This window comes from Grampus griseus (assembly GCF_964374135.1).
Source record: "Grampus griseus genome assembly, chromosome: 8".
Taxonomy (NCBI): Eukaryota; Metazoa; Chordata; class Mammalia; order Artiodactyla; family Delphinidae; genus Grampus; species Grampus griseus.
The window spans coordinates 46,661,016-46,797,253 of NC_139002.1; the positions used below are offsets into that span (position 1 = coordinate 46,661,016).

The 136,238-nt window shown below is 36.8% G+C and overlaps 1 protein-coding gene across 10 annotated transcripts; it reads left to right on the top strand.

The window, feature by feature from the left end:
- The first annotated feature begins 13,057 nt into the window (after positions 1-13,057).
- On the top strand, positions 13,058-120,304 carry PICALM (phosphatidylinositol binding clathrin assembly protein). Of its 10 annotated transcripts, none has more exons than XM_082661298.1 (23): positions 13,058-13,473; positions 45,286-45,428; positions 48,971-49,046; positions 52,212-52,314; positions 69,224-69,317; positions 72,385-72,496; positions 74,075-74,181; positions 76,485-76,526; positions 79,648-79,733; positions 81,614-81,737; positions 82,010-82,146; positions 84,348-84,451; positions 89,584-89,733; positions 93,149-93,229; positions 97,361-97,468; positions 99,020-99,151; positions 99,244-99,274; positions 99,455-99,554; positions 102,920-102,943; positions 104,332-104,391; positions 106,113-106,217; positions 117,586-117,688; positions 118,960-120,304. In XM_082661298.1, the coding sequence occupies exons 1-22, from the start codon at positions 13,344-13,346 to the stop codon at positions 117,676-117,678; spliced, it is 2,142 nt and encodes a 713-aa protein (XP_082517424.1). In that variant the 5' UTR covers positions 13,058-13,343; the 3' UTR covers positions 117,679-117,688; positions 118,960-120,304. The 10 variants fall into 10 exon arrangements, with proteins under 10 accessions (XP_082517424.1, XP_082517426.1, XP_082517429.1 ...); XM_082661300.1 differs by having other exon boundaries at positions 99,035-99,151; XM_082661303.1 differs by lacking the exon at positions 117,586-117,688.
- The last annotated feature ends 15,934 nt before the right edge of the window (positions 120,305-136,238 follow it).

The following is a 136,238-nucleotide window of genomic DNA, read 5'->3' on the forward strand; positions in this document are numbered from 1 at the left end:
GCAGCTCTATTTACAATAGCCAGGACATGGAAGCAACCTACGTGTCCATCGAAAGATGAATGGATAAAGATGATGTGGCACATATATAAATGGAATATTACTCAGCCATAAAAAGAAATGAAATTGAGTTATTTGTAGTGAGGTGAATGGACCTAGAGTCTGTCATACAGAGTGAAGTAAGTCAGAAAGAGAAAAACAAATACCGTATGCTAACACATATATATGGAATATTAAAAAAAAAATTGGTTCTGAAGAACCTAAGGGCAGGACAGGAATAAAGATGAAGATGTAGAGAACGGAATTAAGGACATGGGGTGGGGGGAAGGGTAAGCTGGGATGAAGTGAGAGAGTGACATGGACATATATACACTACCAAATGTAAAATAGATAGCTAGTGGGAAGCAGCCCCATAACACAGGGAGATCAGCTCTGTGCTTTGTGACCACCTAGAGGGGTGAAATAGGGAGGGTGGGAGGGAGATGCAAGAGGGAGGAGATATGGGGATATATGTATATGTATAGCTGATTCACTTTGTTATAAAGCAGAAACTAACACACCATTGTAAAGCAATTATACTCTAATAAAGATGCTAAAAAATAATGCTGGTGTCTCAAGTGTGGACAAGTCTGAGAGTTAAAATCTCCAGGGGAACTCAGGAATAAGGGGCCCCCCATTTCTGTGAGTTTTACTTCTAGGAGCTCCTCCAGGCCCTCACAGCAAATACCAGAGAAAATTCCCCTGGTGTTTCCAGCAAAGGAAGGAGAAAATGAACCATTTTGAAATATACCAGAGCATTCTGTTATTCTTAATAAGGTCTATCTTCAGGAGAAACTAGCAGAGTCTAACATGCTGGGTTTTATCAGAGCCTAACCTACCTGGGGGGCAAGGGAAATACACAACTCCAGCCCCCTCTGGCCATCCTGTCCTACCTAAGGGGGGGAAACTGAGAAGCACTGGTAAAGTTCACAGTCCATGGGCACAGGCTTACTAAAAGACTGAGACCCAAAATCTTAGGACTAGAGCATGCTTTTCCTCCCCTGACATCTTAACACCACACCACAAAAGGCCTATTCACTGGAGTTTCTTTCACTCAGTACCTCACATCCGGATTTCAACAAGATATTACAAGGAATACAAAAAGGTAAAAACACAATTTGAAGAGACTGAACAAGCATCAGACCAGAGTCAGATATGGCAGGGATGCTGGAATTACCAGACTGGGGACTATGATTAAACAACTATGATTAAAATGTTAAGGGATCTAATGGAAGAAGTAGACGACATGCAAGAACAGATGGATAATGTAGGCAGAGAGATGGAAACACTATGAAAGAATAAAAAAGAAATGCTAGAGATCAAAAACACTGTAAGAGAAATGAAGAATGCTTTTTTTTTTTTTTGGTACACGGGCCTCTCACTGTTGTGACCTCTCCCATTGCAGAGCACAGGCTCCGGACGCGCAGGCTCAGTGGCCATGGCTCACGGGTCCAGCCGCTCTGTGGCATCTTCCTGGACCAGGGTACAAACCTGTGTCCCCTGCATCGGCAGGTGGACTTCTCAACCACTGTGCCACCAGGGAAGCCCCGAAGAATACTTTTGATGGGCTCATCAATAGACTGGAAATGGCAGAGGAAGGCCCATGACTGGATTCTGAGCTTGAGAATATACTAATAGAAACTTGCAAAACTGAAAAGCAAAGAGAGAAAAGACTGAAAGAACAAAACAGAATATCCAACAACTGTGGGACAACTACAAAAGGTATAACATGTGTAACAGGAATACCAGAAGGAAAAGAAAGAGCTAAAGGAACAGAAGCATTATTTGAAGCAATAATGCCTGAGAATGTCCCCAAATTATTGTTAGACACGAAACTACAGATCCAGGAAGCTCAGAGAACACCAAGCAGGATATATGCCAAATAAAAAACAATAAAACAAAACAAAAGCTACATCATGCCATATCATATCCAAACTTCAGAAAATCAAAGATAGAGAAAAAAATTTTGAAAGAAGCCAGAGGAAAAAACATCTTACCTATAGAGGAGCAAAGATAAGAATTACATCTGACTTCTCAGAAACCACATGAGCAAGAAGAGAGTGGAGTAAAATATTTAAAGTGTGGAGATTAAAAAAAAAAAAAACTGGGCTTCCCTGGTGGTGCAGTGGTTGAGAGTCCGCCTGCCGATGCAGGGGACACGGGTTCGCGCCCCGGTCTGGGAAGATCCCACATGCCGCGGAGTGGCTGGTCCCGTGAGCCATGGCTGCTGAGCCTGCGCGTCTGGAGCCTGTGCTCTGCAACGGGAGAAGCCACAGCAGTGAGAGGCCCGCGTATCAAAAAAAAAAAAAAACAAAACTATCTAATGAAGGAAGACAAGAAAAGGAATTAAAAGATATACAGACTGGGAAGGAAGAAATAAAAATATTTTTGTTTGCAGATGACACAATTGTCTATATAGAAAATCTGAAAGAATCAACAAGAGCAAAAACCTTCTGGATCTAATAAGTGATTATAGTAAGTCTGTAGAATACAAGGCCAATAAACAAAAGTCAGCTACTTTCCTACATTCCAGCAACAGAGAAGCAGAATTTGATATTGAAAACACATTATCATTTACATTAGCACTCAGAAAAGTGAAATACTTAGGTACAGATCTAACAAAATATGTATAATGTTGATATGAGGAAAACCACAAAACTCTAGTGAAAGATATTTTTTTAAAAACCTGAATAAATAGATAGTTCATATTCATAAATAGGAAGACTCAGTATTGTCAAGATTTCAGTTTTTCCTAACTTGATCTATAGATTCCTTTCAATCCCAATCCAAATCCCAGCAACTTATTTTGTGGACAATGACAAACTGATTCTAAAGTTTATATGGAGAAGTAAAAAACCCAGAAAGTCAACTCAATATAGAAGGAGAAGAACAAAGATGGAGAACTGACACTACCCAACTTCAAGACTTACTATAACACTACAGTCATCAAGACAGTGTGGTATTGGCTAAAGAATAGTCAGATAGGTCAATGGAACAGAATGGTGAGCCCAGAAATACAGCCACATAAACATAGTTAACTGATCTTTGACAAAGGCACAAAAGCAATACAATGGAGCAAAAATAGTCTTCTGTATAAATGGTACTGGAATACATCCACATGCAAAAACAAAAAGACCTAGACACAGACCTTACACCTGCCACAAAAATTAACTCAAAATGAATCATAGCCCTGAATGTAAAATGCAAAACTATAAAACTCATAGGAGATAACATAGGAGGAAACCTAGATAACCTTGGGTATGGCAATGACTTTTTAGATACAACACCAAAGGCATCATCGACGAGAGAAAAAAAATTGATAAGCTGGAATTAATTAAGTAAAAAACTTATGCTCTGCAAAAGACAATGTCAAGAGAAAGAAGTCAAGCCACAGGTTGGGAGAAAATATTTGCAAAAGACACATCTGATTAAAGGACTTATTCAAAGTATACAAAAAACTTTAAAAACTGAACAATAAGAAATCAAACAACCCACTTAAAAAATGGGCAAAACACCAGAACAGGTACATCATCAAAGAAGATACACAGATAGCAAGTAAGCATATGAAAAGATGTTAAACATCATATGTCATTAGGGAATTACAAGTTAAAACAACAAAGAGATACCTCTATACACCTATTATAATGGCCATAATTCGGAACAATGAAAACACTAAATGCTGGTGAGGATGTAGAGTAACAGGAGCTCTCATTCATTGCTGGTGGGAATGGTACAGCCACTTCGGAAGACAGTTTGGCAGTTTCTTACAAAACTAACCATACTAATACCATACAATCCAGCAATTGTGCTCCTTGGTATTTACCCAAATGAATTGAAAACTTATGTCTATACAAAATACAAAAACCAGTATACAGATGTTTATAGAGCTTTATTTATAATTACCAAAACTTGGAAACAACCAAGATGTCCTTCAGTAGGTGAATGAAAAAGTACCTTGTGGTACATCTAGACCATGGGATATTACTCAGCACCAAAAAAGCGGAGCTATCAAGCCATGAAAAGACATAGAGGAACCTTAAATGTATACCACTAAGTGAAAGAAGCAACTCTGAAAAGGCTACATACCGTATGGTGCCAACTATATGGCATTCTGGAAAAGGCAAAACTACAGTAAAAAGATCAGTGGTTGACAGAGGTTGGGGGTGGGGAGGAAGGGATAAAAAGGGAGAGCACAAAAATGTTTAGGGCAGAAACTTCTCTTTATGATACTACAGTGGTAGATACTTGTTATTATACAGTTGTCCAAACCTATAGAATGTACACCGCCAAGAGTGAACACTGAAGTGAACTTCAGACTTGGGATAATAATGATGTGTCATTGTAGGCTCATTGGTTGTAACAGATGTACCGCTGTGGACGTCGATAGTGGGGGAGTTTGTGCATGTGTGGGGACAGAGGTGTACGGGGACTGTCTGTACTCTCTACTCCGTTTTGCTGTGAACCTAAAACTGCTCTTAAAATATCAATTTTATTAGTTAAAAAATAAATTATATCCAAATTGAATGCATCATTCTCTCCCTGCCATCTTCCCAACTTCCTCTCCCTCTAGGTTCCTCCTTTTCAGTAACTCGAATCATGATGTATCCAGATGAACCCCATCAGAAACCTAGGAATCAACCTTTACTTTGTGTTCTCCCTTGCATATTTCATACAATCTCTTTATCAAGTTCTATGCATTTCCCCTCATATCTCTAGAATCTATCTCCTTCTTCTCCTCTCTAATGCCACTGCTACAATGCCCTCTACCCACCAACCAGTTTTCCCTTGATCTACCCTTGGGCTAATTGTTATGAACAAGTACAACTATTTTTATAAGCTTTTTGTTTTCTAATCTATCAGACTTCTGTAAATCAGGCCCAGTGCAGACCATAAAATGCAAAGCTTAGCTGTTCAGAACTTTCTTGATAACTTTTCTCATACCAAGGCTTCAATTAAATTAAAAACCAAAGCATTACACAGGTAGAGAATGAGAAAAGAGATGGAATAATGGTTTATGGCTTTGGGACATCTTTTAATGTATTGATCGAACTAAGAAAATGAAAGGGACACAAAGGTCAGTTAGATCTCCATCCAATTCCTGTGATTAGAATATTTCAATGCATTCCCTTTGCCTTCAGGACAATATCCAGATTCCTAAACACAGCAAGGTTCTTCATGACCTGCCTACTATCTTCATTCCAGCTTCATCTGCCCCTATTCTGCATTCACCCACTTGTTCAGGCCAAAATTTAGAAGTCATCCTTGTATAATCTCTTTCCCTTGAGTCACTGTCCTCAGAGTCTCTCTCCACCATTTGAGCCACCAGCAAATTCTGTTGATTCTACATTAAAAATATACCTAAATCTATCTACTGTTCATTCCATGCCTTCCACTCTAATCCAAGTCACTGTCACTGACTGCTCTTCTTGTCTAAAGCAATTCCTTCCTACTTTCCCTGCTTCTACCTTGCTCTAAATTCCATTCTCCACACAGCAAGAATGTACATAAAAAAAAATATATATATATATATATATTTTTTGAGATCCATCTGATGACTTCTCATCTCACTTAGAATAAAATCCAAATTCCTGCCGAAGTTCTCTGCATTAGTTTCCTATTGCTACTGTAACAAAATTACCACAAACTCAGTGACTTGCATAATAGAAATTTATTCTGTTGTCTTATTTTAGATCTGTAACCTCCAGAATTCACTTCAAGGTGACAATAGGGCTGGTTCCTTATAGAGGCTCGAGAGACAACCCATTCCTTGTTTCTTGCAGCTTCTAGAGGTGACTGGCATTCCTTGGCTTGTGGTCACATCACTCCAATTTCTGTTTTTCCTGTCACATAGCCTTCTTCTCCCTCTGAACTCCTCTTTCCCTCTATAAGGACCCTTTACATCAGGCCCACCCAGATAATAATCTCTCCATCCTCAATCTTATCTGCTACATCCTTTTTACCATGTAAGATAACAAATTCACAGGTTCTGGGAATTAGGACATGGACACCTCTGTGGGGCATATGATTTAGTCTGCCACATTCCATACAAAGATCATGAGAAAAATATTTCATCATAAAAACATGGATTTGTTAAAGTTGTTAATAAGGGGAAGCATCACAGTAATAGAGTCTCAATAACGTCTCAAAAGGGGGTGGTAAGGGAAAGATATTTATAGGATTAACCATAGGCTGCCTTTGAGGTGGATATTAGTAGCCTAGGCAGGAATTGGTTAGAATTTGTAAAGTAATTGAATTACCAGAACCTATGAATCTATGCAGAGTTACAGTTAAATCAGTTTATTTGTGGTCTTATATTGTCACAAATGGGCCTAAATAAGCTGGTGTTAAAACAATAAGAGCTTAAATAGTTTTTATTACATATCGTGGAATGGTACAGGGGATCATTTCAGTTTTTGCTTCATTTCATTTTGCAAATCATTAGTTTTTGCTTCATTTCTCAGTCCCCATTCTTTTGGTCAATCTGCAGCGTAAGTCGAAAGAAAGACGATTATTTTCCTGGGGAGGTGATCAATACAGATCTGCACTGCTATTTAGTAAGTTGCAATTACGTATTGAATTTTTCATGGTAGTCATATTGACCTCTATAAGTATCAGGCTTTCTTGTTCTTTTGGTTGGATGATCATTTGTAAATCATCTAGTGTTAGCAGTGGCTGTGCAGCAGCATTTAAGACTCTGAAGATCATATATCTGGTAACTGCTATGCAGACAGACACTAAGACAAAAATCATTAGAGTTTGAAAGGCATTTGAAAGCCATATTCTTAGATTTTGAAAACTGAACAATGAAAGCATGTGACAATCTATTTAGACTTTCCTTATGCAATCAAGTTTCTTTTGCCCTTTAATTTGGGTAGGGTTTAATCAACCTTACTAGTGTATGAGGAATACAGGTCTTGGGGATACCATGAGTAAAGGACACAGATAGCCATTAGCTATCTTGGACCTTAATCCTGAAGTGGGGGAAGAAAATAGCTGAGAAGATAAAGATGCAAACCCAAGGGGATACAGCTACAAAGAAGAACATGGCAACAAATGGGGTCTTGTTCCAGCTGTCTTGGTTGGAAACAGCCTACTTCATGCAGTCTTTAGTTGTTCCAAGGACTTAGGGCTGTCTCTTCTCATGGGACATCTACCTCTAGATGTTACCTAGATTCCTCAACATGCCTTATAAAGCCCTTCATAATCTGGTCATATCTCTGGGATCATTTCCTGAATCTTTTTCTCTTCACTCTCTCTTTGGTGGCCACACTGTCCTTACTGTTCCACAAACAAGTTAACCTTGTTCCTGTCTGAGAGACATTGTACTCATTGTTCCCTTTATGCAAAATGATCTCCCCAATATTTGCACCGCTGACTCCCACAATCCACTCAGGTCACATGTCACCTTCTTAGAAAGGCTTTCCCTTGTCATCATCCAATTTAAAGTCCTCTTGATTCTTTTACCTTGCTTAATTTTTCTTCATAGCACTCTTCTCTCCCTGCATCTGTTTCATATTTATTTGTTATATGCCCCACTTGAATATACACACCATTCAAGAAGGCAGAAAACTTTTCTATTTTGTTCACTGATGTGTTTTCAGGACCTAGAACACTATTCAGCATACGTAGGTGCTCAATAACTACTCGCTGATTGACTGAATAAATAAAAACGTCACATACACTATGTTTCAGCCGTATATAACAATTTGCAGTCCCCAAATGGCTCCTTCTTTTGCAGATGTGGTTTTCCTCTGCCTGCAATAACTTCTCTTTGATTCCTTCACAATTCCTAATCATCCTTCAAGAGTCTGTTTATGTGTCACTGTCCCTGATAAACCTTCCTTGATCCCATCAGGAAGAACTAGGTGTCATCTCTCTTTGTTCTAATAGTACTCTAGGCATACCTCTATCATATTACTTAATACAGTTGACCCTTGAACTAGGCAAGAGTTAGCCCCCATCTCCCATCCCACTGTCAAGTCGAAAATCCATGCATAGCTTTACAGTCCTACCTCTGCATCTGCAGATTCAACCACCAGGGATCATGTAGCACTATAGTATGTATTTATTGAAAAAAATCTACGTATAAGTGGACCTGTGCAGTTGAAATCCATGTTGTTCAAGGGTTAATTGTACATTGCATTAACATTTTGTCTAATCTATGTCTGTATCCTGAGACTCTAGTAGAGGGCTTTGCCCATAGTAAATTCTGAGCAAATGTTTGTTGAATGGTTTTATTCATTGAGTGACAACTGTGTGTCAAGCACTGTACTAGTTTTTATGCACATTATTTTATTTTTTTAATTTTTATTGGGGTATAGTTGATTTACAATGTTGTTTTAGTTTCAGATGTACAGCACAGTGAATCAGTTATACATATACATATATCCACTCTTTTGTAGATTCTTTTCCCATTGTAGGCCATTACAGAGTGTTGAGTAGAGTTCCCTGTGCTATACAGTAGGTCCTTATTAGTTATCTATTTTATATATAGTAGTATGTGTCAATCCCAATCTTCCAATCTATCCCTCCCCCACTCCTTACCTCCAGTAACCATAAGTTTATTTTCTACATCTGTAACTCTATTTCCATTTTGTAGATAAGTTCATTTGTACATAAATACAATGGAATATTACTCAGCCATAATAAAGGATGAAATAATGCCATTAGCGACAACACGTATGGACCTAGAGATTGTCATACTGAGTGAAGTAAGACAAAGACAAATATCACATGATATCGCTTATACGTGGAATCTAAATAAAGGCTACAAATGTACATTATCTTAATCCTGACAAGAAATCTGTAAGATATATGCTACTACCCCTGTTTTACATACGACGAAACTGAATAACTTGCCCAGAGTTTCGAACCTAAGTGTGTCTGACTCCAAACTGGTATTTCTCCCATTGTCTCAAATGAATTAATAAATCTCCTTAATTTTAGTGATACTTACTGGTCAAAATTTAATATCCTAATTTTACCATTAACATTGAAACTCTGATCTTTTAGTTCAGTGTTGCATGCTCGAATACATTTTTACTTGATTCAGCCTCTTTATATTACAGAGAAGAATGGACCCCAGGTACCTTAATAGCACAGGTATCCTACTTTTATTCTGCTTCATAATTAGAGAGTTTTTGATGATGATTCAGGGTCAAGGTTTGGTTAGTCTTTCCTTTTAAGAGAAGGATTATATTTAAGAGCTAGTCCACATGTCATCTTTCAAGAGGTATAAAAGGCCCAAATACATTGAAAGTCATATTGAAATTATAGAATTAATATACCTGGAAGAAAGGAAAATGTGGCAGGAATGAGTTAAAGATAGTAAGACAGTCTCACATATGGGAGAGAACCTGGTGGTTACCCTGATTTCTGTCTTTTCTGCATGCTAGGTGAAGCAGTGTGTATTAAAATTTTAATAACGTTTTTAGAAGTACATAAAATAGTATCACGAGGATCTCAAGCAGTGAGAGCCCAAGCTCTAAAGTCAGACAGACCTGAGATCTAATCCTTGCTCCCCTACCTAATAGCTGAGCAAATTTAAGGAAGTTACTTAACTTTTCTTAAGCCTCAATTTCTTCATCAGTAAAATGGAGAGAAAAGAAGGGCATTAGGTAGGGTAGCTAATTACTACTATAACACACAGCATTAAAATTTTAGAGGCATAATTTAATAAAACAAGTAAAATCCAATACAGGTGTTCCTGGTCATGCAGTTCTCTGGGGCAGGATTCCTTCAAGGACTAATTTGGGGCCCCATGCTTCTTCTATTTTGCAGTTTTGACTTCCTCTAGATTCTTTGAAATCTTCATTCAGCTGGTAGGTAGGGAAAGAAAGAGAATATGGCGCATGTGTAGGAGGTTTTAGAGGTTTTGTGGGCCAAAACTTAAACAGCTTTCATTGTTTCTGTCCACAGTCTATTGTGTATTGACCCCAAGTAATCACAGGAGAGGCTGGGAAACATAGTATGTGTGCTCAGGAGAAAAGGAAACAGACTTTGGGGAATTCGGAGGTGTCTCTGCCACTTCAGGTCATGAGGTGGTCTTAGGGTTTAACTGAGATAATGCATGTAACGTGCTTAGCATAGGGTAAGTAATCAACACAGTTGCATGTAATTATTATTATCACAAGGGTGTATGCTGCGAGTCTGAATAAGGAAGTGAAGTCCTTGCTTGGAGGTTCTAGCAAGAGAGCTCAGCTACATTCAAAGAAAAGTCCTTACCTTTGTGTAAGGTTATATAAGATTATGATCTTTAACTGATTTGGCAGCATCAGGAAACATAAACATTGAAAGGTGAGGGATGAAGGGGTTGCCAAGTTGTTCATGTCAGCTTAGCTAACAGAATGTCAAAAGATTATAATTTAGATAATCTTAATGTCTAAGAAGAGTGGGTGTAGGGAACTGGTAGACTCTTTGGATTTGGGAATGGGCTTAACTGAAATAATAAAGGGTAAAAATTCTGATCAATCCCCTCTTCCATATTCTTTTTCTCCCTCATTTTCTTAAAGTTACAGACATCATAAAGATTCTTCAGGTGCAGCATATTTTCTTCTCCCCACTTATTTTTCTCCTCTGTTGCCATTTAAAATAGTGTAAGAACTCTGAGAACAGAGACCATGTTTGCATCACACATTATTACATCAGCACCTAGCAATGCCTAGCACAGGGTATGCAGGCAAGAAGTATTTGTTGAATGAATTTAATATATATGGTAGTTGCTTCAAGTCTTGCCTAAAGAATCTAGATAAAGTAATGGAAAGACAATGAGTTTTTAAATCTTGCTTCTATCACTTGAGTATTTGTGGGATTCTGGGACTTCTAAGAATTTTTTTTTTAAGCAATAGAGAAAATTATATAAGCATTTAATCTCTAAGACTTTTTTCTTCCCTTTATTAAGTGGCACAATACTTTTTAGAGTTATAGTAATGAGAACTAAATGAAAAAATTCATGTAGTGTTCCTAGCACATAGAAAGCATTCAAAAAACGGTTGTTCCCTCCCCGTACCTCGCACCTCTCTACAATATACTTTTTAATTTAGGGGACCCTAACAATTAATTGACACTAATTGTTTACATATTTAGAAACTTCTAAAATACACCCTTGAAAAAAAGTACAGTGATATTTCTAACAGAAGCTAGTTTATTTATAAGGTGAACATGTCTACAGTTATTTGAATAATGGTGGTTTGTAAGAATCTCTTTGGTAAAAGTAATGGTGAAATACCTTCCTAGAATGACATTCATAGCAGTGCAAAAAATACACGTTGCCTTCTGTGTGTTTAGGAATAACTTTTACATTTTCCCTAAAGATGAAATATTTAGCTACTGATTTAGCTCCTGTTTACCTCAGCAGGGGTCTACCAATGCAGAGGCTCAGGCCACCCGGTAACTTATTAAGTGGAACCCACAGAAGAATAGTAAGGAGGTCTTAAGAATTGGGTAACTCCACGGCCCAATGGACACAGGGCAGCAAACTGGGCACCAAACTGCAGATGGATTGCAGATGCACTGAAGGAAGTCATTACAGTTTTGAGAAATTTGGGGCTGGCTTGACACAGATGAAGCCTGCTGGTTTAAGCACTTTATGTTCTTGGCAAAAGCATGGTGTTGCAAATTTTCACCAGCCATAGTGAAAAAAAAAGGGGGGGAAAGGGAATGGGAGGAGACCACAAAATTCATGATGATACATAAAATGTTAACCATTAGCTTTGCATCTTTTGAGAGTCACCAGATTGAAGCACAGTATTTTGGACTTGGCTAGCAGATGGTGTACACAGACTTTCTGAGTATGTTAGCATTTCATTTGAAACTAGCAAGATTACATAGGACTATCATGGTAATTTAACATTCATGGAGATTTTAAAATTTATCCTTAAACTTGTGTTGAAAGTGGGGCATTTTAACATTTTAAAAGACTTTGTGAAATAGATCTGGATCTCATAGAATAGATTCACAGGATATAATAATTCCTCTAAAATGCCCACAGGACAGTTCCAAGTGTCTTCTTTCCCTGAAAATCTGGCTTACGCAAGAGAAAAAGAGGCCAAAGAGAACAAAGACTAAACCAGGGGAGATGGCAGGTAGTGATGTCTGGATTCTCTGAATGGGACTTCTCCACTTACTACCTTCTCACTTCCTTCTATGGTCTGGACCTTTAATCACCACAGCAGTCAGCCTTGTAGGGTCAGCTAATCTCTGTTGACATCATCGTACTACTTCCCTTTTCAAATTCCAGTGAAGCTATGTGTTTCCTGTCCTATTTGACACCCTAGAGAAAAAAATACTGGCCCATTAGTATCCAAATTTAGACTGGCAGCAATGTGTCAAGTTTTCAGGGAAGAGATAAACAAAAACAGGTGACATTTCCAAGCCTCTCAAGAAAAGGGGAAAAAACCCCCAACCCTTCTGGGGTAAGTAAGCAGGGAGAGCTTCAATACCCACTGTAGGGAGAGGTCTGCTGACAGCCTCCGAGAATGGGCCGACGGAAGCCTTTTCCTTTTCATTAAAGCCAGGAGGATGGTTTTGGGGGCCTCCCTAAACACATTCTTGATTCTGCTAGGAAAGCCCAAGCAGCTCTGACACCCCCTTGCTCAGGGGTAGCTGTGAAGGTAGCTGCACCTCCTCTGTGGGGAGCCGTTGGTTTCAATCACAGACACTAGGACACCCTTGTGGGGGGAGAAGGGAGAAGCCATACGTCCCTCGCCCCGCCTCCCACCTCCCCCCCCGTGACCCCAGCGAGCCCAGCCTCGGGCGACCTGTTAGCAGGGAGCGTCACGTGACGCGGCGGGCCGCGCACTGCCCCCGCGGGGGAGCCTCCTGTTGCGCCCGCCGGGCGGGTTCCATCACGTAACGCGCGGGCGCCGCCCCGCTCTTCCCTCGCCGAGCGAGGGAGGGCCTGCGTCGAAGAGGAAAGAGAAGGGAAAAGGGGCGGGAGACGGAGAAGGAGGGGCGGTGCCCGAGTCACGTGACCCGGGGCAGCCCGGAAAGCTCCGAGGAGGAGCCTGGCGCCGCCATTTTCCTGCAGCTGCCTGTCCCTTTTGCCCTGCCCGGCTTCAGCTGACCAGGGAGGGGGTGGGCTGAGCTGAGGCGGGGGCAGGGGAGTGCCCGATATCGTGCCTGACCCCGCGGGTGACAAGAGCCGGTTCTTTCCGGGCTGGGTGGCAGCGCGCGGCCCTGAGCCCCGCCCCAGGCCGGCAGGCGGAGAAGGAGCCGGTGGGGGTAGGGGGGGTGGGGGTCCTCCGGCGCTTGGGGGTCCCAGTCCCCGCCGGCTGCCGAGCGGGAGGGGTGGCGGAGGAGCCGCAGAGATGTCCGGCCAGAGCTTGACGGACCGAATCACCGCCGCCCAACACAGTGTCACCGGCTCCGCCGTGTCCAAGACAGTATGCAAGGCCACGACCCACGAGATCATGGGGCCCAAGAAAAAGCACCTGGACTGTGAGTGAAGCCGACCGCTGCCCCCGCGACCCGCGTCCTTCTCCCTATCTCTCTTCTTCCCCGCTTCAGCTGCCTCTTCCCTCCCTGCGTCTTCTCTGGCGCGGCGGGTCCTGTGCTCATCCGAGCTGTGTTCTTTCTGCTTCCATCACACCTGCCTTCACGGCTTCCGTTCCCTGTCTAAAAATCCCTGACAAGCCACTCCCCTCCAGGTTCCTAGGGGACCCTGGCTTCTCTGCCCGGTGCTCCGCGATACACATTACAGCCGGCCAACTTGCCTCTCCACCTAGCCCCTCACCTCCCGGCCTCCTCTGTCTGCTGCAGCCTTCTACTCTTTCTTCCCATCTGTCCCGTGCTGCCTAGCCGCCCTCTCCTGAGCGTCTCCCCGCTTGCTCCCGGCCTCACTGCCCTATTGTTTCCCCACTAGCCTTCTTCGGGTTTCCGTAAACGCCTGGTTCCGTGGGCCCGGATCCCTGTTTCTCCGCAACCCTGAGGGCCGCCTCCCTTGAAGTGATTCTCACTTCCTTTGCTCCACTGGCCTCTTCTGTCCCTTCCTTTCCCGGTTTTCTCGTCCACCTTCCCCCCCTCACCCCGCCCTTTGGGTTACCTTTCTTTGCCTCTGTATCTTCACTTAAGTTCCTTCGTCTCATTGTAAATATCATACTCAATATCCGACTTTTTTCCCCTGACTACTTTCTTCGTGGGCGCGAAAGTAAAGGGATTCTGTTGGTGTGGGGAAAGCTTTGTGGAACGCCGGGATTTTTAATCACCTCTGGTGGGGTTTAATCATTGTATTTTCATGCTTTTGACTGGGATAATTTGTGAATGTCAGTCACCCCCCCCCCCTTTTCTTTTTTCTAATGGGGATATGGAAAAGGGTTTGCTGATTTTGGTATCAGTTCCTAGAGCTGTTAAGCCTGGCGGTTTGAATTCTGAAGCTTGAGTGAAGCGTAGACTATTGGAATTCAAAATAGATTAATAATCAAATCTACAAATAACATACATCCTTTAAAAAACTGGTAAAAAGATATTTGGTGATGCTTGAGTTTGGACTCCGTTTTAATTTATGCTGGTTATCTTTTGAGGAACTAGTTTTTCTTACACGCATGATATTACACCATTCACTAACTTAGCTACAATTACTAGAGCTAACTCCTCCCAACTTTTTCCAAACCTGGAAGCCACCTGTAATATCCTCCTTTTTTATTCCACTCCTTTACCTCAAGGTACAAAGATCAGTGGATTACTCAAGCTTTGACTCAATGGAGCTTTGACCTGAAACTTTTCAGGGAAACATAGTGAAAAAGGCATTGTAATAGATAAGTTCCTTTTTTAAATGGCTACTGGACACATAAGCCTGACTGACTTCATCCTACGTGAAAGTTACTTTGCTTTACTGTATGAAGCAAGAGTGAGCATGTCCTGAAAGGAAATTCACTGACGGGAGTCCTGTTTTGAGTTCTCGTTTGGACTTTGGCCGTAAGGTTTGCGCTTTTTAAAAAAATGTACAAAATGTGAATTCTTCCAAGATACTTTGCTCATGAAGTACTGTTAAAACAAGTTACTGCTACAGACAAACCCATTATTCACTGTGACTTATTCCTTCCTTGTGGAAAAGTTTAAAAAGGCATCATTATTGCTTGGTTCTTCTTTTGACTTGCGGTTCATGGAGGCTGCTTGTTAACTATCAATCCTTGACTGTTTTAAAGAATTCAGAATATATTTAAATGGTGACATATTTATAAATGGAAAATTCTTTTAAATACATTATGAAGCTGTTAAGTACCTCTTTTGATTGTCTGATATTTGGAGTAGACATTTCTACTGTTTACTTCTCTTCAAATGACTACTTGGCTTGCTCTACCCAATCTATGGTTTGCCCTAACACTGTTAATTCTTTTGTTAGGTTGGTTTTGTTGTTTGTTTGTTTTTGGCGTTGAAGAAACTACTTGTGACTTTGTGAACTGTTATCCTCATCTCTCCCTTCAAAATGATAAATTATAACACGAATAGATACCACTTTTAAAAGTCTTTTTAAAGGTTCTTGTCTTATTTCAAATGTTGCAGTTCTAACACATTGTGGAAAAGGTCAGAAAATAGGCTAGGTAAATTTAGGAGAGTGAGACTTGCTTGTGGTTTTATGAATGTTAGCCTTTTCTCTTGTAATGGAAGCTGCTGCAGATAAGAACTGGGATTAAGTTTGGTATATGGATAATCTCACATTTGTAGTCTTTTTCTCTACCACTGCTGTGTTTATAAATTCCCACTTTAGAACTTGAATATTCCTGGTAATGTTTGATTTTTTAAAAAAATCTGTATGAATAAGGAGCCACTTACTCTATGAGGTTTTTAAAATACTATTTTTAAAATACAATTTTTTAAAAATACTATTTTCTTTATATTGTTGTTTAAAACACCCTTATAACCAGTTCCACTAATGGAATAAATTTAAGTCTGACCAATGAGTGGTTTTTGTAAACACCTTCTTCCCCCACACACTTTAACATACTTTGAGGAAATTGAAAAGGCTTTCACAAACAGTTCTGGGTTTTGACATCATGGACTTTTAAGTCTTTAATGTAGATACAATTTTTCCTCTTTTAGGAATTTTTCTTTCTAGTGAAGGCTTAGTTCTCTTGTGCCTTTTAATATACTGAGAAACTGTTGCCTAATTAGTTGACCCTAATGAAAGTGATTTTATTTTTTAAATATTAGTATTTAACAAAAATATGCTTAAGACTGCTTTTTCCTATAAGCCTTTAGAGTGTGGAGGTGGTTTCTGTGTACTTCGCCAAAATCTGTCTATATTAGGAAATGATGATTGTAATCCATGAATTATGGCTTAATTCATACTACATTGTATACTTGTTTAAGAAAGAGCTTTTGCTTTGCTTATAGGGGTCAGTAGATAATAATGTTAAGTAGTGTCCCTAATATGAAAAGAGTTGTCAAACCTGAAGCATATTTTTAAAACTAAACATGGTTTGCATTTAATTTCAGGCCTCTAATGGCCATAATCAAGATAGAAGAATAGCAGCCTTGTATTTGAAGGACTTCAGTTTGCCAGGCACTTATTAACCATTATCTAATTTAATCCTTTCTCATAGCTATGGGAGAGGCAAGTCATATGCATAGAAGATCATCTGTAACTAAATTTAAAGAGGTATAGAATACTTAAAACATTATTGGTTGAAGTACAGACAGAACAGAGGTTTTGTTTGTTTGTTTGTTTTTTGTTTTTTTGTGGTTTTTTTTGCGGTACGCAGGCCTCTCACTGTTGCGGCCTCTCCCATTGCAGAGCACAGGCTCCGGACGCACAGGCTCAGCGGCCATGGCTCACGGGCCCAGCCGCTCCGCGGCATGTGGGATCCTCCCAGACCGGGGCTCGAACCTGCGTCGGCAGGCGGACTCTGAACCACTGTGCCACCAGGGAAGCCCAGAAAAGAGTTTTAAAATTTATAAATTCTTGAAGTAAAAACATTCTTACCTGATTTCACAACCTTTACTCTTGTTTTTTTGACAAGAACACTTTTTTCTATACTTGTTTACTTTCCTTGGACATTTATGTTGGGGCATGTTTCACTGAGATGAAATATTATGTTAATGGCTCTAATGTTTTCACTTTTATATCCATATTTTTTACAGTTAATTTCAGGGGACACTTCATTCCAGCCACCATCTGCCTTACATTCTGTATAACAAAATCAAGATCATGTTCTTATTAAGTATCCGTTATAAGCATACCTCTAAAGTAGATACAGTGTGGGTATTTGTGTGTTGTGTAATGGCTCTAGACTCTGCCTAATTTTAATTGTGGAAACATATTTTTTTTTTAAGTAAGAATTTGTGAATGTTTTGAATATGTAGAGGGTGGAATTTGTATTTGGGTAAGTGGTTTGTATAACCATTGAAAATACATATAAAATATTGACAGGCACCCAAAATAATTATCTTTCTAAGCAAATTATTGATTTTTAATGTCTTAGTTAATGATATCCAATGGGTCCTTAGTTTGCGTATTGTCAAGAATATATCTGGTAACTGGGATCTGATTTGAAAGAAGGTACCTGTGAGGAAGATAGTAAGTAGAAGGTCTGCCCCTAGATGGCGCTTGTTTAGAAATAAGGTAACTGGGGCTTTCCAAATGGACAATTATTTCATAGTTATGTTTGGGCTTACTGTTCTTTCCCATAAGAATTAATCGTATGATTTATATTTTCATTTTCATTATTTGACCTGTTCTGTCCCTTACTACTTTAATAGTTCTGAAATACAAAAAAAATGGTAATTGAGTCATCAAAGTGGTAATAGCAAGATTTGACTACTTATGTCAATTGTAGGAGATGTATAGAACTCCACAAATATAAGTTTTTCCTCCTTGACATATTTAGTTATGTTTCTGAATAGTATGTATTTTAAAAGAGCAACCTGAAGAGAATTTTACCTGTAGCCATTTCGGTAGCTGCCTTATTTGTAACTAGCAAATTAATTCTAAAATTTCTTTGTAAAGTAATTAGGCTTCACTGGTGGACTTGTTACTTTAAGAAATACTGTTTAGACTTTATTCATCTATTTTTTATCCTTGTAGCAGTGCTTTTTTTGTTTACGTATTTTATATATCTGAATAATTTTTAAAGATGTCTTAGAATTTAATTTCAATGGAAAAGAAGTGAAGCATCATTATGAAGTGACATGCTTTTTTCCCTCTCATTTGAGTTGTAAAGCACTTGTATGATATTTAATTAGATGTTTTATTTTTTTAACTTTTTTAAGCTCTTCCACTTTACTTTTTAAATTTAAAAAATATTTATTTATTATTTATTTTTGTCTGTGTTGGGTCTTCATTGCTGTGTGCGGGCTTTTCTCTAGTTGCAGTGAGTGGGGGCTGCTCTTCGTTGCGGTGTGTGGGCTTCTCGTTGTGCTGGCTTGTCTTGTTGAGGAGCATGGGCTCTAGGCATGCGGGATTCAGTAGTTGCAGCACCTGGGCTCAGTAGTTGTGGCTTGCGGGCTATAGAGCACAGGCTCAGTAGTTGTGGCACATGGGCCCAGCTGCTCTGCGGCATGTGGGATCTTCCCGGACCAGGGCTCGAACCCGTGTTCCCTGCATTGGCAGGTGGATTCTTAACCACTGCACCACCAGGGAAGTCCCTATTTTTTTTTTTTTGGCCGTGCCGCACAGCTTGAGGGATCTTAGTTTCCTGATCAGGGATTGAACCCGTGCCTCCTTTAGTGGAAGCGTGGAGTCCTAACCATTGGACCGCCAGGGAATTACCTAGATTTTTTTTTTTAATTTATTTATTTTTATTTTTGGCTGTGTTGGGTCTTCATTTCTGTGCAAGGGCTTTCTCTAGTTGTGGCAAGCGGGGGCTACTCTTCATTGCGGTGCGCGGGCCTCTCACTGTTGTGGCCTCTCTTGTTGCAGAGCACAGGCTCCAGACGCGCAGGCTCAGTACTTGTGGCTCACGGGCCCAGTTGCTCCGCGGCATGTGGGATCCTCCCAGACCAGGGCTCGAACCCGTGTCCCCTGTTAGCAGGCAGACTTTCAACCACTGCGCCACCAGGGAAGCCCCCCCCAGATGTTTTAAAAATACATTGTTTAATTTATTTTAACTAATCAGAATTGGTTTAATTTAAATAATGTGAAAGTTCACCAATTTGTTTAAAATAATTGATTTTAATTAGTCATCAGAATTGCTTTAATTTGAATAAAATACTTTATTTTGACTCTGATTATCATTTAGAATATTTAATGTGAAAGTTCACCCTAATACATAGAAAGTCTTTTCTGTTTTCTTCAGTTTCAAAGTGCTTAGTTCCGTGATTTTGCCCTTAAAGTCAAAGAAGCAAGTAAAATAAACTTAAAGACTTCTTGGCAAGAGGTTAGCGCCCTACCAAGAAGAAGTAGGGTTAGATTTTCAAAGTAAAGGCTTAATATTTGCTTTTCCTGTTCTTTTGGTGGCTGAAGTGGCATTTCCGTTACTTTGTGTTCTGTCTCAGTATGTTCCCAGTTAAATGGCTTTATATATTTCTCTAGAGAATTGAAATTTTTGGATTTGATCTTTCAGAATTTTGTGTATTCACTGTGTATATGGTTCTTTTCATGGAGAATTGTTTGTAGGCAGTTACAATTTACTAATGATATTCCTTTAAAAGGGAATTTTAATGAACTTAAACCTTTGTATTAAAAATTATGTTCAGAATTGTAATTTGCCGGGTTATCAGAATATTAAGGATTTCTCAAGTTACATTAGAATATAGTGGCAATACTCACAGCTAGACATGTTTTTTGTGTTTATGCCTAGGTTGTGTTTACATTTATTTAACAAATGTTTATGCTTACTTTGTGCTGGGCACTCACATTACTGAACACTTTGCATTTATAAACTTGTTTATTCCTTTCAACAACTTTGTGAGAGATTTTATTATTATTATTTTTAAAGTTATTTATTTATTTTTGGCTGCGTTGGATCTTCGTTGCTGCGCGCAGACTTTCTCTAGTTGCAGCGAGTGGGGGCTACTCTCTGTTGCAGTACGTGGGCTTCTCATTGCAGTGGCTTCTCTTGTTGCAGAGCATGGGCTCTAGGTGTGCGGGCTGCGGCTCACGAGCTCTAGAGCACAGGCTCGGTAGTAGTTGCTCCGCAGCATGTGGAATCTTCCTGGACCAGGACTCGAACCTGTGTCCCCTACATTGGCAGGCGGATTCTTAACCACTGTGCCACCAGCGAAGTCCAAGAGATTTTATTATTATCACCATTTTACTGAAGAGGAAACTAAGGCACTGAGTTTAGTAATTTGCCCAAGGTCACATTGCCAGGAAGAAGAGAACTGGGATTTGAACCCAGGTAGTCTAGCATCAGGTCTGGCTTTCACTTTAGTGTAACTTTTTATGTAATGATTTTCTATTCTAGAGAATGAATAGACCATGTTTATCTATTCATGGCTGTTTCTTAAAGTGTGGTCCAGGGATTCCTGGGAGTCCCCAAGACCCCTTCAGCGTATTTGTGAAATCGAAATTATATTCATATGCTGAGACATTATTTTCCTTTTCCATTTTCATTCTTCCACTATTGTACAGTGGAGTTTTCCAGAGGCTATGTGGTACTGCAACAAATTGAATGTAGTAGCAGATATGAAAATCTAACTGTTTTCTATTAAGCCAGATAGTAAAGAGTTTTGGAAAAAAATGTGAAACAATGCCACTGTTCTAAATTTTGGTTTTGGAAAATACAGTTATTTTTTATGAATAATGCTAACATATGATGAATTTTATTATTTTAAAATGAATTAATATTTAAAAATTTCTCAGTTTTAATTTCTAACACAGTAAATACCAATAGAGAAAAACCACATAAGCAAAAGCTCTTTGGGGTCTTCAATTTTTAAGATTGTAAAGGTTCTGAGACTAAAAAATGCAACTCTAAGGAATGGTGTTTAGAAGAGGGGAGAAAAGAATACTTAGAGAGAAACTAGATGTAAGTGGTCCTTTAAATTCTCAGAGTAATTTTGATTTGATTTGATGGGTAACAGTGGTCCAATCATTGTAGGACTGAGCAAGAGATGTGACGTGATCTTTTGATTATGTCATGCGGTTGAGTAGATTGGAAAGAATGTGCTGTGTGACTTGGAAAGGAGACTTCTGGGGGGCAAAAAGAGTCTCTAACAGTAATAATGTAAGTTTTCCTAAAAGGCCTTGATAGAGTCCATCATTAATTGAGACTCTTTTTTTTTTTTTTTTTGCAGTACGCGGGCCTCTCACCATGTGTCCTCTCCCGTTGCGGAGCACAGGCTCCGGACACACAGGCTCAGTGGCCATGGCTCACGGGCCCGGCCGCTCCGTGGCACGTGGGATCTTCCCGGACCGGGGCATGAAATTGAGACTCTTGATCTATTTTTCCTCACTTGTTTTGTTTTAAATATATCTAAGCTATTTCTTTTCAGTCAAGCAGGTTAGGTACCAGTTGAACCAAAATAAATTCTTGACCCTCAAACTATTAGCCAGCCTTTGCAAATCCCATTCCTTGGACACAAAATATCTTCACCTCTCTGTCAGTACAGATGCATCCTTCCTTTTAAACCTTCTTTAAACTAACTTGCTTTTGTTAACATTCACCTTTAAAGTAACCACTTTCCTAAAGACGTTACTGAATAACTCCCCCTGGTTCTGTCAGTCCAACATTATTATCACCATTTAAAGTTTACATATATATATATATTTTTTTATTAAACTGTACTCAGTATTATGCTTTTATGTATATATTGGGTTCATGTGTGTTTTCTCTGTGAATAGGAACTGTTCTTTTTTGTACTGTTCTATGTCTCTTCTCAAAGTAACTAATCAGTGGCCCTTTGGGTGCCCAGTAAGTACTGAATGATTACACATAATCTCCCGTCACAGCTCAGGCTATTCCATGAACAATGTATGGTGGACACACCGTAGAGATCTATTGCAGTAGATATTTTAATAATGTTTTTGTGGGCATTATCTTAGTTGCAGTGAATGGTAATCACCTGATTACAAAATTATATATGAAGTCATTCAGTAGCATTGATAAAAAAGATTATAACAAATTGCTATGGCACCTATGAGGCATTGAGGTTTAGTTTTGTTTAGGTATTATGTGGTTTTTCCAAAGTATTGTTATAGCAAAGAAAAAAAGTTTCTTGGTTACAGCTACTCAGTTTGAAAACTATATTCAAATGCATGGTTTTTGAGGATATGGTCTTAAAAGTAGAAATTAATTTTAAGAATTAAACAGGGTACCAGAATTAGATTTGAAATGTTTATCAGAGCTGCTTCCTTGTACAGCTCTAGGAGGTGCTGATCACATTATAATCTATGTGCAGGGTGCCTCCAGTATATAACTGTGTGGCAGCCTCACTTTAGGATAAAGTACACTTAATAGATAATGTCAAAATGCAAAAGAAAAGAAATGACTTTTAGAATTAAGCCTTGTGAGGTATGAAGCAAAGGTTGGAGTAGTAGTAGTGATGGCCTAAAGTACACGTAGTAGGTAACGTCAAGATGCAAAAGAAAACAAATGACCGTTTTAGAACGAAGCCTTGTAGGGTAAGCAAAGGTTGGAGTGCTAAGTAGTGATGGCCATGATAGTAAGACCACTAAATCCAGATCATCAGTTCATTCCAGGGGCTGGTAGGAGTTGCTGCAAGTCTTCTCTGAATGCTTGGAATTCCAGCAGTGATTTCTGAAACGGTGCTGGTATTTATAGTCATAAACTTAGTACTTGAAAGCTTGCTAGGGGCCCTGATTTTACTCAAGGGACATTTCTTTCAAGTAGTGGTTGAGGAAGCTAGATATGCTTTGCAAACTTCTTCCTTCACTAAAGATTGCAGGTATACTTTACAAGTGACTTCATAGGGTATACTCAGTTGCTGTATTTTAATGTACATGTTTCTGCTGATTATAGATCTCCTCATGTGATTTATAAGCTCTGAGAACAAGGGTCATGGTGTGTGTGTGTGTATGTATGTTAAAATTTTTATGTGCTGGTAATAGAGTTAGTTATCCTGTGGAAGCTTGAGAAATACAAATGTAACATTTTAAATACATCTAATATGCAAAAATCTTACCGTAATTCAAGTATATACCAAAAAGTAAATAGGGTGGTATTCACACCAGAGAGGATTTGCAGACCTTTTTGGTGTATTAGAAACAGTTGTTTGCAGAAATTTATTATCATGCATGGTATTGACTGATTTGAGATATTGTCATTTAATCCAAAGCTAATGTGAAAAGGGGGATTGTGAGGCAAAGTGATTTTTTTAATGCAATTTTTAAATTGAGATGTAGTTCACATAACAAAATATATTCACAGTGTTGTGTGCAACCATCTCCAGTATCTAATAACAGAACGTTTCCCCCCACCCCCAAAAGAAACCACCTATCTGTTAGCAATCACTCCCCCCATCTCTCCACCCTCATTCCCTGGCAACCAGTAATCTACTTTCTGTCTATGGATTTTCCTATTCTGGACATTTCATATGAGTAGAATCATACAATACATGGCCTTTCATGTCTGGCTTCTTTCACTTAGCATAATGTTTTCAAGGTTTATTTATGTTGTAGCATGTAACAACACTTCATTCTTTTTATAACCTAATAATATTCCCTTGTATGGATATACCACATTTTGCTCATTCATCCATTGATGGACACTTGGGTTGTTTATCCCTTTAAATCCAGGAAGAATAGTATTGCTATGAACATCTGTATAGAAGTGTTTGTGTTAACATGTGTTTTCAGTTCTCTTGGGTATGTACAAAGGAGAAGAATTTCTGGGTCATATGGTGGTTATATGTTAACTTTTTGAGGAATTACTAGACTGTTTTCCATAGCAGCTGCACCATTTTACATTCCCAACAACAATGTATAAAGGTTTCAGTTTCTCCGTATTTTTGCTAACACTTGTTATTTTCAGGGTATTTAAAAATTTTTTTTCATCGTAGTCATCCTAGTTAAATATATATATATAGTATATATCATGATTTTGGTTTGCATTTCCCTAATGACTAATGATGTTAAACATCTTGTTAATGATGTTGAGCTTATTGACCCTTTGTATATCTTTGAAAAAATGTCTATTCAGATCCTTTGCCCATTTTAAATTTGGTTCTTTATTATTTGGAATGCTAGAAGAGTTCTTTACATATTCTGGATACTAGATCCTTATATGACTTGAAAATATTTTTCCCATCCTGTGTCTTGTCTTTCCACTTTTTTGATAGTGTTCCCCCTGCCCTTTTAAAAAGCAAAGTATAGTTGATTTACAATATTATATTAGTTCCACGTATACAACATAGTGATTCATAATTTTTTAAATAAATGATAGTGTCCTTTGATGCACAAAAGTTTTTAATTTTGAAGTTCAGTTTGTCTATATTTTCTTTGAATATTTGTGCTTTTGGTATAATATCTTAAGAAACCATTGGCTAATCCAAGGTTACGCAGATTTACACCTTACCTACTCCTAAGAGTTTTAGCTCTTTTAGGTTTGATCAGCTTTGAGTTAATTTTTATATATGGTGTGTGGACACAAGATGACGTTAAGGAAAATGAAGGATATTTGAGTTTTTCCCCTTCTTTTGAGGTTTACATGGGGTACAACTCTGCTACCTCTGTGTAATGTGGAAATAGAGATTAGTGAGGGAGAAAAAATTTTCCTTGATGGCATTCTCCAGTACTGGTAATAGTTCATTGACTATGGAAAATTCAAGTCAAACATTTCTCAACTGAATGGACTAATTAATCTAATCCAACAACCTTTTTTTTTTTTTTTTAGGTTCTTGGGATAGTTTAAATGTGTGAAGAGATAATACATAGTTGCATGAGTGTCCATAAGCAGTAATTTTTGTCTATACAGAATGGTGTGTATGTTTCCATAGTATCTTGTACTTCTCCATAATGACTTGTACTACTTCTTTTTTTTATTGGAGTAAAATTGCTTTACAATGTTGTATTAGTTTTTGCTGTACAATGAAGTGAATCAGCTATATGTATACCTATATCCCCCCTCTTGGACCTCCCTCCCACCCCACCATCCCACCCATCTAGGTCGTTAACAGAGCATGGAGCTGAGCTCGCTGTGCTCTACAGCAGGTTCCCACTAGCTATCTATTTTACACTTGGTAATGTATTTATGTCAAACCTAATCTCCCAATTCATCCCACCCTCCACTTCCCACCCTGTGTCCACATGTCTGTTCTCTATGTCTGCATCTCTATTCCTGCCCTACAAATAGGTTCATCTGTACCATTTTTCTAGATTCCACATATATACGTTAATATACGATATTTGTTTTTCTCCTTCTGGCTTACTTCACTCTGTATGACAGACTCTAGGTCCATCTACATCTCTACAAATGATCCAGTTTCATTTCTTTTTATGGCTGAGTAATATTCCATTGTATATATGTACCACATCTTCTTTATCCATTCATCTGTTGTTGGACATTTAGGTTGTTTCCATGTCCTGGCTATTGTAAGTAGTGCTGCAGTGGACATTGGGGTACGTATAGCTTCTATAATTATAAGTGTTTACAGAAAACCCTTGTGTGTCCTCTTTACTGTGCTAAATAGAGCATATAGCAAGTATGTAATAAAAAGATGCTGAAAGAATGAAGAAGGGATGAAATTTCCATGAGGGGTTTCTAATGTGTTATCAAAGAACGTTTTAGGATTTTTTCCATAAAGGAAGAGAAAGATTACTGTAGGGCTAATGCCTTTGCTATAAGTAGTAGTTGTTTGTTTAAACTTCTTTCTGTTTCCATGATGAAGTAAATTTTTATTCTTTATTGGTTGAAAATGTGAGGAATTATGGAAGTTAAGAAGTAAATTTCCAGAGTTAGATTATATAAAATTAGGGTAGTTTGACACACTTAAAATATTATTTATTCCAGGACCTACTTAATATTGGTATATTTGATTTCAAATGTTTCTTCCGTTTTTGTTTTCTTTTTTCCCCTGTTATTATGAGTATTATTTGCTAATGTATGGTTGTTGTAAGTGAATTCCAGGCAGTCTTTGATTTTAGACTTTGTGTTACCTGTGATAGTTCACACCTGATAGCAGAATGCTATAGGCCTTATTTGCTAAATGCTTGTGTTTTTTGTTATAAGATATTGGCAAAACTTGTAAAGTAAGATAGAAATGAAGTATATGTCTTTAATAGGCTATAATGAACTGGATGTTGACCTTGATTGGCTTCTTTCTACTACCTACTTCACCTATGCCCTTTTTGTCCTAGTCTTAGGGCTCTGTGGTGAATTGCTTATGGAAATCCAAATTAATTTTTTTTGAATATGTAATGTAGATAAATCTTAATTCATTTGTGTACCTACAGACTCAAGAGTTTATTTTGTGTGACTTTATATTTCTTGGAGAGGACCTGAGTGGAAAAAAGAGAATTATAAGAGCAAATCTTCTTTTAAAATTTCATGTTATTTTAGTAAAATTATCTAGGAAACTGTATTAAAATCTTTTACTTATTCTATGAGCAAGAATATGGGGTGAAAGTTCTGAGATTGAGTTCTGTTGAATTGAACAGTGCTGGCAAAACCCCTGGTTAGAAGCATTAAATGGGGTGCTGAGGAAAAGTGATCAAGGCCTAGAAAGTAATGTAAAAATGAATGGCACTTAATCGTTACTCTAAAAGGAACATGAGATCTGATGTTGAAAATGTGTAAACAAATAAACAAATAATTGAGATAAATGCGTAATATTATTTACATAAAGTATCAAAGTAGGGGCTGGAGTAATTTTGAAGGAGTTAATGACAGCTTTGTAGAGGAGGTAACAAGAATTTTAAGAATGAACAGTGATTTGCCAGATGGACAAAGGGATTCCTCCTAAATAGATTAGCACATTTAGGGACACAGAGGCAAGAAAACATTTTGATGTGTTTGGGGAAAACTTTAAGTAGTGCTGTATGGTGGAATGTAAAGTGTTAATGAGAGTAAGAGGGAGATGAGGTTGGAGAGAGAGCCCTTAAATGTCTTGTAAGGACAGGAGTTATCTTGGTAGACTCTGGTCTCTCCTCCCCAGATCCTGATTTTAGGATCCCCTTTCCTCCCATTTATTAGCTGCTTTCCTAGCTTTAGATGCCAGTGTTATGGAACTGGAGGAACTGCTTTCCTTTTTCCTGGTAATTTGTGGCAGAGTTATTGAAAGGGAAGGAAGATAGGAATCTACAATCCTGTTGCCTTTTGTGCAGGGGGCTAGATGAGCTTTGGCACCTGAAGTTGTACTTCTGAATGTTGTTATACATGGTGGTTTGGCTCACTGAGTAAATAAAATCAGGTACACTGATCTCATGGCTTTTGTGGGCTTGGATGCAAGTGAAGTGTTTTTGAGTTCCAAATTTATGAATGAACTTAAACACAAACTATCTTATCATCTGACGATGGTCAGCGTGAAGAGGAAAAGTTTGATAAGATTCTTGGAGGCATGTTTGATTTATGTGGTTTAACAATTGATATCAATTTATTTACAAAGGATACATTAATTATTAGTTTCTTCAGGTTTTTAAAGCCTGATTTCTACCAAACAAGACTTTATTAGTCTAGTGGAAATTAATATACTCATTAGCAATTGCATATTGAGTGTCTATTATATAAACAAGTTACCATGTTGAGATTATTGAGAAATCTAAAACTGAAATTGCTGATCATGTCCTCAGTCTAGTAAGGAAGATGACATATACAGATAGTTGTATTACCAGGCAGTGTGAGATAAGCTCAGATCAGACGTCATTGAAAATTAGAGGAGAGAGAGAGATAACTGCTTTCGATGAGGGGGAGAAATGGACCTTAAATGATAATTAGGGAGGAGCAGTAGGCATTTCAGCTGGAGGAAAGAGCATTGAGCAAACATTTGTAGGTAGGAAAGCTGGAACTGTGCTTGGGGAACAAAGCAATCTGTTTAACTTGAGATGGTAAATGGGGTGCTTTGAGGCCAGAGGAAGGACAGGTTAGGCGTAAGGAGAGAGGTAGTTGGAGCAATTGTCTGAGGTGAGATTGTGGAGGGAGTATGGATTTTAATCATATGACCTTTAGATATATCTCATCTCCTGGTAGCTTTTGGCTGCTGTAGGTAAAGTTGAACCATAGTTAGAGCTGATTTTCAAAGTTGCACTATGTTTTCTGCTGCCAGTGTTAAAATAGGGAAGGCAAGAAGTTTTGCTGATCTTGAAGCTGAGAATGAGATTTTATATCTCATATTAACTTGGTTATAGACTGTATTAATAGTGGCAATATCTAAGGCTTTGGGGATTTCTGAGTATATAGATTGCACAGGAATGAATTATTGAAGAAGTCTTCTAAACAGTAATAATATATTCCTAATTTTGATCTGAAGATAGAGATTTTATTAAAGTTTAAGGAAACTCAGTCTTCAGTGTTGCACAAAATCTGATCAGATCAGTTTTTTTTTAAGGACACAACCTGCATGGTGGGGATAATAGCTCAGATTTAAAGAATCCTTTCTGTCTTAAGCACTTGACATGCATGAACACAGTTAATCTTCATAAAAAAACCTATTGAATATGTAGTCTTATTAGCTCTATTATACAGATACATAAAGGAGACATTATTAATAAAAGGAAATAGAGAATAAATTTAGCACTTAAATGGCAATGAAGAACCTTGAGTGGAAGTCAGGCAATCTGGGGAATCTCTTAGCTCACAGAGAACTTTCAGGGAATGGGATATAGTTAGGAGAAAGCCTTTCTTTGAGAAATATAATTTCTGTAAATATGTAAGATTACATTTGGAAACAGCAACTTCTTATGCTTCTTATGCTTTTAGAGGAATAAGCCTGAACTGGAATGTGGTGTGCTGGCCCCAGCTCCATATGACCTTAGGAAAATCCCTTACTCACTTAAATTGCTTATTTTCTAAATTGCCTCCCTGCTCTGTTGTTCTGTGATGCTATATTTGTGCCCCTTTAGCTTTTTTGTTCTTGGCTTGGTGCTTTGGAAACTAAGATTAAGGATGATTTCTTTATGAGCTTTTGCTTCATTCTCCATTAATTAGAGTAGCTCACCTACCAATATATCATCTTTCCTTGAAAAACAATTTTAACTTAAATATTTTACTGTCATTGGGAGGGAGGGGTAGCATTGTTTTCTGTGACTTTGTTTTAGGAGAAAATGGCCAACAAAAATGTGAATTTTCTTCTATCTTATTAAAAATATGTGAATTATGTAAAATATTAACATACTTGATAATAAAATACTTCCTATTAGCCTTTCCAACCATGTTTCAAATGCTTTCTTTTCTGAATTTTTCACTTAAGTCAGCCAGGTTGACCACAGGATGTTTATTTTCCTTTCATGTTTGCCCCCTTGGGGCACTTATGTTTGAGTTGGATGCCCTTATTTGGTGAGGGAGAACAGGACCCTTCTCCCCTCTTCCCCCTTCCCTGGTTGGTCAGATGAGCCATATCTGTCAAGCCTTCAGTAGCAGTTGTAATCAAATTGCTCCTCTATCCCTCTGCAGAGGCTTTCTTTTTTCTGTTTTCTTTTTCGTCGTCGTCGTCTTCTTTCTTTTTTTTTTTTTAACTCAGAGCATCTTGAGCCTGTTTATTTCTCCTGAAAACAGGGACTGTTTTGTCTCGGTATCCCCAATACCCAGAATATAATGAATGCCTGGTGCATAATTATATCTTAGTAAATATTTAATAAATCTTTGATGAAGATAATGGACTTAATATACTGGGCTGGTTAATGAACTATTTAGTCAACAGTTTTTTGTTTTATTTTTTAAATGTGAATTTCCTGGACAGAATCTTTATTGCAAATATTCAGATATGATCTTGGTCTTTAGCTAGTTGGTTCACCTGATAAGTTCATAGTGTTCATGCTAGGATTATGAATTTGATACCTGAAAAGCGGTGATGGTGGTGGTCCCTTAACTACTGCCACAGACTAAATGATGTACAGTGGTGATTATCTTGCTTTTGTTGGCTGTTGGTTATAATGGGAGATCAGTTGACTATATATAATGGAGCATCACTAATCCATCCCCTTGTGTTCATTTGCACAGTAATTTAAAATTATTTGGTTAAGTGATGAATTTGTGAATTAAAGCCTTATACCTTATTTTTATCACTTATTTTATTTCATAGAACCATAGAAATTAAGCGTTATTTTTGTTTCAAAGATTATTTATTTGTTGGGGAGACTGTTTCTTGAATTATATGTATACTATGGATATTTATTGTGGATGGGGGTTGCATATGTCTACTTATTAAGGCTGGAACTTGTAATAGACCAACACTGCATCCGTTTTTCCAAGTATAGCTGCCTACTCTTTTTTGGCCTGCAACCTTTTGTGTTCTTAGGGCCACCACTAAGAGAAGATGAGGGAATTCCCTGGCGGTCCAGGTTTAGGACTCCACGCTCTCACTGGTGAGGGCCCGGATTCAGTCAGGGAGCTAAAATCCCACAAGCCGTTCAGTGCAGCCAAAAAAAAAAAAAAAAGTTTTACTTGCAGGTACATGTATGTGTAGTTAGTTTTGAGTTAACTTGTCAAATACAGTGTGAGCTGTCTTTCTTTTTGGCAGTCTTTTTACCTTTTTTAACTTTAAGTAAGTAACTTATTGATATCATTTAGAATAATCTTTAGTTGTATACAATATGAATTATACCTAGGAAACTTGTTTTAATATGTGTTGGTATCTTTTTTAACTGCTAAGTTTGTCTTCAGGTAGCATTTTTGGGGAGGGAGGGGCAAGATTTTGGAAATGTGTAGCATTTATATTAGGTGAGTAGAAAACAAAACATCTCACTAATTGCAGTTACTAGCTTTATTTCAGATGAGATGTTGTGGGGAAATGGGTCTAGTTTTGATTTATAAGGCCAGTGTGAAGATTAATTGGTATAAATACCAATTAATTGAATGGATTCAATTGAATGGATTGCTCAATTCAATTCAATTGAATGAAATTGAATGGATTGCTCTACAGTGAATTTGTTTTTAAGAACTGCATATCCAAGAGGGTTACAGGATAGCTGCGTTTGATCTCTTGGTATGAAACTCAAGGAGGCAAGATCTGGTTTGTTCTTTACATGATCACGTTGTCTTCAGTTTTCAGATCTGGAAGATATAACCACATTATCCTTATTCCCATTTGTACATTTCTTTTTAGAAGTAACACCAGCTTTTCAATGACTGAGAAGTTAAGGTTTAGCAGGCAGTATTTCCTTTTTTATTTTTCTTTTCTCAGCATTAACTTTTGTAACTTTTCACAGAACTATGTAATTGTGTATTAGTTATCAGGTTTGGAATTTGTGTTAGGTATTAATTCAGTATGAGATTTTAGACATGGTATGGTATAAACCCTCCTTTATTTTTTATTTATTTATGTATTTATTTTTGCGGTACACGGGCCTCTCGCTGTTGTGGCCTCTCCTGCTGCAGAGCACAGGCTCCGGATGCGCAGGCTCAGCCGCCATGGCTCATGGGCCCAGCCGCTCCGTGGCATGTGGGATCTTCCCAGACCGGGGCACGAACCCGTGTCCCCTGCATCGGCAGGCGGACTCTCAACCACTGTGCCACCAGGGAAGCCCAACCCTCCTTTATTTTTGTTCTTCATATTCTTGCAAAATGTTTTGAATTGGCAACCTAGAGTGGACCAAGGCATTATTTGCAGGTGATTTCTGTAGCACATCCCAGAAACACTGCATAAACATAGCTGAGTGGCAGTAAACAACAACCATAAGTACTGACTTAAAAATCAGTTACAGAAAAAGAAATTAGTTACAGAGTTACAACTGGCAGCTAAGTTAGAAAGCTATTGATATTTATAAAGCAGCTGAGGAGGCTGAGACACTCCTTGCTTAACTGCTGGGAGAAAGCTGTTTCTTCCGATCAGGAGCTGGAAAACTTTTTAAGACAAGCTTATGCTGCTTCCTGTCCTTGGGCTTGTAGACTTAACCTAGAAGTGCCTTTTCTTTGACTTTCTTCATCAGAGTTAGGTTTTCCTAACTTAGCCAGTGACCAACCAGAAGGTATGGTAGTTTTTGAGGCCCTTTTAAACATAGTTTACCTCTTCTCCTATTACTTAGAATTGGGAATGATAACATCTCTGGCAGATGACTGGAAAACTGCCTTATGTGTTCCTCTCATGTAAAATCATGTAAGCCCTACTCACCTAAAATCTGGTGAGTTGACTTTGTTTTGTAATATTCTTGGCTTTTTAAACCTTGCTTATAAATTAAGGCTTGCAGTTTCTGAGTCACTTGGAGATGGGGATGCCAAAACTCTTTAAACCCATTCCTTGTGAACTTTAGTTGAATGATATGGTTCTTTCCTTACACCCTGTCAACTTCAGTTTATTGTAGTCAGAATGAGAACGAGGATGCTAATGAGCAGAATATACTATACTAGTTAAGAGGTGGTTACTGTCTGTACTAGTAATTAGATTTGTGAGGGCTAAAAAGAAATGTGTGAATTTTAGAATAATTAGAGAAGGTGAAGACAAGACTCGAACCATGTGAAATGAAGAGAGAGAGAATTGAGAGGAAAATATGTATATATCTTCATCCATTCCTCTAGTGGAAAATACTCTTAAAGACTCTAATTCCAGCACAGCTACTAGTTTGTGTTACTTTAGGTAGGCAAGGTAAGCAAGTATTTAAATCTTTACAATGGAAATAACAAAGCATCCCTTGCCTTGTCACAAGGCTATTGTAATACAAAATCAAAAGACTAAGGATGTGAAAGAACTTTGTTATAAAGTATGAAGAAATCCCTATGTATAAAGATTTTGCCCCTCTTACAATCCAGTGCGAGTAACTGGTTAACACTTCTCAGTGGAAGAAGTTGGGCTTTATAAACATTCTGAAGAAGGTTTTGCAGATGTCCTTGAGTTTGAGGTGGTTTCATAGTACTGTATTGGAAAAGTGATAGAGGAATATAGTCTACTAAAATGAGGGAAAACTCACCAGTAAAATATGATACTAAGTAAAATGAATGATATCTAATATTTAATCGTGCTTTAAAGTTTGTAAAGTACTCTAAATATGTTGTCTTACAGTTTATATTGTTGTGAAAATTAATTACTGCTATCCCTGTTTTTAAAATGGCGAAATTGAAACTGAGTGGCTAATTAACATGCTTGAAGTCATAATGGTAAAATAGTGAATCTAGAATTTGGTTCTGGATCCTTTGGTTATTCTGATGTCACTTCATCCTGTTACAGTACAGTCCTAGCACATGGAAGTGGATTCAGCCATGCATGGGAGTGTTGGAAGGAGAGCCTAGAGCAGAATTTTAGCGATTGGTGGAATTAGCATCCCCATCATTACTGTTCGATGCATTTTGGAAATGAATAGCACTTAGGATAGACTGTCAAATAGGTGGAGTCAGAGAAGAGCTCTAATAGGGAGAAATGAACTTTAAAGGAATAGAAAGAACTAAAAACAGACGTTCCTTCTCCTCACTGGCCAATCCCAGTCATTCTGGAAGGTATCCAATATAGCAGGGTCCTCCTGGTCTAGCAGGACGCCGGCGGCACAGCAGGAAGTGAGTGGTGGAAGAGCAAGCAAAGCTTCATCTGCCGCTCCCCATCACTCGCATTACCGCCTGAACCATCCACCCCCCCACCCCCCCACACCCCCACCTTCAGTGGGAAAAATTGTCTTTTGGCAAGGATCGTAGCCTAAAAATAGTAGTCTTCAAAGTAGTAGCATTTTAGTTGGGTAGAAGGCTACTTGGGGAGCCTTTGTCACTGCAGCAAAAGGGAAATTGGTGTAAGGGTGGTATTGTAAATTGAAGGGAGAAAGGTGGTTAAATTTTCCCTGCTACTTGTCTGGACCATTTAAGATTTGTGTTACCTTACCATAACAAATCAAGTGAAAGATACATTCTTTCAAATTTGAGGAACTCTTCAGATATCCATCCACAGACAGAATGTGGATTTTGAAAATATATGTGATATTATCTATCTACCTAAATATAGATACTTACATGAAAGAATCAACTGTTTTTCTTAATCTTTTATTATTAGCGTTATTGAAGTTGGTACATAAAAGCAGAACAAAATTAAAACCCACTGTAAGTACTATCTACAATATATGTTGTGTTAAATTGATTGTTTCCAAATTCTGTAGCAGCAGAGATCTGTTTATCAAAATGTCTTGTATTGAGAAATACTTAAAGCCTATATTTAGGGGAAATAAATCCGTAACTAACTGTGTAGAATAAGTTGTGATCCTGTCAACTTTTAATAGAAGAGCTAATCGGTTGATGACTTTTAAACAGCTCAAATAACTTTATTTTAGAATTTAAATAAATGTACCAAATTCCTTCCCTATTCTCCTGCATAGTTCTGAAAAAGTGTTGTTTTCACATCAACAAACAATTTTTAATGGCCAAAGCTTGGATTTTTAGATTCAAACTGGTGTTTTTTTCTTTAATATTATTGCATAATTTACATGGAATTTTTAAGTTAAAAAAAGTAATATCTTCAATTTTGACATCTTATAAAGCAGATTTTTATCTCAGAAGCTATTACGCCTTTCAAGAAAGTCATTTGTCATGAAAATTTCAGCTTTTTTTCCTTTTATGCTGAGAAATAGGCTAACATGGGTTATAGTGAATTTTATAAGAACAGTTGTATGGTTACGAAATGTGTGAGAATGGAGATCTTTTGGCTGAAATACTCCGAGTGATTATTTTTTCCTGTAGAAACTTAAAGGCTCAAGTTTAAACTTACTAGGAAAAATACTTTGGCTTTAGTTTATTGGGATTTGTTAATAATATATTGATTACTCACATTTTTCACTTAGCATTATTTCAAAATTTAAAGCCACGTAGGTGGGTTATTGTTTGGTGCTTACTATTTTTGGTTATATCTGTCATTACTGTTTACATCAGTTTGAAAAAAGGTTTTCAGAAATGGCATTCACTTTGTTACCCACTAGCTTTGAGGGGTCTCTTGATGCCTACTTCATGAACTGTAGTAGATGGCTGGTACCATTTTGACTCACTGAAGGTGAACGTATTGCTTTGATTTAATTGTGAAATGTGTGAATAAATGAGATTTCCACTGTCTCTACTTAACTACATAAAACTAGAGGCTTTGCAGAATCAACAAGATTGCTGTTCAGCATAACTTTGGTTTGGTAAGGGTGAAGCACACATACGTGATGTAGAATGAATGGAATGCCTCCGTACTTCCCTACTATGTGGAAGATGGTAATTAATCATGGTGGTCAGTTCCATAGGCCTCCAAGCCACTGGTGACACCCTACCATTGTTGCTGTTAATTTTTAGAAGTCTGTTTATGCAAGACTCCTGATTATCATGTATAAATAGCAACCTCCCCCAAGCACCTGTCCCATTCTTCTTAAGGCCTAACAAATCCTTAGCACTTCTCACCATCTGACATGTTTTTGTTCATTTGTTTATTGATTGTCTCTCCCACTAGTATATAAGCTTCATGATGGCAGGAACTTTGTCCACTATTGTATATTTCTAACTCGTCAGACTATTTGGCATATTATAGTATGCAGTGAGTATTGTAGAAGAAATGGGATTTCTGTTTGTTTGTACTGAAGTTTGCAAAGTTGTGGGAAGATGGAATATAAAGATTCTATTGTTCTAATTGCATTGAGGACATGAAATTTGTGCTTTCTGGGTGAGTAGACTTTGGCACAGAGGCTAACTGCAATTTGTTATTCCCTCTGTCTAGGCAGATTTAAACTCTTAAGAGAAGCCATTAAAATTCTTTTGGATTCCTACTTTTTAGACGTGGGGTTGGCTGTTACTGAATAACATTAACCTAGCTATGGGGAGGACTTTTTGTCTCTTATTCTCTCTTCTTCCCTCTGGATCTTAGAGTGGAGAAATGGACTTTTGTTTCACCTATAACTCTACAAGTATTTATACCATCATATCAACACATGTACAAGGAATCATGCCACACGTTGTGGAAGATAAAAGGAAACAAAAGATTCCTAAATTTATTTTAAAAAAGCAAAGAATGAATCTTGATCACTTAAAACAAAAATGGTGGGACAGTCAGGTTACAGTTAAGATTATGTTCCTGTTTTTTAAGCAGAAGATATTTTTGGACATAGAGGTGAAAATTTCTAGTATTTCCAATTCCCCAGAGAAGAAACTTGAGAATCATTTGCCTAGAGGTTTTTGTTGGGGATGAGAGAACAAAATAGAATGGTATAGCCCTCAGAGAAAGAAAAATGCAAAATATACTAGGAGTAGATGGTGATTGTCTATTAATTCCGTAGCTACATGTAGACTTTTATTAGGTCACTTATAACTAGAGTGACATATGGTTTATATTCCAAACTGGGTCACTTTCAAGAGTGAAAGTATATGCTATCTGAAGTATATGCTATCTGAATGGAACACTGGGACAACAGGTGTAAACCAGGACTGTTCCAGGAAAATCAGGGCACTGATCGCCCCTTACTAATAACATACTTTCCTACAGACTTAGTCCCAGTTCTTTGAACCTCTCCACATAATTTTTTTCTCCTTTAGAGAACTCTGATCTGCACTCATAGAATCTCAAGCTTTGGTTCCTTTTTCCTGGTCTCAGTGGAATGAAAAGAATTCGTTCCATATTTTCTGGAGCCCTGGACTGTTCTGGTTTACAGCATTGGTGGAGGTAAGTACAGAACTTGTAATGTATTGTTAGTTGACCTTTTATTTTGCTTAGGAAATCAGGTTTTGTGTGTTTCTGATCCAGTGTTCGATTGTTTTTGAGAATCCTGGTTATATCTCCTTAACTGGGCTGATGAACTATTACTAAGTTCCTAGAATGTAGTACAAAGAGAATTTGTAATTTTGGCATTTACTCTTAAATTACTCAATCTGTACTTTGTTTTCTTTTCTACAGGTGGGATTGTAATTCTGAAACTTCAGATCTTCAAAGAAGGGAAGGAGAATGCCTTGTGCTTGTACCATAGACATGTGATTTTTTTTTTTAAGTTGGAACACTGTAATGTTTTTATTTTGTTTAAATAAATTTAAATAAATTTTTTTATTCTTATATTAAGCGATGTGTTTTTATTCTATTAAGTAACTTTTTATTGTTACCTTACATTATCTGGTAAATTAAACATTAATACAGAAGTAATAGTTACCTCTGAGGTAGTGCTTACCAAAATGTGATTCTCCTCACCTCTAAGATCTTAATTGGAATCTGGGTTGGGACTAAACTTGTCTAGGTTTGGAAATTACGTGGAATCCTAAGCAGTCTCAAAATTAAGGGGTCTGTTTATAGGTAAGCTTGAACCCTTGTTTGTTCTTGCCAGTCCTGTTGTTTCTCTGTACAGTCTCCCATCTAGTGGTAGGAATGCAGAATACACCACAACACTGTGGAGAAAGCTTTAGGTTTTCAGACTTTTTCATGTTAAGAATGCTTTTACATAGTAGGCTAAAACATTTTGGTAGTGGCGGGGGGTGGAAAACGACCATTTCACTTGAGAAAGAAGGTAGTGGCAGTGAATTCTGAGAGTATTCCAGGAGTATATGTTTCTCTGTGTAGTGCTTTCATGACTTAAACTTTCTTCTCCTCTTGTTGTAAGACTTTTATGTATGACAGATTGCGATGAATAAATAATAATAGATAATTTTAAGAGACAGGTTGAGCTGATTTGAAGAAGATGCTTGGTGTGTGATTAAAATTTTACGGCAACTACGTGATGATTCCATTAACTAAAACAATTTATTTTGAACTTTTAAAATTAAAGTATGGACGACTCAGCAAACTTGGCTTGTGTTAATCTGTGACAGAAGAGCTAAATTTCAGTGAAATATTAATGTAGAGTACCTTAGGGTTGGCTTTGTTTACCTAGTTCCATCTGAATTCTTTCTTCTCTTAGGAATTCCCCTTTTTTTTTTTTTTTTTTTTTTGCGGTACGTGGGCCTCTCACTGTTGTGGCCTCTCCCGTTGCGGAGCACAGGCTCTGGACGCGCAGGCTCAGCGGCCATGGCTCACGGGCCCAGCCGCTTCGCGGCATGTGGGATCTTCCCGGACCAGGGCACGAACCCGCGTCCCCTGCATCGGCAGGCGGACTCTCAACCACTGCGCCACCAGGGAAGCCCAGGAATTCCCTTTTTAGTTCTTCTTCTTTCTTCTGCTACAGATGTAAAGGAGGTCAATCCTTTCTCTTCTATTGGTTTTTAAAGTGTTCTGAAGGCACTGAACACTTCCTAAATCTGTTGTTTTAATTCCTCTTACTAAAAAAATTGATTTCTTTTGGTGGCCTCCATAAGCACCTGAAATTAGCACTGATGGAGGTGTTTTCAGGTTAATATCTTCTTCAAAAAAACGTTGTTTAAAATAAACAAAACCAGGTAATGAGAGAATTTGTGAAGATTTATAGCAGCTTTTCTGTTGAATAGTTTCTAAGGGGGAAAAAAACCTCTCCTTTTACATGGTGATTAAAAAAAAAACAGTTAAAGAAAAACTTACCGCTCAATAACCAGGTTAAAAATAACTATACTATCATACTATTAATATAACTATACTAATATATGATTATCAAATTGTAGAGTTATCTTTACATTTCTTAGTTTTCACGTGTGAATTCTTAGTCCATTCATTTTGCAGAAAACACGGTGACAGAAATAGCATATCTAGTTGTGCTAACAGATTGATTTTTCCTACAGCTGCAACTTGTTTCTTTTTAGTAAGATGGGAGTTTGCCTTACTTTCTTTATGGGTTCTGGAGATTCCTCAAGACTCACCTACCATGGTGAGAGATTGAGCTTGTATTCAAAATATTGGCCTACCTCTGCAAGAGTGGCTGCCGAATTTCCAGCTGTTACACCATGCAACGCTTATACTTTTACCACCTCTTCCTCATATTCTTGAGGAAATAAAGGGACATGTCAGTGCTGTCCTTTCAACCATTGATCATAATATGCTCCAAAGGGTCTGGAATGAATTATAGTACAGGATTGGTGTTGGCTGTGTGACATGAGAGGTGCTTACTGAAATTTGTGAAATTATGGAAATAACAGTGATATAGTTCTGTTACATATTGGTTTTAACTACATGTTCATATATAACTTAATTGCTGAGTAATTTTGAAAGTGTTCAGTTCTTTTTGCATCATCCCATATTTGGGCAAATACACTATATATCAGAAAATATAGTATATCTATGATTTTAAAAAATGGAATCTTACTCTGCATTGTTCTTTAACATTTTTTTTTAAAATAAATCTATCTATTTATTTATTTATTTTTGGCCACGTTGGGTCTTTGTTACTGTGCACGGGCTTTCTCTAGTTGAGGCAAGTTGTGGCTACACTTTGTTGCGGTGCGCGGGCTTCTCCTTGCGGTGGCTTCTCTTGTTGCAGAGCACAGGCTCTAGGCGCGGGGTCTTCAGTAGTTGTGGCATGCGGGCTTAGTTGATCTGCGGCATGTGGGATCTTCCTGGGCCAGGGCTCGAACCCGTGTCCCCTGCATTGGCAGGCGGATTCTTAACCACTGTGCCACCAGGGAAGTCCCTTTAACATGGTTTTGATATAATATACTGTGAGCGTTTTCCCCACTCAGCTTTTCTTGCCATGTATTTGTTGGCCTCATAGTATTTCACTGTCAGACTGCTGCCATTTAATGAGCTATTGCTCCATTATTGGACGTGCCCACCCACATTGTGATTTAGGTATCCTAGCGTCATAGTACTTTTATCAAAGCCTTTTAGATACCTTTGTCATTTCTTTTTAGTACTTTGGATGCTCCTTTCTCTCCTCTTTTCAAATTAATTCAATCCTTATTACTTGTACTGAGCATTCTATATTTTGTGTCTTTCCCTAGTTTTAATTTTAACATCCAACTAAAATGTTGGTTAGATTTATTCCTTAAGGTATAAATCAGTCTGTGAAGACTGTATTTTTGAGTGAATTCTAATGGAAGTTATGTTAAAGTGTAACATGTTTCTCACAGAGGATCCCACAAACTTTAAAGATAAAATTATAACAGTTACATCTTAATTTGGACCGTGTTTTGTGACCCCTTACACAAAAAATTGAATGGAGTAAGGTATAAGACTGTTCATTTTGTTTCCCAGACATCTTTTGGCTGAGGTCTGATTTCAGCTTGCATGTTTTCTAAATACTTTCACACTTTTGCTAAGTGAAAAAAATTGTGCCAATACTTTATAGCAAAAGTTCAGAAACTGTTTTCTTTATCCTCTAGTTACTGGATATTTGGTGAATATTTTTTCTTTTTATTTGTACTCCTACCCAGGAAAAATTTCAGAGATCTGATCAGTGAAGGAACATTTGATGAACCACTTAATTTGCCTTCCAAACTGAGTGTCTCCAGTTTTCTGGATGGTTGACGAAATCAGTCTTATGTTACTAAAATCACTTATGAAAGCAGTTGCAAAAAGAGTATCTTTCGAAGTGACCCTTTTGAAAGAGACAATGATATGTGGCTAAATGATTTTATATATATATATATATATATATATAATTTTTTTTATCTTAAAGACAAGTTTTAGGCAAGCTCATTTATTAGAAAATCTACCTGGGTGTCAGCATAGTTTTGATATAGCCTAGAGAGTGCCTGTTTAGATGGGAACTTGAGGCCTCTACATTCTGCTAATGGTGCATGCCACTGGCTGGATTGCCTGACTTGCTGTGGAAGTCAGCCCCAAGTCCTGTAAGTTTCTAAAGTTGGTGAACTTTGCCTGGGGAGGTCTATACAGATGTGTGGCACATTCTATGAATACGGCTGTAAGATTAAGGAAACCATCTGGTAACTAGTTACTTCCGAAGTTTTGTACTTTGCTGAACATTTTCCCTTGAATACAAAATTTTTTTTTTGCATTTCACTACTTTTTCTGTTTTTTTGTTTTTAGTTAGCTAGAAATTTAGAACTTGCATTAAATTGGCTGGTTGGGTATTCACTTCGTATATGTTTCCAAGCACCCTTATCTTTTACAAAAATTTAATTCTATTAATAAATCTGTTACATTTAGTAGTGAGCTCCTGTGACCTTACCTATGGGTAAGCACCTAACCTGTGTTAATACAATTAACATTTATTTTATCTACCCCAGACCTTGTTTGTTGGAGAGGCATATTAAATAATAAAAGTGAGAACATTTTTTTAATATAGTAGGGATTGATTCTTTCTGCTGTCTCTGTATGGAAAAATGCTCTTCATTTCCATAGTGGGCCTGTTTTCTCCCTGCCCTTAAATACTAGAAATCCTCATGAATTCTCACCTACCTAAAGCAGAGAATCTATATGCCATATAGTAGTTACTTTTTGAGTGTAGGGTTTAGGATTTGTTACTAATGTAATATTAAAGAAGGTTTTACAGTTTTTAATATTCTTAAGGTAAATAGCTAAAAAAAAAAATATGAGTTTCTAGTTTGGAAGCCTTTTGATTGGTAAAGGAGGTTTAATACCAAGTTTGTGCTTTTTAAGAAATGAAATCTGGATTGAGAATGAGAAAAGCAGTAGCTATCAAGATTTCCATGATGTGCTTGACTTTTGTTTGAAACAATTTGCTTTTGGTTAGTCAGAGGTGGGGAAAACATCTTCCTTCCTGAGTTGTTGGAGGTCAGATTTAAAAGCATTTTCAGGTTACTACTATAGTAGAAACATTGTTCAGAGGAAAAGTTACCCCTGGAGAAAATGACTGGTTGAGTTAAAGTACTATGGGGAAGTGTGTTCTGCAGAGTTTGTATAACCCGTGCAGTATTTTTTCTCCCAGTAATGTTTGTATATCTTTGGTTTTGCTTTTGGTCTACTCTGAATTCATGCATGAACTCATCTCATTTTTCCTGTTTTATGTGAAGTGTTACATTTTAGTTTCTGGAGTTTTCCTTCAGTTTTTATGTGGTCATTTCTAAAGCATACTATATAGTTTTCATAGCATTACGATAAACCATTATTTGTTAGATCCTCTTTAACTTGAAATTGAAAATTTTCACATGCAATGGGCTCAGGTTTGTTTTTCACCTTTTTGGGAACAGCAGGTTGTGCAGAGAGTTGTGGATCGTTGGTTTAGTCTACGTAAAAAAAAAACCATTTTGGATGGTCCTGTTACGACTGTCCTTGTGCATACTAAAATAAGTGTATTTATTCAAAAAGTATGGGTGACCACTGTATGTGTTGCACTATTCTAGGCCTTTGGGGATACAGCAGAGAACATAATAGAGCCCTACCTACATGGAATTTATACTTTAATTGGGAGAGAAAGACATTAAACAAATTAAAATGAGTTAGGTGATGATAAGTGCTTTGGAGAGAAATAAAGCAGAGTAAGAGGGTATAGTGAGGGTATGGAGGTAGAGGAGTGCCCTTAAGGCTTTATTACTTTTTATAAATATTGAGAGATGTTCTTCTGATGGATGGCATTTGAGCAAAGATCTATAGTAATAAAGCCAGGGAGTAAGAGAAGTGTGGATATCTGGGAGAAGAGTATTCTAGGCACAAGGAACAGAAGTACTGAGCTCCTGAGGTAAGGGTACTTGACTCATGGGAGGTATTGCAAAGGAGACATTAGTGTAACTGAAGCAAAGCGCTGCAGAGAGGAGAGCTGATCACAAAGGGAACATAGCATAGATAGAATATATATATTCTAATATATAAAATACTGTAGTTGTTGAAACTGAAATCTATACTTTTGGCTTCATTTAGGATCAGGCTCTATCTGACTAATCTAGCAGTTTACTTACCTCCCTGATTAAGAGTATGGAAATTACTAACAAAAGTGTTTGCAGGTTCCTTCTAAAATCTCTCATTGTAGAAGAGGAGAATGATGTGGAAGTAAATAATGAAAATGTAGAATTATGTACCAGCTTTAGTGTCTGTTTGGTGGGTACCTTAGTCTGTGGAGGAGAAGATTTCACAAAGGAAAAGACGTCATTCATTTTGAAGAATGAGCAAGAATGGAAGGATTCGGTTGTGTAACAGCAAAAGGTAACATTACAGAACGCTGGAAGGTGGTTCTGTGTTGGAAGCTAAGGTTCAAGAAGGAGGATATGGACAAAGATGAAATGTATGCCAATCCTGTAAGCATTTGGGACATCATTGAGGTTAGGCAGTGACAGTCAGTGTTGTGTTATAGGTCAGTTTATGGCCAGTTTAGAGAATGTTTGGAAGTGTGGCGTGGGTAAGACCCCAAATTAGGTATCGTTAGAAGTGAAGAGACCAGTCAGTCCAGCATTTTCTCAGTGGGGACAGTTTTGGGTGGGGTAATTTTTAATTGTGGAGTGTTAATTGTGCATTGCATGACAGTCTCCCTCATCCTTGACATTAAGTGCCAGTAAAACTCAGAGAGCGTGATAATCGCTCTCCCCAATTTCTGAATGCTCCCGGAAGTGGTGACCTCTAGTTAAGGAAAAATGGGATCCGAACTCTGGCTTTGGCAGTGATAACGGGATGGAGAGGAGAAGGTGGGATTGCTAGAGGTTTAAGAGACTTGGTTACCTATTGGCTCTAGGGAGTGTTTATAAACACACACACACAGGTAGGAGCACCTTTGGGCAAGTATTGCGACAAGAAATTTTGTGACAGATTCAATTTTGGAAACTAAAATAAGATTCTGAGGAGTAAAATGACTATTGATGTCATTGTGAGAAAGTAACTGTTATATTTAAGAACTGAATAGCTTATCAAGATAGTTTCTAGAAGGATATAGAAAAATATATAAGGATAAATCCATGGGAAAAAAGGAAGCTAGAGATATAACTTCTTATAAAGTTCAGAACTTGACCACTGTGCTTGAAGTTTTAAAGGATTCAGAATGAGCAAGACATGGATAGGCCTTGCCCCCAGTAAATTATATTTTGAGAGAGAGACAGAAAATTTATCTTCGGGAATAAGGCAAGTACAGTATATTCAGTACCATAGGACTGGTATAAAGTACTATTCAAGAAGTTTTCAGAGAAGGCAGAGGTCAAATTATAAAATACCAGAAGTGAAATATCAGAAGCTGAGCCATACAAACCAAGTTGAATGTACTATTTAATTTTTGTTGCAGGTAGTCTCAATTGTGAAAACCTTGTGTCGTTCTCCTGTTCCGTGGGCATTCTGTTTGACTGTTCTGTGCTTTGTTCTTCAGGCATTGTGGGCCAGGGTAACTGCTTCTCTAAAATGCATTTGCTTATCAAATGTTACTTTGTATAGTAATTAGACCTGTTAGAACAAACATTTTTGAAAGATTATAAGCAGATAAACGGTCATAGTTAACATTGATGTTTCTTACTAGCAATCACGGCCAAGTTAGGTCGCTTGAATTCATATTTAATCATTAGGTACTAAAGGTTAAAAGTGGACAAAACTGCTGATGAGGCACAGATAACTAATTTTTTCCCCTTTATGGTAGTTATAATGGAGGTATTTATACACTTTGTTTTATGCATACTTTAAAAATAAAACAACTCATTTCTTGGTCTTCCTCTTCATTAAGTCTCTAAATTGGACCATATTTTGTATTTTCTTCATTGAATTTGCCAGTAATATCTCTGAAGCAGATTGGAGGTGAAACTCTGAGGTATATTAACTTTTTTTTTCAGTTTTGGTGCTAAAACAATTGTGTATTAGATGATTTTATGGTAATGCTTTCCAATTATTTATATTTTAAAATATAAAATTAGAACTTACATTGTTCTAACTGTTCAGAGTAATAATCAAGTAGAATTCCTGGATCACTTCTTTGGAAATTTATTGCATTGAGAAACTTTCAGTTCATTTTCAGTTTTGTTTGTCAGTGTTAGCTAGTTGATATCAAGTGAAAACTGAGCTAACTCAGTAGAACTGAAGGGAGAAAAGAATGAGAATTATTTTATTTAAACAAACTGAGAATCCTGTCCACTCACAGACCACATATCTGCTCTTTCTATTAGTGCAAACACAGCATTCTAGGGGGGGATATTAATAAAGTGTTTGAACTTCAGCTTGTTTATGCTTCCATATGTATGAATTTTTAAAGTTCTTTTTTAAATGTAGGGATGTATAATATTAGTATTGTAACTAAAGGTTTGTGAGTAGTAAGAGAACTGAAAGTGTTACTCAAGGCCTTGAAACAGTTCCTTTTGAGATACATAAAATACTTAAGGATGAAAGGAGTTTGATTTACTTTCTGGTATTACTGATCAATTGTGTGATATTAATCAATGTGCTGTTTACTTCTCAGGTAGAAGTACTGTCTCAATTGTTCTCTTGAGAGATTTTTAACAACTTCTGCAAACTGTCCATTGTTGCTCCACTCTTTTTAGATCTTTACCCTATTAGTATGCAGATCTAGCATTAAAAATAAATGAAAGCCAGAGTAAATTAATCTTTTTTTTATTATTGCAGACTTAATTCAGTGCACAAATGAGATGAATGTGAACATCCCGCAGTTGGCAGACAGTTTATTTGAAAGAACTACTAACAGTAGTTGGGTGGTGGTCTTCAAATCTCTCATTACAACTCATCATTTGATGGTGTATGGAAATGAGGTAAGCAGTATTTTTAGTTAACAAGTATACTGGGGAGTTGACTGATTCAGCTTGTTTCTCTCACTGACACTTCAGAAATGGCTATAGCAACTGAATAATATAGGTAAAAAGGGCAAGGTGCTTATACAGAAATATAACTGTAGACCCTACACTTTGAGGAAAGATGGCCTTTAAGTCAGAAAGCAGAAAATGGGTCAGAGCACAGGGCACTTTCAGTAATGGGATCAGGAAGCAAAGATTAATGCCTAGAGATGGGTTCTATAAGCATCACTGATTTTTTGCAGGCCTTTGTGTATAGATTGTATGTTCGTCTATTTTCATTTACTTTTTTATCGTAGCCCAATCAGATTTCTGTCTGATCTGATGTAGTTGTCTATAGACGCTCTTTGCCTAGTTCAAGGCTGTGATATTAAGGACTAAGATGGCATTTTGCTGAGGAGACTGACTGAAGAACGCCTTCTTCAGCAAAGAGTTGTGTCTAAAGCCTTTGTTTCCCAAAAAAGGGTAACAGATAAGATGCATGAGCTTTTGCAATTAACTGTTTGGAGAGAATCATCTTGTTTTCCATGATAGCTAATTTTTGAGTTCTTACCTTAGGTGATTTTCCCAGCCTAGCATACTTACTTGTAAAATTGTGTCAAAAGGAGTATTTTAAATTGTGTTAAAAGAAAATTTGAATGGAACTAGATAAATCTGGTACCTTGGTATGTGCCTTAGAAAAATGCAGACCACTGGTTGCTGGGAGATAGCTCCCATAGAGATGGGGAGGGACTTTATTCATTTGTATCAGATTTATAAACATGACTTTCTGACATCATCACTTTACTCATTATTTTGGGTTTTTCAGTCATGAGACTCTGCTGTTATCTTTTTTTTTTTTTGCGGTACGCGGGCCTCACTGTTGTGGCCTCTCCCGTTGCGGAGCACAGGCTCTGGACGCGCAGGCTCAGCGGCCATGACCCACGGGCCCAGCTGCTCTGTGGCATGTGGGATCTTCCTGGACCGGGGCACGAACCTGTGTCCCCTTGCATCGGCAGGCGGACTCTCAACGACTGCACCACCAGGGAAGCCCCTGCTGTTATCTTTGACAGATACCAAAGAGAACATCATTAGAGTTCAGAATTAAAGCAGAAATTTACCCATAACTCTTACATTGCAACAGATCTGTTTGCATATTTTGATGTTCCTTTCTGGTCTTTTTTATAGCTATAATAATTCATATAAAATATTTAACTTTTTTATATATCACAGCATAAGAAGCATCTCCATGTTCTGTGTTCTTTCTATTTATCATCTTTAATGACTACATAATTGATCATATGGTCCATCATTTTCTTAATTCTTCTCTTTCCTGGAAATTTAGTTTTCCGATTATTCACCGTTACAGTACCACATTGAATGATTTTATTTGTAGTTCTTAAGTTTTAAAAATTAGTTCCAGAAGCGTTACCTGAAATATGATTACTTGGGTAACAAACGTGACCATTCAGTTGCTTTCTCATTCATTATAAGCAGTATATAGAGTCAATAGAAAAATTTGGATATACTAGCCTCCGTGTAACTCGAAACGTTCTGATCTTAACTAGGATATTAGTTTCTATTTTCATCAGGAATGTGTTTGTCTAAGATCATGATCATTTATTCAGAAGAATTTCAGGCTTGTATGTATTTTTTACCTTTCTAAAAAATATATATAGTTTATTCTTTAAAAAGAAAAAGCCACAAATATAACCAACTACAATGCTGGATAAGGAGGCACACTATCAGTGGTGACTTTCAGAGGTAAATAAGGTGATGATACCAGAAGCAAAAACTTTATAAAGGCAAAAAACCCAGAAAGTTGACTGTCATTCCTTACAGTTGACTGATAGAAAGAGAAAGGTAGCATTTCAGTAGTGGTTTTCAGATGAACTCTAGTTTCCCTTCAGCAGCTAAGAGAAATCCAATGCTCTGCTCTTTTTTTGGTGCTAGTTTGTACAACCCTCAGGTTTTTGCATTGGCAGGTGTTATTAGTCCGTGAGAGAATATGCATAGGATTTCACTATGCTATGGTGTTGGAAATTACATAGAACAGTAGTTCTCAAATAGGGCAAGGGCGGAGAGTGATTTTCATCCCCAAGGGACATTGCTCATAACTGGAGGGGATGCTACTGGCGTGTAGTAGGTAGAGGCTACTGGCGTGCTAAACATCTTATAATGCACAGGACAGGCCCCCACAAAAAAGAATGATCAAAACTTATAAAAAAATCATAGAGTGTAATATTTTCTTAGGATATTTTAACACCTTTTTAAACAGGTTGTTTTAGGATAAATGATGAAACAGGAGTCTTCGATTTACAAATTGTTTTTCAAAATCCTGGTTTGTTTGGGGTGATCGCTGATGAACAAGATTGAGTCAGAGAAGTGATGGTGTACATAAAATTGATAATAATCCTCTGCATACATTTACAAAAAAGTAATCCTTTTAAAGGAAATCGAAAGGAGCTTCTTTAGCTATTTTAGAGGTTGTATGTAAAGGGAAGCTAAGGTAGTGTTCTGTGGTATGCACTTTGGAGAGGGTTTTGACAGTATTTTGAGAAAATGAACTTTTATACGCATACCGACCCAACAATTCAACCCTAAGTATATATCATGAGAAACTCTTGTATGTTTGCAGGTGGGAGACCAGTACAAAGATGTCAGTGAAACATTGTTAGTAATAGTGAAATTGCAAAGAATTTAAATATCCGTATAGAAATGGATACATAATGATATAGTAGTTCATTTAAATGCTCAAACGTTGTTTAAAATGAATGAACTAGATGTACATGTATTAAATGGATAATTCTTGGGAAGAAGTTGTTAAAAATCACATTGGAAAAGAATAAGTACAGTATGGTATTTCTGTAAATTTAAAATAGAAAACAAAATTATGTACAGTTTATAGATACTTATATATGTAGTAAAATTGTAAAAACATTTGTGGGAATGATGTAAACCTACTTCAGAAAAGCCATTGCCTCTGAAGAGGGAGGGAGGGAAGGGAATGGTTTTGAAGGTGTGTGTCTTCAATAGTCTGTAATTTGATTCTGTAAGGGGTCTGAAGTGATTATGGTAATGTGTTTAATCTGGACAGTGGGTAAGAGGATGTCTGTAATATTATACTCCAGTATGATTACAGGTATTTTGCTTTTTAAAAAAAAAGTCATAAAAATTTTTGAGTCACCAGGTATCCGTGTAAAATAAAGGCACCATCTGAGTATGATTAACTATAGCCATAATATGCTATAGTAAAGCCAAAAATTACTGCTTCTAGTTTAAAAGTGCCTGTTTCCTTTTATTTTAACTTTAATACCATAGCTGTGGGCATTAGACTTTAATAAATTCCTGCATGCTAGTGAAAAATATATTTTATGTTTTTAGGGGGATTGAGGATGATAAATTTAAACTAGGTAAGATTAATGGAATGTGTTAACCACCACTTTCTCCCTTAATTCTCAAATTAGAGTTTCTTAGATGGCAGTACTATTTGACATAATTATTTGTTTGTTTTTTTTCCCCAGCGTTTTATTCAGTATTTGGCTTCAAGAAACACGTTGTTTAACTTAAGCAATTTTTTGGATAAAAGTGGATTGCAAGGTAAAAAACAACTTATTCATTATAGAAAATCAAGAGTGACCCCATTTGAGGATTACTGCAGAGTTGAACTCTTTCCTTTAGAACATGTGCTATGGAGGAACCTCATGTTTTAGTGAGGGTTGTAGGGAAGGAAAAACTGTATTTTCATGTGAAGATAAAGATGGACTTCACTACTTGACACCCAGAGCTTTTTGAAAAGTAGCATAAGGTAGCAATTTGAGAGCATGGGTTCTGGAACTGGACGGACTGCATTCAAATCCCATCTGTAACACTTACCAACTGCATAAACTTGAGCAAGTTACTTCACCTCTCTGCATCTGTAAAATCAGGAATAATGATAGCACCCACCCTGTAGGATTATCATGAGGCTTAACCTAGTTATACATGTAAAGTGCCTAGAATGATGCCTGGCAAATAGGAAACACTATGTAAGTATCTGCTTTCATTGTTGTTCTTATTATTTTATGCTTTATTCCAAGAAATGTAGTTGGGAATATCATATATTTTAGTAGCAAAGGTAAGCATTATGTGTTATTCAGATGAATTGTTCGTTGATACTTACCTGTTACTTATTTTACTTTTAATTCAGTAAGTGGAAATTGCTGTAATCTGGTATTCTCACCCTCCATGTACATTCTGTCTTAATGGGATCTGTTATACTTAGTTCCAGAACTAGGCTGTTAGCATTATAGAATGTTAACTCTAGGAAGAGCCTCATAAAGGACATACTAAGACCATACTAAGACAAACTAAAGGAATACTCAGCAATAAGGTTCAACTGGGAAGTATCTTTAGAGATCTGCGAGATGTGTGCTGCGCTTTGAAAGATGGATGAGAACATGAGTTGGCTTAAGCAGAGGTACACAGATGGACGTGGATGTGAAAGAGAAAGGGTGTTTAAGATTTATAGAGCAAATGAATGTGAATAGAATGTAGGTGGAGGTATTAGAGAACATGTAGTGACAGATAGCCCTCAAGAAGCTGTTTGGGGCCAAAATCATGCACAAAAGATTTTGATATAGTTGGGATTTTGTAATGCAGTGAGAAACCATCAAACTTTTTTGAGTTGAGGGAGGAGGACAGAGGGAGTGTGTGTTATAAAGAAAGCACCATAGCACAGTGCAGGTTGGATTCGAGTGAGTAAAGTCTTAAAGACCTTGAGACTGCTCTGGTCATTATTTTGGTCATCTGGTAGAGAGTTAATGAGGGCCTGAATTGTGGTTTTTACGGCAATAAAAATCAATGGAATTTAGTGACTAACTGTGTTTGTGTTTAGGAACTGTCCAGTTCAATACTTATTTACTTTTGGCAGATGGAAGTATTAATTAGAATGAATTGAATACCCAGTCTTCCAGAGATTCTGGAAGGTCAGTAATCTATACATAGGACGAAGTGTTACAAGATTGATTTTACTTTAATGAGAGATATAATGCCTTAAATAGTTAAGGGGGAAAAAAATGAAGCAGTGGAATCCCTTTTTCAAATAAAATCTTAAATAGAAGCTAGATACATATAACAGATGAAACTGGAGCTGCTGTGTTTTCCGGAACATGGAGAAAACTCTGCCTGCTCATCTTTTTATTTCTGGTTTCCCCCTTATTCAGTTCATTTGAACTGTAAGAGTCTGTGGAAAGCAATATACAAACCACTACTCTAGAGCAGAAAATATGCATATGTCCAAGTGGGTTTTTTGTGTCTTATTAGCTACTGATTTTCTACTTTCTTAAGATGGAAATTAAGCACTTCTAGTGATAAGGTTTTAAGGCTTTCATTCCTTTTATGTAGAGAACAGTTTTTAGGCCTTTTATTTAAAGCTCATATTCTAAAGAGATTATGAAGGTAAGACTGAAATGGTAATTAAAGTATATAATTCAGTGGTGTTTTTGTAGTTTTGATTGCTGATGTATTTTGTTGGGTGGAGTCTGGTATATTTTCTTAAATATATAATGGGTGTATATAATACAAACTTCCAGTCTGGTGAGTGAGATAGACACTGTGTACATCTAATAGCTTTGAGCTGTACTTGGAGTAAGAATAATATGGGAGCACAAAGAGCTCAGGGAAAGTTTCAGAGATTGAGCCTTGAAGGATAAGAGAGATTTCTCCCATTATCGAGGATGGAGTAGAGTGGATTAGAGGGGACAATATTAACTAAAGAGCTGAAGAATGTGAGTATGTAACACCTTATAAAATGCACTAGTAGCTATGAGAATATCTGAGGGCAGTGATTTTTTTTTTTCTATTTACTGATTTTTCTCCAGTGGCAAATTAGTAGGCACTCAAGAAATATTTGCTGAATAAATGAATTGGTGATTATGTTAAATCCAGTCACTTTCCTTTCCTTTCTTTCTTTCTTTTTTTTGCTTGTTTTGGTATTATCTTTTTAAAGTAGCAGAGACCATCAACAACTAAAGCTGAATGTGTTAGATGAAGATGACCTAAAATAGAATGATAGAATGGACCTGCTTGTACAATGAGAAGCAAAAATTTGTAGACCTCACTGAGCCAGGCAATAGCTAAAACACAAATTTTTTTTTTAGTAATACTGATTAGATTTTTATGTGCTGAAGTTTTCAAATCTCATGATTGTGATGAAACAAAATCTTAGAATGATTTAGGTATTCATTTTGGAAGTTTAGTTGAAAACATTCACATAATTGTTTTTTGTTAGGCCTTAAACTTTCGTATTGCCATTTCTTTCATTGTACTATGCAGTAATTTTCTCTGCTACTTATAAGGTTGGCACACGTAAGTTATAGTTGTTCTAAGTCATATGCAGCTAAAGATTAGTAAGTATGAAAATAATTAAATTGATTAATGATTTAAGGAGTGGGGTTGTGGTTCCATAGGATGTTAAATTTGAGTTATCAGGTAGTATAAGAAAACAGGCTTTTCAATTCCTGATAAATAAAAGATAGGAATATTGGTCAGAAGTAAAACAGAATTGTTGTTTTATTGAAATTCTAAGGGGGAAAATTTTTCTAAGCCACATATGACATAACTGACTTTAAAAATGTTAAGTGTTAGATTTTAATGTCACTTAATTTACATCACTAAATTGAAGGTGGGATAACAAGACAATATGGCCATTGGATGAAATGAGTTGGTTTTCTAAGCTAATTGGGATTTTAATTATGAAACCCTTTTCTGTTTCTTTTCTTACAGGATATGATATGTCTACCTTTATTAGGCGGTATAGTAGATATCTAAATGAAAAAGCAGTTTCATACAGACAAGTTGCATTTGATTTCACAAAAGTGAAAAGAGGGTGAGTTAAGCTTGCTTTTTTTTGATATCTGATGTATTTTAATATTTTAAATATAAATCGTAGGCATTATTGATTATGCGTTATGGAATTTCAGGCCAGTTTTAAAAGGTGAACTTCATTTTTCTCTGAAGAAGTATATCAGATACTTTTTGCACTAGGATTTTCAAAGTTCTTTTGAATTTTATAACAGCTTTATTGAGACAATTCACACAACATAAAATTCACCCTTTTGAAGTGTACAATTAAGTGGTTTTTAGTATATTTACAAAGTTGTGCAGCATCACCGCTATCTAATCCCAAAACATTTCATTGCTTCCCATTTTCCTCGTCCTCTAGACCCTGACAATGACAAATCTACTTTATATCTCTATGGATTTGTCCTGAACATTTTGTATAAGTGGAATCGTACAATATGTGGCCTTTTGTGTCTGACTTCTTTCATTCAGCATAATCAAGTCACAGCATCTTTGTTGTGGCATGCATCAGTACTTCATTCCTTTTTATGCCCAAGTAATATTCTATCATGTAGAGACACCATATGTATATACATGCCACATCTGGTTTTTTTTGTTTTTTTTTTTGGTTTTTTTTTTGAGGTATGCGGGCCTCTCACTGCTGCGGCCTGTCCCGCTGCGGAGCACAGGCTCCGGACGCGCAGGCCCAGTGGCCATGGCCCACGGGTCCAGCTGCTCCGCGGCATGTGGGTTCCTCCCGGACCGGGGCACGAACCCGCGTCCCCTGCACCAGCAGGCGGACCCCCAGCCACTGTGCCACCAGGGAAGCCCCATACCACATCTTTATACATTCATCTGTCCTTGATGGACACTTAGGTTGCTTCCATGTCTTAGCTATTGTACATAGTGCTGCTGTGAACACTGGGGTTCATGTATCTTTTTGAATTAGAGTTTTGTCTGAATATATGCCCAGGATAGGATTGCTGGATCATACAGTAACTCTATTTTTCATATTTTAAGGAACCTGCATACTGTTCTCCATAGTGGCTGCTCCAGTTTACATTCCCACCAGCAGTGAAGGAGGGTTCCTTTTTCTCCACACCCTCTCCAGCGTTTATTGTTTGTAGACTTTAATGATGGGCGTTTTGACTGGTGTGAGGTGATACCTCATTGTAGTTTTGGTTTGCATTTTTCTAATAATTAGTGATATTGAGCATCTTTTCATGTGCCTGTTGGCCATCTGTATGTCTTCTTTGGAGAAATGTCTATTTAGGCCTTTTGCCCTTTTTTTAAAAAATTATTTTTTTATTCTGCCCATTTTTGGATTTTATTTTTTAAATTTAATTAATTTACTTTTGGCTACATTGGGTCTTTGTTGCTGCACAAGGGTTTTCTCTAGTTGCGGCGAGTGTGGGGTACTCTTCATTGTGGTGCGTGGGCTTCTCATTGAGGTGGCTTCTCTTGTGGAGCATGGGCTCTAGGCACACAGGCTTCAATAGGTGCAGCACACTGGCTCAGTAGTTGCTGCACGCAGGCCCTCGAGCATGCGGGCTTCTGTAGTTGCTGTACGCAGGCCCTCGAGCATGCGGGCTTCTGTAGTTGCTGTGTGTGGGCTCAGTAGTTGTGGTGCGGGCTCTAGGGCGTGCAGGCTCAGTAGTTGTGGTGCATAGGCTTAGTTGCTCCATGCATGTGGGATCTTCCCAGGACCAGGGGACAAAGCCATGTCCCCTGCATTGGCAGGCAGCTTTTAACCACTGAGCCACCAGGGAAGTCCCGATTGAGTTTTCTTTTTTTGATGTTAAGCTGTATGAACTGTTTTTGTACTTTGGAAATTAATCCATTGTTGGTAGCATTGTGTGAAAATAATTTCTTCCAGTCCATAGGTGTCTTTGTTTTTGTTTATGGTTTCCTTTTCTGTGCAAAAGCTTTTAAATTTAATTAGGTCCATTTGTTTATTTTTGTTCTTATCTCTGTTACTGTAGGAGATGGATCCAAAAAAATATTGCTACAATTTATGTCAAAGAGTGTTCTGCCTGAGTTTTCTTCTAGGGGTTTTTATAGTATCTGGTCTTACATTTAGGTGCTTAATGCATTTTGAGCTTATTTTTGTATATGGTGTTAGAGAATGTTCTAATTTCTTTCTTTCCATGTAGCTGTCCAGTTTGCCCAGCATCACTTACTGAAGAGATTGTCTTTTCTCCATTGTATCTTCTTGCATCCTTTGTCATAGATTAATTGACCATAAGTGCATGGGTTTATTTCTGGGCTTTCTATCCTGTTCTGTTGATCTATATGTCTCTTTTTGTGCTGGTACCATACTGTTTTGATAACTGTAGCTTTGTTTTATAGTCTGAAGTCAGGGAGCATGATTCCTCCAGCTCCATTCTTCTTTCTCAAAATTGTTTTGGCTATTTGGGATCTTTTGTGTTGCCATGCAAATTTAAAATTTTTTTGTTCTAATTCTGTGAAAAATGCCATTGGTAATTTGATAGGAATTGCACTGAATCCACAGATTGCTTTGGTTAGTAAGGTCATTTTAAGAATATTGTTTCTTCCAATCCAAGAACACAGTAAATCTTTACATCTGTTTGCATCATCTTCAGTTTCTTTCATCAGTGTCTTATAGTTTTTGGAGTACAGGTCTTTTGCCTCCTTAGGTAGCAAACTGTTTTTCAAAGTAGTTGAACCATTTTACATTCCCACCAGCAATGTATACAGGTTCCAATTTCTCCACATTCTTGTCAATGCTTGTTATTTTCTGTCTTTGATTATAACCGTCCTAGTGGGTGTGGAGTGATGTATCGTGTTTTGGTTTGCATTTTCCTGATGGCTAATGATGTTGAGTGTCTTTTTATGTGCTTATTGGCCATTTGTATATCTTCTTTGGAAAAATGTCTGTTCAAGTCCTTGTTTTTTAATTGGGTTGTCCTTTTACTGTTGAATTGTAAGCGTTTTTTAATATATTCTGGACATCAGTTCCTTATCATATATATAATTTGCACATATTTTCTCACCTCCCGTGGCTTGTCTTCACTTTCTTAATGGTATCCTTTGAAAAACGTAAGTTTTTAATTTTGATGGATTCCAATTTATTTATTTATTTTTCTTTGGTTGTGTATACTTTTGGCATCATGTCTAAGAAAACATTGCTTAATCCAAGATCACAAAGATATACTCCTACCTTTTTTCTGTTTTGTAGTTTTAGCTCTTACATTTAGGTTTTGATCCACTTTGAATTAATTTTTGTATGTGGTATGAGGTATGGGTGTAAATTCATTCTTTTGTATGTGGATATTCTGTTATCCCAGCACCATCTGTTGAAGTCTTTTCTTTTCCCATTGAATGGTCTTGATGAAAATGGATTGATCATAAATGTAAAGGCTTATTTCTGGGCTCTCAATTCTATTCTGTTGATCTATGTCTGTCCTCATGCCAGTACCACACTTGTTTTGAAGAATGTTGCTTGGTAGTAAGTTTTGAAATTGAGAAGTGTGAGTTCTCTGGCTCTCTTCTTAATTTTCAAGATTGTTTTGGCTATTCTGTATCTCTTGCATTTTCGTATGAATTTTAGGATTAGCTTATCAGTTTCTGCAGAAATGGTAGCTGGATTTTGATAAAGATTGCATTTAATCTGTAGATCAAATTGGGAAGCGTTAAGTGTCTTAACACATTGTTTCTAATCCATAAATACAGGATATCTTTCTGTTTATCTTGTGTAATTTCTTTCATTGCTGTTTTGCATTTAAGGTTCTTTTTAATCTTGAACGCAGAGGTTGAATTTATTTCTTGCTGTGCCCTAAATCACAGTCTTCTTGTCATAAGAACTAATCTCATGAATGATAGAATCAGTGTTTCTATACCTGATAAAAAGTCCGGTGTACAGGCTTTTTTTAGGATATATGATGAGTCCTCAGGAAAGAAGACATTCTTAAGGGGCATCGATGACCCTTGTAACTATGGAGGCCTGCCCTGAGGGGAATCTGGCTTCTGCGGAAATACTCTGAGTTTCTGAATTTCCCTGCTCTTTAAAGATCCCAAAGATCTATGCAATTAATATGTTCCTTTAAATTGTTCTCTTGACATGTTAAATTACTAGACTGAAATGGAAATTTTAATACAAATGTAAAGTAACCTCTCAGTTATTCAAGAAGTTTTAAAGCTGAATTTAAATGTTTCTGTGTCACTGTTTCAAATTAATTGGGAGGTGATGAGTTTGGAACCTACCAAAACTGAATTCCACAGATTTTTGTTTCATATATTTAGGTACTTTGTAGGTGATTATGATAGAGGAGATCATATTAGAGGTCTGATTCTTAACCCTCAGTATTCTGTCCAGTAAACCACTTTCCAGCTGGGTTTATATTAATACTTCCCTGTAAAGCATGTTCAGTTAAAACTGATCAAGATATTTGTAGATTTCACATTTTAATATATATATATATATATACACACACATATGTATATATTAAAATATTTATTTGGTTGCGCTGTATCATAGTTGCTGCTCACGGGTTCCTTAGTTGCGGCTCGCTGGCTCCTTAGTTGTGGCACACAGTCTCCTTTGTTGTGGCATGTGAACTGTTAGTTGTGACATGCATGTGGGATCTAGTTCACTGACCAGGCATCAAACCTGGGCCCCTGGCTTTGGGAGCGTGGAGTCTTAACCACTGCGCCACCAGGGAAGTCCCAGATTAATATATTTTAAAAATTGTAACTTCTTTTCTAATCTGAAGGGTCAGTTTCTCAATTGAGGAGTGTTGTTGCATTTTTATAAATAGAGCAAACTTTTATTACTTGGATGAGAACAGTCCTTGATTATACACAATGGAATTAGTACTGATTTAAAGGAAATTACTCTTATTTAATGCTAAGGAAAAGGAAAGTGAATCAAAGAGGACCTATGATTGAGTGGAATCAAGAGTAGCACAACATGTGTATGTATCTGGGTGTATAAAATACCCGGATACCTACACATACACATATATATCAGTATAAATAAGAAAGAAGAATATAGAACATAAGAGTATAAGATGAAGGTGTGAAATTTATTATATGATGGCAAAAACCTGAGTAGACTGTTTCAGTTTTGGAGAGGGTTTGTGTAGTATATAGTAAAGTTTTATTTACTAGGGTAACGAATTTTTATGTTTACAAAAGTAATAAACTATTACAAAAATTCAGGCAACATAGCATTCTCACTTAAAGAAACAATATTTTGGTGTATCTAATCAGTTTTCTGTGTGTAAATACGTGTATGAAGGGACACAGAAAATTACATAATCACATTATTTGAAGACTGCTTCCCTCCCCTAATATATATTTTAGGTATCTTCAATGTCTGTACACATAGAACCATCTCATTCTTTTTTTTTTTTTTTTAATTTTTTTTTTTATATTTTCTGCGTTGGGTCTTCATTGCTGCACACGGGCTTTCTCTAGTTGTGGCAGATGGGGGCTGTCTTCGTTGTGGTGCGGGGCTTCTCACTGCAGTGGCTTCTCTTGTTGAGGAGCACGAGCTCTAGGCTGCATGGGCTTCAGTAGTTGTGGCTTGCGGGCTCTAGAGCACAGGCTCAGTAGTTGTGGCGTACGGGCTTAGTTGCTCTGTGGCATGTGGGATTTTCCCGAACCGGGGCTCAAGACCGTGTCCCCTGCATTGGCAGGTGGATTCTTAACTACTGTGCCACTAGGGAAATCCCCATCTCATTCTTTTGAATGGCTTTAGAATTATGTTCTAGATGTACATTTGATTTATTCCCTTTTTTAAAAATTTTATTTATTTTTGGCTGTGTTGGGTCTTCGTTTCTGTGCAGGGGCTTTCTCCAGGTGTGGCGAGCGGGGGCCACTCTTCATCGCGGTGCACGGGCCTCTCACTGTCGCGGCCTCTCCCATTGTGGAGCACAGGCTCCAGACGCGCAGGCTCAGTAGTTGTGGCTCACGTGCTTAGTTGCTCCACGGCATGTGGGATCTTCCCAGCACAGGGGTCGAACCCATGTCCCCTGCATTGGCAGGCAGATTCCCAACCACTGCGCCACCAGGGAAGCCCTATTCCCATTTTTTTTATCTTACAAAAGTAACACATTGACCATTCTTTTACATATGGTTGCATTTTTTTTAATGTAAGTAACATAATTATATGTTAGATGTATATACAAGTATTATTGTTTTAGAGAATAAGGGGGAATAACAAACTAGATTTGGGCTTACTCCCTAGGAATGGACATGCGGAATAAGGAACCTTTACACAGCATCAAAATGTATGTCAGGGCTTTCAACAAGAAAACTGTGGGCAGAAGGATTAATCAGCATAGTAGTTGTATGATTTACCAAAGGCCCACTCCTCATCTTGACACCTTATATGTGGATGCTGCTGTGGCCCTCATAGGGAGCCATTAGCGTTGGGCTTTGTTATAAATTAGCTTCCAGGGATCTGATCAGAGATCCCTGGAGAATATCCACTCTTCTGCCTAAAGAGGGCCAAACCATATGACTGGGCAGTTTTTTTTGGTTTGTTTTTGTTTTTAATTGGAATATAGTCGTTTTACAATGTTGTCTTAGTTTCTACTCTACAGTGAAGTGGAGTTCCTGTGCTATACAGCAGGTTCTTATTAGTTATCAGTTTTATACATATTAGTGTATATATGTCAATCCCAATCTCCCAATTCATCCCACCCTCCCTCACCCCCAGCTGCTTTCCTCCCTTGGTGTTCATACGTTTGTTCTCTACTTCTGTGTCTCTATTTCTGCCTTGCAAACTGGTTCATCTGTACAATTTTTCTAGATTCCACATACCTGCGTTAACATATGATATTTGTTTTTCTCTTTCTGACTTCACTCTGTATGACAGTCTCTAGGTCCATCCACGTCTCTACAAATGATCCAATTTTGTTCCTTTTTATGGCCAAGTAATATTCCATTGTATATATATATACTACATCTTCTTTATCCATTCGTCTGTTGATGGACATTTAGGTTGCTTCCATGACCTGGCTATTGTAAATAGTGCTACAGTGAACACTGGGGTGCATGTGTCTTTTTTTTTTTTTGCAGTATGTGGGCCTCTCACTGTTGTGGCTTCTCCCGTTGCAGAGCACAGGCTCCGGACGTGCAGGCTCAGCAGCTGTGGCTCACGGGCCTAGCTGCTCCGCGGCATGTGGGATCCTCCCTGATCAGGGCACGAACCCGTGTCCCCTGCATCGGCAGGCGGACCCTCAACCACTGCGCCACCAGAGAAGCCCCATGTGTCTTTTTGAATTACGGTTTTCTCGGTATATGCTCAGTAGTGGGATTGCTGGGTCATATGGTAGTTCTGTTTTTTTGTTTTTTAAGGAACCTCCATACTGTTCTCCATAGTGGCTGTATCAATTTACATTCCCCCCAACAGGCAGGAGGGTTCCTTTTTCTCCACACCCTCTCTAGCATTTGTTTGTAGATTTTCTGATGATGCCCATTCTAACCAGTGTGAGGTGATGCCTCGCAGTTTTGATTTGCATTTCTCTAATAGTGATGTTGAGCAGCTTTTCATGTGCCTCTTGGCCATGTATGTCTTCTTTGGAGAAATGTCTGGTTTGATCTCCTGCGCATTTTTCGATTGGGTTGTTTGTTTTTCTGACATAGAGCTGCATGAGCTGTTTGTATATTTTGGAGATAATCCCTTGTCCGTTGCTTCATTTGCAAACATTTTTATCCGATTCTGTTGGTTGTCTTTTGGTTTTGTTTATGGTTTCCTTTGTGGTGAAAAAGCTTTTAATTTGTCGATTTTTGTTGTTACTTCTGTTACTCAACGAGGTGGATTAAAAATATTACTGCAATTAATGTCAGAGAGTGTTCCGCATATGTTTTACTCTAAGAGTTTTACAGTATCCGAATCCTTGCATCCTTGGGATAAATCCCACTTGATCATGGTTTATGATCCTTTTAATGTATTGTTGGATTCTGTTTGCTAGTATTTTGCTGAGGGTTTTTGCATCTATATTCATCAGTGATATTGGTCTGTAATTTTCTTTTTTTGTAGTGTCTTTCCCTGGTTTTGCTATCAGGGTGATGATGGCCTCATAGAAGGAGTTTGGGAGTGTTCCTTCCTCTGTAGTTTTTTGGAAGAGTTTGACAAGGATGGGTGTTAGTTCTTCTCTAAATGTTTGAACGAATTCACCTGTGAAGCCATCTGGTCCTGGACTTTAGTTTGTTGGAAGATTTTTAATCACAGTTTCAATTTCATTACTTGTGATTGGTCAGTTCATATTTTCTATTTCTTCCTGGTTCAGTCTTAGAAGGTTATACCTTTCTAAGAATTTGTCCATTTCTTCCAGGTTGTCCATTTTATTGGCATGGAGTTGCTTGTAGTAGTCTCTTAGGATGCTTTGTATTTCTGTGGTGTCTGTGGTAACTTCTCCTTTTTCATTTCCAATTTTATTGATTTGAGTCCTCTCCCTCTTTTTCTTGATGGGTCTGGCTAAAGGTTTATCAATTTTGTTTATCTTCTCGAAGAACCAACTTTTAGTTTTATTGATCTTTGCTATTGTTTTCTTTGTTTCTATTTCATTTATTTCTGCTCTGATCTTTATGATTTCTTTCCTTCTACTAATTTTGGGTTTTGTTTGTTCTTTCTCTGGTTCCTTTAGGTGTAAGTTTAGATTGTTTATTTGATAGTTCTCTTGTTTCTTGAGGTAGGATTGTATTGCTATAAACTTCCCTCTTATAACTGCTTTTGCTGCATCCCATAGGTTTTGGATCGTCGTGTTTTCATTGTCATTTGTCTCTAGGTATTTTTTGATTTCTTCAGTGATCTCTTGGTTATTTAGTAATGTATTGTTTAGCCTCCATGTGTTTGTGTTTTTTACGTTTTTTTTCCTGTAATTTATTTCTGATCTCATAGCGTTGTGGTCGGAAAAGATGCTCGATACGATTTCAGTTTTCTTAAATTTACTGAGGCTTGATTTGTGACCCAAGATGTGATCTGTCCTGGAGAATGTTCTGTGTGCCCTTGAGAAGAAAGTGTAATCTGCTGTTTTCGGATGGACTGTCCTATAAATATCAATCAGTTCTGTCTGGTCTGTTGTGTCATTGAAAGCTTGTGTTTTCTTATTAATTTTCTGTCTGGATGATCTGTCCATTGGTATAAGTGAGGTGTTAAAATTCCCTGCTATTATTATGTTACTGTCAATTTCCTCTTTTAGAGCTGTTAGCAGTTGCCTGATGTAGTGAGGTGCTTCTTTGTTGGGTGCATATATATTTTTACTTGTTATATCTTATTGGCTTGATCCCTTGATCATTATATAGTGTCCTTCCTTGTCTCTTGTAACATTCTTTATTTTAAAGTCTATTTTATCTGATATGAGTATTGCTACTGCAGCTTTCTTTTGATTTCCATTTGCATGGAATATCTTTTTCCATTCCCTCAGTTTCAGTGTGTATGTGTCCCTAGGTCTGAAGTGGGTCTCTTGTAGACAGGGTATATATGGGTCTTGTTTTTTTTTTTTTTTTTTTTTTGAGGTACGCGGGCCTCTCACTGCTGTGGCCTCTCCCGTTGCGGAGCACAGGCTCCGGACACGCAGGCTCAGCGGCCATGGCTCACAGGCTTAGCCGCTCTGCGGCATGCGGGATCCTCCCAGACCGGGACACGAACCCGCGTCTCCTGCATCAGCAGGCGGACTCTCAACCACTGCGCCACCAGGGAAGCCCGTGGGTCTTGTTTTTGTATCCATTCAGCCAGTCTGTGTCTTTTGGCTGGAGCATTTAATCCATTCACATTTAAGGTAATTATCGATAATATATGTCCCTATTACCATTTTCTTGTTTTGGGTTTGTTTTTGTAGGTCGTTTTCTTCTCTTGTGTTTCCCACTTAGAGAAGTTCCTTTAGCATTTGTTGTAGAGCTGGTTTGGTGGTGCTGAATTCTCTTAGCTTTTGCTTGTTTGTAAAGCTTTTGATTTCTCCGTTGAATCTGAATGAGATCATTGCTGGGTAGAGTATTCTTGGTTGTAGGTTCTTCCCTTCCATCACTTTAAATATGTCGTGCCACTCCCTTCTGGCTTGCAGAGTTTCTGCTGAGAAATCAGCTGTTGATCTTATGGGAGTTCCCTTGTATGTTGTCATTTTTCCCTTGTTGCTTTTAATAATTTTTCTTTGTCTTTAATTTTGTCAGTTTGATTATTATGTATCTCAGCGTGTTTCTGCTTGGGTTTATCCTGCCTGGAACTCTCTGTGCTTCCTGGACATGGGTGCCTATTTCCCATGTTAAGGACGTTTTCGTCTATAATCTCTTCAAATGTTTTCTCAGGTCCTTTCTCTCTCTCTCCTTCTGGGACTCCTATAATGTGAATGTTGGTGCGTTTAATGTTGTCCCAGCAGTCTCTTAGGCTGTCTTCATTTCTTTTCATTCCTTTTTCTTTATTCTGTTCTGTAGCAGTGATTTCCACCATTCTGTCTTCCAGGTCACTTATCCTTTCTTCTGCCTCAGTTATTCTACTGTTGATTCCTTCTAGTGTGTTTTTCATTTCAGTTATTTTATTGTTCATCTCTGTTTGTTTGCTCTTTAATTCTTCTAGGACTTTGTTAAACATTTCTTGCATTTTCTCGATCTTTGCCTTCATTCTTTTTCTGAGGTCCTGGATCATCTTCACTATCATTATTCTGAATTCTTTTTCTGGAAGGTTGCCTATCTCCACTTCATTTAGTCGTTTTTCTGGGGCTTTATCTTGTTCCTTCATCTGGGACATAGTCTTCTGCCTTTTCATTTTGTCTGTCTTTCTGTGATTGTGGTTTTCATTCTGCAGGCTGCGGGATTATAATTCTTCCGTCTGTCCTCTCTGGTTGCATTAAGTGAAGTTTCCTGTAGAATAAATTCTTAGAATTGACAAGTCAAACGTTATAGACATTTACCATTTATTAGAAAATATTAAGTTGCCCTGGATAAAAGTGGTACCAGATTACTGAGTTAATTACAGCTATAAATACCTCTTCCTCTGTTTTCTTCCCTCATCATGAAAATGTATCTCATTAGGTGTTCATTTTATGTTGGTTGATCAACTAATTTTTAAATGGTGATATTGAGCCTCTTTCTCTCTTTTTAAAAATGCCATTCATGCTTTGTTAATTGCTTTTCAGTGTCCTTTGCCCACTTCTCTGTTGGGCTTTTACAATTCTTTTCTGTTGTCTTAAGACTAACTGGCTGTTTTGTCAGATAAATTTAGGTTTGATTTCTAGCTTCACTCCAGTTATATGAAAGATTTTAGTAGGATACTTCAGCCAGCTTAAGTTTTTTTTTTTTTTTTTTTTTTTTTGCGGTACACAGGCCTCTCACTGTTGTGGCCTCTCCCGTTGCGGAGCACACGCTCCGGATGCGCAGACTCAGCGGCCATGGCTCACGGGCCCAGCCGCTCCGTGGCATGTGGGATCTTCCCGGACTGGGGCACGAACCCACGTCCCCTGCATTGGCAGGTGGACTCTCAACCACTGCGCCACCAGGGAAGCCCCCAGCTTAAGTTTTAAAAAATAATTTTATTTTGAAATAATTTCACTTCCTGAAATGCTGCAAGGATAATACAGTTAACTCCTATACACTGTAGTCAGATTTACCAGGCTTTAACATTTTGTCACATTTGTTTAATCATTCTTTGTGTATGTGTGTTTGTATACTTCTCTTTTTGATCCATTTGAAAGTGGATTACATACCTCATGCCTTTTTACATTGTATAGCTCTTAATACTTCAATGTCTATTTCCTAAGAACAAGTATCTTTTTTTTACATATCCATCAGTTTGCTAACTATTTCGGCATCATGCTACACAAACTTATGTTATTTGTACAGGACAGTGGGTTAGTTACATGGAGAAGACTGTTTGAGGCTGAAGGGTTAGGCATTAATGTGTTGGCATACATATAATCCAATTGTACCACAGTAGTCTGCTGTGGCACAACTTGGGAAGCCTTGACTTATGCTCCAAGTTATTTCATCTGTAAATATATTTTCATCTGTAGAATGGTGATGTTAATAGCACTTATCTATTAGGATTGTTATGAGAATTAAAGGATATATTTTATGTAATGTTTATAGCACATGGCAAAGTAACAAATAAGCTTTTGGTTTTATTGGGAAAATAAACTGTCGCAGGTTACAAATATTGCTCCTGGTTTTATTTTAGCAGTATTGAAACTTAAAAAAAATCTTATGTGTTAAAAATTGTTATCTTTATTTTATTTATTTATTTATTTTTGTGGTACGCGGGCCTCTCACTGTTGTGGCCTCTCCCGTTGTGGAGCACAGGCTCCGGACGCGCAGGCTCAGCGGCCATGGCTCACGGGCCCAGCCGCTCCGCGGCATGTGGGATCTTCCCGGACCAGGGCACGAACCCGTGTCCCCTGCATCGGCAGGCGGACTCTCAACCACTGCACCACCAGGGAAGCCCATTATCTTTATTTTTATGGCTGTTGTTTTTTAAGCAAACTTGGAGCGGGGTTTTCTACCCCAAAGTGATCAACTAGGTATTTATGTTTTCATTGGATATTTTTATGGATCCAGTATTTTATATTTAAATCTTTAATTCATTTAGAATATATCTTGGTATTTAGAAATTGAGGTGGAGATAACTGTAATTTTTAATAGAAATATAGGATATTCAAAATCAAAATGAATTATTACCCTTGTATGGTTAAATGACTTTTCACTTAAATATACTTCTTTTATCTAGCCCCTTATTCATTATTCTGGCAAATTCTTAGTCATTCTTCAAGAATTCACTCAAACATCATTTTTTTGAGGAAGCCTTATTTCTGTTAGATTTTATATGAGATTGTCCGTCCATGAAGACAATATAGTCTTACTCAGATTCATATCTTCAGGACTTTCCACAGTATCTAAACATAGTAAATATGTAATAGTTTTTGAAAAGATGACTAGGTGTTTCTAAATAGTACATTAAATGGTTCTATGAAAAATGGATCCAGTAAATTGCCTGTAGATTTATCTTTTTAGTTAGTTGTGTTAAAGATTGGTCCCTTCATTTTCTATTTGTTTAACATTCCATTTTTTGATAGTGTTAACTTACCATGTTTAATTATCTTGAATTCTAAATTAGTACGGTTCAAAGTAACAAGACATTGTTACATAACAAGCAAAAGAAAGAATATTAGAGGTATTGTCTGTGAGTAAGGATATGGATGATCATCCTTTAATTCACTGCTCTTATATTTGGGAAGCAAGTATCTGAATTATAATCTATTTAAGAAGTAATAAAAGCTTGTTTTCTACATAGAGTATGAACTGTCATACATTTTCTCTGAATCATATTTAAGCATTTGGGTTTGTGAGTTGAGTTTTTTGAAGTCTGATGTAAGCATGTGATAACTTAGGATTTTTCTTAATTGAAAAATTTAAAGTTCTCTGGGATGAAATGATGTGGCTAGTGAGAGAGGGAAGAATAAAAAAACATCCCCATAGTTTCTGGCCTAAGTCACTGGGGAGATGTTACCTTTTACTGGGAAGGTTTTTGGGAATGGTAGGGTAGGGTATAGTGATTAAAAATTAAGGATTTCGTTTTTGAAATATTAGTTTTTAGATGCCTGTAATTTTTATAAGTTAAAGTATCAATTAGGCAATTCAACAATACTAACTAGGAACTTTGAGATTTCTAGTCTGGGAATATAAATATATCAGTGGCAGTTTGGTAATTTCTGGCTTGGGAATGACAGTATTCTAGGGAATAAATACAGAATGAGAGGAGAGGGCCTAGAAACATCTTGAGATACACAGCATTTATTTTAGAGAATGAGTAGAGGATGAGGAGTCAATGAAAGAGACTAAAAAAGTGGTAGTGAAGTAGGCAGAAAACAAGGAGTGGGGGATATAGGGGGTGCTAAGACAGAGTACAGAGTATTACAAGAATGAGGGAAACTTTTGAATGATGCTGAGAAGTCTAGTCAGGTAATGTTAGGCAAGTACCCATTGGAGAGGCAACATGGAGAGGCAAGAGTGGATCTTTACTGGAGTGAATTGAATAATGAATGAAAAGGAAGTGGCAATTCTTTTAAAAAGTGTGCTTGACTATGCAATAGAAGTGGTAGCTGAATGGGAATGTGGGGTTAGTGCAAGTGTGTGTGTGTTTGTGTTTAAAGTGTGGTTGTGTTTAAAGTGTGGTAGACTTCGCTTGCATGTTCATGGGAATGATATAGTCTAAAAGAGATTAATGATCTGCACTGTCCAATATGGTAGCTGTTTGCCACGTGTGGCTGTTTAAATTCACCTGAAATAAAATTAAAAATTCATTTCGCTAGTTCCATCAACCACATTTCAGGTGCTCAGTAGCCACGTGTGGCTGGTGGCTACCATACTGAATGGTGTAGGTGTAGAACATTTCTACCATTGCAGATAGTTCTATTGGACACTGCTGTGTTAAAGAGAAAGAGGATAACCAAAGATTGTGACAGAGTGGGATCCAAAGGACCTGTGTGATTGATATTTACATTTGATAGAAAGAAATAGACTTCCTCTGTTAATATGAGCAGATCAGATAAATATAGTTTTGGTGGCAAGATAATCAGACAATCTCTTTTTGTCATTTTCTATTTCTGAATGAAATATTTTGAGAGTTATGAGCTGAGAGTTTGTGTGTTGGATGTGGGGGAGGGGTGGAGAAGGACAGGTGGGAGAAGGTGGTTTGAAAGTACTCAGGGGAGGGATTCACTAGAGAGGCTAAGAGGACTGCTGGCAATGCTGAGTCCCCATTTGAGGCTGATGATCAAGAATTTGTAGTTTAACCAATTTACCCAGTTTTCTTTACTAGCACTCAGCTGCATGTGTACAGGCACGGAGAAGATAAATGTGTGTTCACCCAGGATTGTGAATTTGCCAGGTGACCGCAAGGGAATGAGAGGTGTAAGAGAGTTAGGGTATTAGCAAGGGAGTGATTATAATAATGACCTGTGGAATTATAAGCTAGATTAAAGAAGGAAAAATGAAAAGGGATCAATGTGGGTAGTGGTGGGGTTGATGCATTGAAGTTTATGATAAAGTCAAATAGTTTTTGCCATGGGACACTTGACCAAGGCAGCTGGAAAGTTAAAAGGTTATTGTCAGGATAAGGTGTCTGAATTTTGCCTTTTTCTTAAGTTGGGGGTAAGGGAGTAGGAGTGGGAGTAGGGAAAATGTTGTTTCTTGGGGGGTGGGCAATTAAGGTTAGGATCTGACTATGGGAATAGGGGTTGTGGTTAAGGGATTTTGCGACCAAGATGTTGGATTGGTTGTGCATGTTAAGATGTTGAAGTTAACTGAGAAAAACTGAGCCAGTATTCAAGTCTTCTGTGATGGAGGGGAAGTGACCAGGAGATCAAAAATTACTTCAGCAAGGAGAGGGAGGAAGAACTAAAAGGGGACTAACAGTGACTGATGAAACGAGAGTGTGATGTGTATGAGAATAAAGAAAGGGTTACAAAGAGGGAGTGGCGTCCTTATCCCAAACTCCAGTCAATGTAGTTTAATACCTGAGAGGATATAGGTGTCGGTGGGTTAACACATCTTATGTGGGAGAGTTGTTGGACTAAAGCTGGTCAATAGCTGCCTATGTAAGGCAGTCCAGTGTTTGTTCTTTAAACTCTTGTTTTGTCCTGCAAAGCACTGTTTTTGCTTTTCATAGCTTAATTGTTTTTCTGGTATCTGGAGTTGTGGTTGAAGGGGTAGCTTAAGGTAGAACAGCTGTTTATAAGTATGGATCATTTGTAAATTAGGGAAAGCCTGTATATTTTTTGAAAGGGTCTTGTTCCTCTGCCAAAAGATTATGAAAAGCACTGTTTTGGAGTCTCATACACCTGGGTTTACATACTGACCCTAAAATGAATTTGTTTTCTGAACTTAGATAGTCATAACCTCCCTGAACCTAAAATTTCATGTCTATAAAATGGGACAAAACTGTCCAGAGGATTTTTGTGAGGATTTTAAAAACATACATCAGGCCCTTAATATGGAGCCTGATATATAATAAACACTTAGTGTTAGTTCTGCACCTCAACCCCAGTACCTCTTATATAGTGTTTTTGTTGTCAGTTTTGTAAAATTCTAGTTTATTTGGTACTGCTGATATTTCTCTATTTTTAGAAATATCTAAAGAAATATTTAAAGAAATCTTTTTGGAAATATTTAACAGAACATTTTATTAAAAACCATTCCTCTTAATTATCACTTATTTTAATGGCCAGATTAGAATGACTTGGTAAAATTGTTCTTTATTTTATAATAAAATAATTTTATTTTGATTTGAGTCACAAATAAAGTACCTTAAGTAAAGTGGTGCTCACCAAGACTTGTGTTCAACTGCAGACTCCATTGTGTCCTATTTAGTGATTTGAGGGAAATGATTTTTTTAAATTTATAATTAAAAAAAAAATCTGTAAAACTGCCCTTTACACACATATGAGTGGTGTGAGGATCAGACGATTTTCTCATGTAAAAAGTATAGTATAAACTTGGCTATATAATGCAAGCTTTTATTTTTATGTCTCATGCTTTACATCTTCTTTTTAGTTATAAACGAGCACCTTGATATTGGACATAACGGTGTTTCCTGTTTTTGTTTTCTCTATATGATTTCTATTGATACTTGAGGTTTCAGGTTCAATAATGACTTAAAAACATGCGATGGAGCTTACCTGGTGGCACGGTGGTTGAGAGTCCGCCTGCCGATGCAGGGGACACGGGTTCGTGTCCCGGTCCAGGAAGATCCCACATGCCGCGGAGTGGCTGGGCCTGTGAGCCATGGCCGCTGAGCCTGCGCGTCCGGAGCCTGTGCTCCGCAACGGGAGAGGCCACAGCAGTGAGAGGCCCGCGTACCGCAAAAAAAAAAAAAAAAAAAAAAGTGATAAAAACATGCGATGTTTTGTAGCACCTTGTTCTCTGTTTAAATAGAGAATCAGATGGGAGTTCAAAATGTAGATTTAATAACAAACTCATTTTTTTCTTTTTTTAAACAGGGCTGATGGAGTTATGAGAACAATGAACACAGAAAAACTCCTAAAAACTGTACCAATTATTCAAAATCAAATGGATGCCCTTCTTGATTTTAATGTAAGTTGATTGCATAAATGCTTTTATAATTTGAGATTTTAAAAATTATATCATTTTAATTGGTCAGAGTTTTTATTCTCAAGTTATCATAGACTAATTTTTTCACACTAATATCCTATTTGCCTAAGGATTTTCTATAAATGTGGTCCCAAACCAGATTACTTTCCGTTTTTATAATTGTTTTAGATTTACTCTGATTTCTTTGGTGGTGCTTCTCTAACCCCCAAATTATAGGGTATATAAGCTAAAGAAAGTGATGGAGAGATGAAGAGATTGATGTGAAAATCTACTTTCTTTTGATAATGGTTTTTAGATATTAAAAATGTATAAAGATTTTCTTTATGATAAGCTAACTTAATATTTCACTTTTTGTCTGCATTGTAGAACTCAGAGCATGACAGTTATTGAGAAATAAAGGGAAGTTCAAATATACTTGTAACAACATGTTATATAGCTATTGCCCAAGGATGTTGTGTTCCCTGGGATTTTTGTTTTAATGACTGTTACTTGAACCAAATTGCCAGCTTTGTCATTTGTTTGTAATATGTTAGGTGTTAGCATTTACAAGTCTTTTCTTTTTTGGTTCATCTAGCTTAGAGACATTGTATTTTAGAGCTTGTAAGTGCAAGTTAGTGATTGGAACTGTGACAGTTTTATGCTGAAATTGATTTTCCTTTAATGGTATGCTATTAATTGGTAGTCTTAAGCTTCTGGAGGGCAGGGACCGGGTCTTCTTTTTCCCTGCTGTGTCTCCATTGTCAGTAGTGTGTGGCACATAGATAGTGTTCAGTAAACATTCAATAAATGAATCCTGAAGGTGCTTTATAGACTAGAACAGGTTCTCAAACCAGTATTTTTTTATAGGCTTGTGAACGGAGAACATTTTTAAATGGTTGCAAATAATACAAAGAATATTTTTAAATTTTTAAATAGTTGCAAATAATAAAAAAAAGAATATTTTTAACAGGTGAAAAGTATATGAAGTTTATTTTTCAGTGTCCACAATTGTGTTTTTAGAACAGGCTCATTGGTTACATGTTGTCTGTGGCTGCTTTTTTTGATGTAATAACGGGATTGAGTAGTTGTGACAGAGACCATATGGCCTGCAAGTCTAAAATACTCACGATCAGGCCCTTTACAAAAAAGTTTGCTGGCCCCTAGTCTACATGACAGGGGATTAATGTAACTACTGAGCTTTATTTTGGTTTTTATAGAGAAAGGGTCCAACCATGAATTTTTTTTTTTCACTTAATTTATTGTGGTTACCTTTATAAAATTGCATATTCTTTTCAGTGTCTATTATACTGCATTGTGTGTAACAACTTATATGATCCTCCTGTTGATAAATATTTAGGGTATTTTGGTTTTTTAATTCAGAAAATAAATGGAGAAAAAAAACAAGTGGGAGGGACACTACGTACTCTGTGTGTGTTAGATAATAGTGTATCTACACATTTATGAACCTACTTCTATAGGGTTAATGCCTAGGAAAAGAATTTGGTGGTTCGAGGACATAAACATTTAAATTTTTTTTTTTTAAGGAATACTAACTTTATTTATTTTGGCTGCATTGGGTCTTCATTGCTGCGCGGGGGCTTTCTGTAGTTGGGGCGAGCCGGGGCTACTCTTCGTCGTGGTTCACGGGCTTCTCTTGTTGCGGAGCACTGTCTCTAGGTGTGCGTGCTTCAGTAGTTGCCGAGTGTGGCCTCAGTAGTTGCAGCTCACAGGTTCAGTAGTTGTGGTGCCCGGGCTCAGTAGTTGTGGCTCGTGGGCTGTAGAACGCAGGCTCAGTAGTTGTGGCACATGGGCTTAGTTGCTCTGCGGCATGTGGGATCTTCCTGGACCAGGGATCAAACCCATGTCGCCTGCATTGGCAGGTAGATTCTTAACCACTGCGCCACCAGGGAAGTCCCAGCATTTAAATTTTTAAGAAATTTAAATTTTGCCAACTTAACACTCCAAAAGGGTTGAGCTAGTCACTTGTCAAAAGGTGCCTGTTTTTCTTCATCCTTATCTGTATAGAATAATACCTTGGTTTTGATTATCTTGATACCTACTAGTCTGGTGCTCAAGAAAGGATAGTTCAGGAATTTAATTTGATTATTTTAATTTACTTGATCAATGAAGTTGAACTTCTTTTCACATGTTATTAGCTGTATGTATTTTTTATTTTGTGAATTGTCTTATAGAATTCTCTCTATGATGGAAGTCAACCTTGTCAGATATTCTGCAAATATTTACCAGTTGGTTGCTTACCATTCAGTTTTGTGCTTATATTTTTCTATACCTAACAAGGTAACTATCATGTACTTAGATATCTAAAAAGGAATTTAAGATAAATTTGGTTTATCCTTTTGATTCTTTCTTTAAGATAAAACTAAAGGTGTTTCTTGTATTTCTTGGTAAACAAATAAGTGCTTTTTTTGTTAAAGCATAATTCACTAATAATAATAAATATTGATCATTTATTTGTAAAGTACTGCATCAGGCTGTTTACACTCAGTATATCATTTAATTCTCCCAGTAACTGTGTGAGGTAGAAATATTATTATAACCATTATGAAGGTGAGCTTGTTTGTAATATTGGGAAAAGTTATATTTTTAAAATATATATATTCTGCCTAGCTTAACTCAGTGCCTTGGTGATTGTAGTAGCCATTTAATAAATATTTTTTGATTTATAAATATTCAGTAAATTCTTCATGACTCAGAGTGAACTTCTACCTAGAAATGGGCTTTATTTTGCAGTTAGAAGTATTTAATGTTGAATTGAACTTAAAAAACTTTTGAGATGTAGCCTAAGAATTTCAAGAGTTAAAGGGTACTTTTGTTCTCAATGACTTATTTCTGAACTAAATTGAATGTTGTAGGATTTGTGTTTGTAGCTTTTAAATAAATCTGAACTCTTTGATCAAGATTTTTGCACTATATGGCTATAACTGATTGCTAGAGATAAATGTCTTCCTCTCATACACCTAAATGTTTGAATTCATTGTATTTTAATTTGAAGGAAGTAATTGTCATTTTAAAACAAAACATTAGCTAATCTTTCTTTTTGTTTTTCCAGGTTAATAGCAATGAACTTACAAATGGGGTAATAAATGCTGCCTTCATGCTCCTGTTCAAAGATGCCATTAGACTGTTTGCAGCGTACAATGAAGGAATTATTAACCTGCTGGGTAAGTATTTCTATAGTTAAATAACATTTTATTTCTTATCTTGTGTCATATAGTAAATAATATTGTCTAAGTTGTTACTTAAAGCTGCCTAAAAACCCACTGAGATATAGTCAGTCATTGTAACAATTCGGAGAAAAGAATTTTATATCTGACTACGTTTGCTAAGTGATTAAATACTTATACAACTAGAATGTTCAGCTAGATGAATTTTGTATTTTTTAGATATATCTTTTTTTCTATCAGTTTTATTATTTTTAGAAATACAAAAATTTCATAAAAATTAAGTTGGAATTTTCTGTCTCAGGAAAATCATTTCCTCACAATTTACTCCAAAATGAACTTTAACTGTAAAATTGGTATTTTATTCTAAACTTAATTTTCAGATTGCTAATTATTTTAAAATAATTAAACACGCATTTTTAAGGATGCTTTTTACTTTTGAGGCATTTCAGGAATGTGGTGCTTTACTGTGTATTCAGTATATATGGAATGCAGTTAATTTTGCCTAGAGATGCTAGTTTTTTTAATGGGATTTGGTTGGAGTAGACAATTAACAGTCTGCCAAGTGTGCCAAAGTATCAAGTGTCAGATGTCAAATATTCCAATGTAATTGTTCTCCCTTTTCAGTACTTCTTTTTTTTTAGAATTTATTTAAATTTGTTTTTCATAGGCTGGCTTAACACAGACTCATTCAGGGATGCTTTAATCTATGGAGATAGGGAAATAAGGTTGTTGTTTTTTTTAACAAGTGAAAAATGGAAAGTTTTCTTTTCTACAAAGTTTTGGAAGGCATAGTCTCCCACCCTGTGATTGGTATAAATTAAGCTCTTTACTGCTGTTTATATATTAAGTTAAATTAGCTTTCCAAGTGACATTTGGACGTGGAAAAGTTGCCATCTTTCTTTCTTTCTTTCTTTTTTAATTATTTATTTTTGGCTGTGTTGGGTGTTTGTTGCTGCGTGTGGACTTTCTCTAGTTGCAGTGAGCGGGGGCTACTCTTCGTTGCGGTGCGCAGGCTTCTCGTTGCAGTGGCTTCTCTTGTTGAGGAGCATGGACAATAGGAGCGCGGGCTTCAGTAGTTGTGGCACATGGGCTCAGTACTTGTGGCTCACGGGCTTAGTTGCTCCGTGGCATGTGGGATTTACCTGGACCAGGGATCGAACCCATGTCTCCTGCATTGGCAGGCGGATTCTTAACCACTGTGCCACCAGGGAAGCCCCCATCTTTCTTTATCATTAGTAAGAATATTTGGAAATAGATGTTAGCACTGTTTTAAATGGAGTCAAATGTGATCTGTATTAACATGCAAGTATATATTTAGGGAATTGTGAGGGAAGAAATATTGTAGAACATACTAGTAATATGAGTAAAGTCATAATTTCTTAGTTTTTAATATAACAGCATCTCTATTTTAATTTGCTTTAAATATCTAAGCTTATTTAACACTATTTTTTCTGTAGGGTGAATGTGTTCTCTGAGACATCAATATAATCTCTTTAGAGCTGTTTTAAATCTTTTTCCTTTTTGAGTGTTATATTTTGAAGTGAATAAAAGTATATTTACATCTACTTTTTGCAGAAAAATATTTCGATATGAAAAAGAACCAGTGCAAAGAAGGTCTTGACATCTATAAGAAGTTCCTGACTAGGATGACAAGAATCTCAGAGTTTCTCAAAGTTGCAGAGGTAAACTGTCTTTAAGTGACTGTATCTCTTAAGTTGCTTTTTTTGTCTTTAAGCGTGCATTTCAAAGAAATCAGTCTATATCCAAGTGAAAGAAGTGTCAAATATAGTAAGGTATATATTCAATTATATCACTATGCAATATTGAATTCTGTGCTATGGTATGAATATGATATAATATTGAATAAAAAATTTCCTGTATATTTAATTCAGTATTGAATACTGAAAAGTAATCTATTTTTAAATTGTTTATTTCTCTATAAAATCAAGTAGGTGGCAGTGACTTTTATGTTTGGAATTGGCCATGTATTGTAGAAGATTTATTCTATTCAATATGGTAGAGAATATTCTATGTTAGTGCAAGTCTCTTTTCTCCAGCGAGAGTTGCAGCTGGAGCCACATTGTTCAAAATGTTTTGTTCCTTTCAGAAGTGAATATAGTGCATTTATTGTTTGTCATTGATTATGAAAACCATGAACGTAGGTTATAGGATAATCTAATTTTACAAATCGGTTTAAAAAATAATTTTCTGCGACTGTCACAGAAGGTAGTTGTGGTAATGCTTGTGGGCATTATCTTGCTTGCACAGAGGCGGCACTTGAAGTGTTTTTGTTTGTTTTCCCTTTCTCTGCCCTCTATGCATTACCACCAGAGGTGTCTTGCTAGGATAATTCTAGAAGATGAATAGACTATATAACTGATTAATAATATCAAAGTAGTTAATCTGAAACTAGCAAGTTGGTGATTCTAGCTCTATTACCATAGTGATGTTTTATTCTGTAGCAGATGGAATAGGATAGAAAAGGATGACGAGACCTTTGAAGAAAATAGCTTTGTGGTGTTAATCAGCTATTTTGTGAAGTGTACTGAAATTTATTTTGGATTTAAAGTATCTCTCAAGGAGAAATCAATGGTTTTTTTCCCCCATTTCTTTAGGGTCAGTCACATACTAAAACCAGAAAAAGGTAGTGTTTATGCTATGATTCTAGCAAATTCCTTAAATAAAGTTTTAGTTTGTTGGCTTTTCCCTTTGGCTTCTTTTCTTTCATGAGGCGGTCTTTGGGCTAGCAATTTCATTATGAGACCTTAGTTCTTGGAGTAAAGACACAAATAACTGGGACTTCCCTGGTGACGCAGTGGTTAAGAGTATGCCTGCCAATGCAGGGGACATGGGTTTGATCCCTGGTCCGGGAAGATCCCACATGCTGCGGAGCAACTAAGCCCATGCGCCACAACTACTGAGCCTGTGCTCTAGAGCCCGTGAGCCACAACTACTGAGCCTGCGTGCCTAGAGCCCATGCTATGCAACAAGAGAAGCCACTGCAATGAGAAGCCCGCACACTGCAACGAAGGGTAGCCCTCGCTGCCCGCAATTAGAGAAAGCCCACGCGCAGCAACGAAGACACAGCGCAACCAAAATAAATAAAAATAAATAAAGTCAAAATGATACTTAAAAATGAAAAAAGACACAAGTAATCTTTTTAAATGTGTTTGAAGAGGACAAATATATCAATTAGCTCTTAAGATCTTAGTATGAATTATTTTATCAAATTTTCTACTGCTATCATTCTGGGACTGGCCCTTGAGAGGTTGAGAAAAGGAAGAGAGAATGATTAGAAAATGAAATATAGTCATATAGTCATGGGAGGGAAAAGAATTTTTAAATTTGGGTGTTGTAATAAATAGAAATGGTTCTTATCTTTTTTGCTAGAAATTACCTAGTACCTGAACATCATGAAAGTGTATGGGGATTGCTTTGTGGTGACAGTTATATCCTGGTTAAATATCACTTGGTATTTGTATAAAACCTGACCTGCTTGAGTGAACATAGGTTTTAAAAATGGTTATCTGTGGTGATTGCCAGGGAAAGCATACTATATGGAGAGAGAGTCATTGTCATTAGGTTTGTTCCTTTAACTTCTTCTTATGCCCCAGGGGACTTGTTCATGGTCAGCCTTTCTCATTCTTGGTGTAATGTTTTTGTCATAGAAGTGATGGATTTTTCAGATTGTGACAAGGTGGTTTATATAGGTGTTTAGAAGATGTGGAGATGGTAACTTAAGAGCCTTGTTGAATTTCCAACTCTTATTCCCCTCCTGTTAGAACTTGTAGAGCCGTCAGACAACATCTGTGTCCTTGGAAGTACTGAATGATATCTGTGGGGATTAAATATTCTTCTAATTTTAAAGAATTCTTTCTAAAATATTGCTCATAGTACTAGTCATAAATGTCATTTTCTAAATTTTACTTATAAAACACCCTATTGTAATTTTATCTATTAAATACAATGCTTCTTCTTCTTACAGCAAGTTGGAATTGACAGAGGTGATATACCAGACCTTTCACAGGTAAGTATTGTTATAATACCAATCACTGCCTGCTATATTCTGCTAGGTATGAAGGGTACAAAGATGAATAATATGCAGCCTCTGCTGTCAAGGAGATCAGTGTAATTTTTCTTGACAGATTTTAACATTTTGATATATTGCTGACAATTGTTCTAACATTATTACAGTATAAAATGATCTTATACAGGATTTATTTTTCCTGTTTTAAACCTTCCACTTTGGCTCTTTGGCTCAGGTAAATATATTAAATGGGATAAACCTCAGAACATGATGTTGGGTTAAGAGAGCAGGCTTTGTCTAAGTTTGAGTCCTGGCTGTTCCACTAGCTGGCCCTGTGATTTGGAGAAGTTCTCTCTATGGTTCAGTTTCATCTCTAAAATGCAGATATTACAATACCCATTTCATTAGGTAGTTTGGAGGATTAAATGAGTTAATACCTAAAAAACAATTAGAGCATTAAGTACTCAATGTTAGCTATTATAATATTATTTTTATCATCATTATCTTCTAAAAATTTCTGGGAAGGAAACTTTAAACCTGAAGTTCTGGCCTTTTCTGGTGTTTGTGTACTGAGCATTAAGAATGAAACTACCTGGCATAAACTATCCTTATGTATCAAGGTTCTTACTGTTTTTCTCTGTACTCACTTGTTCTAATTCATCCCTTTGATCACCAGGCTAAGAGTATGCACTAGATTTAGTTATGGATTATATGTAAATAAAAAATTTCTGCATATGCCCACATGAGATAATTGATGTCATTAAGGTTAAGCACATTACTGTAGGCTAAAAGTGAGAAGAGTCATTGTTTGAACAATAGTAGTATAAGCTAATTTGGCAGTTTCAGATAAGCCATTACCCCATTTGTCATGTCAGCTTCACCTATTTTTGTTTAAAAAGCATCAGCCTCAGGCCAGACTGTTATTATGTGTCTGTACTTTAATATTCATGGTATTGTGATTGGGTAGGGTTGGCCAGCCTCTGACCCTCCTCCGTCCCTCCCTCTTCATTGATGATCTCTGAATGATTCAGAAAATTTTCAAGTGAATTAAAACAAAGCTTTTTATACTTAAGGGAAGATGGTAGTTAAACACAAGAGAGGAAATTTGAGATTATTTATTCTTTTTTTGTTTGTTATAAATTGCTCTTTTTAGGATGTGAAGCATCACATTTCCTTCACTCTTTGTAATGTGGGTTTGACTTTTAAAGAACAGCCAGATACATTTAGAAGGGATTTGGGAAATAGTTTATTAATTATCATAACTAGGTAGTTTAATATTTGTAAGCACAGCTTAAACCCTTCAGAAAAAATTAAAGTACACTTTAAATGACCACAGTTTTAATTTAGGATTCTGTAGCATAGTAGTTAGTATCTGGGCTTTCAGATCGGACAAACCTTGCACACTATGTTAGCTCCTGCTATGTATCAGATATGTGATCTGGGACAAGTTGCTTAATTTTCAGTTTCAGGTTGTTTATTTGTAAAATGGATATGTAGTAGTGTGTTTCTCATAGAGTCAGTGATTACATATAAGGTAGCTTGCACAGTGCCTGTGGTGTTACAGGAGCTTTTTAAATGTTAACCGCTATTGTTAACAATAGCTCTTGGGACAGTAGTTGGCCTGCTGATTTATTGGAGTTGAGGGAGTGCACATGTGTTCTCAGATCAACAAAGAAGTCAATGTTTTCTACCATATCTTTCTTGTGCTAAGGTCTTGATATGTAGAGAGAAAATACAGGATGAAGGAAATTGTTCAGGTCATAATTGGCAGAGAAGTTGGCTAGTATTGTCTCTTGCAACTGCTTTTGGATCTCTGTAATTGAGAAACTATCTGAAATCCTAAAGAATATTTGATGTAAGTGAATGCCACTGATGTATTTGCTTCACTTAAAAATAGTGAAAAATTCCTTTGCAACTCACAGAAAAGATTTCCTTTTGAAAGTAATTAACTGTTCATATTAAGTTGAGATTTGATATATAGACTGAAGGTTTAAAGCTAGTCTTTAAAAAAAATTGAGGTAAATATCTATTTGAATGAGGATTGATAACCATTAACACTTGTGTAATCAACACCCCATTCAAGATATAAATCAGTTGCATCACCCCAATCCTCCTGTCCCCCTCCAGTCACTCCCTAATCCGCTCCACACAAATAACTATTTTGAATTCTAATAGAATAATTTGTATCATATTTTGAATTTAATATAAATGGAATCATGCAACTATTTTCATATCTGGCTTCTTTTGCTCATCATAATGTTTTGAGATCTGTCCATATTGTTGAATATACCATTGATTAATTCTTTTTAATTGCTGAATAGTATTCCATCATGTCAATTTACCACAATTTTGTTTATCTGTTTTCTAAATTGGAAAATTTGGAAATTTTTGGATTATTTGCAGTTTTTTAACTATCATAAATAAAGCTGCTTAAAACATTCTTGAACAAGTCTTGTGGAGATAACATTTGTCTCTCTCTTGAATAAATAGCTAGGAATAGAATTGGGTAATTAAGGTAGTTGTATATTTAACTTTATTTTTTTTAAAAACCCATAGCTTTTGTCAAGGTGGATGTACTCCCACCAGCATTGTATGACAGTTGCATTTGTTTTATATCTTCATCAACATTTGATATTACTAGTCTATCTAACTTTAACCATTCTAGTGGGTAAGAAGTTATATCTCACTGTGATTTCAGTTTTTGTTTCCTTGATGTTAGTCTTCAGTTTCATTTGTCAATAACTATTCAGAAATAGTGTTTGGACATTTTCAGTTACTCAGTGAGTAGTTATTAAGTACCAGGACCATGCTCAACAGTATGTCTGATTTTTAGGGTTGTGTTTCTATTTAAAATTTAAATAAGTTAAATATAGAAAATTCTAAGATTCTCTTAATGTTTCATGTTCACATAGTCTTAGTTTTTATATCTTTATGTTTGTTAATACTCCTTACCAGGTCATACTTATGTAATAAAAATAATAGTGTCATTCTTAGGTGGCTGAAACTACACTGTTAATTAGATCATGAGGAATATACCTATTTATTTTTATTGCTCTCCTGTGTTAAATGATACTTGGATTTATTTTGACGAAAGAAAGTCTTAATATTTGTACAATTTTAGGCCCCCAGCAGTCTTCTTGATGCTTTGGAGCAACATTTAGCTTCCTTGGAAGGAAAGAAAATCAAAGATTCTACAGCTGCAAGCAGGTACATTATTCTTTGTGGGGCAAAGAACAGTAGTGATGTTTCTGAGAAAGTAGATGAGTCTAGCTGAAGTTCCAAGTTATTGAACTTCTCTTTATCTTGATTTAACCATTTGTAAGTCGGTTTAATAATAGTATCAACCTCAGAGAGTTGCTGTTAAGGATTAACACATGTAAGTTTTGGGGATAGTTCTTAATTTTCAGTAAATGTCAGCATCTGTTAAGATGATGGCAGTGAAAACTACGTGGTTTAGAATGGTGTTCATAGTGTCAGTATTTCTCTTTAAGATGAAATGCATAGGTTCATATGGTGTATTATAATTACAAGATGCCTTTTTTACAGATTTGACTAACCCTCACAATAGCCCTGTGAAGTATGCAGTAGTAATTCTGGGACTCAAACCTAGGATGTCTGACATAAGATTTCATCATCTTTCTCTAATGCCAGTTTATGGGGTTGACTGTGGACATATTTTAATCATTCTATTAGACTTTTAGCTGATTTCCAAGACCAAGACCAGCAAATTGAAAGTAATATACATCATCGCTTATTGACCTTGTAACGTGATTTTTGTGTTGGTTAGTAACTTGAGTAATTCTCATGTTTTCTTATGAAGATTTCCTTTTAGCAGTATGAAGAAGAAATTTGTATGAAGTATGATGAGAACTCTTCTTCTTTTTGATTGTTGTTTCAGAACTTTTTTTTTTAGCAACAAAATTTAAGTAATTTGTAAAGGAAAATGTCATTACTGGATTTTAATGCTTTTTAATTGTAGATTTGTTCTTTGGATTTTCTAGTAGGTTTTTAGAAGTATAAGCCAAGTTATAAGGTCCGATTATTTGAGAAAGTAATGAAAAATATAGCCAGGTAGCTCAGGTACACCGATGTACCTCATATGTTTTTTAACATAAAATTTTCTGGGTTTCTTGTATTTCTTCATAGCAGTATTACTCTTCCTTTGTCTTCTGAGTTATATCTTTATATTGGCTCATTTATAAAATTGATTTTACATAAAACTTAGTTTTTCCACTTGTGTGCTTAGAGTAGAAATTAATGGTGTTTGGTGTGTGAGAAAAGGAAAATTAGTAGCAGTCACTGAGGAGTAGTTTCCTGTTAGAATTCTTTACCACACGTTTATTTTGCCTAGGATTAATAACATTGGGGAATTAAATGTTGGGGTTTATGATCTGGATAAGGTTTTGATATAAGAGAAATGAGGTGGTTTGCTGTGAATCCATCAGTAAGGGATGATGTATTGTGCATATATAATAAGTTTGAAAAGAAAATTCTAGCTTGGCAAAAGGGTAGCAGACAGAAAGGGGGAGCCAGATGGACCAGTGACTGGAATGAAACTGATCTTCCTTTGAGAGAACCTGTGGATCCTCTGGGAATGACATCTTTGGGTGTTATTATAAGGGAAACATACCTAGACATACATTATTTATTGCTGGTACTTATGTTTTAGTATTCTGTAGTAGTACTGCCAAACCCAGGCTGTAAATTAGCAGAAGATCATTTTCTATGAGAAATTCAATACTTTTTACACATCAGGGTTTTCCTAGAAGTATGTGAGCTCTTCTCTAATTGCATTGGTTCCCTACCTTGGGGCTTGGAAGAGGCAATGTCCCTCACCTTTACTGTGAACCCTTTCCAAAGTCTAACACTTACTTTAAAAAAATAAATGAATGTATGTGTAGATCAACTAATTTCTAATAATCCTCTAGGTCAGTGGGTAGAATATTTCATCTGAAGTATGGGTTTTGACTCCATAAGTTTAGTTCATAATTATGGTGCCTATCCATGGCTAGCTTGCTAGACCATTTCATAACCAGTGAAATAAATGTTTGGCAAAATACCAAATTACCTTTGTCTGATTATCCAAGGGCAACAACACTTTCCAATGCAGTCTCTTCCCTGGCAAGCACTGGCCTGTCTCTTACCAAAGTGGATGAAAGGGAAAAGCAGGCAGCATTAGAGGAAGAACAGGCTCGTTTAAAAGCTTTAAAGGTAGGTGTGTGCATTCTCTTTATTTGGAAAAACAAGTATAGGCGTTCATAAAGTAACTGGGACTTCTGTACAGACTAACAGTATTTAATAAATATTTGTACAAATGGGGTGACATTCAGTAGTCTAATTTTTCATCCTGACATTGAATGACTGGCAAAACAGAGAATACCTTTCTGCTATCAAAACAAAATTAGAAAATGCTTTTTTTTTTCAGAGGCCATACAAACAAATCTGGTTTCTGGATTCCTTATGGTAGTTCCCTTTCTCAACAGGAACAGCGCCTAAAAGAACTTGCAAAGAAACCTCATACCTCTTTAACAACTGCAGCCTCTCCTGTGTCCACCTCAGCAGGGGGTATAGTGACTGCACCAGCCATTGACATATTTTCTACCCCTAGTTCTTCTAACAGGTAGGTGGAGTGGTTAATGATTACCTTTGAATACTTAGGCTTAAAGACTTCTAACAGAAATTTTGCAGAGTTTTTCAGGTTTAGTTTGATACATGATTTTGTAATCATAAATTCACACAAAGGAGGTAGTGATAAATGGTGGTAGTGGTATAATAGCTAAATATAAAGTGAAAGACTTTATATTTCAAATATTTAAGAAATGGGATATGGCTAAATGATAGACTTATACCAATTGGAAAGGTGGTGGTATACCAGTTGGAAAGGTGGTGGGTTATCTCTGGGCAAACGTTTCATTGTAAAAAAATTAACTATAGTTAAACACATTTGTGAAGTGTCTAATGGTTCAAGACCCTGTGTATAACTCTTGGATATGTATGTATGATATGTATTTCAGGATATCCTTTCATTGGATGTTAAATGTTTTTCATATCTAGTCCCTGGTGTTAAACTCAAACTCAGTAATCTGCAACACAATAAGAGTTCAGTTGCCAGATTTCTGTGGTATTGAAGCTTACCAGCCCAACTTCAAGCTGCTTAACAATAGGAATATTATATTTCCAGGCAAATTGGAATAACTGGATTTTTCTAAATTCCTCCTATGTTTTACCTCAGAGTGGTTTAGAGAAATTTGAAATTCAGATTCTGGTTTGAATCCTGGTTTATTTATTTCTTAATCTTTTTTTTTTTTTTAAACTTCGGTTTCCAAGCAAGATAATGTATGGTATAAGTCAGTGGTTCTCAGTCTTTACCTAACATTAGAATCACCTGGAGGGTTTATTAAACCACAGGTTTCTGGGCCCCACCTGCAGGGTAAGGCCCAAGAATTTTCATTTCTGCCAGGGTCACAGGATCACTAGTATAGGGTTTAACACAGTGCTTAGTGCATGGTAAATGCTACATAGAGAGTGATGGGGTGTTTTGTTTGCTTGTGTTTCTTTGATTTTGTTGTTGTTGCTGTTTATTTTATTAACTCATCCTTAAATGGTCTTCCCTTCCACCTACCGACTCCTGTCACAGCTCAGTGTAACTTTTACTAACTCAGCTGCTACCTGCTCTCTGAAGTCTTAGTAGATGTTGAATTTAGCTATGTGTTTCTCTTTCAGCTTTATCTTTTTGTTTGTTTTGATTTTTGTATAATACCTTCCTTAGTCCCCAGTAACACTGAACCATTAAGTGTCAAGTTTTTCACTTAGGGACCTTAAAAAGAAGTCTGTCTTAGTAGGGTGGGGGGATGGGGGTAAATGGAAAAGAATGTTGACGGTTTGAGGATGAAACAAATTATTAGATAAAGAACTAATCTTTTTATTTCACTTAGTACCCTCAACATTTTCACCTTTTTAACAGTAATTGAGGACAAACCTACAGCCTATTACAGAATGCTTATTGCATATTCTGTATTTTTCCCCAAAGCACTAAATGCATTTGTATTTTGATTTATCTACTTATAAAACTACGTTTTACATCTGAAAGATATGTCTTCAAAACTTTTGTTTTTGAATAAGTGTAAGTTAAAAATAATCTATGCTGAGATACACATAATGCCTCAATTCATGGAAACTGGGATCTTTTTTTGTGTTGTTCCTTAATCACGTAACACGAAATATATTACGTAAGTAGTACTCCCCTAGAGTTGTGTAATGGGGTGGCTTCGTTGTAAATTTATATCATATATGCATGTATAAGTTTTTCCATGTATTGTTGGTATGTTGTTTGATATTTGAAGCAATAAAGGTAAGGTTAACAGGTATTTTACTTTGTAGGAGTATTAGTGTTGCAAATTTAATTGAAGTTTTTTTGAAGATTAAGAAAACAAATTTCTTTTAAAAAAAATTAATTGCCATGACGTTTCATATTTTAAAATTATGTTGTTTAGGTTCTAGGTTCTTTTCAATAAAGAAATTAGTTTTTTCCTGGGGAAGTCATTGATTCTTTCCAGAAGGGCTATTATTATTTGAATCCTATGTAAACTTAAGATATGGTACTTGAATAATTTTCCAGGCCTCCTTAGAAATATGCTGTTACGTGAGGGGTATGCAACTGTTATCTTGTTGCACCTGTTTTTCCTTTGGAGATTTATATTTTTGGGACTCTTTTTTCACTTTTCTTTTTAATGTTTTTATTTACCGGGGTGGATGAGGGGAGTGGCTAATGTAGCAAAGTTTATCTAATAAATAAAGCATCTTTTCAAAATATCTTCCTAGCACATCAAAGCTACCAAATGATCTGCTTGATTTGCAACAGCCAACTTTTCACCCATCTGTACTTCCTATGTCAGCTGCTTCTCAGGTAGCAAGTACATGGGGAGGTAAGCATTAATGAACTTACTTTGTATGTTGTATAGGCATCTCCCTTCCCCATTCTGTGGGGTTTACTTGCCTTACACTTGATACATGAGTACTTGAAAAATATTAATATGACAGTGAAGTTGTTTTGCCCCTTGAAGACATTTCCATTCATTTATAAATGCAATTTTGGAATGTATGTTCAATTAAATTATGAAATGAAGTTTAATGAAGATGAAAAAGGACCAAATGTATGTTTAGTTGTGAAATCATTCTTTCAATGTTGAATTTCTGTTCTATTACCCAAAAATATGTAATGGTTATCTTACCTTTGGTATATAAAAAAAAATTTACTTGCAGAGGGGAAAACTCATCTAATAAAAGTTCTAATAAAATTTGGATGGTGTTATCAGGCAGTGCACTAGCTTCTCTGCAGGAATGTCATGACAAACTTTATGCTACTTGTATTTAAAATGTTGATTTAATTCAGACCTGCAAGATTTTGGTATTCAAAGAATTTTTCCCCTAGTACCAACAGGAAAGTTTGCTGACCTTGAGTAGTTCTTTGATCTTAAGGTGACCATATTATGATCATGACCTGGCATCTTTGAAGGAATGAGCCTAGTCCATGTCAGCTTTTAAGCAGTTTTGCTTAGACATTTAGTATGTTTTCAAATCATTTCCTTTGTTTGGTTTTGGTACTTCTGTTTGTTTTTATGTAAGTATCAATATTATTTTATAAACACTGAAAAATTATTTGGGAGGGAAAGATACTCTGAGAAAGGACACTGTCTAGAGAACCGTTAGAGAATGGCAAGCTACCTTAACATTTATGTTGGTCACATGTAAAATCGGAATTGACTAGCTTACTTCTCATAGCAGGATTCATTGTTCTAGTGAGTTTTTATGGTGTATTCGACTTTTTCATCTTTATTTCACTGATTTGAGTTAATAACTTTTTAGGGGTTTTTTAATAGTTATTTCTTAAGACTATATTTTATATAATAGAATGTAAACTATGTGAAGGGAAGAGCTCTAAAATGTTTTGTTGAGTGATATATCCCTGATGCCTAGAACACTTATTGATATATAACATGTACTTTGTAAATATTTGTTGAATGATTAGACGTTTTCTTTTTTGGGGGGCAGGTTATTTGTGGTTCAAGACAGGGCAGGGAACAGGAATAGTGAAACACTAAAATACTAGATTTTTAGACTAATTTTGTGAGCCATAACTTGATTTTTAAAACTAATTGATTTTGAAAGCTAGTTTAATTTAGCTAAATCTTAAGATCTGGGAGTAATTTCTAAAAATGATAAGCTAGTTTTAAAGTCAGTAAATATTTTAGAATTATTTATCTGAATGATCTGTAGACAGCAAATTAAGGTTAAGAAAGCATTTTCTTAATATCCTAACAGTCATTACAATTTTAGGATTTTTAATCTGCCAAAATTTACATGCTTATTTCCTGCTTATTGTGAATTGATTTAGGAAACATTAGTAGGATTAACATGACCGTTTAAGCAGTTTTAGCTTGCTCACCTTTTAAAAAAACAAACCAGTTTTTCTAAAATTAAGGCTGAAAAGTTGTATTTTTAGATAGATGAAAAATTTTACAGAAGACTTAATGAGGACTAATATAACATTTCAATGAAACTGAACTGTGAAATTATTTTGTCTGGATACCATGTACAATTAATTCTAACAATGACAAAGTTTCTGCTTGGAATTATTGAGCTCATATATGAAGGCAGATAGACTGTTACTGTAGGAGAATAATTTTAAGTAATTTCAGCCTGTAAAAATTGTTTTATATTCTGTTAGAAGAAATATTCCATGGCAATTTGTGTGTGAATACAGTGTGGGAGTACATTTAATCATGATTTCCTTTTCTAGTTTAGGTTATTTTGGTTTATGTACTATTTTCATCAAAATTTCCCCCATATTTTAACATTAGGCTTGCTGTGTCCAAGTGACACTGTTAAACTGTTTTTAAAAAAAAAAGTATTATCAAGTATAGTTGAGAGCAGAGGCAGTAGCAACTGACTACTATTTTTCCAAAAGCTTACAATTATATACGAGGAAAGGACAGTGATCTTATATAAACCCCTCAATTTAAGAAGAATGAAATCTTGTCTTATATTTCATATAAAGATATTTGGCTTCTGAGTTGGTGATAATTTCAGAGTTTTGACTTCTGCATAATTGGATAGTGGAAGAGTATTTTAAGCCAAGAACTTTGAATACTTACTAATTTAGTCATTGTATTGTTCATACCCATGACATTCAGATTAAGACTTTTTATTTTATTTTTAAAATTAAAGTTACTAAGATAAATAAATCTTATATATAAAAAGCTTTGATCATAACAGTAAATTCTAAAAGGCATTTTTTTGACGTTAACCATTTACCTGAACATTTGAAATATGTAGCATTTTACATCATGCTTTTTATAGTATGTGACGAAACAGAGGTATGCTTTTTTTTGATAATTCTAAAATCTTATTCTATGCTTTCCTTGCTCTCATTTGCTAAAAATGGATGTTAACAACAGATTTGGTATTTAATTTAGTTCTTATATGCACCACAGAAACGATGTATATTCCCAATCACAGCTAGGTTAGTGATTAGAGTTAAGAGGAGGTAAAGTTCGTATGTTTAATGTGAGAGGCATTTTACGGTTCCACCTAAAAATGAACATTGAAGAGAGAGAACACAAGCTCTCCTGTTTCTCTCATTGCATTATTAGTGAGCCTTTGATTTTTCAAGAAATGGTCTGGCATCTAAACAAGCACTTGGTGTTGAATACTAATATCTTGAGATATCAGTTTTCATCACCTTGAAAACTTTGAGTTACAGCAAATCTAAAAATATACAGTATTACCAGGTTAAGTATACTGTTGTATATTTTAAGCAAGATTTCAAAATTTAATTCAGGTAAAAAAGAATGACCCTTTCTGAAGTTGAATTTGTTTTAGTCTCAGCTGGCATGAGACACACAACACTATGAAAACTCTCAATTTTCTGTGAATAAACGTAGATATCAAATATTTACCTCAAGACTGTAATATGACTGGTACTATTTTTGTTTTAATTTTTTGCATTATTTTTCTATGACTCTAATGTAACATAAAATTAAACTTTCAAGTGAATAATGATAAAAATAATGGAAAAAAGTATTTATTAAAAGTATAAGGAATTTTAGAGTTGCCAGTCTGATAAGTACAGTTTAAGTTGGAATAGCTGGAACATTATTACTATTTTTTTTATCTTTAATGAATTTGAATTAATCATTTATGGTATAGTAGACTAACATTTAGATTTAAAAATCGTCATCTAATCTAAATGATGTTAATCTGCTACCCATAGTAGTAGTGTTTTGTCAAGGTAGATTAAGAGCTGGTTTTTCTTATTGTCTGACTGATCTAAATATACAGATTCACTTATGCATTTCTGCATATTCTTCTTTAGGATGTTTCATATAATAGGAAATGATTGATATTAAGTGCTTAGGTAAAAAGTGTCAATCAATAGAATAGCAGATAACTAGTAACTTTTTCCAAACATGTCTTTTCTCATGAACCTAATAGATCTGTTGTAGAAATATGTGTACTCTTTTTGAATGACTTCTCTCATGACTTCTTTTGCATGGAAAACCAGAGAGAAGTTTTGTGTTACTTGTCCAACAAAGTATGATGTACTTTAAAAACTCCATGCCTCTATCAAATATTTAAAAGTAGTACTTTCAACCAAACTGGTTAACTCTAAACTTAACGCAAATCCTTTCTTATACAAGAAGGAGTTAGAGCGGTCATCATTACATTTTTATTTTAGTACAAAAAAATGAATCTTGTTTTTGACTATTTTCTGCTTTTTATTTCTGAATTATTTTTTCTGACTCTCTTCCCTCATTGTTCCATTTATTGAGAAGTGGAGGGGTGGGAAAGATGTTTAACATGATCATTTGAGTTAGAATAGTACATCAGTGAGTTTTGATGTTTGTAGGACTTCATACAATGACCTCAATATTATCTTGATATTTTTCTTTTTAAAGTTGCAGTTGCAGGATTTGTGGAACACTAGCTTTGAATTTATTGACTTTAAGGATAAAGTGTGCCTATATTGTTTTGCAGAAGCTGATCCTTAGGCCATTGCTTCCTTATTGTTTTGTCATACAGTCTTAGAGTAAAATACAGTGCTTAATACTGTATTCTTAAGTAAGGACCACAAACTAGACTAGAAGAGGCAAGAACAGGTGCTGGTTGGAAGTACAGGAGTATCTTTTCATTTTTAATTGTGTTATAAGAGAAAAAATTATGACACTATATTTTCGCTCCTCTTTATTTTTTCTTCTCCCCATTAACTTAAGGTATGATGAATGGCTTTCAGTCATTACAGTGACAGTTATCTTGAATGAGGTATAGGTATAGTAAATATGTGATTCTAAATTTGATAATAAAGTACATATTTGGTACCATTCTAGTAGGGAACAATACTTTTGTTATTCCTTCCAAATCATTTAGGCTTTAAAACTCATAGCTAGGCCTTCAAAGCTAATCCCAGTCTACTGGGATGGCCAGTCTTTTGTCTCTGTTCTTAATTTTTCTAAAATTCCTTTCCCATCATTAGACCTTTTCTTCGTCTTTATTATTTTGTTTCCTACATCTGAACCCATACAAGAGTTTATATTCACATGTTAGAAACCCCTAATTCCCTTTGGCTTTTGAAATACTGCTTATTCCACATTTGAATTATTTATATCAATTATGTGAGTAAACATAACTATGCCACCAGAACTGATACACTCCCACCTTGGGTGGGGAACACGGTTCAGGGTAGATGGCTCTTTTATAGAAACATTTTTGTTCTTACTTATCTTCTTTTTTAACTACATGACTGTTGGCTTTCTGATGTAAAGCAGATCTAGCCTTCGTATGCTACTGTTGTTATGGACACATAAGTATTTTTTTCTGAGGGTTCATTTTAAAATATGTTAAATGCATTTCTTCTATCTTGGTGATTAGATTTGATCATTTGCATTTAGATTAATAATAATATAGCTACTACTTTTCACTTTGCATCTTTTGACTGATTACAATACTAATTAATTTACTTCCTCTCTTCATTTTGCTATAATGCACTTGGACTGCACAGATCCTTTCTCTGCTACTGTAGATGCTGTTGATGATGCCATTCCAAGCTTAAATCCTTTCCTCACAAAAAGTAGTGGTGATGTTCACCCTCCCATTTCTTCAGATGTATCCACTTTTACTACTAGGACACCTACTCATGAAATGTTTGTTGGTAAAGTACCATTTAACCTTTCTTTCCAATTAATGTTTATACTGCCTAAGTATTTTTTTTAACGTATCCATTATTTTTAAAGCACTGCAATAATTACTTTGTATTTTAATAATAAATTTTTAAGTAAACTAAATAGCAATAATGTAGTGAGATTTTTTACACCAGTATCCCTAATTTTATTTAATGCAAGTTTTTAGGAAAGAAAATTTCCTTTGAAATTGGACTTTGTTTTGTTCTCTATCATACTGTAGCATCACATGCTACATCCTGTTTATTAGTTCAGAGAGGTGGTTATTAGGAGAGTTGATTGAAGGCGTAACATCTCTTAAACTTAGTTACGTATTTATGTGTGCTTATATTTTCCCCTCTCTGCTTGAGAAAGAGGGTGATTATCACTCTTAGTAGCTTTCTGAATCTTCCTTTTTTCTCCGTTTTTAATTTCAAATAATGGTACAACTTTATATTGTCTAAAACCCACTATACCCTCTTGTCCAATCTTAAGGGTCTCATTTCATTGTTAGCCTGGGGTGAAAAGTAGAAAATGAAAAGCAACTTGACTGAATAGGCTTAACTGTGGTCTAAAAATCTGTAAAAAGGCAAAATTTCATACCAAAGTTGTACAAGGAAGAATAAGTTTTTAAGTACATACTAAACTGAAATAAATGCTTTTGAATCCTACTAAAAAGATGCTAAACCCCCTTAAAAGATGATGAAAACTGCTTTTATTCAATTCAAAGAAACAACGTAAGGTGACACAAATTTAAATCTTTGATTAAAGCAGCATGCAGAAAGTCATCTGTGTACCCTAGGTAGATCATGTGGCCATATTCTGTTAGATATATCTGAGAGAGGGGAGGATGGAAGGTGACTAGAAAGCAGTAGTTGGAGATATGAGAAAGTTTCAAGGCACGTGCTCCAGTTATACAACTAGTCTAATAGTTCTAAAGTGTAATATTTGGTTGCAATAATTCCTTTATTGTAGTACATTTAAAAATTACATAAAAAGTAATTGAAACTAAATTATACATTTTGTTGCTCTAGAAATTTGTCAAATGGAGTGCCTTTTTGCTTGGTAATAAGGGGTAACTAGAGTTATCTTTGGAGTGTTCTGTTGGGGTGGTGGTTTTTTAGGTTTATCTTTTCTTCGTATTTACTGAATATGAATAGTCTGTATGTTGTAAATATGGCTGTTTGTATCTTTTTAAGTCAGTTGCCTTAATTTGGGGATATGAAACAGATACGTCTTTGCTTTGGGACTATATATTTAGATCTTTTAGGTCAGAGCAGTGCATGGGCTTCAGGATGTCACATCTGTATCCCCTGAAGGGGGACAGAATGGAGGACAGTAACCTTAAGTGCTGAAGGTTGTAGGTATTTCACATATAAACAAAAACAGAGTAAAAATATATAAAAGTCATGTGAGAGAGTTAATTATTATTTTGACTTTTCAAGGAAAAAAGCCTGTAATAAGAGGAATATCCTAGAAATGTCATATTCCTAATGTTTTTTAAGTTTAAGGCCTATGATTTGGGGCAAGAGGAAGACCAGAAAGCAAAGCGGATTAGTAAAGTTGATGGCTATATACTCCAAGGTCAGTCGGTCCATTTGAAAATTAAAATCATAGAATTGGTGATTTAGAGTTTGCAAAAACCTGCAGAGAATGTTTGGTCCAGCTCAACTCTCACAGTAGTAAGAGAACATTATTACTATTTTATGGATGCATCACCTGAGTCCTAGAAAAGTTAATCAAGATAACCCAGCTAGTGGGAGCAAAGCCTAAATCAGGAGACAGCAGCTTTGCTCTGCAGCGCTCTTTCCCTTATGGAAGTGCAGACTTTGATTTAAACCCTTATCTTCCTCTTTCTGATGGAGAATAATACAAATGAAAGTATGAAGTATACTTTAAAAAAAAAAAATCACATCTGCTAAGTTTTGTCATTAGAGAAAAAAAACTTGTTAAATACTTTTCTTTTTTAATGAAAATGAGTGCAGAAGGGGAAATTAAAAACCACTGATGTCAAACCATTAGGCATTAGTCTAGAATAGGGGTCAGCGAACTTTTTCTTAAAAGGTCAGATTGTAAATATTTTTGGCTTGTGAGCCACACGATCTCTTTCGCAGCTGCTCAACTTTGACATTATAGCGTGAAAGCAGCTGTAGACAAGACATAAACACATGAGCTTGGCTGTGTTCCAGTAAAACTTCATTTACAAAGATAAGCTGCTGTAGTTTGTTGATGCCTGTCCTAGAAGAGGCTTTTTAATAAGTCTTTCAATGCAAGTTGAAAGTTCCTGAGAAGTAGAGTTGTGTAATAAAAATTCCAATACTTTCTTACTCAGAGTAGTAAGAGCATGAGAGGACCACCCAAGGTGTGCCATTCCTGGCACTGTATAGTCTAATTAGCCACTAGCCACATGTCATCATTTAAAGGTTAATTAAAATTAAATGTTAAATAAAATTAAAATTTTACTTCGTCACTTGTACTAGCCACATTTCCGTTCTTCAGTGGCACATGTGCCTAGTGGCTACCATAATGTACCATATGCACATATCTGCATATTGTGTGGATTTATAAAACATTTCTGTTATTAGAAAGCTCTGTTGGATAGTGCTCTAGAACAGTGGTCAGGAAACTTCTGGTGTAAGGAACCAGATAGTAAATGCTTTAGGTTTTTATAGGATGCATAAAATCTTTGAGTCGTCATCTTTTCTTTTTTCTTTCTTTTTTTTTTTTTAAACAACCCTTTCAAAAGGTAAAAACCATTTTTAGCTCACATGGGCATATAAAAATAGGCCCCAGGCTGTAGTTTGCCAACCCCTGCTCTATAGGATTAAGAACAACCAAGAACAATCAGAGTTAGGTATGTAGATACCTTCCAACCCTTCCAGGAGAGGACCTTGATTTGATGATATGATTCTCAGTGTACTTTGTAGCTTGTCCTCATTAAAGCTGTAAGAATACTGAAATTTGTAAGTCAAGGGGAGTGGGTTGTGGTCTCAGCCTTACCATGTTTGTGACCTTGTCTAGGCCTGCTTCCTCATCTGCAAAAGAAGACATTAGAAGACATGTTGGTATTGACTAAAAAGCCAACTGGTTCATATTTCTTTATCTAAAGAAATGCAGTATTGGTTATTTTTAAAAATTTGTTGTGAATATTATTTATATATTTATTTTTAAATATAGTACTTACAGTGGAGGCTTAAGTGCTTTTTTTTTAGTAAGTTGTAATTTGAAGAACACCAATGGCTTGGACTCCTCTGTTTTTTCTTTTGTTTTGTTTGTTTTTATTTGTTTCTGTTTGTTTTTAATTACTCCATTCCACTCTTAACTGTTCCTCCTCACTTTCTCACTTTTCTCTTTCTCTTTTTTCTTTTTTTCCTGTCCTTTCTTTTCCCCCCTTATATGCCTTGTCAGATTCTTTTTGTGGTACTCAAGCTTATCGTAATACTACCCTTATGTGCCATGAGCCTTCTACTGTAGCTGGTTTATTTGGAGGTAGGTAACAATAATCTCTAAAATTTATCAGTTTATTTATGCAAGAGGGGTTTCTTTTTGTTGTTTTCCTTAAAATGAGTTGGTAAGAAAAAAAATACTTGGTTTTGAAGAACAGGTAGTTTTTTGCTTAATTTTGTTTTCCTTGATTAAACACGATTGTTTTATGAATGGATGCCTGTCATCTTCCTGATTTTATTCATTCTCAAAACTTTCAAATTTTCAGAAGAGTTTATAATATTTTAATATTACAAGCTTATGGAATTTAAAGCTCTGTGTATAGATCTTAGTGATAGAATGGCAGATAATTTTGATTTGAACAGTTGTGGCACAGGTGAAGGGAGATTATACTGGAAAGAAGTATACTTTTCCAGCGCTATGCAAAGGCCATAGAAATGGGAAGTAGTTTCCAGGGAGGTGTAACCAATTTGATCTGTATCTTTCCAAATATATTCTGTCTAGACCAGTGCAGTAGCAATAAGACCTCAAAATCCAGCTGAATTTTTTTGTGTATAGGAGTTGTTACCTTAGTTAAGTTGGCATTAAAAAGTAGGTTTGACACAACTGAAGAACTGAGGTTCTTGACTGGCAGTAAGAATTAGACATGGTTAAAAGTGTTTAAAAATGGAATTGTTGAGGGCATTTAACAGAAAGAAAATGTTTGGAATACGGTGAACTTGGGTGTGAATTCCAGTTACACTCCTTTACCTGTGTGACTTTAAGCAAGTATTTAACCTTTCTAAGACTATGAAAATTGGGATAATAATGTCTTGCAGGATTGTTAATGAGGTGTACATATATGCCTGTATAACATCTAGCACAATGCCTGACACAGAAGTATCATTAAAACTACTTGCATTGGGAACTTATCTTGTGGGGACTTCCCAGGTGGTCCATTGGTTAAGACTCTGCGCTCCCACTGCAGGGGCAAGGGTTCAGTCCCTGACTGGGGAACTAAAATCCCACATGCCGCAGGGCGAGGCCAAAAAAAAAAGCAATTATCTTGTGTATGCAGATCATTTCATACTTGGAGTATACTTCTTACCTAAATTATTTAATCATCAGATATAATCTTGAAAACTCATTGTTTTTGTATTGCTGATATTTTTAAATTGCCAAGGGCTATTTATTTTTTAGCCCAGTATTCGCTATTTCAAAGCTCAAGAAGTTCATAAAACTTGAAGAGTCCTGATAGATATAATTATTATAGCTATAATAATAAAAACTAATTTTCCTACCTACTAATTTATATAAGATGAAATACTCAGGATAAACCAAAAACCCTTAATAGATTCTGGAATCAAACAAATTGGGGTTTAAGTCTTGATTCTGCCACTTACTAATTATTTTACCTTGGATAAGTTGTTTAATCTCTTAGTTTCCTCATCTGTAAAATGAGGATAATAATTAATAACTGTCTCATAGTGTTATTGTGTGGTTTAAATAATAACCTATCTACAAAGCCCTTGCATAATGTTTAATAAATAGTAGCAGTAATTTTCTCAAAAAAGAATGAGGCCTATTTATTACAGAACTACCATCAAAATCTATTAAACAACCCAGCCAATTTTTCTCAAAGGTGTTTGGATTGCCTTTCTGTCCCAAAAGCGTTTTCATCTTGTACCTTTCCGTCACCTTACTATTGTCCTCTCAAGATTTGCCCTGTAGTACAGTGGTTTCTAAATGTTAATCTGTGAACTGGAGCTGTTCAGTGACAGAGTTTTCATTGGGCTTTGTGAAATGAAAGTTAGGCAGTTCAATGTAGTGATTATTTCATAAAATTAACCTTAACTTTGATAGCCTATTCATCTTTTTGGGGGGCGGTCCCTAAATCTGCTCTTTTGAAATGGTGATATTAATTCTGTAACTTTGCTTTAAGTAACTTTTAAAAATTGAAGGTTGACAATCTAATCAGCTATTATAATTTATTAAGAATTTCCCTTTTAGTTTATTCTTCTGCTATGTAGAAGCTTTTAAAATTTGAGGTACTAGCTCTGGATTACTTTATATCTTTTCATAGCTTTTATGCTTTTAGGCAGTAATATAATTTCACAGATTGGTGCCCCTAGGGACCTCAGGAGATGGCTCCTCTCTTTACAGAAAGTAATGAAGTTGTTTTTGTGTTATTATAAAGGATAGGCTCATCTCTGATATCAATCAAATTCTAGAAAGAATTTGGGACAAGATAGCAAGGGAAAAGAGAAATTGGTATGCCATCCTACTTTATAAATTACTGTTCCCTGTGTTTTCTAAAGTTTAATGATATCATAGCTCAGATATTATTTCCAGGATGATTTAAAGAATGCTATGTGTGGTGGTTCAGCATGGGCATATAATTAAGCATGATAGATTTTTGTCTTTCTTGAGTAGATACATCTGTTCTTTTTGTAAGGAGTTAGGAGAAGAACCGTCAAGCCCATGGTATATTTCTTAAGCAGTTTGTACACTTCAAAGAGCTGTTAAATCAGTATATCTATAGAATTCTAGGAGCCTTTTGATGAATGGTCAGATTTATTTACTAAATTATTTTATGTTTTGATAGTGCTTGTATTCTCATTGTATGACCAGTGTCTTTGAGTTAAGAAAGGGTTAAATAATTATGGAATAAGATCAAATTTGTACATTTAAAAAATTTTGTGCCCTACAGAATATTCATACTATGATGTAAAATGCTACTTTTAAAGTAGTATCATTGATGTATACCAGCTTGTGTGGGTCATTGTTAATAATAAGTCATTGCTTTCTGGCTTCTCTGGCTTTGAGGACCTTCTTGAACTTCTCACCAAATCTTGTCCTACTTTTTGTTTTTCTTTAAGATCAGTCCTTTTAGTACAGCATTATTGTACTTCTTTATATCCTGGTGGTATACATTAAGAGTTCAAAGTGAGATTCTTATAGACTGAAAGTCCTTTAGCAGAAAGTTGGGACAGGAAGAGAGAGAGAGTCTATGTTCAGGGCTCAAAAGTTTAACTTCTCTTTAATGATATAGTTGTTAATCTTCTGATACCAGACTTTTTTTTTATTTTTAACATTCTGACTTTATAGAATTTAGAAATGGAAGAGAATTCCGGAGCCATTTATTACAGCCTTCCACAAAGCAAAAGAATTCCTTCTTTGTGATCCTTGCTAGGCTGTTCTCTACTTGGATATATACTCAGTGATTGAAAGCTCCCCAAGTCATGTGACAGCCCTAATGGTTTTAGATGATTTTAATTCTTCTTGTCAGCCTCTGGAAATTCAGAGCCTCACCTCATAAAATACAACCTCACACAATTGAAAATCTTAACGTTTAACTCAGCATTGTCTGGTTTCAGCAACGTGAGCTGGGGTGTCTGTTGGCTTATTGCCACCACCATCAGTGTAACATGGACAGGAAAGAATAAATTTTCTGGTGTTTCAGAACAGTTAGGTAAATTAGTATATTTGATTATACCTGTCAGCTCCACTTTAGGAAGTAGTTAAGTTGAAGCTAGAGGGTGGTTCGGTGTTGAAAATAGTCTGTTTTTTGTTTTTTTTTTAATATTCAGAACACATCTGGACACAAGGGGGGGCTCATAAGGATTAGTGGGTTATAACTTTCAGAATCCTGTCACTTCTCAAATTAACTTAAACCATATAGCTTTTGATTAACCATCGAAGGAAGGAAGGGAGAAAGGAAGGAAGGAGAGAGAAATATGGAAGGTGAGTAGGTAGAGGGAGAAAGACTCTTGGGGGATACTAAGTAGACTCATATTTTTTTAAAGCACCACAGAATACTTATTTTATTCCCAAATGATCCCTTAAATTAAATTTGGCTTCATGCAAAATCCTAGAATTTTAGATGTGTTTGGTTTTTTAACATCAGCTTACAAGTTTAAGGTAAAAAATAAGCAAAAAATGTTATTTCTGTAATGAAACAAACTAGTAGTTCAACTTCACTTGCTCTTTTGTTAGTTTTCTTAGTGGGATGATTTTGTTTTGGAAAATGTAATCACAAGAGATGTGGTAGTCTAGGAAGCATTTTGCTTGAAGGGTTGGCTTTGTTTTTTGTTGTGGGAATTTACTGCTTTTTCCATTCTATTGTCATCATTATTAAAGAGCTGTAGATGTAGAGTTATTAAAGAATTGAGCTTTTTCCATTTTGGTTTTTCTTAGGATTCACTCCTTCTCCAGTTGCACAGCCACATCCTTCAGCTGGCCTTAATGTTGACTTTGAATCTGTGTTTGGAAATAAATCTACCAACGTTATTGTAGATTCTGGGGGTAAGAAAAAATTGCTTTATTAACATTACTATAATGTTCTAGTTTAGAGTGTGTGTAAGGACAGATAATGGTCCTTTTAACGTGTAAATAGATGAAATTGGGGTAGCCAAAGAAGTGGTCCCTCTTCCCCCAGCCACTAGAAGAAAGCTTCAAGGGACTGTTGTTAGCCTTTACTCTTTTCTTAGTGGCAGTTTTGAATCTGGGTAGATTTTATTTCTCCCAGAGCTATTAAATAAGAGAGAAAAAAAGAGGTTTTACTCAGATTAGACTGCTAAATTGCTAGGGACTGTGTGTAGAATGCTGTACCTTTTACTCTAATTTTTACCTTTACTGAAATGAAATTGGCTTTTTTGAAAACTAGGAAAATATGACCTGTGGTACCTTGCCTCGTTGAGGTAGTCTGTGTAATGAACAGCTAGAATAACTAAATATCAGAGTTGTGGGTTCAGGGGCTTTTTATTGTTTTATAGTATGCTTGTTTAGTCATCTTAAGAGAACTTTATAAAATCTGTAGAGCCAAGTTTCCATTTAACATCTTGGTAATTTCAAGTTTTGTAAAGATTGAGTTCCTGTAAAGTTGGCACCAAATTATATTCTTAATCATGGGGTGGTAAGTGTAGTAATTAAACTCAAGCCATTTAAAGAAATATATTGAGGTGTTGTTAATTTTATAATATACAATTAGTTATCATAAGTATACATACAAAAGTAAGAAGCAAACTTATAAAGAATGTGTATGAACTAGGAATTTATTTTTTTCTGTGCACTAGTAGGTTTATAATTACATTTTTTGATGCATTTGACTTTGTCCTCTTGAGTTTATCTTGCTGGGAAAAAGGATAAAGGAAATAGAAACCAATTGTTCATATTTTATAAACCCCTGTTTTTGGTGACTTTCTTTTTCATATTCTCTGGTATTCCTGGGTTGTGCCGTTCAGTCCTTTGGTGGTTTGTTGATTGGATCTGTTTCACCTTTTACCGTTTGGTAGAGAACCTTAAGGGATTTTATTTTATTTATTTTATTTTATTTTTAATTTTTAAACAGGGTTCTACTTTACTAGATAGTTTTATGCAGTTTGAGTGTAGTTTAACTATTTCTTGTGTATAATTTAGGCTAGCTGTTTTTAGACAGGAAAAGAGATAACCTAGTGGTTCATTTTCACTTGCTTCTAATATACTGTTTTACATATACCTTACATTCTCCACTTTGAAGAGTATTAAAAGGTCTATAAAATATTATTTCTTAAAAGGAACTTTTTTTCAAAGTTACAGAGATATATTTTTTACCTGTATTGCTTCAGGTATAAGTGAGTCTTCAGAAAATTTTGTCAGCTGAGGGGAAGGATTAATTCCATTCCCTTCTCTTTCACAGAGAAGGGATTTGAAATTGTGGATTTCTCCTTTTTCCACTTAAGAGCATTTATTAGTGCCCATTTACCTGGAGGACTTCTCCAGTAAACAAACAAGGAGAAAAGGCAGAGACCTCCTTTAGAAAGCTGTAGCACCATAAAGTTCCTTACAAATCCTATTTCGTCTGTTTGTAACTTTAAGGCTTTGATGAACTAGGTGGACTTCTCAAACCAACAGTGGCCTCTCAGAACCAGAGTCTTCCTGTTGCCAAACTCCCACCTAACAAGTTAGTATCTGATGACTTGGATTCATCCTTAGCCAACCTTGTTGGCAGTAAGTATTTTTTGTATTCTTTAATCTTTAAAATAAGTTGTTTTATAAAAATTAGTCTAGTTTTTAAATGCTTTCTTTTTCTCCTGTCCTAGATCTTGGCATTGGAAATGGAACCACTAAGAAGTGAGTGTTTTATTTGTATTCTTTCCCTATGTGCCATTTAGAGGTTGATTAGGCTTTCCTCTCAAGAAAGTATGTGTAGAGATGTCATCTGCATCTTAAATGCTCTGTTCAATCTAAATGTGTAGTAAAGAAACTTCATAATTACACACACTTAATATTCTCACTCATATTTATTTAAAGTGATGTAAATTGGAGTCAGCCAGGTGAAAAGAAGCTAACTGGAGGATCTAACTGGCAACCGAAGGTTGCACCAACAACTGCTTGGAATGCTGCAACAATGGTGAGTTGGAAAAGCTCATTATATACTAACATGAATGATTTAGGTAAATGTGTAACATGAAAATGTTTTTTAAGTAGTGATAAGGCATAAGTGGAAAGATTGTTACCAAGTTTTAGAAATATAAGTAATTTGTATTTCTTTTAAAGGAAGCTTGGTTGACTATGTTTGCCAGGTACATTTTAGTAGCTAACATTTATTTAAAGGTTACTTTGTGTCAGGCATGATTCTAACAAATAATATGTGGTTTTGTTTTATATAATCCTCAAATTTACCTTACACGGTAGTAACTATTATCCCAATTTTACAGGTGAGGAAATGAAAACACAGGGTTATTAAGTAGTAAGCCCAGATCACAGAGATTGGGTGGGTTTTTAGAACCCAGGCAGCCTTACCTCAGAGCATATTTTCTTAATCACTATTGTCTACTGCTGGTTTCAAATCTATTATTTATCTATCTACAATAAATAAATAACCTTAACACTGAACCAATTGCTAGATTCACACACATACACGTGTTTCCCCCAACAGTGGCTCAGTGTTCACTAATGCAGGGGTCCCCAATGCCTGGGGCCACAGACCAGTATGGGTCCGCTGCCTGTTAGGAAACCGGGCCACACAGCAGGAGAGGTGAGTGGCTGGCAAGCGAGCAGAGTTTCATCTGCCGCTCCCCGTCGCTCGCACTACCGCCTGAGCCATTCTCTCCCTGCTCCTCCACCCGAGGAAAAATTGTGTTCCCTGAAACCCGTCCCTGGTGCCAGAAAGGTTGGGGACCGCTGCACTGATGGTGCAGTGTTCACTAATTCAGTGTTCTGGTGACTTTAAGAATGTAAGTGCAGCAAATAAGGAGAATCAACTATATAAATTATATGACAGTATTAACAAAAGCCAAGCAAGTATAGTTTTAATTGAGTATGCCTATACACATACACATCTCACATAGATTATAATCTTAAATCCCAAAACAAAAAAACTCATTCTAGTGGATTATATATTTTCTTATTTTACAAAAGAGAAAATGAGTGCCAGAGGTATTAAGTGACTTGCCTGAGGCATCCCCACTAATAGGTGCCTGAATTGAGAGACTCTTTCCCTATCCAACTGGTCCCAGAGCTTCTTGCAGTACACTACACTGTTCCCTACTTCTCCATCTTCTGGTCATCTTCATGTCAGAGCTGAAACAAGGCACAGCCCCTGTTTGACCTCAGCTGGGAATGAATGCATCTGGTTACAAATTTTTCACCACTTTGTGCACGTATGTGAATGACTTCAAAAAGCACCACAAGTATTGATTTTAGGATTACAAATAAATTTCAGTGCATAGCAAATTTGCAAATACAGAATCCATGAGTAATGAAAATTAATTGTATATGATAATTAATGAGTTAGCATCTAGTACTGAAGAAGTTCTAATGGTTTTAATTAATATAAGGTATGGTCGTCCCAGAGTAGTTTTGTGGCCGTACCCCAATCCTTGGTCAGCTGCTGTTTTACCAATCCAGTAAGTCTCCCTGCATCGGAGAAAACCAATTTTTTTGTAGAAAAATTTGAAACATGCTTTCTTGCAACAGTGTGTGCTAATCAGCATTTGATTACACGAGCCACACATTGTATCCTTTCTGTTGTTGTTAGAGACCCCCATTATCCTTTTTTTTTTTAATTTTTTTTATTGGAGTATAGTTGCTTTACAGTGTTGTGTTAGTTTCTGCCGTATAGCAAAGTGAATCAGCCACACGTATACATATATCCCCATTTGCCCACTTTTTTTTAATATACCTTCAGGGGCGTTCTTTTTTTAAATTTTTTTCATTTTATTTATTTATTTATCTTTTACATCCTTATTGGGTTATAATTGCTTTACAATGTTGTGTTAGTTTCTGCTGTACAACAAAGTGAATCAGCTATATGTATACCTATATCCCCTCCCTCCTGAGTCTCCCTCCCATCCTCCCATCCCACCCTCTAGGTCCTTACAAAGCACCAAGCTGATCTCCCCACATTATCCTTGTTATAGCTACTTTTTGTTATTAAATCTCTTCCAGAGTACTGTGCTGTTTTGCTGTTTCCTTGGGTTAATTGTATGTTAAAATTAATAGCGCTGAGCTAAAAATAGTGTGCTGTTAAAGTTTTACATGACATTAAAGAGTTTTATTAGTTTCAGTCTCCATTAATGGAAAATAATATTGAAATTTAGCCACCTTTTTAAATCAGTACTTTTTCTCTGGTAGTGGTCACTACCGTCACCAATAATAAAACCTTGCATTTAAATAGTTTACATTTTTACACACTCACACACTCACACACACACTATCCGGAGTCTGTAAATAGTGCACTCTTGGGGGAGTTTGAGCAGCTGTTGTCCCAGCTGTAAGGATAAAGTTATGCAATTTTTTTTTTCCCTCAATTGCAAAGCAACTAGAAAGCAGATTTAAATTGAAATCCATCCTTTCTGACTCGCAATCAGTGTTTTTCCCACTCTAACACACCTCTCTGACTAGGGATGGCAGGAGGTTAGGTTAGTAGATGTTATAGCCTCAGGAGTGAATTATACATTGACAGTATATGAGGAATGATATAAATCCAAATGATATAAAAATACAATGAATATTTTCTTATTTTGTATGAAATTAGTATTAATCTGTATGAAGTATTAGAAGTTTGTGAATAGCACTTGACTTAAGATTGACTTTTAGCATTTAATAGGCATCTAACCATCTAGAATTTGTTGATAAGAAGCAATATCTATGGTGCTGTGTTGTGTGCGGTAAGGTATATCATCTCTTAAGGATTTTGGTAAAACATTTGTATGTATGTATTTTATAGAGGTTCTTTGTAATGACTAACATTTAGGGCTGGTGATGTGATTCACTACTTAGATAAACTGCTGCTTTTGACATTTCTTTACATTTCTAACCTTTTTAATTAATCCTTAAACACTGTCAAGGTTTTTAAATTTTTTAAAATTTTAACCATTCATTGATGTTTTATTAAAATATATAATGATGTTACACTACCAACTCTTTCTATTACTGTTTGCTTTTTTTCTGTGGTAGACATTATGCAATGCAACCCTGTTTATGGGATGCACTGTTGATGCTACTGATAGATTTTATGTTTTGATGACACTTGTAATCGATAAACTATTATGTAAGTAAGGTGATGATGCCAAAGACTAAATTTCCCGTGTCAACCTTGATAGTGTTTTAGTATAGATGTTCTTCCATTAGATACTGGAAATACAAGGGATTTTAAGTAGTTAATGAATGTTCATGTGAACTAAAATGCTCTCTATGTATTTTCTGTTGTGTAAGTACTTGTTCTAATCCAGTGTTATTGCATTATGTAATTGTTCTCCCTGGGAAAAACAGAATGGCATGCATTTTCCACAATACGTAAGTGACCAAAAACTAGCCTTTTTTGCAATAAATTGGCATGCTGTTAACCAATGCTGTAGCAGAATCTCATAACCTTCTAGCTATTACTTGTTTTCACATTCAGATTTTCAATGTGCCAAAAATTCTTCCTAGCATCTACTGATTTTGTGGGTTTGTTGCAGAATTGATTCTGATGGTGGCATGGGAAATACAAATTTTTTTTTCTTGCTTAATATTCTGCCATTTGCTGCCAGATGGCTGGGTGTCTGTGTCTGTATCTGTGCTGCCACTATGCACTTGATGACTTCTGAATGAAGGGAAATGTTGATTGTGGTAATGTTGAAAATAACAATTGCATGAAATCTTACAGGCTTCTGCTGAACTTGGCAGTTTGTCTACTGCTCTCGCAGCTCTTGGTTTTTAAGTAGGGAGAGACCAATAAGTCCTACATGCTCACCCAAATACTAAACTTTTAACTGTTCACTTTAGTTATGCTTCATTTAACTTCTCCATGTGTATGTTCAAATTGCCATATAATTTGTTATTTTTCATGTTTTAGCAGTGTTATTGGTCTTTCACCTGTATTCAGCTTCTTCAGTTTTTATTATAAGATAACACACACAGGGAATGTTGTTAAGACAGCAGATACGTCTAAAATGATTCTGTGCTGAGATTGTCTATTTTGAGTTAAAGGGGGAGGAGGAAGGGACCTTAAACATCTTAGTGGTAGATGGCTCTTTTAGGACTTAAAGCATAAACAGACTTAAAAATGTATTGCTCTTCCAAATTGGTGCTTTGCAGAAGATAGTTTAAATAATTTATGAAATAAATTAGAAGGAATACTAGTATACATGCTCTATGTAAGAACTTGTGCTTCTTAGAAATAGTCATACTCCATAGTGGTTTGAAATCTTTGGAGTTATTTGAAAAGAGTGAATGAGGTCCTTAGAAACTAATTTTTTGGAAGATCAGATTGTTCATGGATTTGGGATCTTTACATTTTATTTTGCTCAAAAAATGAAGTACCTAGGAAAACATTCAGTAATGCTACTTTTCTAGGCAAACATTTTTTATGTTAGTGATAGACTTTAAATTTAGAACTTTGAGTATTTTTAAAAATCTGAATATTTTTAAAGCTTGTAAAAGCACAATGAAATCTTAGATCACTGTTGTATCTAACTTTAAATGGTATTTTTTCTTTCTGATAATTCTTCTTTTCCGCTAATTTCAAGACACTTTTTTTCATTGAGCTTTAATTGACACAATCATTAACGAACACAAATGTCATATTTAATCACAGCTGTCTTAGCAATTCTTTTTAGTGGAACTACAGCTATTAATTCCTTGAACTCCGTTGACATACATGAGTTATACTTCCTTGTTTATTTTTTCTTTCATCATGTCAGGCACCCCCTGTAATGGCCTATCCTGCTACTACACCAACAGGCATGATAGGATATGGAATCGTAAGTATTTTTCCCAACACAGCTTTTTGAAAATAGGTTGACTCACATTTAACATGAATTTATTTCGCAGCTTAACTGAAAAAAGAACTTAGTGCCACATATATCCTTAATGCCTAACACAGAACCTTGCACCGTAGCATAGGTTTCATAAGTATTTCTAGAATAGTCATTATACAACAGATACTATTTATTAATGTTCACTGTATTTACTTGGCTTATTTTTCCTCTCATAAGTTTGTTAGGCATTTTATACTTCATTATGAACTCATTTAAACATTAATGTTAACTCCAAGTCTTCGTTGCTGTGATCTTACATTAATACCAGTGAGGTCTTATAACCTGAATACCACTCTAGAGGAAGGGGGGAATTAATATTTCTTGAATTGTGTAGGGGTAAATTTAGTTCAGTAAAGGCCACAGAAATTTTCCTATGACATGATTGGGATAGTACAGAAACAGTCCTTAAACCTTTAAGCTGCCCACAACCCACATTCTAGACTGCCCTTACTCTCCCAACTCTCTTAATACATAGACTCACATAAATAAGAAATGAAGGTAGTGGCTTCAGCCCACCACACACTTGGCGGAACTGTTGCTGTTGGGAGGCAGCACTGCATCCGTTGGTATTGCTACTGTGGCTGCTTCTGCTACTTCTTTATTTATTATACATCTGTAGCTCTTTTCCTGCATATGAAGGAGTTTCACAGCTTTTGGATTAGTAGTCATTACATTAAAAAGGTGTCTGCACAAAAAACTCAAAATGAATCTCACTACAAATAGGAGTCATCCTAAAAGGTTAAATAGAACTTGCAGAAAGGTAAGGTTTTAGAATATAGCATTTTAACCAAAATAATATGGTGGTCAGTGTGTACTTTATTTTGTCACTTACGTTAATTATATACCATGGAGTGGTAATTTTTAAAGAGATGGTTGGTTGAGATTTTCAATTATTTAAGAATGAACTAACCTCTTTGTGTGTAATTTAAGCCTCTTGGTTTTCCCTAAAAACGTCTGAAATAAAATGAAAGAACCATTGGGTTCTTTCAATTGGGAGTAAACTTCTTCAAACAATCAACTATTTTCCCTTGTGCTTATTTGCATAATGGCATAAGAACTTGATTTGATACACAAAGGCAGTTTTCTTTGAAATGTCTTAGCCATTTTATAGTTTCAAGTTTCCCATGTCTAAAGCTGGCAAATTTGGAAATTTTTTTGGTCTAAATTATTTTGTCTGTTTATCGTAGTTTGAATTTTGCAACTCATGTAGAAAAAGTTGAGCTTTTTTGCAAACTTTAAAAGATGAGCACATTAAAGACTTTCCATATAAAAAAAAATACTCCTAAAAATTTGTAGATGGGGCTTCCCTGATGGCGCAGTGGTTGAGAGTCCGCCTGCCGATGCAGGGGACATGGATTCGTGCCCGGTCCGGGAGGATCCCACATGCTGCGGAGCGGCTGGGCCCGTGGGCCGTGGCCGCTGGGCCTGCACGTCCGGAGCCTGTGCTCTGCAACGGGAGAGGCCACAGCAGTGAGAGGCCCGCGTACAGCAAAAAAAAAAAAAATTTGTAGCTGTCAGTCTTATTTGCATTTACAGGTATTTTCCCTTTGAGTTACTGTAAAAGTACTAGTACTGTTCATCCCTGTCATCCTTCTTGTTTACTTACTCATAATAAGGAAAATGTGAGTTAACATCCTTTAACTTGACATTTTTTGTTTTTTTAGCCTCCTCAAATGGGAAGTGTACCTGTAATGACACAACCAACCTTAATATACAGCCAGCCTGTCATGAGACAACCAAACCCTTTTGGCCCTGTATCAGGAGCACAGGTACTAATTAACATGCTACACGTAGCTGTTTTAATGTGCTTGATGTGGAAGAAATATAATAGCAAAAAATCCTTTTATACAACTTGAGAAGCAGGTTATTAGCATTTTTTCCCCTTCATTGTGGATGTTATTTTCTTCGCATATCTTTCTCATCTAAGAGTTTGTAGGAATATTGATTGAAAGGATAAGCAGATTACAAATATTAAAGATGGAAAATTCTTGATAACTTACAGTTGGTGGGTCCAGAGGATGGTTTTTCTGAGGTTAAGGAACCTTTTTTCTGATGATGATTCTGACATGCTCTCCTTTGTGGGCCTTAGAAACCTTGAACTCAGAACTCAGTGCCTTGGCTTGAATGGTGCTACAATAAAGATGTTGCCTTTGAGATATTTGTGAAACTTGACGAGTCTTCAAAAGTTGCGAATGCTGTTTTTTCATTAGATAACTTCCTGCTGCTAAAGATCATATTTAAAAGCAACCCCTCCAAAAGGACAAAAAAGCTTGAAATGCCATGCTGACCTAATGTCTTCACAGGAAAGATTTTCCTCTTCAAATGTTTCTAAGGCCTTCTTCCAGTTCAAGAAAATTCATCTAAATATTCACTCTTTCTTTTTCATCTCGTTGTTAGCATCAGGGGAATCTATTTTTTCTGAAAAAAAGCTTCTCATTGTGGTTAGGAGAGGAGATACGAAGTTTCTCTGTTATTTACTTCTCTGGCAGCATACTATGGAATGAGATCCTTGTAAAGTGATAGGACAGCTTGTCCTTCTGTATCTGTGGCTGTGCTCATATCATTTAACAGTTAGAAATAATGACATGTGATTGTTAAAGTACACCTTTCTTGGCTTCCGATGCCAACTGATTGGTTACTTTATGTGTTTAATGCTATTTGAAAACATTCATGGGAGCATTTGGTAATGGACTTATTCCTTTTCCACTTGAATGGATATAAGTATTACACTTGCCAGTGCATACAGTGTTACATGGCCAAAATTATTTGTATTGATCCAGTTGAAGCTTTTGTCTCAGAAACAGAAACAGAAAACAGAATATATTGTTACCTTAACCTTGGATGCTGCCTGACAGTCTCCAAGCACTTTCACATACATTATCTCATCTTATTCTCAAAATAATCTTTAAGGTAGATGGGCCTAGGATCACTATTGTCATCATCCTTTATCTTTATAGATAAAGAAAGTTGAGACTTGGAAAGGTTCTTCAACTAAATAAGTGGTGAAATGCAACTTAGCTCCCAGAATCCTTGATTCCTGGTCGAGTGCTCATTTGTGCCACACTGCCTCTCTACTAGTGCAACTCAGCCCCTGTGGCCACTACAGTAGTACTGTCTTCCTTTTGTCAGCAACGAAGCACTCTGCTAATTCCTTGGGTTTCCTGTTATATTATAAACTATATTTATGTATTTGGGATATAACTACTGTAGTTGTCAAGAGCATCCTATACAATTTTGGATAATACTTTTAACCTTGAAACACTTTATATGAGGGTTTTTTTTTTAATATGGTAAAAAAAAAATCTTAGTAAAATCTACCTTTAAAAAAATTGCTGGCCTCCTGGCATGTTTTCTTAACACAGATTTTATATCCTGTTTCCTTTTGAAATCCATGTAACTTTCACTGAAACACCAAAAAAAGTGCAAGAATTTCCAAGTTCTTTAAATGAAAGAGTGATAGAACTGCCTTTTTCTAATTATACCAGAAGAGAAGAGAATGAGAACATTAAGGTAATAAGTTTCTAGTTGAGAAATCAAATTTGAAGCGAGTACTTAATTTTAAATATTACTGATTGAGAAAAGCCTGTGAAGGAAGGAAATTGATAACTAGGAAAAGAAAATCAGGTGGCAGTAAAGTGGCTCAAAGAGGCTTTGGTCTTCTCCTTATGCAGTTATTTGAATCAGTTGAAAGTCAGAATCTTAAATTTTATGTTACTTTTAATTTCTTTTACCCCTTTGTTTTCCATATGTCTTGTCATAAAGTCCCACTAATTGTTCCTCTGCTATTATTAGCTCCACCCTTTTTGCAGTCTATATCCTTTGCCCAGATTGGAACTTTTCTTGCCTTTCTAATTTAATCCATTTTGTAGATACTGGAGTAAACTTTTATAGGCAGCATTTGTATCATCTCCATATTCAAAAATCTGAGGAGACAAATCTAACATAACTGAAATGTAAGGCTTTCCTTCTGTCATAAAAACTACCTCACAAAATCTCCCTCTTTGTAAGAATAATAATGAATAAACAGAATATTCAATTCCCATGCCTTTATAACTCTCGATAAGTATCCAGTGTTCTGCTGCTGTTTGTCTTTTCCAGAAGTCCTTTGTCTGTCATAAAGTGCGTTTACTCTTTACTCAATCTTAGTCATGTCTTGTCCCTTTTCAGTTCTTCTGAGATCTGAAGTTCTTTTCCTTATTCTGCATTATTTTTCTTTATAGAACTTACCACTACTTGACATCTGTTTGTCCATCAGTCTATCCATTTGTCCGTTCATCCATCCATCCATCTGATCCCATATTAGATTGTAACCCTCATAGAGGCAGGCTTAGATGTGGCTTGTTTACTTCTGTGTTCATGGTTCCTAAAACAGTGCCTGATTCATGATAGTTTTTGAACATTATTTGTCAAACAAGTGAATTTGGTTGAAAACTTACCTTTACCATTTCGTAACTTACTCTGCTTCTCATTGGTATAGCTTTTTACTTACTTATAACCATTGTAATAATTTATAGCAGTGTTCAGAATTGGTTTAATTTATGCTAATAGACCATAAGTTAAAATGTTAGATGACTGTCACCTGAAGAATGAAGACACCTTTAATTTCATGATTGAATATTTTTAATCATTTAAAAATTAAACGATTTATCTTTGAAGTAGGAAAGATTTTCTCATGCTTTAGTATTTTAATGATTCTTAGCCAGTCCCTTGCATTAACTTTGTCCATCCAATGGTAGTAGTAACCAAAGTAATTTTTCTTAATGAATTACCTTTTAATTGTTCTCTCATTGTTTTGCTCTTTTTTTCAATAAAAATTCCTTGAGGCAGAGACGTCTCTTTGTACATTGTAAAGTAAATGATAGTTTAAATGTAAGTCAAATGCCATCAAAATAGAATCTTTTAATCAAATCCCAGTTCTCCAGCTCTTATCAAAAATCTTTTCCTATTCCTTGAAGTATTTCTTTTGGGAGCCATTACTTACCAAAGGTGTAACTTGTAGCTCCTGGTCTCTTGCCTACTTACCATTGAACCAAGCTAATATTCTTGAGAGTACCTCAACCCTCCCACATATATTTATCATATTACCATCAGTGAGGTATTTCAAACAATGTGTTGTGTGTTCTGAATTATATCTAGATTACTCTTAGTGCTGTGTTAGGGCCTGCTAGTGAGAAAGTAGCTAATACCTTCCACATGACTGTTAGCTCAGACTTTTGTTCTTTAGGAAATGGTCTTCAGAATAGCTTTAATCTAATAGACTACACTGTAGTGTTGAAATTATGCCTCCCTATACACCTATACACTTCTTCTGTTCTGTTCCCATCCCATTTTTTGTGCTGGCTTATTCTGTATTTTTTAAGATATTTTAACACAACTGTTAGATGCTTAAAGATGGGTATTACGTTCTTGTGTTCCATGCCTAACATTGTAGCTTTTTTTTTTTTTAATGTTTTACATGAGTGCATCTTTCTAGGTGTTTGATTACATGGAAAACACTAGATACCTTTGGTTAATGCTTTTTTTTCCTCTTCTGTGCTTCCTCACACTATTTGATTGCCTGTTACCGGTTACTAATGTGTTCATTAACTTGGGGAGAGTGGGGACTCTTAATGCCCTCTCGCTCATGCTTTGTATAAATCTTACTGGTACTTACTGGTATATAAATTGAAATATCCATTGCTGGTCAATATTTTATAAACTCGTTCTGCGTTGCAGTATGCAGCTATTATGTTACTAAACATGAAGACAATTAACCTAGTTAGTTTTGCCTTTTTTAAGTTACTGTGACGTGAGCTAACATTCTCTTAATGAATGTTTATAAGACAGTTTAGATGTTGAAGATTTTTGAGGGGGAGGGTTGTGTTTATTATGTTCTTATCACTTATTTATATGAGAAACTCAAACTGATCCCTTATCTGTTTTCCCAAAAGCAATATGAAAACCATAGTAGAGTGTTACATTTGGGGATTTATTTTTTAAAATAAGCATATTAAAAGTTTTATTGTTTTCTTGGTTGGTATTGGGGGGCTTTGAGGGGTTTTTTTAATGGAGGCTGTGGTTAAAGATGTAAAATGGCTGCTGGGTTTTTTTTGTATTGGCCAAATTTAAGTAAGTATGACATCAGTTAAGTGTCTGAAAGGACACAATGGCTAGTTGTGAGTGCTTTTTACCGATGTAAATGGGGGCACTGTTGGCTTTGGATATTGGAATAATTCAAGTCTTACCAAAAAAAAAAAAAAGCCTTTTAATGACTTTCCTGTGTATAAGAACTAATAGCTCTCTTTGCTTTTAGGCTTAGTTTAGTTTTGTTTGTTTGTTTGTTTGTTTGTTTACTTTCTTGGTATGTTAACTGTGGGTGTTGGCAGTGCCTCTCTGTCAGCTGATCTGCCCAGCTGCATTTCTGTGAAAGCCTTTTTCCTTGTCAGCAGTGTGTTGTGCTCATTCATCCTTGCTTAGTAGAAGAGCTCAGGAGGGGATTTACTTTGGGAATTGGGATTTAGGACCATAGGTGAGAATGTTTCTGGAGTCCCGTCTGCTTACCATTATTGTTAATAAGACAACATGTACGACCAGGCCTTTTCACTGGATTTTTGCTGAGAACATTTTTTCTAAAAGGTGGAAATCTAATTCTTGTTTTAAACAAAACTTAGAACATATTCATAAAATCTTGGGTGACTGTGAAGTTCTTCAAAATCCTCATGATGAACATCAGTGATTGTGTACGGCACTGTGAATATAGAAAGCACACAGGTATATTGACTGTCTAACATTTACTAGAGAAGTCCTTTTTTAAAAATTATTTCTCGACTCTTAAACTTTTTTCTGTACATTAAAATATAGCCATGAATTCTAGCTGAGTTGAGCTTGAGATAGCAGATTTTAGAGAGAAAGCAAAGCACCAGCCTTGGAGTCAGCAGATCTGCTTTCGAGTCTGTTATTAGTGTCCTGGGGCTGCTGTAACAAAATGTACCACAAACTCGATTTCTTAAAACAGCAGGAATTTAATCTCTCACAGTTCTGGAGTCTTAAGGTCCGAAAACAAGGTGTCAGTAGGGCCACGCTCCTCCTGAATTCTCTAGAGGAGGATCCTTCCTTGCCGCTTCCAGCTTTTGGTAGCCCCAGTCATTCCTTGACTTAGAGCTGCAGCACTTCAGTCTCTGCCTCTTTCACATGGCATCCTCCTTGTGTCTCTGTCTTCACATGGCCTTTCCCTCTTTTTACAAAGACATCAGTCATTGGACTAGGGCCCACCCTAACGACCTTGTCGTAACTTGATTACAACTGCAGAAACCCTATTTCCAAATACGGTCACATTCATAAATACATTCATAGGGGTCAGGGCTTCAGCATATCTTTTTAGGGGATACAGTTCAACAGACTCTCAGCTCGACTCCTCACTTAACCGGGCGTTTCAGAGAAAATTGTCTACGTAACTTTGATGAGCCTCAGTTTCTTTATATATAGAATGGTGATTTTTACCTTGTGTACTTTATAAGTTTATTGAAAGGTCCAAATGAAAATATTTGTAATTGACTTAGGAATGTGGATGTTTATGTTTTTTTATTGATGATTATAAGGAACCTTTTTTGTCTTTAGAAGAAAATGTTACAAGGTTGCCCTATTTTCAGAAATTGTTTCTATTCCATGAGGTGTCCCTATTCCCAACTTCTGATTTATAATAATACAGTTTATATTTCTTCCCATGTGTTACAAATTATCTTTATTGTAAATATAATAATTCATACTTCATTATTTTGAAACCTTAATCATGACTCACTATTATCTGATGACATCAGATAAACTCATAGAGAACCACAGGCTAGGGTAGTCACTGTGGTGTGGGGATGGGGCGGGCTGGGTGAGCACGGTCTGCATTAGGGCCTGAATCATCCACATGAGGTGTAGACGCTGGACATTGTTTACAGGAACCTGACACACCGCTCTTGAGGACTCTGTCAGCAGCACCTGAATTGGCTCAGCATTTGTGGAGGTGGTGTTACCCTAAAGGACCAAGCTTTATTTTATAGTAATTAAAATCTTTATTTGGTCCAATTTAATACAGTTTATAAGTCTCTTTTTGTGGGGAGGGGCAAACCTCTTTTGAAAATGTCTAAGTCTAAGGAACTCTGTCTTAGATGTTTTTAGTGGAAGCCCAATAGATAAATCAGGTAAAAGCAGGTAGCCTCAAGCTCATATATGGAACACAGTTTGGAAATTTTTTTGAACCAAACAAAAGTGCCATATTTTCAATAAACAGCAAATAAGTGGTGCATTGTAGGCACATGTAATTATTATTTTGTCTCCTTATGTACCAGTTGACATAAACGTTACAGCTTTTCATTTTCTTTGGTTTTCAAGGGGTAAGAGTCTAATATGAATGAGCAGTGAACATTTTATTCAAATAAGCTGAGCCAGTTTTCATGATTTCCATCCATCAAATGGAACTTTAAACAGACTTCTCTTACCCTTGCAAATACTTCTGATATACAGAAATGTTGTTTATTTTTGGCTTAGGTCAGTTAATAGTATTTCCTCCCATGAGTTTAGGAAATCTTCTCATCTATTTCCCTCTCTCCAATTTGGTCTTCTTTAACTCTTTGTCGGTTTAGGTTGCCATAATTCTAAGGAGATGACTTAGATGCCATTTTGGAATAATGTCACTCCTATGTTAATAGTTTTAAGTTATGTGGACTCTAGCAGTAGAGAGGTTTAGAAACAACACATTCAAAGAGAAATCCTCTTAGGTCACTGTTTGGTGCCCCTAAGACAAGATGAAGTAGTGCTTTGAAGGTGACAGGAGTAAGGTTGGCGTAACTTTGTGATGTTATTGATGGGCAGAAGCCCAAGATGGGTTGTGTTAAGCATAAACCCAAGAAGCAGTTATCAAAAGGCACTAGACTCAACGTACAGGACAGGCCCTCTACCTTATGCAGTGGAGAAAGGAGTCCTCTCTTTTAGCTATACTTCACAGAGGCAGCTGAGAATAGCATTATCTTTAGTATAAAATTTTGGAATGCAGCACTATATGTTTATATCCCTGTGCATCTGGATTCAGTGGTCTGGCCGTGGTCTAACATTATTCAAAAACAACATACCTTTCTGTGCTCAGTTTTATATCTGACATCTCTGTGAAATCATATTAGGTAGGGCTGAGGTTTCTAAAATGTTTCCATTGCACAGCAATATCAGGAAAATATTCTTTAAGCATGTACCCTCAGTGTATTTATATTTATATATCCCTACAACAATATGTACATTAAATAACATGTAAAAATAGACATTTTAAAAGGGTAAAAATTGATAAGGAAGTTCTAATACTTCTAATATCCGACTTTGGTGACATTTTTATACAGAGCTTGTTTTATCACCAAAAAACATTTTAATTTAGCATGTTATAGAATGCTTATAATATGTGTAAGTCACTGCTAGTTGCTGAACAAGAGACAGGGAGAATATGTTTCTTACATCTGAGGAGCCTAAAGGTGAGTATAATATGGAAGCACAAGTGACTGGTTGATGGTAAAATAAGAACTATTATAAGAGCAACACAGACAAGACAGAGTGGCTCCTATTATGTAAGACTAGATGAGCATTTGATTGTAGGTGGTAAGGAAGGTTGAACTAATATTTGAGTGACTAACATATGCCAGGGTGCTTTTTGTATATTTTAATCCTCAAGACAGCCATTAACGGGGATGTGGGTATTGGGTCTTGATATTCTTAACCTCATTTTACAAAAGAGCCAGGATTAGATTCCTTTCCATAAAACTGTGCTCTCTCATCCCAGGCAAAGGAAATACGCCCATTTTTTCCTAAGATGTTAACTTTGCTTCTTCAAGAAAGACAAAATGAGTCTTTACAGCATTGCTATTTGCTATCCAGGCTTTTGGATACAAATTCAAATGTAAAGATGTGGCACCTTGCTTCTTCGCTAAGAATTTTAAGCACAGCCAAGTTTGTCCTTAAATACCCAGTCTTTTATTCTCCCGTAAGCTTTCAATTGCACTAGGTTCACTTTCTGAGACTGATGCTATTTTCCTGTTCTAACATGAAATTTTCTTTCTTTGGTGTTGAATGGGAGTAGAATGAAGGAGTAACCATTTTTATTTATGATCTTTAGTGTGCTGATAGAATTCTTTTTTAAAAATTCCTTTATTCTCTGTATGTTTGCTTTTTTATAAAGTTAACTTACGATTTCTGTACTCTTGTCTTTACTATACTAAACACACACTACAGCCAAAAAAAAATCTTTGCTCTGGAGATAAAAACAAAGATTTTTGGTAACATTAGATTCTTTTTTTTTCTATTTCAACATATTTTTTTTAAAGGTTGATTAGAGTGGCGGGAGTGGGTGAAGGAATGTCAGCTGAGAGTTGCCATCATCAATTACTTGTACATTTTAGTATTTTTATTTATCTGCGGCTCTTCTTTCACTGCTTCTCAGTATTTCATTTTCCTATAAAATGAGAAGACTTTAAGTATGTCTGTATTAGACTAGTGAGACTGACTGCTTTGTTTAAATGGCATATTTAGTTGTGAGGTAGGTCGATTTAATTTGAACAAACTGATAGCTGTACTAATTTTTTAGTTCTGTGGGAATTTTGGTATAGAGAATGTTACTTGAAATAAATGAGTGAAAGTCTTTTTCTTTTGTTTGGTGTGTGTGTGTGTGTTGGCATATTTGTGGTAGAATTTTACTGGAATGGTCAGTTACAATTTGTCTTACGCTGGCTTGTAAAATACGGTGATATTGTAATTAATGATGGTCATTGGATTTTTTCTTTTTTTAAATTCCTTATCCTCCAGTACGTAGCAACCCTACGTGTTCTTTAATCTACTCCCAAGAATTATAAGTAAAGGAGGGTTAACTTGACTTTCTCAGGCTCTTTAAATCCTGCTGCTTCTCACCCACCAGGATCCTGTTACTCCTTTGTGTACTTTGTTCTTCTTTCTTTCCTTGAGCATTAACTGGGCAATTGCAGTATATTTCCTTTCCTTCTGCTTCCTTATTTACTCGCTGAGCTGACTACCTTCTCACCAGTGCAAGATGTGCCTATGCTTCGGTACAGGTGCCAGGAAGGGGTGGGGCCCGCTGGTGAAGGGCTGCTCCATGGCTCAGTCCTTGGCACTCGCTGCAGTCAGCCAGTCCAGTCTGGGCCAAGGTTTCATCTGCTTGAAATGGATGTTGATGATATGAAACTTACTGCAGGGATATTAAGTCTTGTTTTCTCATGTTTTAATTTAGCTACATATTTTTTATAGGTATAAGACATATGTATATGTTTGTTTTGCCAATTTAACAGAATAGTAGAAGTATTAGTTAGAAACTAGCACTTCTTCCCTCAAGGAAAATTGATCCTCTTCAACATTGTTTTTGAGCCTCCAGGACTTTTCTCCAGCAGTATGCTCACATATGGAAAAGAACAGAATTCTGGTGCTCCCTTTGACCATATTCTTCAGGGACATTTTCCCCTGAGACTGTCAGGTCTTCAGACTGCTGCCCTCATGAAAATTTGATTTAAGAAGATGTTTCAGTGTGGGGCTCTCATGGGAGACTGTTGATTTTGGATGCTTAGCTATCTGCAGTAAGCAGGGGGGTTTTGTTGTTGTTTTTTAACTTCAAATGAAAAAGAAAATCTGTTTTGGAGAAAAACCCAGTTAATCTTAAACTCCCTCCAGCTCAGGGATCACTTTACTTAAAATCATTTCGCTTCTGAATGGTCATCCTGGTTGGTCTGAAAGGTGAGGAGGAAATGTCTTTCTAATAAGTTGCACCTTATTCTGTCTCAGCACGTATGATACTTGAATCTCCAAACCCAGACCTGCTGTCCTGTCCTCCCATCTGTAGCTGCTTGTGTAATTCCATCAACTTTTCCATTGTCTCTTCCCATTGTCTTTGAACATTTATTTCTGAGAACAAGGTATGGATTAAGAAAATGACTCAACCACTAATATAACTGAAGATGATTTCTAAACCTGTAAATTAATCTTGGCATCCAAAACAACAAATTGCACATACTTGTGGTGTAATATTTGTTGAAAACTCATTGGCTCTTCATTCTTTATAGTGCTTTTCTTAAGAAAATAAAAAGGTAGAAATGAGATCACTTTGACTCAGCAAAGACAGATTTTGAGCCTTGAAATCCTTTATAGGAATTCGAATGTTGAGGTATGAATTGAAACTGTTTCTACTTAGTCTTAACTTTGATTTAATGCTCAGTTGAACATTCCTGTTCATGCCTCTGCAATCTGATGCAGGAGGAGGAAAAAATTAAAAGTTTGTTCCAAACTAAAATGGCTCATATTTGGTTTAAAATACTCTTAAAGTAGGCTCGGTGAAGGAGATACATGTATGAAATGAACATCTTGGTACTTTAGGGTTACTAAAGATATGTTATGGAGTTCAACAGTCTGCTTGCCTTACTGTATATTCAAATTAAACAACAGGAGCAAATTCCAAGAATCAAGTGAATGTATTTTAACAGGAATCTGAACCAAAGATCTTAAGTATTCCATGTATTCAGGGCAGTATGCGGGTAGTTGGACCAGATAACCTCTAAGCTCCTTCTACCTCCCAAAGTATAAGCATCAGCTGTGGCATGTCCAGATAAACAGGCAGGAGACAACTCCATGTCAAAAAAGTGTAAACACTGAGAACAGGACTTTCCACCTCTTATGAGGAAGGAAGGAAAGGGTATTGCAGCTAGATGTGTTGGGTCTGGACTGAGGTCAGATTTGACACACCGTTTGACAGACAGCCTGGACACAGGAAGCCATCTTCTGTGGCTCACAATTAGGCTGTGGTTCCCGTCCTCCCCTCTCCCACACACACATAAAATAAAAGTCTTAACCATGGGTCAGCTTATTTCAACCTTTTTGGGTAAAAGACTTTATTCCTTTGGAATTCAGAAACAAGAATTTGTTTTCTGAAAAACACATGCCATTGGATACCCTTTTAACTAGACGTGTGACTGAAACTTTTGTTTAAATAATTCCACCTTCTGCAAGGGCTGCCATTATATTTATTAAAGTTGACAAAACAAAAACCACTTCTTCTTTCATTACATTTTCTGCTTTCATGTTCTGTCATTCTGAGATCTTTTTTTCTTTCCCTCTCTCTGTCTTCTTTTCCCCCAGCTGTCGGCAGCATCCAGCCCCTCCAGTCACAGTCCTCACAGAGCTTCAGGAAAGGACCCTTTTGCAGAGCTCTCTTTGGAGGATTTCTTATAAATCACTTTAGGTATTGCTGCTTGTTGGGGGAGATGGGGACTTAAATATCAATACTTTTAAAAATTACCAAACATTAAGCACAATTTACTCTTCTCCTCTGTTTCTTTAAAGGACTCTAGGTTCCCTCTCTTTCTCCTCCTCCTCTGTTCTTTAGGTGAAGAATAGATCAAGACAGGGCATAAGGACAAAGAACTTTTGGAAAATATCTTTAACATTATTAGAAGATGTGAAATCAAAAGACCATCTCACATATGTACATATAAGCATCCACTGTGCACAGCAGATGGATGAGCTCAAACACCAGCCGTTAAAAACTGGGTGTTTTATTCAGTCTTAAAAGATTTATAGAGAACAACACAATTTTACACACTGGATTCAAGCTTTATTAGGAGCATCTTTAGTTTTAACATAATGGCCAGGATTCATTGTGAAGAATTCATTTTAACAATTTCTTTAAAGGGTTATATTTTTATGTATGCCTTTTTCATTTTAAAATAGTAGTATTTTCCAAAAAAACAGCTTATATATTTTTTTTTAAATTAAAGGCAAGTGAATACTTAGTGCCCTTTTTGATAGAAAGATTCTGCTTTTGATCCACACTGCCTCTTTTCCTGGAAGACAATGTCATTTGTTCTTCTTGATGCCGTAGCCCCCAGTGTAGATACACCTTCTGGATCTTTGAGAGTTTGTACTCTTCTGATTTGACAACAGTTTATTAGCACATCATTTCAGTAATGTCTTTGGATGAGCAGTTTAAAGGATAAAGATATCATGAGTGAAATATCTGAGTGACTAGTTGACACCCTATTGAAAAGTATTCTTTTGTAGATCTTTCAGATTTTGATTTATATCAGAAATTTTTAATAAATATAATATTACTGTTGCCTTAATTATCTCTGATTTTATTATAATATTTGGAAATAATATTTCAAATTTTGCTTGTTGCCTAAATGAGATTTTTATGTGGAAGATTTGTGTTCATGGAGAGATTTTCTGAACTTGTCATGGAAAAATCATTCGTCTTCTTTCTTCCCATATCCCTTGGTTTTTTAGTAATTAGAAAGATATTTGGAAGTTCCTGTAGTAGTTATGCTTCAAATATTGAGTTCTGGCTCATGATAAGCTGATAATACGGACTTCGTTTTGTAATCAGGGTTTGTGATAAGCATGCCATGAACACTTCCAGGCAAGTTGAATAGTAAGAGGCACAAAGCATTTTTACTTATGAGAAGATACCCTACAATGCAGTGAATTAACTTACACTCTTTTTTTTTCCCCCAGATACAGTTTATGTAACTAGATGGAAGAGAATGGAATTATTCCAAAAAGACAAGTGTTCAAGCAGCAAATACTTACTTCCAGCAAAATCCAAACTGCTGTCTCTTAAACTCTCATTAGAATGCTACAGTAACCCAATGAAGGCCCATGAAGGAAATTGGGACTAGTCGATAGGAGAACGTATCAATACAGTTTATAAAGCCAAGAATTGCCATGAATTCAGACTGTCTTTTTGGTGACTAATTCTTCAGTTCTTTCATCTCCTGTTAATACCCATAATCAGTAACCTACCAAGAAAAGCCCTTATCTGGAAAGAGTGAAATTTGTATTTGGAAAAGCTGCCTGGAGAGAAGAGCTGTGTCCTTTACTGTAATGCAACAGGACTCTTTTGGGGGGATCAAATCATAATTCTTAATTATGCAGTATCTTTCTTTTCTCCAGTCCTCACAGATACAGAAACAGTAACTAAAATTAACTTTTCTTTTTAAAAAATTATATATTCAGTTTGCAGTAGACATTCCTTAAGTATTTGTATTTATTTATGATTATCAATTTACGTAACATTAATATTGTATCAAACCTCCTTATGAAAATGAGTATGGATGTACACAGTATGTTTGATTTTTATCCATAAGAATGAATCTGATTCAGAATGCTTTTCAGCTGACATACAGAGCACTAAATATTTTAAGGCAAGTCCATAGGTCTGAATCGCTTAAGAATTCTCAGTTTCTATGGGATTTAGGGAAGCATTATAAATGCATTAATCCTTATAGTCAATTCTGTGCCTAGGATTTTGCAAGGGAACAGTTCACAGAACTGGGAAAAGCACTACATTTTAAATTCAGCATTAGTGCATTGGGAAGGGACTTTACTGCTTTGTGCTTGGCATGTCATTATTTTCCATTTGACATTAGGGCCTTTCCAAAATGAATGTGAGGAATTGCTTTCACTTCAAGACTTTCCTTCTTTTCAGTAAAACTCTAGGAGGTGTTATGGGGGGAGGGGAGGGGACAAAATCCTTGAACCTTTTATTTGGCTCATGCCATGTTATGATCATGTACCTTTTAAATAAGGGGAAATAGTATCTTTAAAGTTAATGTCTAGCCAAGAGTTTAGTTAACGAAGAATTAAGCTGCACTGTTGATCGGTGCTTTGTGTAAATACATCTTAACATTTGGGTTGAGAGGGGCCTTAAGAAGGACAGTTTGTTGTAGGAAAGCAATTCTGTACATGAGTTAAGCATACTTGTTGCATTGTCTCTGCAGATTCTATTTTTGTTTACAATATTAAAATGTATGTTAGCAAAAATGGGTGGATTTTCAAATAAAATGCAGCTTCCACAAAACTTTTGTTATGGTATTCTGGTCTGAGGCACATTTACTTTTTTCCTCTTTTCTTTATCATTGGTATTATTATTTTTTGCTAATAAAAGTATACCCAAGTGATTATATTTGATGATTTAATAAAATGTAAAATTTATTTCTCTTTTAACTTAACTTCCAAGAAGCTTGATCTTGGTACTTTTGTTACCTTCTAGAAACTGAACTACTTATTAAAACTGTTCATTTTTGTCTTTTGATCAGACGCCTTCGGTCAGGTAAGTTTAAGGGAGAAAATGCTTTGAATTTGACCTATTGATGCATGTGATTATGTCTGCCAGAGAAACCTCTGACTGTATCGTGTTTCATGTTGAATAGTAAGTAGGATCCAGAGTACATGATAGAGGGACTAAAAGCTTTGCATTGATAAATGTCTGCATACTATTTGCCATGGTTGGAAAACATAGTCTTTAACCAATATACATTGTTAATTTTACCACTTTTTAAGTTTCACTATTATTAAACCATTTTCATACAGACTGGAAAATGTACTTTTGTAAGTTAACTTCCTTAACATCATCACAGATTTTGATTTGTCTCTCCTGGTGGTGTTTGAGTGGATGTTATATTTGAGGTCTATGGCTTGTTCCTTTTATACTACTTTTTTTTTTTTTCCAACATATTCAAGTTTGTGAAATCCTTCATAAACATTTCCATCTTATTGTTCAAACTTTTGGGCTTGTTGGATTAGTATTATCCACATTTTCCCCATTTTACAGATTGGAATAAGGAACTTGCTCAGGTTGACAAGCTAACAGACATTGGAATCAGGTCTTTGCTTCATGGTCCATTGTTCTGTCTGTGCATAAACTGAAAAGGGAATTATTTCCCTCTGTGGTCAAGCCTGATGACCACTGTCTATTCTCAGATGGTCTTCTCCTATGAAGCATACTTCCCACCTCCTGCAAAACACATGAGCATGTTAACTTTAATCAAAATGTAACAAGTGGGGGCTTCCCTAGTGGCACAGTGGTTGAGAGTCCGCCTGCCGATGCAGGGGACACGGGTTCGTGCTCAGGTCCGGGAAGATCCCACATGCCGCAGAGCGGCTGGGCCCGTGAGCCATGGCCGTTGAGCCTGCGCGTCTGGAGTTTGTGCTCTGCAACGGGAGAGGCCACAACAGTGAGAGGCCCACATACCGCCAAAAAAAAAAAAAAAAAGTAAGTGAAGTAAGTCAGCTGTTGAATACATAAAAAAATACATAACTAAATCAGGTTCTAAACCTGTATATGCCCCCGCCATCTTACTACCCAGCTAACAAGTTGGTAGTGGCTGCAGAAAGAGATTAAGACTGTTAGCAGAGGGCAGCTAACCCATCCCAGATCATTTGCAAAATTTTTCCTTTTAACATCTCATTATTATTGTTCATTATATTTTTAAGATATACTTTTCTTAACCATTGACTGTGAGAGTCCATATTTAGGAAGAGGCCTTATGTTAGAGCAGGAATCTTTTACTTCTCCACGAGCCAACAAAACATTACCCCTGGAAAGCAGGCCTTTATGGGATAAGTTTCTCCTTGAACTAAAGTAATTCCAAGGCTCTTCTCCTGTTTATTGTCACTAATAAACATGTTTCCAAATTCTTGAGAATTCAGAGTACTGATGTAAATGCTTATTCTCCAGCACTCCATGGAGAAAAACAGAATCTCTCTCTTCAGGGGAGGGAGCTCTCTTCAGGGGAGGGTGGCCCCTGTGTGTTCACCAGTGGCTAGCTCACAGTATGTGGAAAGGCCACAGCATTCAGCCAGGTGAACTTCATCTATCTTATCCTCGAGAAAAGATGGCTCCACAGCCTTTGCATCTAGCTTAGATCTTTGTTCTGTCACATTTGCTACCTTCCGTGGGTCTGACTACACCTAGAATTCTGCAGTCTGAATAGGCTCTGGATGGAAAGGCTGCTGTATCATCTTCCATGCAGTCTCTCTCAGAAAACCTCAAGCTGATTCCTTGCTTTTACTAAGCAGTGGCATTCTATTTAGGGTGTCACCAACCAGAAATGCTTTCTAAGTCTCTAGCTAGTATTTTAGTCTAATTTTGCTATAAGCACTTAGGAAATGTCCCCTTTGTTAACTGATGCAGCATGCAGGTGTAGTTTTTATGCTGTATGAAACTACCCACATTGTCAAAAGTTAAGGTCTTTCTGTGGTGTTACTATTGGGGCAGGTGTGACCATTCTGAGGCAGAGTAGGTTACGCTGGGTTTAGGCATACACCTAGAAGGAGAGAAAAGCAAGGACAAAGCTTTATGGAAGCTTCACTTCCTAATAAGTTCTCATTCCAAAGAGCTTTTCCTTTATCTGCTGCAAAAGCTAATTCCAAAGTTGGTTTTGAAGTAAGTCTCTGTGTGAGAATCACCTGGGGAGCTAAACCTCAACCTGTCTGAGCGTTCTGCAGTCAGGCGCCTGCCCGTCTGCCTTGATCCTGGGCACTTGGCAGCTGTCCTGTGCTCTTGATAAATAAGCACTGGATTATTGTGACCTTGGCTTGGAGTGGAGGTAAAGAAATATCAGAAGAGAAGTAAGCAGCCCCCTCTCTCCTTCGCGAACCTGGACTCCGGGGTCTGCACTGATGTGCAGAACTTGCAGTTGATTCGCTTGACATTTCAAGAACACTTCAAATGGAAGCATCAAGCACACTGCACTGGCGCTGCCATCTAGTTCAGTGGCGTCCTAAACGGCAGTGAAGTCTGCGTTTCTCTCATCATTTTTGTCCTGAAGTAGGGTAGCCACTGAAAAGCTCTTCACTTCTGTGTGATTACTCATTGATGGCAGGTGTCACGTACCTGGAGGAGGCAGAGGCACTGCTGTAGGAGAGGAAAGACTCAGGGAGAGAGCCCAAGGAGCCCAGCCAGCAGTCTTCAGAGGCAGGTGCAGGAATGGCCACGCCAGTGTTTGCTGCTCGTAACAGCTATTGCTAGGAGCTGACCTTTTGACAACTATATTGAAATGTAGAATTTGGAATTCATGGTGGACAGAATTTGCATCACTACGGGTCCAAAGTACAAATCAAGGAATGACAATTTGCTTCGTCCGATAAAGGTTCGATAAACTGGTGTCATATTGACGTAAAAGGAAGACGAACGAAATAGCATCATGTGAAATGATAGAAAATACATTATTATAGTCTCTGTCCCTGGTTCCTGGCACAGAGCTCCTAAAACCCCAATTATTTCCTAAGTGATAGGCGAGCGCTAAGAGCATCTTTTGTTCTAATAGTTGGTCTTTGACCCTAGTTCCTGACGCAAAGCTTATAAATCCCTTGGAATTTCCTGGGTGATAGGAGTGTTTTTTGTTCTAATGGGGCGACTCTTGATAGGTTCCTGGATAGCTTCAGGATGGGGGCCAGTCAGAAAGACCAAGAGATGATTAGAAGCTTGGAACTTTCAGCTGCAGCCTCATCCTCCAGGAAGGGGGAGGGAGCTAGAGACTGAGTTAATGATCAGTTGTGCCCTTGTGAATGAAGCCTCCATAAAAATGCTAATATTAAGGAGTTTAGAGAGCTTCCAGGTTGTGAACATACCCATGTGCCAGGAGGGTGGTGCACCCCAACTGCATGGGGACAGAAGCTCCTGCATTTGAGACTCTTCCAGACTTTGCCCTATGTGTCTCTTCATCTGGCTGTCCATCTGTATCCTTTATCATATCCTTTATTATACAGTAAACTGGTAAAGTGTAAGTGTTTTCCTGGGTTCTGTGAGCCATTCTAGCAAATTATCAAAACCAAGAAGGGGGTCAGTCACAGGAGCCCTGATTTATAGCTGATCAGTCAGGAGTACAGGTGACAACCTGGACTTGTAATTGGCCTCTGAAGTCTTGTGGGGGGAGGCAATCTCGTGGGACTGAGCCCGTAACCTATGGGGTTTGTGCTAAAATTTGTGTGGAAAACCCACATCTGGTGTATATTGTAAGTGTGAGTAAAGGAGAAACAAGTGTTTTTCTCATACAAATAATGAACCTAATAACTGAGGTGTTTCTGTGATTGAGATGGCATTTCAAAAGAGTATTTATATAAGCCAGTTTTACTAGCATCATATATCTATTTGGGGAAGGGGGATGGAATTCCCTCCAACAAATACCAACGTAAATTCTAAGTGAGTTAAGTATAAATGTAAGGAACTATAAAGATGAAGGAAAATACAGGTGACTATCTCAGTCAAATAGAAAAAGGGGAAGGATATGATTTAAAAAAACAGTTCACCAAAGATGAAATACTAATGACCAATGAAAAGAGTTTAGTAGTAACTGAAAAATTCAAATGAAAACAACAGTGCTTTCCAAGTGTAAGGCTGTTCTGAGTGTTTTTGGACAGATTGTTCATTTAATCAAGTCTGTGAAGGAGGCACCTTTGTTATACCTATTTTATAGATAAGGGTACAGGCCTAGCCGCTGGGGTAAGTCACTTACTGTGTGATCCTTAACAACTAAGTGGTTGAGCTGCAATCCTGAGCCCTTATGGTCTGGCTCCAGGTCTGCCATAACCACTGTGCTGTATACTGTTACGGAGGATGCCATTTTGCTTGTCAAACGGCATCTGTACAACAGCATGGGCAAGAGTACACAGAGTTTGATTGCTAATCTAAAGCTGAAGTGAGTATAAACCAGTACACCTTTTTTGGTTTTGTTTTTTTTTTTTTGGTGATATGTTGTCAGAAGACTTGAGAGTTCTTACCCTTCACCCAGCAATTATACTTTTAGAAAATGTACCCAGATGAATAACCTGGGTGTGAGGCTTTAGCTAGGGGACTTCAACTGCTGTATAGCACATAAGTTTGAAAATAGGAATTGTTCATATCAGAGACTAAGAGATCAGGTTAATGGAATGCATTCCTCCCTGAAGCCACGCCCCCCCATCCCTGCAACACAAAGCAGCGTGAGTATCATGGATTAGTTTACATCAGCAGATAGTAGACAATTAGAGACTCAGATCTTTACTGTTATCATTCCAGATTAGAAGCCAGTGTACACTACCCCCAAGCACTGCCAGTTGCCAAGCCAACCAAAGGTAAGATATGTTTTCAACCCTCAGGGAAGGGTTGGTCTGCTGACAATGAGGTGGAGGGAAGGAGTCTCCACTGAAGACAGGAGGAATACTGGTCTGAAGTGCTTAGGAGAACAAGATTCCCTGCCGGCTACCCAGTAGAGAAGAGGGGCTCCCACTCATCGGCAGGAGTTCTACTTTCATATGAAATTTAGAAGGTAAGTGGAACTGCCCAGGAAACTTGTCCTGTGTTATGGGAAACTAAAGGACCCACAGGCATTTTTAGTTTCACAATTAACAAGCAGCTTCTCAGGCGTAGTTTCTCAATTGCAGCCTTACCATACATTTTCACGAAGTTTCGCCACTTGACAATTTTCTCCTCAATTTGTAGCTTCCAGAGAAGGGTGGGGATTATCCATCACATGCTGGATTCATCTGTCTGGTTGGCTCCAGCCCCTCCCCTTCAATCCTGCACTTTAACTGCTGGAATCCTTCAGTGTGCTTGTATGGCTCAATGCTCATCAAGTATTCAAGGTCTACAACAATTTCAACCTTTCTCATACCTCCATTCTAGGTACTTCCGCTCAGGCATTTTCTCTTCACTGAATAGAACTCGAGTTTTTCTGCCCCTTTGCATCTATACGTTTAACCTATTTTCACTGTACAAATCCTGTCACTCCTGGGAGGGAAAACTAGCAACTCATCATTTTTAGGGACACTGTAAATTAGTCCTTTCAGAAAGCCATAAAAATATTTGTATCCTTTGCCCTGTTATCCCACTTCTGGAAGTCTAAAGAAATTAACCCAAAGTATGGGGAATATGTGGAAGAATACAGCACAGTGATCAAGATTACCAAAGGAACAACTGTGCGGGCTAAGGATAAGTTCAGTGATGAGTCCCAGAGAATATTTCCATTAAAGGGTAGTAAAGAATTAATGGAGACCAGGAAAGAACAGTCAGCTAGAGAATAACCAATAAAGAGATGTCAAGGACATAGTTGAAGTCAGGAATAGTCAACTCAAGTGAAATAAAGCCTCAAACTTGCCCATTGGACTGAGCAGGTAGGAATTTAAACCCTACCCCTCGCTATACCGAGGCATTGCAGGGACCGAAGACAGATTACATGGAATCGAGGAGGTGGGAAGAATGTAGAGGTATCAAGAAGCTTGGTTATGAACTAAAAAAGGTAAAGGACAATAAGCAGAGGGCATACAGGCCAAGGAAGAGTTTTCTTTAAGATGAAAGTAAATTTACTTTGTTCATCCACTTGACACTTTGAGAGCCTTCTATGAGCCAGTAGTTTTAGGTGTGAGAAACAATAAACAAAGGTTTTGTGGACTGTGGCAGGGCACCAAGCTCAGCACATGAGTCTCCTCCCGGCTCTCGGGAGAGGGATGCTATTTGTTCAGTTTGGGAGAGGAGGGAAAGTATTTCTGACCCTGATGCCAATAGCTTGGGTGGCTATCAAAGCCAGGGTCACAAGGGATGCAGGGGAGCAGTGCTAATCTGCACAGCCTCCACCTGGCCACCCTCACCCCCTGCTGCCACTGCTTCCTGCCCGTCATTTGAATAAACGTGTTTCTACAGAAAAAAGTTTTGCTTTTATGGAGTGTATGTTCTTGTGAGAATAGTCAGTGGACAAATATTTCATGACATGATGAGTACTCTGAAAAAAAGGGTGAAGGGATAGACTGATATGATCAGAGTACGGTGCTACTTTCTATAAGTTATCAAGGAAGACCTCTGATGAGATGGCCTTTGAGCAAAGACAAATGAAGTGAGGAAGCAAGAGGGTAAGATGTGGTGACTGGCTGCCCTCCCCACATACACAGGCAGAGGAAAGACCAAAGATCCTAAAGGAGACTATGCTTGGCTTCTCTGAGCAGCATCAAGGATACCAGGAAGGCTTGAGCAGAGTGGGTGAGAGGGAGCTTGGTGGGAGCAGAGGTCAGAGAGGTGGCAGTGGGCAGGGCTTTCTAGGTCATGCTGAGGTTTGGATTTCATTCTGAGCTGGGATGCCACTGCACATGTTGAGCAGAGGATTCTTTAAGAACTTTTGTTGGCAAAAAGGTCACTGTGGCTGCTGTACTGAGAGACAAAAGAAGGAAATGGCAAATCAGTCAGGAGACAATGGTAATAGTCCTTAAGTATGAGCAAAACTTAGGCCCTGTGAGGATTAGCTGGAAGAGCTGACCAAAGATAAGACACAAACAGTAGAAGGAGCATTTACTGAAGGTTGACCAAGGTGACAGGAGACTTCTGAACTCCCCTTGTCCCACAGGCACACTGAATGTACAGCTACACGTGGAGCAATTACCTCTATAGGAAATGTAGTCATAGCTGAGCAACCCTTACACATCAAGTGAATGAGAACAGAAATACCCACATCAAAACACATAGGTAAGGCTGAGACACACTTTCACCATAAACTGCACGCCAGCACAGCACCAAACAATTGGGAGGGAACGTCTAGTTCCAGCTTTTCCCTGAGGAGTGAAGGGTTTGGATCCCACATTTAGCACCTCAACTTTTAAGACTCCCACACAAGGGATGGGCTCCCAAAACACCAACAAGGCTTGCATTTATGAGATCCACAGCACTGGCAATTTATGAGATGGCTTCACTGGTGCATTCTATCAAACAGATAACGAATTAATACCAACACTTCTCAGACTCTTCCAAAACAAAAAAGAATACTTCCAAACTCTTTATCCTGATAATAAAACTGGGCAAGCTCACTACAAGAAAAGTAGAAGCCAATATGCCTGATGAACATAGATGTAAAACTTCAATGGAATATTAGCTAATCAGATTTAAACAACTGTGGATCATGTAGTACTGTAGTATATATTGACTGAAAAAAATATACATATAAATGTTTTCCAGTGGTCAACTGTACTTAGGAATATATTTAACCAAGGAGGTCAAAGGTCTATACACTGAAAACTGTAAGACACTGAAGAAAAAAATTGAAGACATAAATGGAAAGCTGTTCTGTGCTCATGCATTAGAAGAATTAATATTGTTAAAATGTCCACCCTACCCAAAGCACTCTACAGATTCCATGCTAGCTAGCCCTATCCAATAGCATTTTTCACAGAAATAGAGAAAACAGTCCTAAAATTTGTATGGAATCACAAAAGATGCTGAATAGTCAAAGCAATCTTGAGAAAGAGCAACAAAGCTGGAGGTATCATGCTTCCTGATTTCAAACTACATTACAAAGCTATAGTCATCAAAACAGTATGGTATTCACATAAAAACAGACACATAGATCAGTGGAACAGAATATAGAGCCCAGAAACAAACCCCAGCATATATGGTCAATTTTCAATATAGAAGTGGAAAATATACAATGGGGAAAGGATAGTCTCTTCAATACTTGATGTGAGGAAAACTGGATTGCCACATGCAAAAGAATAAAAGTGGACCCCTATCTTACACCATATATACAAAAATCAACTCAATTAAAGGCTTAAATGTAAGACCTGCACCTGGAAAACCTCTAGAAGAAAACAGGGGGTAAGCTCCTCATCATTGATCTTGGCAATTATTTTTTGGATTTGACACCAAAAGCAAAGGTAACAAAAGCAAAAATAAAAAAGTGGGATTACATCAACTAAAAAGCTTTTGTGCAGCAAAAGAAACTAAACAAAACAAAAAAGGCAACTTAATGAACAAGAGAAGATATTTGCAAATGATACATCTAATAAGGGTTAATATCCAAAATATATAAAGAATTCATAAACTCAACATCAAAAAAAAAGTTTAAAAATGGGCAGAAGACCTGAATAATTATTTTTCCAAAGAAGAAATACAGATGGCCAACAGGTACATGAAAATGTACTCAGCATCACTAATCATCAGGGAAATGAAATTCAAAACCACAGTGAGATATCACCTCACACCTGTGAGGCTATTAGGATGGCTATTATCAACAAGACAAGAGATGACAAATACTGGTGCGGGTTTGGAGAGAAGAAACCCTAGTGCACTGTTGATTGGAATGTAAGCTAGTACAGCTACTATGGAAAACAGTATGGAAGTTCCTCAAGAAGTTAAAAATAGAACATGATCCAGCAATCCTACTTCTAGGTGTACATCCAAAGGAAACAGCACCGTTATCTCAAATAGACAACTGTACTCTCATGTTCACTGCAGCATTATTCACTACAGCCAAGGTATGGAAACGACCTGTCTGTTAACAGATGAACTGATAAAAAAAATTGTGATAAATATACACACATGATGAAATATTCCATCTTTAAAAAGAAGGAAATCCTGTCATTTATGACAAAATAGATGAAACTGTGAGGCATTATGCTAAGTGAAATAAGCCAGAAAAAGCAAAACAATTACTGGATGCTATCACTTATATGTGGAATTTAAAAAAAAATAATAAATAGAAACAAAGTAGAAAATTGGTTTCCAGGGGCTGGAGGGTGGGGGAAATAGGGAGAGGTTAGTAAAAGGATACAAAGTTAAAAAGAATAAGGTCTGAGGATCTAATGAATAGCATGGTAACTATAGTTGATAACACTATACTGTGTAATTGAAATTTACTAAGAGAGTAGAATTTAAATGTTCTCACCCTGCCCCCCACCAAAGGTAAGAATGTGAGGTGATGGATGTGTTAACTTTATGGCAGGGAATACTTTCACAATGGATACGTGTATCAAATCATCACATTATATGCTGTAAATACCTGAAATTTTTATTTGTCAATTATATCTTAATAGAGCCGAAAAAAAGAATGTACTAACAGCATTAATTACTTAGAGTAGAAGGAGTTAAGGAAGTTTAAAAAAAGAGAGAGGAGATAGGCTGAAAAATCAGTGGGAGGAAGGGGAAAGCTGAGTGGTCCGGAGTGGAGGTGAGATGGGCTGGGAGGTGGAAGAAAGTCAAATGGAGAGCCTGGAATACAGGTGTATACGGAGGACAATGTGCAGAAAATGCTCTTTTTTTGAAGAGCATTTTCTTTCCCTTCTGAAAGCATTTCCATGATTGAGGAAAGCACCTGCTTCTTGATGAGAAAATGCAGCATAGCTGTAACACTGTGGACTCTGCAGCCTTGCTATGAGTTTGAACCCTAGTTTGGGCAAGTTACATACTCTCCCTGTGCCTCAGTTTCATCTATAAAATGGTATAATAGTGCCTACCTCATAGGGCCAATGTAGTCAATGAATTAATAAATGGAAGCATTTTAAAACAGCCTGGCGCATGATAGAAGTTCAATACATACTTACTATTCTTACTGGAATGCAGAATAGCTTGTGGTTAAGAGCCTAGATTCTGGAGACAAAACACCTGTGTTCAAATCCTGACTGTCTCTTACTAGCTGGGAGACTTTGGGAAAGTTACTAAATTTCCCTCTGCCTGTTTCTGTATCTGTGAAATGAGAATGATTAGAGACCCTACCTTCATAGGATTATAAGAAGGATCAACTAGGTTAATGTAAGTAAAGTGCGTTTAATAAGTGCATTTAAGTGTTTGCCATTATTAGTCTTACTAAAGAACCTTTGAAAATATCAGGCTTTGGATTTATCCAAGCTGTTCTGTTTGCATAGTTGATGTCAGCGCAGTGCTGGTGGAGGTTCCATGAGCTGCTTCCAAAGCAGAACCCCAAGCCCCTGACTCCACATGACCTCAAGCAGGAGTCCTGGGTGCTGAGGCAGCTTCAGCAATACTTCAGTTTGGTGTGACAGAACACTGTTTTGAAAACAGCAAGCCCGACAAATCTAAGTATACTTAGGTCGGCAGTTTTAGGTGCCCTCAGATAAAGCAGAATACTTTCTAAAGTAGTTTGAGCCCTTTTTAAAATTTATAAGAGAATAGATACCGCAAAGACTTATTTAGTGTCCTGGAGACTACATTTTACTATTGAAAACATTGACTTCAGTGAGATTAATATTCATGTCAGTCTCTGTTTTAGGATTAGGTTTGGCTGTGTGTAACAGAAAGTTCACACCAACAATGATTCAAACAAGACAAGTTTATTTTCTCTCGTGAAAGTCTGAGTGGACATGGCAGCTTTGCAAGGTTGTTAGGTGTCCACTTTTAGGTGTTGGGTGTCTTGCTGTTCCACGGGCCTTAAGGTGTTCCTCTCATCACACAGTCCACTGTGGCTGAGCAGCAGAACTACATTCCAAGCAGCAGGATGAAAGAAGTGGGGAGAAGGGGAGGGAAAGGGATGACCCAGAAATTGTGCACAACATTTATTCACCTTCCATTGGCCAGAACTTTGTCACGTGACTGCAAGGGAAGCTGGGAAACAGAGACTTTAATTGGGGTGACCGTATTCTCAACAACTAAATGAATGTATTATTATTGAAACGGGGAGAATAGATTTGAAGGAAAACTAGCAGCTGCTATCGTAGTCGTGCATTTTTTATTAAAAGAATTGCTAATTTCTTGAACCTTTTCTGCTCAATGACCTCAAAACCCTACCATGTCACATATTGTAACTTGAGATCTGAGATATCCTAAAAAAGAATTATAGTTTATAGTTGTAGAATTTAAATATTTCAAAGGAGTTAAATGCAAAAAAAGTTAAAAGCTTATAAAAGGAAAAATAAGCAAATCCAAACTCTTAGTGTTCGGCAAATGTTTCAAGCACGTTGGAAATGTGTACCTTCTGAATAGATTTTAGGCCCTGCTATATCCCAAGTTGACATTTTTACCTAAATAGCGCAAAAGCCACAGAGGACACTTTGTAAGTGGCTAGGAGAAAATGACCCATGCAAAATGAAATGTAGCAGTCAAAGAACATCAAAGATCTGAAGTTAATTGCACACTTGCACCAGAACCTCAAGTGAGGCCAGAGCCCACCATCCCTCTGATTTGGTGTCTGAGGGCTTTAAAGATAAAAACGCTTCGCTGGCCTCTGTTAGTCAGGCAGAGGGGAATCCAACAGAGTTAATTTTCATTCCTCTTAGGAGGAGGGAAATGTTGCAAGGCCTAGCATATTTTTATAGCTGAGACTATACAAAAAGATGGCCCTAACCCAAGAAGGCGAGAGGTCAGTGAGTTGAGCAAAGGATTTGAGGAAGGAAATGCTGACAAAACCTTTTACTAAGAATCTTTGAGTATATCTGCATCTGCAGTCCTTTCAAACTTTTGCTGGCTGGAAGTCTGGAAACATTTCCATGTGAAGAATCTTTTAAAAGTATCTTGGATGTTTTTTAGCACTTACGTAGATCATAAGAACAGAATGACCTAAAACATAACCAATCTAAAGAGTCATGGTCAAAAAAGCAGCCTTTCTGGGAACTTGAGCCTCACAAAGTCACAGGAGCAGGAAATGGAAATACTTAATCAAGTTAAAGTCACTAATATTTAGAAAGCCTCCGCTGCTTGAGGGCACAGTTCCTTGTGTCGAGTGCAAAAGCCAGTTTTATTCCAAGAAAAATACAGAGAACTGTTGTGTTGAGATCTAGTAAAACAAGCAAGGATCAAGCAGGCCTTTAACAAACAGCCCTTTATTGCCACAAAAATCCCCTTGGTCTCCCTGACCCTGAATCACTCCAGTGTCTGACTCTAGGATTCAGAAAGAAACAAAATTGTTACCACTGACCCACAATGCGGAGTGCCCTTCCTCCACTGCACTCGTAAGAATTTTGGAACTGGGTTTACTACTTGTCCCTACTGCTGTAGATCTGCAGATCCAGGGCAGGGCTTCTTAGAGTCCTCACACGAGTGGGTGGCTGAGCCCTCTTTCCAGCCACCCTGAAACGAATTCCCCCCTAGAAGTGAGTTCCTCTGCTGAGTTTCTGACTAACCTCTCTATCCAAAACTCTATTCCTTGTTCTCCAGTTGTTCTCCCTCAAGATTGAGGAGTATCAAAGAAAAGGGGAGATTGTAATTGATCAGGATCCTATGGTGCCTTCCCAGGACAGACTCTTGCTATGTTCTCCGCCTGCATCTTGTTTGTAGAAAAACTTTAGCCTCCTAGGCCCTCCCAGAGTCCCAAAGAGCAAATTTAATCAGAGAAGTGAGAAAATGCAGAAAGGAAAACAAGCAAGACAAAATAATAACAGTTTAGCCATTAAACAGTCCAGGACCTTTAGTTCCTCTTCCAGGGCTGTGGATAATATTCTGAGCCATGTCCTTGAGCTGTTCTGCAGATACTGAAACCCCCACCAGGTGGAGGAAGTTAACTGCATTTTGACCCCAAGCACATAGACCCCAGACTGGTGGGAACCAGAAGGTTGATGACGTTGACTTCCACTTACCTCACCACCAACCAATCAGAAGAATGTCCACAGCTGATCACCTGTCCACACCTGCAACCCTCTCCCTCACCCTCTCTTTGAAAACCTTTCCCTGAAAGCGATCAGGGAATTTGGGTCTTTAGAGCATTAACTGCCCATACTCCTTGCTTGGCCCTGCAATAAATGCTGCACTTCTCTTCACCACAACCTAGTGTCAGTAGATTGCCTTTACTGCACACAGGTGAGTGGACCCAAATTTGGTTCAGTAACAACCAATTTGGTTCAGTGAGGCCCTTGATACAAGCACGCAGGGCCCAGCTGCCATCAGAGCTTTTTCGGCGCCTCACAGCATGTGATGGATCAGACACGGGCACACTCTGTGCACCTTTGAGTGAATGTACTGTAAAGACAAGCAGAAGTCTTAGGCCTTTCTCCCAGAGATTGTTGTTAAATTCAGTTATCATTTCAACTGCCATGTATTGCATATCTACTGTGTGCAGGTTACATGCAGTCTCTGTCATCCTTGAAACAATCCTTCAATACAGGAATTGGGTCCATGTAATACTGAGGAGAATAGGCTTGAAAGAGGTGAAGTGACTGCCCGAGATTCAAGGCAGCCAGCCTGATCCCAGAGTGTTTCCCCACACGCCACCCAGTCTCTTTACACCTTAATTTCTTCAAACCTATCTTGTTCCTGGGCCACAGTAAGCACATTCCCAGCCTGATGCTAAGGCTGCCAACACCCTGTCCCGTCTTCCCCAGTCTTGAATGACAACATATAGAACTCACATGCTTGGTTTTTCTGAGAACTGAAACCAACATAAAATTCTCCAAAACTCATCTTAAATTTCTTTTCCAAACCTATCGCTAAAGGTGTGAAAAATAAAGTATTCTGAGTTAAACACAACCACCGCACCACCTAGAATATCCTGTTCTGCCATCTCCCACTTTCCTTTCTTCCTTCTCTGCTGTTAGTGTTTAAGAGTGAAAGCAGGTTACACCAAGGCTGAGAGGCTCCTTGACCCATCAGGCACTTTTGCTGGACCCTGAATATCTTGAGGAAAGGGGCAGTTTCATGTTGCCTCCCTCATGTCCTACACACAGTGCCTGGGTGCAAAGATTCATTTGATAAGTGCTTTGTTGGATAGGTGACACTGATGGGAAGTTCACAGTGGTACAACTTTATTGAGATTTCCTTGTAATGTAGTCACCTAACAGGGCTACCACCCTAAGCTATTAAGAATCTAGGTTGTTAGGAAAATCCCGAAGATTTGTTTTAGAGATACTGCTATCTGCAAATTCTAAACGCAAGGAATAATATTAACAGAAGAAAAGAAAATTCTTCCCTTTTTCCAAAGGATGCCTTTTCCACTCTGACATCTTGGCAGCAAACAGGACTTTTAGTCATTTGATATTTTCTTCTGATTCAATTTCACATTGTGAAGGAGAAACTGCCACACCTAATAAATAAATGCTGGAATCCTACCATGTTATTCCTGGCTTGTTTTGATAATCTCATGGTCTGAACTTTCCAAATGTGAAAGTCAGTTTCTGCTGACCTACTGAAACCAATGAGCTGTCACATAGGCTGTATTTGTTGGTTACTGGGAGCTCTTTGGTTTGTCCCAGTGGAAGGTCAGTAAGTTTTTTTTTTTTTTCCTACCCAAGAAAAGTAAAGATCTTATCTATAAAAAGTTTACCTTTCTTTCTTGAAAAGAAAATTGGCCAGTTCACTCCATATTGTTACTAACTTTTCCAAGGACGTTTCTGTTTCTGTTGACCTTTGAAAGATTGTCCTAACAAAGTATTCTGCCTTCCTGTCAGGAAACACTCTTGCTGCCGTTCACACTGTCACTTCATGGAGTGGATTGGAATATGGTTATTTGGGGGGACTTCTTTTTTTGGCTGTGCCACGCGTCTTACAGGATCTTATTTCCCCAACCAGGGATCAAACCCGTGCCCCCTGCAGTGGAAGCATGGGAGTCCTAATCACTGGACAGCTAGGGAATTCCCTGGGTGTGTGTGGGGGGGCTTTTTTTTTTAATCTTTCTGAAGTATAAAACATATCAGTCACGTACCCAATCTTAAGTGTCCTGCTTGATGAATGTTTGCGAAGTGAACATGTCCATGTTAACTGCCACTCATCAAAATTACCAGAAAACTCTTTCATGTACCATCCTCGCCATTCCCCTCCACAAAAGTAATCACTCTTCTGACTTCTATCATCAAGATTAACACGCTCGTCCTGTTTTTGAATATTGTGTAAATGGAATCATACCGTATGTGTTCTTTTGTGTCTGCCTTCCTTCACTCAGTATTACGTCTATAAGATTGATCTACATTGCTGCATATGGAAATAGTTTGTTTTTTCATTACTGTATAGTATTCCATTGCATGAATATAGCACAATTTACTTACATATTCTACTGCTGATAGTCTACTACTGTTTCAAGTTTTGGCCTATTTTCAGTAAAGCTGCTAGGAACATTCTTATCCCTGTCTTCAGGTAAACATAACCACTTGTTTCTGTTCCATATTAAGAGTGAAATTGCTGGAGCATGACATACATATACACATATATGTATACATGTATACATATATACATACATATATATGTTCAGCTTTAATAATTACTGCCAAACATATTCCAGAGTGTTTGTGCCAATTAATACTCCCATCAACAACTATGAGAGGAGTTCAAATCACTCTGT

Excerpts from the sequence above, each read along its gene's own strand:
- PICALM (XM_082661298.1), top strand. The coding sequence starts at position 13,344 with ATGTCCGGCCAGAGCTTGACGGACCGAATCACCGCCGCCCAACACAGT. Across the intron at positions 81,738-82,009 it reads CTCGTTTAAAAGCTTTAAAG|GAACAGCGCCTAAAAGAACT; the intron begins GTAGGTGTGTGC and ends CTTTCTCAACAG. Across the intron at positions 99,152-99,243 it reads CTTAGCCAACCTTGTTGGCA|ATCTTGGCATTGGAAATGGA; the intron begins GTAAGTATTTTT and ends CTCCTGTCCTAG.